Consider the following 144,179-nt stretch of genomic DNA (forward strand, 5'->3'; position numbering starts at 1 on the left):
ACACAGTGACTGCACCAGCAGAATAGTGAGTGCAGCTCTGGAGTATAATACAGGATGTAACTCAGGATCAGTAATGTAATGTATGTACACAGTGACTGCACCAGCTGAATAGTGAGTGCAGCTCTGGAGTATAATACAGGATGTAACTCAGGATCAGTACAGGATCAGTAATGTAATGTATATACACAGTGACTGCACCAGCAGAATAGTGAGTGCAGCTCTGGAGTATAATACAGGATGTAACTCAGGATCAGTAATGTAATGTATGTACACAGTGACTGCACCAGCAGAATAGTGAGTGCAGCTCTGGAGTATAATACAGGAGGTAACTCAGGATCAGTAATGTAATGTATGTACACAGTGACTGCACCAGCAGAATAGTGAGTGCAGCTCTGGAGTATAATACAGGATGTAACTCAGGATCAGTATTGTATGTATACAGTGACTCCACCAGCAGAATAGTGAGTGCCGCTCTGGAGTATAATACAGGAGGTAACTCAGGATCAGTAATGTAATGTATGTACACAGTGACTGCACCAGCAGAATAGTGAGTGCAGCTCTGGAGTATAATACAGGATGTAAAGCAGGATCAGTAATGTAATGTATGTACACAGTGACTGCACCAGCAGAATAGTGAGTGCAGCTCTGGAGTATAATACAGGATGTAATACAGGATGTAACGCAGGATCAGTAATGTAATGTATGTACACAGTGACTGCACCAGCAGAATAGTGAGTGCAGCTCTGGAGTATAATACAGGATGTAACTAAGGATCAGTACAGGATCAGTAATGTAATGTATATACACAGTGACTGCACCAGAATAGTGAGTGCAGCTCCGGAGTATAATACAGGATGTAACTCAGGATCAGTAATGTAATGTATATACACAGTGACTGCACCAGCAGAATAGTGAGTGCAGCTCTGGAGTATAATACAGGAGGTAACTCAGGATCAGTAATGTAATGTATGTACACAGTGACTGCACCAGCAGAATAGTGAGTGCAGCTCTGTTGTATAATACAGGATGTAACTCAGGATCAGTACAAGATCAGTAATGTAATGTATATACACAGTGACTGCACCAGCAGAATAGTGAGTGCAGCTCTGGAGTATAATACAGGATGTAACTCAGGATCAGTAATGTAATGTATGTACACAGTGACTGCACCAGCAGAATAGTGAGTGCAGCTCTGGAGTATAATACAGGATGTAACTCAGGATCAGTAATGTAATGTATGTACACAGTGACTGAAGCAGCAGAATAGTGAGTGCAGCTCAGGGGTATAATACAGGATGTAACTCAGGATCAGTAATGTAATGTGTGTACACAGTGACTGCACCAGCAGAATAGTGAGTGCAGCTCTGGAGTATAATACAGGATGTAACTCAGGATCAGTAATGTAATGTATGTACACAGTGACTGAACCAGCAGAATACTGAGTGCAGCTCTGGGGTATAATACAGGATGTAACTCAGGATCAGTACAGGATCAGTAATGTAATGTATGTACACAGTGACTGCACCAGCAGAATAGTGAGTGCAGCTCTGGAGTATAATACAGGATGTAACGCAGGATCAGTAATGTATGTACACAGTGACTGCACCAGCAGAATAGTGAGTGCAGCTATGGAGTATAATACAGGATGTAACTCAGGATCAGTACAGGATCAGTAATGTAATGTATGTACACAGTGACTGCACCAGAATAGTGAGTGCAGCTCTGGAGTATAATACAGGATGTAACTCAGGATCAGTAATGTAATGTATGTACACAGTGACTGCACCAGCTGAATAGTGAGTGCAGTTCTGGAGTATAATACAGGATGTAACTCAGGATCAGTACAGGACCAGTAATGTAATGTATATACACAGTGACTGCACCAGCAGAATAGTGAGTGCAGCTCTGGAGTATAATACAGGATGTAACTCAGGATCAGTATTGTAATGTATGTACACAGTGACTGCACCAGCAGAACAGTGAGTGCAGCTCAGGGGTATAATACAGGATGTAACTCAGGATCAGTAATGTAATGTGTGTACACAGTGACTGCACCAGCAGAATAGTGAGTGCAGCTCTGGAGTATAATACAGGATGTAACTCAGGATCAGTAATGTAATGTATGTACACAGTGACTGCACCAGCAGAATAGTGAGTGCAGCTCTGGAGTATAATACAGGATGTAACGCAGGATCAGTAATGTAATGTATGTACACAGTGACTGCACCAGCAGAATAGTGAGTGCAGCTCTGGAGTATAATACAGGATGTAACTCAGGATCAGTACAGGATCAGTAATGTAATGTATGTACACAGTGACTGCACCAGAATAGTGAGTGCAGCTCTGGAGTATAATACAGGATGTAACTCAGGATCAGTACCGGATCAGTAATGTAATGTATGTACACAGTGACTGCACCAGCAGAATAGTGAGTGCAGCTCTGGAGTATAATACAGGATGTAACTCAGGATCAGTAATGTAATGTATGTACACAGTGACTGCACCAGCTGAATAGTGAGTGCAGCTCTGGAGTATAATACAGGATGTAACTCAGGATCAGTACAGGATCAGTAATGTAATGTATATACACAGTGACTGCACCAGCAGAATAGTGAGTGCAGCTCTGGAGTATAATACAGGATGTAACTCAGGATCAGTAATGTAATGTATGTACACAGTGACTGCACCAGCAGAATAGTGAGTGCAGCTCTGGAGTATAATACAGGAGGTAACTCAGGATCAGTAATGTAATGTATGTACACAGTGACTGCACCAGCAGAATAGTGAGTGCAGCTCTGGAGTATAATACAGGATGTAACTCAGGATCAGTATTGTATGTATACAGTGACTCCACCAGCAGAATAGTGAGTGCCGCTCTGGAGTATAATACAGGAGGTAACTCAGGATCAGTAATGTAATGTATGTACACAGTGACTGCACCAGCAGAATAGTGAGTGCAGCTCTGGAGTATAATACAGGATGTAAAGCAGGATCAGTAATGTAATGTATGTACACAGTGACTGCACCAGCAGAATAGTGAGTGCAGCTCTGGAGTATAATACAGGATGTAATACAGGATGTAACGCAGGATCAGTAATGTAATGTATGTACACAGTGACTGCACCAGCAGAATAGTGAGTGCAGCTCTGGAGTATAATACAGGATGTAACTAAGGATCAGTACAGGATCAGTAATGTAATGTATATACACAGTGACTGCACCAGAATAGTGAGTGCAGCTCCGGAGTATAATACAGGATGTAACTCAGGATCAGTAATGTAATGTATATACACAGTGACTGCACCAGCAGAATAGTGAGTGCAGCTCTGGAGTATAATACAGGAGGTAACTCAGGATCAGTAATGTAATGTATGTACACAGTGACTGCACCAGCAGAATAGTGAGTGCAGCTCTGTTGTATAATACAGGATGTAACTCAGGATCAGTACAAGATCAGTAATGTAATGTATATACACAGTGACTGCACCAGCAGAATAGTGAGTGCAGCTCTGGAGTATAATACAGGATGTAACTCAGGATCAGTAATGTAATGTATGTACACAGTGACTGCACCAGCAGAATAGTGAGTGCAGCTCTGGAGTATAATACAGGATGTAACTCAGGATCAGTAATGTAATGTATGTACACAGTGACTGAAGCAGCAGAATAGTGAGTGCAGCTCAGGGGTATAATACAGGATGTAACTCAGGATCAGTAATGTAATGTGTGTACACAGTGACTGCACCAGCAGAATAGTGAGTGCAGCTCTGGAGTATAATACAGGATGTAACTCAGGATCAGTAATGTAATGTATGTACACAGTGACTGAACCAGCAGAATACTGAGTGCAGCTCTGGGGTATAATACAGGATGTAACTCAGGATCAGTACAGGATCAGTAATGTAATGTATGTACACAGTGACTGCACCAGCAGAATAGTGAGTGCAGCTCTGGAGTATAATACAGGATGTAACGCAGGATCAGTAATGTATGTACACAGTGACTGCACCAGCAGAATAGTGAGTGCAGCTATGGAGTATAATACAGGATGTAACTCAGGATCAGTACAGGATCAGTAATGTATGTACACAGTGACTGCACCAGAATAGTGAGTGCAGCTCTGGAGTATAATACAGGATGTAACTCAGGATCAGTAATGTAATGTATGTACACAGTGACTGCACCAGCTGAATAGTGAGTGCAGTTCTGGAGTATAATACAGGATGTAACTCAGGATCAGTACAGGACCAGTAATGTAATGTATATACACAGTGACTGCACCAGCAGAATAGTGAGTGCAGCTCTGGAGTATAATACAGGATGTAACTCAGGATCAGTATTGTAATGTATGTACACAGTGACTGCACCAGCAGAACAGTGAGTGCAGCTCAGGGGTATAATACAGGATGTAACTCAGGATCAGTAATGTAATGTGTGTACACAGTGACTGCACCAGCAGAATAGTGAGTGCAGCTCTGGAGTATAATACAGGATGTAACTCAGGATCAGTAATGTATGTACACAGTGACTGCACCAGCAGAATAGTGAGTGCAGCTCTGGAGTATAATACAGGATGTAACGCAGGATCAGTAATGTAATGTATGTACACAGTGACTGCACCAGCAGAATATTGAGTGCAGCTCTGGAGTATAATACAGGATGTAACTCAGGATCAGTACAGGATCAGTAATGTAATGTATGTACACAGTGACTGCACCAGAATAGTGAGTGCAGCTCTGGAGTATAATACAGGATGTAACTCAGGATCAGTACCGGATCAGTAATGTAATGTATGTACACAGTGACTGCACCAGCAGAATAGTGAGTGCAGCTCTGGAGTATAATACAGGATGTAACTCAGGATCAGTAATGTAATGTATGTACACAGTGACTGCACCAACTGAATAGTGAGTGCAGCTCTGGAGTATAATACAGGATGTAACTCAGGATCAGTACAGGATCAGTAATGTAATGTATATACACAGTGACTGCACCAGCAGAATAGTGAGTGCAGCTCTGGAGTATAATACAGGATGTAACTCAGGATCAGTAATGTAATGTATGTACACAGTGACTGCACCAGCAGAATAGTGAGTGCAGCTCTGGAGTATAATACAGGAGGTAACTCAGGATCAGTAATGTAATGTATGTACACAGTGACTGCACCAGCAGAATAGTGAGTGCAGCTCTGGAGTATAATACAGGATGTAACTCAGGATCAGTACAGGATCAGTAATGTAATGTATATACACAGTGACTGCACCAGCAGAATAGTGAGTGCAGCTCTGGAGTATAATACAGGATGTAACTCAGGATCAGTAATGTAATGTATGTACACAGTGACTGCACCAGCAGAATAGTGAGTGCAGCTCTGGAGTATAATACAGGATGTAACGCAGGATCAGTAATGTAATGTATGTACACATTGACTGCACCAGCAGAATAGTGAGTGCAGCTCTGGAGTATAATACAGGATGTAACGCAGGATCAGTAATGTAATGTATGTACACAGTGACTGCACCAGCAGAATAGTGAGTGCAGCTCTGGAGTATAATACAGGCTGTAACTCAGGATCAGTAATGTAATGTATGTACACAGTGACTCCACCAGCAGAATAGTGAGTGCAGCTCTGGAGTATAATACAGGAAGTAACTCAGGATCAGTAATGTAATGTATGTACACAGTGACTGCACCAGCAGAATAGTGAGTGCAGCTCTGGAGTATAATACAGGATGTAACTCAGGATCAGTAATGTAATGTATGTACATAGTGACTGCACCAGCAGAATAGTGAGTGCAGCTCTGGAGTATAATACAGGATGTAACTCAGGATCAGTACAGGATCAGTAATGTAATGTATGTACACAGTGACTGCACCAGCAGAATAGTGAGTGCAGCTCTGGAGTATAATACAGGAGGTAACTCAGGATCAGTAATGTAATGTATGTACACAGTGACTGCACCAGCAGAATAGTGAGTGCAGCTCTGGAGTATAATACAGGATGTAACTCAGGATCAGTATTGTATGTATACAGTGACTCCACCAGCAGAATAGTGAGTGCCGCTCTGGAGTATAATACAGGAGGTAACTCAGGATCAGTAATGTAATGTATGTACACAGTGACTGCACCAGCAGAATAGTGAGTGCAGCTCTGGAGTATAATACAGGATGTAACTCAGGATCAGTACAGGATCAGTAATGTAATGTATATACACAGTGACTGCACCAGCAGAATAGTGAGTGCAGCTCTGGAGTATAATACAGGATGTAACTCAGGATCAGTAATGTAATGTATGTACACAGTGACTGCACCAGAAGAATAGTGAGTGCAGCTCTGGAGTATAATACAGGATGCAACTCAGGATCAGTAATGTAATGTATGTACACAGTGATTGCACCAGCAGAACAGTGAGTGCAGCTCAGGGGTATAATACAGGATGTAACTCAGGATCAGTAATGTAATGTGTGTACACAGTGACTGCACCAGCAGAATAGTGAGTGCAGCTCTGGAGTATAATACAGGATGTAACTCAGGATTAGTAATGTAATGTATGTACACAGTGACTAAACCAGCAGAATAGTGAGTGCAGCTCTGGGGTATAATACAGGATGTAACTCAGGATCAGTACAGGATCAGTAATGTAATGTATGTACACAGTGACTGCACCAGCAGAATAGTGAGTGCAGCTCTGGAGTATAATACAGGAGGTAACTCAGGATCAGTAATGTAATGTATGTACACAGTGACTGCACCAGCAGAATAGTGAGTGCAGCTCTGGAGTATAATACAGGATGTAACTCAGGATCAGTATTGTATGTATACAGTGACTCCACCAGCAGAATAGTGAGTGCCGCTCTGGAGTATAATACAGGAGGTAACTCAGGATCAGTAATGTAATGTATGTACACAGTGACTGCACCAGCAGAATAGTGAGTGCAGCTCTGGAGTATAATACAGGATGTAACTCAGGATCAGTACAGGATCAGTAATGTAATGTATATACACAGTGACTGCACCAGCAGAATAGTGAGTGCAGCTCTGGAGTATAATACAGGATGTAACTCAGGATCAGTAATGTAATGTATGTACACAGTGACTGCACCAGCAGAATAGTGAGTGCAGCTCTGGAGTATAATACAGGATGTAACTCAGGATCAGTAATGTAATGTAATGTATGTACACAGTGACTGAACCAGCAGTATAGTGAGTGCAGCTCTGGGGTATAATACAGGATGTAACTCAGGATCAGTAATGTAATGTATGTAAACAGTGACTGCACCAGCAGAATAGTGAGTGCAGCTCTGGTGTATAATACAGGATGTAACTCAGGATCAGTAATGTATGTACACAGTGACTGCACCAGCAGAATAGTGAGTGCAGCTCTGGGGTATAATACAGGATGTAACTCAGGATCAGTAATGTAATGTATGTACACAGTGACTGCACCAGAATAGTGAGTGCAGCTCTGGAGTATAATACAGGATGTAACTCAGGATCAGTACCGGATCAGTAATGCAATGTATGTACACAGTGCCTGCACCAGCAGAATAGTGAGTGCAGCTCTGGAGTATAATACAGGATGTAACTCAGGATCAGTAATGTAATGTATGTACACAGTGACTGCACCAGCAGAATAGTGAGTGCAGCTCTGGAGTATAATACAGGATGTAACTCAGGATCAGTAATGTAATGTATGTACACAGTGACTGCACCAGCATAATAGTGAGTGCAGCTCTGGAGTATAATACAGGATGTAACTCAGGATCAGTACAGGATCAGTAATGTAATGTATGTACACAGTGACTGCACCAGCAGAATAGTGAGTGCAGCTCTGGAGTATAAGACAGGATGTAACTCAGGATCAGTAATGTATGTACACAGTGACTGCACCAGCAGAATAGTGAGTGCAGCTCTGGAGTATAATACAGGAGGTAACTCAGGATCAGTAATGTATGTACACAGTGACTGCACCAGCAGAATAGTGAGTGCAGCTCTGGGGTATAATACAGGATGTAACTCAGGATCAGTAATGTATGTACACAGTGACTGCACCAGCAGAATAGTGAGTGCAGCTCTGGAGTATAATACAGGATGTAACTCAGGATCAGTACAGGATCAGTAATGTAATGTATGTACACAGTGACTGCACCAGCAGAATAGTGAGTGCAGCTCTGGAGTATAATACAGGATGTAACTCAGGATCAGTACAGGATCAGTAATGTAATGTATATACACAGTGACTGCACCAGCAGAATAGTGAGTGCAGCTCTGGAGTATAATACAGGATGTAACACAGGATCAGTAATGTAATGTATGTACACAGTGACTGCACCAGCAGAATAGTGAGTGCAGCTCTGGAGTATAATACAGGATGTAACTCAGGATCAGTAATGTAATGTATGTACACAGTGACTGCACCAGCAGAATAGTGAGTGCAGCTCTGGAGTATAATACAGGATGTAACTCAGGATCAGTAATGTAATGTATGTACACAGTGACTGCACCAGCAGAATAGTGAGTGCAGCTCTGGAGTATAATACAGGAGGTAACTCAGGATCAGTAATGTAATGTATGTACACAGTGACTGCACCAGCAGAATAGTGAGTGCAGCTCTGGAGTATAATACAGGATGTAACTCAGGATCAGTATTGTATGTATACAGTGACTCCACCAGCAGAATAGTGAGTGCCGCTCTGGAGTATAATACAGGAGGTAACTCAGGATCAGTAATGTAATGTATGTACACAGTGACTGCACCAGCAGAATAGTGAGTGCAGCTCTGGAGTATAATACAGGATGTAACTCAGGATCAGTACAGGATCAGTAATGTAATGTATATACACAGTGACTGCACCAGCAGAATAGTGAGTGCAGCTCTGGAGTATAATACAGGATGTAACTCAGGATCAGTAATGTAATGTATGTACACAGTGACTGCACCAGCAGAATAGTGAGTGCAGCTCTGGAGTATAATACAGGATGTAACTCAGGATCAGTAATGTAATGTAATGTATGTACACAGTGACTGAACCAGCAGTATAGTGAGCGCAGCTCTGGGGTATAATACAGGATGTAACTCAGGATCAGTAATGTAATGTATGTAAACAGTGACTGCACCAGCAGAATAGTGAGTGCAGCTCTGGTGTATAATACAGGATGTAACTCAGGATCAGTAATGTATGTACACAGTGACTGCACCAGCAGAATAGTGAGTGCAGCTCTGGAGTATAATACAGGATGTAACTCAGGATCAGTACCGGATCAGTAATGTAATGTATGTACACAGTGCCTGCACCAGCAGAATAGTGAGTGCAGCTCTGGAGTATAATACAGGATGTAACTCAGGATCAGTAATGTAATGTATGTACACAGTGACTGCACCAGCAGAATAGTGAGTGCAGCTCTGGAGTATAATACAGGATGTAACTCAGGATCAGTAATGTAATGTATGTACACAGTGACTGCACCAGCATAATAGTGAGTGCAGCTCTGGAGTATAATACAGGATGTAACTCAGGATCAGTACAGGATCAGTAATGTAATGTATGTACACAGTGACTGCACCAGCAGAATAGTGAGTGCAGCTCTGGAGTATAAGACAGGATGTAACGCAGGATCAGTAATGTAATGTATGTATGTACACAGTGACTGCACCAGCAGAATAGTGAGTGCAGCTCTGGAGTATAATACAGGAGGTAACTCAGGATCAGTAATGTATGTACACAGTGACTGCACCAGCAGAATAGTGAGTGCAGCTCTGGGGTATAATACAGGATGTAACTCAGGATCAGTAATGTATGTACACAGTGACTGCACCAGCAGAATAGTGAGTGCAGCTCTGGAGTATAATACAGGATGTAACTCAGGATCAGTACAGGATCAGTAATGTAATGTATATACACAGTGACTGCACCAGCAGAATAGTGAGTGCAGCTCTGGAGTATAATACAGGATGTAACTCAGGATCAGTACAGGATCAGTAATGTAATGTATATACACAGTGACTGCACCAGCAGAATAGTGAGTGCAGCTCTGGAGTATAATACAGGATGTAACACAGGATCAGTACAGGATCAGTAATGTAATGTATGTACACAGTGACTGCACCAGCAGAATAGTGAGTGCAGCTCTGGAGTATAATACAGGATGTAACTCAGGATCAGTACAGGATCAGTAATGTAATGTATATACACAGTGACTGCACCAGCAGAATAGTGAGTGCAGCTCTGGAGTATAATACAGGATGTAACACAGGATCAGTACAGGATCAGTAATGTAATGTATGTACACAGTGACTGCACCAGCAGAATAGTGAGTGCAGCTCTGGAGTATAATACAGGATGTAACTCAGGATCAGTAATGTAATGTATGTACACAGTGACTGCACCAGCAGAATAGTGAGTGCAGCTCTGGAGTATAATACAGGATGTAACTCAGGATCAGTAATGTAATGTATGTACACAGTGACTGCACCAGCAGAATAGTGAGTGCAGCTCTGGAGTGTAATACAATAGATAATGCTCAAACCTGGCAAATCAATCAGGGAACCTAATTGAGAGAATTGCTTTCCAACACACACATCATTACAAGCACTTAAAAAATATAAGTCCCAAGGATTATTTATTAGAAGAATTTTATTTGAATAAGTATGTGCCCTGTACAGGAATCACTGCCGAGATGCCAAGAACCCGGTGTAATCAGCATAAGATATGGCAGAACGAGTGCTCCTCCTGTATGATCACAATGTCGGCTCAGGTGGCAGGAGGGCGCTGGACACTTGATTGGAACATGTAATTTATCTCTAAACAATTCTGAAGAGGTTAATATATATATATATATAACTAAAATAATGGAAATGTTTGGGAGCAAGCACAACCGCTATCAGGGAATGGATCTGTATCCGTGGACCTTTGGATTTGTAAAACATTTGACGTCTCATATAAGATCCGGCCCAGATGACTCCGTATATAGGGGAGGGTGGGATCGGTGATGGGACCCCACTGATTGCTAGAACTAAAGTGCATCTTCATCAATCTCATAGATTTGAGCAGGGCTATAATTCATGACGCCTCCATTTAAGGTGTAAACCAATGTACGGACCAGTAGCCCGGACTCCAGCTAAACTGGCAAAAGTTGTGATTGGAAAAAAAAAATCAAGCTTTATACTTTATTGTAAATTAGGTATTTTTGAAGATTTTTCATTTATTGTTTTAAAGTTTCTTTTCAATTCTGTGCAGTGAAAAAAGAAACTTTACCCATTATCCAATAACTTCCAAGCAAGGTCAAGCTCCACCCACTTAGTGCAGCCCCTCCTCCTTGACTCTTCAGCTTTTCCTGAAAAGCCAGGAGGGGAAGAAGTGTAGTTTTCTCTACCAGGTGTCTAGAGGACGGTTCATTCCAGAGCATGCAGAACACTTTATAGACTGGTGTTTTTTTTTTTGCCTTATATATTTCTGGGTCGCTTTATCACAAACCGACCTGATAATTTGACCCCCATCCTGTCTAGAAACCCAATGGAGGATTTATCTTGTCCATACATATAAAAAAAAATAATAAAAAAAAAAATTCTAATTTTTAAGTTAAAAGAATAAAAAATAATTAAAAAAAAAACATTGAAAAATGTCTTCCTTTTTCAGTGACTTTTCCCCACTATGTATGACATATACAGTTTTGTGTGCGTTTTATAGTTGTAGTTTTTCCTTCTGTTTTTTTTTTGTTTGTTTTTACTGAAAGTATATCTTAAAATATAGTAAATACATGAGTCTTCAAAGACATCACAAACAAAACTCTGGGGCATTTAAAACTATGGGAGTGAATATTATTATTATTATTTTTTTTTAAGAAAGCAGATATATTTTCCAATTCTGGACAATCCCTTTAAGAGGGGTTGTTTATTTAAGGAAATGATGAGAGCAAATTAAAAAACACAAAAGGACAGACATGCCTATCTGTATGTCAGTCCACAAAGGCTTCTGAAAGCTCCAGAGAAAACAGCCTTGTAGAAATCTGCCAGAGAAAAATGGGCCTCTCGCACCCTGGTTTTCTCCTTGTTTTACCCCACATGCAGGAGATGGATGGGACTTCGTTTTGTTTGATGCCAATTGCAGTCGGCGCAGTAGGACGAGATTTCTACAATCTCCCATCTTGAGATAAACCAGCCTTAGACTTTCTTCCAAAACATTAATCTAGTAGTTCATGCTCAGAATCCGGATCATGGATTCTGAGCATGAACTACAAGATTAATATCAAGGTCTTTCTTAACTTTTAAAAATGGACCTTTAAAAAATGTTCGGCCCCCCAAAAAATAAAGAATACTTCTTATCGATCGTGTTTTTGTTGCCACGGCTCTGCACAGAGATTCATAATGTGAGGGGATTTGTATGCTTTTTTTTTTAACAAATCATTAAAGCAAATCCCGACCGATATGTAATAATTAACTTAAGATGGCGAAAGTCATGTGACACTTGCCCATTGGAAAACCATTATCACCCACCCAGCATCATCCACCCTACTTGATATGACCCTTGAAGTTTATGGAGATAAGTGGCTGCCAGCTCTACTTATCAAGGAGAGAATATTAATGGACAAGTAGAAACTGATCTCCCCAAAAATAGATGGCAGGGGAACATCTGTCAGACCCATCCGATCCTGCCTAAGTATGAGACATATGCGGCCTCAAAAAAGCCATTTATGGCCAAATTTAGTCAATGTCAAATTTAAAGGGGCCCAGCAGGTTTGTCATTTTTTTTTTTTAAGAAAATCGCTTACTGATGTCACATGTAGGATTAGGACAAAGGTGACTACGCCGTCTCTACGCTCTGACGTCATGCACGCGGTTCTGTTTGCTTATACAGTGCAAGATGCGGCCCCCTACACAATCCACAGGGGGCGCAAGGACGCCACCATCATATGATTTTGCCGTGTTAGATTGGATTAAAAAAATTAATTAATTCCCGACAAACCCCTTTAAATTAAAGTGCGGTGCTAATTTTTGTCCTTGATATGGTTAAACAGAAATATACAATTTCCTGCAAGGTAAAATTTTACTACAAATTATTACTTTGTAGTGATGCAATTTAGGGCAATGGATTATAAAAAAAAAAATATAGAAATTAATAGGAAAAAAAAATCCAATTCAAATGTCTTCACAATGTCAGGAGCCCATATGTAGGATACAAGTGCCAGTATAAGATGATTTGGATAAACCCCTTCACCCCCTCCCCCTTATATCATCCCAGAGGAGAACCCTCTCCGATTATTTGGTAACAAGCAAGTAAACCCTTATCCATTGGCCCATAATGTAACGCAGAACTTATCATTAACTTATCAATTACCATTTAGAAAAAAAAAAATGGGATTATAGGTGGAGGAGGACTATGGGCTACGTCTTCCTTTCTTCATTAGTAGGTGACACTGAATGGCGCGGATTCTGTCCTTGGCGGGGGCGAATTCTGGTTGGAGTTCCAATGTGGACTCGTACCACCTCATCGCCTTCTCAAACTCCTCCTAGGGACCGAGGGACACAAGGTTACAGGCAAACAAAGGGATTATTCTGCAGCAGTGATTTATAGCTCTATCTGACCATAGCACAATCAAACGGTTCTTCACTCACCCTCTCCGGGTCCGGCACCAATCCTTCCCTGCTGCTCTTGAGCAATTATATCAAGTTGACAGCGCTACAGCCAATAAGGGAGCTCATAAATGGGCGTCGGCCCCGGCAGAGGCGGCGTCGGCCCCGGCAGAGGCGGCCCCGGCCCCGGCAGAGGCGGCGTCGGCCCCGGCAGAGGCGGCGTCGGCCCCGGCAGAGGCGGAGTCGGCCCCGGCAGAGGTGGAGTCGGCCCCGGCGAGGATGAGTAAGGCACAGTTTACTTGTTTTAATAAAATAAACTGCACCCTGGAAACACGGGTTTTCCAAAACTGGAAAACCCCTTTACCCGATGCAGGAAATATGGGATGAAGCGACAATCCTTGCAGTTCACTAAAACACACAAAAAATATTCAGCTCTAATATTTAACCAGAAAAGTTAAAGCAAAATATAAAGACAAAAAACCCTTTTTCGTTATTCTGTCTGGACTCACCATGGCTACGTATACATTCGCCAGTGTGAAATGATTCACCACAAAGTGAGGCGCGATCTCCACCGCCATGGTGGCCACGATGATGGCGTCGTTCCATAACTTGGCATTGTGGAAGACGTTTGCTAAGCTGATGAGTGGGACGTCCTGGGAGACATAAGGAGAAATCAATACATTTTTAGGCCGTTTACACATTAGACAAACGTCTGCTGCTCCCGGTCTTGTATCGAGTGTGAATAACCCCCTTAGCCGCTGTGTCGGGAGAAGTTCTGCAACTTTCTAATAAACTTTGGGCCGATTCATCAGTCAGCTCATCTGACAGCTGATGCTGTAACTCTTATCCTGAACTCTAAAGCCCCCCATACACATTACACCAAAGTCTGCTGATAACCACGGATTCAGCCGACACGCTAATGTGTATGGGGGCGCCGGCCAACAGATTCAATGGGGAAGACATCGATCGGGCAGGTCTGATTTTGGACTGCTGATTGCTTTGTCGTACTGGAGGTCAGGACACAGGGGCGCTCAGCTGAGAAGATGGTTCAGGAGAAGAGAGATAAGAGCTACAGTTTCATGGTGGAGCCAATAGGCAGGGAGCTAAAAGTCAGAGACACAATGTGGAGATACCGGGGAATGCACAAACACCAACCAAAATCCAAGCAGCCGGGACCGACCTTCATGTGATGCGGAGCGTAGTGCAGGGCTTGACGTAAGCAGTCTATGGCTTTTTTCCCTTGGCCCTTAACTCTCCAATATAAAGCCGCCATGCTGGATAAAACCCACGATGTCTGATTCTAGAGCAGCGGAGAAACACAGGAAAGAGGAATCACGCAATAAAGCAGGTTGTCAGACGAGGGTCTCTTGTTCTACAGCCTTGGGGTCCCTCCGGGTTTCCCTCTCACTCCCCAAAGATGTGATGATAGAGAATATAGACTGTGAGCCCCGATAGGGACAGAGATAATGTCTGTACAGCGCTGTGGAATAGGGTGGCGCTATACAAGTGGGTAAAATAAAGAAGCAATATAATATATATTGACTCCTAAGGGAAGACCGCTATGGCAAAATACTGAAAGGTTGCTGCCAATCAGTGGCTGTTGATGGGCTGCAGCGGTCACATCATATAATGAATCCTTATGTACACTGGTATATTATCGCCTGGTATACAACTGGTAGGGTCTAAGACTGGAATTTTTTATGTGGTTTCCATAAAAGTCACCAGGGAAGGAGATCAGGGCTACAAGGTCCTCCTCTGTTACACAGTGCCCCCATCAGCTTTGATTGTGAGACTAAGACTTAAAGGGGTTGTCCAGTGAAAACAAGTTATCACCTATCCATTGATTGGTGGGGGTCTGACCACTGGGATCTGCACCGAGGGAACTTTTACCCCCCGTTAGAATAGGCCTGTGCGTTACAGCAGTCCTCTTTCCAGGGGCGCAGAGACAATCCCCGTTCGATCAATCAAGATCCGCCAACCATCTGAGGTCCGTGACTACCAAGTCAGCGTGTAGGAAGGGGTAAAAGGATCATCTCTAATTCGCCCTCTCCGCACTCACCTTTTCCAGCACTTTCATTATCCTGGTGCCCACCTGCTCGAGAGACTGTGGTGGGTACTTGTCCTTACCAAGGTTCTGTAAAACCTAAAAAAAAAACAAGCAAATTATTACCAGCCCCCCCGCCAGGAAGACCCTCCTAAAATTGGCGAGAGGGCACGGCACTCACCTCCTTCAGCTGGCTCTCTCCTGTGTAGTGTATGGCCGCACGGTTCGCCACCCCGTACAGGTGGTCCAGCGTGTGCATGCTGGCGGGCAGGTTGGCATTGCACAGGGGCTCTACGCCAGGTTCCTGCAGATTGGTGGCGAAATCCACGTGTTCTGTAATACTACAAGCGCAAAGAGACATTGAGACGGGGGAAGGAGAATAAAAATAGAGCAAAATTCCTTTTATCCAAAATGTGATAATCTGGAAGTGAACTGTAAAATAATACGGAAGACCAGAAACTGGAGACGACCCGAGCGCAGACCCGAGCGCAGACCCGAGCGCAGACCCGAGAGCAGACCCGAGAGCAGACCCGAGAGCAGACCCGAGAGCAGACCCGAGAGCAGACCCGAGAGCAGACCCGAGAGCAGACCCGAGAGCAGACCCGAGAGCAGACCCGAGAGCAGACCCGAGAGCAGACCCGAGAGCAGACCCGAGAGCAGACCCGAGCGCAGACCCGAGCGCAGACCCGAGCGCAGACCCGAGCGCAGACCCGAGCGCAGACCCGAGCGCAGACCCGAGCGCACCTTGGTACTTACTCTATATTTTTAGCAGACACGGCCAACCAGGTGCTGGCCACAGTGGACAGTTCGACACGGCGCAGCTTCAGGCACTCATCAGGACTTGGCCACCCGAGGCTACGGTAATCCGGTCTCCGGCCTAAAAACAGTCAAATGTTATAGAAATTATTTCCAGACAGACTGACACATTGTAGCAAAGCAGCAGAGAGACTTGTGCAGCCCTTGTAAAAAAGAAGAATGTTCTCATTCACTGACAGCAAGCAGATGTTAATCCAATGATAAATATAAAAGTTTTTTTTTTCCATATAAATGGTTAAAATTGCAAAGTGTAGAAACAAGAGAAAATCCAATTCACTCATCTCCGCTCGTAGAAATGGAGGGATCATTTGTGCAGTCTCTCCAAACAGAAAATAGTCCGAGATCCTTCTCTGATAACTTAAAGCGCACCTGTCAGCAGGATTGTGCTCAGTAAACCACATACACTGTCAGGTGGGCGACATTACACTGATTAAAATGATACCTTGGTTGATGAAATCCGTCCTGTGGTTCTTGTGTAATCTTTACTTTCAGTTTGGAGATAATGATATGCCCGTGCTCTGGGGCGGCCTGTGGGGGGCGCTCTAGTCATAAGAGCATACAGATGAATATATAAGCAGAGCACCAGATAGAGCGCATCCCCCACAGGCCGCCCAGAAAAACTAGAATATCATTATCTCCAAACTGAAAGTAAAGATTACACAAGAACTACAAGACTGATTTCATCAACAAAGGTATCATTTTAATCAGTACAACGTGTTTCGCGGTCAGTGCTGCCTCTTCATCAGATCTACTCCCCCAGTAGGGGGAAGAGGAGGCTGGGTTATCTTGCAATCCCCCAGTGGGGGGAGGGGGGGTTATTTTGCAATCCCCCAGTGTGGGGAGGGGGGGTTATCTTGCAATCCCCCAGTAGGAGGGGGTTATTTTGTAATCCCCCAGTAGGAGGATGGGGTCTCATCCTCCCCCAGTAGGATGGGGGGGGTCTCATCCTCCCCCAGTAGGCACGTCAGATATTTTTACAGGTACAAGTTAAAAGTTTTGTTCACATATAGTGATTTTTCAGTATTTTTGTCAATGACTTCAAGGGGGGAAAAAAAAAAAAAAAAAACTTGGAGCATTAAAAATTTCTGACCACGAATTTTGTCGCAGTGTTGCAGTGCAGCCATCGCCAAAAGCAAAATATAGGGCTTTTTTTTTTTTTTTTTTCTATTTATCACCATTTACTAGATGGCTACTTACAGTCAGTGAATGAACACATCATTCTTCACATAAGGAGGCTGAAACGCGTGCAGACCTAAGGTTATTGTCACACATTATGTCTTCCTGATTACTTTACAGTAGCAAGAACAGAGCAGGAAAAAAGTACAGAAATCTGTTTGGGATATACCGCCAAGTAAACGGCATTTTTTAATCTTTAACAGTATGGTGGAGTTCTGCATCTGCCCGATATAAACGGTCCTCATCCTTTACATTAGTCTGGCCATCGCCAACCCCGGGATATATTACATGGCGTTCCAGATGCAATATTTTTGAGGATGGAATAGCGGTGACCTATGTGGTGCAAGGGGCCGTTTGGTCATGGGGGGGGGGGCACAAAATGGCGATTCCCGTCACTTTGGTCACATTCAGACCTATAGGGCGAGATACCCAACACTAGTCATGATCAAGGCATCGAATAAGTGTAAATCCATCTTGGAAATATCAGGTCATACAAAGCATATTGTGATGTTCTGCAGCAGCTGAGGAGTGTAAAAAAAAAAAAATAATAAATATTACATACGATTGGTTGCTATTTTTTTTAAAATGTTTTCTTTTATTCTGCGCATGAAAAAATAAAGTAATGTTGGAAAAGTTTGGACATTTGATACAAAAAATAAACTTTTTTTCCACTTTTATTTGCAGAAAGGGAAATAACATTTTTTTTTTCTGATAATCCCTTAAAAAAATTGAAGCCTGATGTCTGGTGCGATACTTTAGTATTGGAAAGTATTGTCATTTATCGATTCCAATAAATTCTAAAGGGCCCGAGATTGCCAGGACAATCCATCTGATGTGGGCATCTAAGGGGTTAAACCTCTGCACTTCTCGTGGCATTTATACTTGGGTGCCCGCGGTATAACAAGGCTGGCACTGGCCGTGTGTGACGTGGGGTTGATCATCAAGTAAAGAGTGGGGTTATGGGGGGTGCAATGGTCCGGGCAATGGAAACTAAAGTTCTTCTAAATAACAGATGATTGCAAGAAACAATAATTTAATACTTAAATGAAATCAACAAACAGAGAGCCCTAGGGCTCGGATCTCCGGGAGACAGGCAGCCCAGATGAGCATGTTTACCTGGAGGACCAGGAGACGGTATTTTTGGCCCACTGATTTCAAGTGCAGCTTGAAAGTCATCATTATTTCCATCAATGACGTCTTCTCCGACTGCCTCGGAGAGGTCTGCAGCATTAGAGCCATCTGCCTTCGGCTTCTTTATGCGTTTCACCTGGAAAGTAATCTTAAAAGGATGATAAAAAAAAAAAACAACTCAATAAAGTTGAGGCAAGAAAAACAAAAAGTTAAAACTACACAGAAAAACTCAGTGGCAGTCCAACCAACTTATGATCCTAAACATACCCATTCCGCCTCCTCGTCATCGTCACAATCACCAAAGCAGGATCCCGACTGACCATCCGGAGATCCTTTCTTCAGGACTCTAATTCCTTGGAGGTCCATACGGCGACCTTTCAGCTCCAGAGCGCCCTCAAAAGCTTCAAGAGGCCATGAATTCTCAAACTCATCCACAAGAGCAAGCATCTCCTCCGATATCGGAGCCTCCGGGGTCGACTCCTCTGTATTGTTGGTTTCAGCCATAATAACATCTGAAAAAAATATATAGAGATAGTAAAGGCCTGTGTAAGTTCACCTCCAAGCACTGCAACTTATGTACTGATCCAGAGCTGCACTCACTATTCTGCTGGTGCAGTCACTGTGTACATACATTACATTACTGATTCTGAGTTACATCCTGTATTATACTCCAGAGCTGCACTCACTATTCTGCTGGTGGAGTCACTGTGTACATACATTACATTACTGATCCTGAGTTACATCCTGTATTATACTCCAGAGCTGCACTCACTATTCTGCTGGTGCAGTCACTGTGTACATACATTACATTACTGATCCTGAGTTACATCCTGTATTATACTCCAGAGCTGCACTCACTATTCTGCTGGTGCAGTCACTGTGTACATACATTACATGACTGATCCTGAGTTACATCCTGTATTATACCCCAGAGCTGCACTTACTATTCTGCTGGTGCAATCACTGTGTACATACATTACATGACTGTTCCTGTACTGATCCTGAGTTACATCCTGTATTATACTCCAGAGCTGCACTCACTATTCTGCTGGTGCAGTCACTGTGCACATACATTACATTACTGATCCTAAGTTACATCCTGTATTATACTCCAGAGCTGCACTCACTATTCTGCTGGTGCAGTCACTGTGTACATACATTACATTACTGATCCGGAGTTACATCCTGTATTATACTCCAGAGCTGTACTCATTATTCTGCTGGTGGAGTCACGGACAGGGTGTTTGGTGTATTAATAAGAAGACTAATTTATCATTATTTTTAGGTGTCCTACAACTCCTTAGTGACCATTCATGTATGCACACCCACATAGCGCCCTCCCCAGGCCATTGCTTACTTTCTAGATGCAAAGTGGAGCCGGTTGTCCTTTCCTCCATTGGAGATTTGTTGTCCTCTTGTGAGTAACTCTGGAAGTATTTCTGTGAGTTCTGCCCCTTTTCCTGATTATGACAATGCCCTGAAAATACAAAATGCAAGACGTCTGTATTTGCAGTACGTTCAACAAGCAGAAGGGGCGAGTTCGTACTCTCATCTCCCAAGCAAGGTCTAGAAACTTGCTGGCGAGGCGTAAGTGGTATGTGAATGTTCCAACAATGTACAGCAGTGGCTGCAACCTATGGGAGACTACAACTCCAAATATGTTTAGTTTTAACAGTTTAGACAATTTGCTGTCCCCGACATCAGACTTGTGAGTTGGCACAGGACGAAAGTCTGTGAATGAGGAGAGGCGCCGGCCTATTTAGTAACACGCACCGAAAGAAAGCAGAGAGTTCGTCAGTAGACGGCGAGGTGCTCACAGGTCTTATGGTGACGAAAAGCGTTACATCTGCCACCAGTCACTCAGATGACTCTTAATAGCTATGACAAGCGTCAGAAAGCCAAGAGCCAATTATGTGTCCTTACATGACTCAGTGCAGGATGCTGCCATATACCGGCCATCGTGTGACCGGCGTCATCATCCAGCAGCTGCAGCAGCACAGTGTTACCGGCCTGACGCTGCAGACTACATGGCTCCCCGTACAGAAAAATCACATCCAAATATAAAATCCAGCTACAATGTAACATCAAAGGTAACCAAAGACGATAAAATACTGATCACCAGCCCCATATATCACTGTAAACCGCCACACCCTGCTACATCAGTACAGGAGGAGGAGGAAACAAGCAACACTCCCTGCATGATATATGTGGCAGATCTCACAGAGCAAGCAGGAAAAACAGAGATCAGCTCTGAAGAATCTACAGAGATCAGCTCAGGAGTACAATACAGGATGTAACGCAGGATCAATAATGTATGTACACAGTGACTGCACCAGCAGAATAGTGAGTGCAGCTCTGGAGTATAATACAGGATGTAACTCAGGATCAGTAATGTAATGTATGTACAGTGACTGCACCAGCAGAATAGTGAGTGCAGCTCTGGGGTATAATACAGGATGTAACTCCGGATCAGTATAGGATCAGTAATGTAATGTATGTACACAGTGACTGCACCAGCAGAATAGTGAGTGCAGCTCTGGAGTATAATACAGGATGTAACGCAGGATCAATAATGTAATGTATGTCCACAGTGACTGCACCAGCAGAATAGTGAGTGCAGCTCTGGAGTATAATACAGGATGTAACGCAGGATCAGTAATGTATGTACACAGTGACTGCACAAGCAGAATAGTGAGTGCAGCTCTGGAGTATAATACAGGATGTAACGCAGGATCAGTAATGTATGTACACAGTGACTGCACAAGCAGAATAGTGAGTGCAGCTCTGGAGTATAATACAGGATGTAACGCAGGATCAGTAATGTATGTACACAGTGACTGCACAAGCAGAATAGTGAGTGCAGCTCTGGAGTATAATACAGGATGTAACGCAGGATCAGTAATGTATGTACACAGTGACAGAACCAGCAGAATAGTGAGTGCAGCTCTGGAGTATAATACAGGATGTAACGCAGGATCAGTAATGTATGTACACAGTGACTGCACCAGCAGAATAGTGAGTGCAGCTCTGGAGTATAATACAGGATGTAACTCAGGATCAGTAATGTAATGTATGTACACAGTGACTGCACCAGCAGAATAGTGAGTGCAGCTCTGGAGTATAATACAGGATGTAACTCAGGATCAGTAATGTAATGTATGTACACAGAGACTGCACCAGCAGAATAGTGAGTGCAGCTCTGGAGTATAATACAGGATGTAACTCAGGATCAGTAATGTAATGTATGTACACAGTGACTGCACCATCAGAATAGTGAGTGCAGCTCTGGAGTATAATACAGGGTGTAACTCAGGATCAGTAATGTAATGTATGTACACAGTGACTGCACCAGCAGAATAGTGAGTGCAGCTCTGGAGTATAATATAAGAATGTAACTCAGGATCAGTAATGTAATGTATGTACACAGTGACTGTACCAGCAGAATAGTGAGTGCAGCTCTGGAGTATAATACAGGATGTAACTCAGGATCAGTAATGTATGTACACAGTGACTCCACCAGCAGAATAGTGAGTGCAGCTCTGGAGTATAATACAGGATGTAACTTCGGATCAGTAATGTAATGTATGTACACAGTGACTGCACCAGCAGAATAGTGAGTGCAGCTCTGGAGTATAATACAGGATGTAAAGCAGGATCAGTAATGTAATGTATGTACACAGTGACTGCACCAGCAGAATAGTGAGTGCAGCTCTGGAGTATAATACAGGATGTAACGCAGGATCAGTAGAGGATCAGTAATGTAATGTGTGTACACAGTGACTGCAGCAGCAGAAAAGTGAGTGCAGCTCTGGAGTATAATACAGGATGTAACTCAGGATCAGTAATGTAATGTATGTACACAGTGACAGCAGCACAATAGTGAGTGCAGCTCTGGAGTATAATACAGGATGTAACTCAGGATTAGTAATGTAATGTATGTACACAGTGACTGCACCAGCAGAATAGTGAGTGCAGCTCTGGGGTATAATACAGGATGTTACTCAGGATCAGTAATGTAATGTATGTACACAGTGACCGCACCAGCAGAATAGTGAGTGCAGCTCTGGAGTATAATACAGGATATAACTCAGGATCAGTAATGTAATGTATGTACACAGTGACTGCACCATCAGAATAGTGAGTGCAGCTCTGGAGTATAATACAGGGTGTAACTCAGGATCAGTAATGTAATGTATGTACACAGTGACTGCACCAGCAGAATAGTGAGTGCAGCTCTGGAGTATAATATAAGAATGTAACTCAGGATCAGTAATGTAATGTATGTACACAGTGACTGTACCAGCAGAATAGTGAGTGCAGCTCTGGAGTATAATACAGGATGTAACTCAGGATCAGTAATGTATGTACACAGTGACTCCACCAGCAGAATAGTGAGTGCAGCTCTGGAGTATAATACAGGATGTAACTTCGGATCAGTAATGTAATGTATGTACACAGTGACTGCACCAGCAGAATAGTGAGTGCAGCTCTGGAGTATAATACAGGATGTAAAGCAGGATCAGTAATGTAATGTATGTACACAGTGACTGCACCAGCAGAATAGTGAGTGCAGCTCTGGAGTATAATACAGGATGTAACGCAGGATCAGTAGAGGATCAGTAATGTAATGTGTGTACACAGTGACTGCAGCAGCAGAAAAGTGAGTGCAGCTCTGGAGTATAATACAGGATGTAACTCAGGATCAGTAATGTAATGTATGTACACAGTGACAGCAGCACAATAGTGAGTGCAGCTCTGGAGTATAATACAGGATGTAACTCAGGATTAGTAATGTAATGTATGTACACAGTGACTGCACCAGCAGAATAGTGAGTGCAGCTCTGGGGTATAATACAGGATGTTACTCAGGATCAGTAATGTAATGTATGTACACAGTGACCGCACCAGCAGAATAGTGAGTGCAGCTCTGGAGTATAATACAGGATGTAACTCAGGATTAGTAATGTAATGTATGTACACAGTGACTGCACCAGCAGAATAGTGAGTGCAGCTCTGGAGTATAATACAGGATGTAACTCAGGATCAGTAATGTAATGTATGTACACAGTGACTGCACCAGCAGAATAGTGAGTGCAGCTCTGGAGTATAATACAGGATGTAACTCAGGATCAGTACAGGGTCAGTAATGTAATGTATGTACACAATGACTGCACCAGCAGAATAGTGAGTGCAGCTCTGGAGTATAATACAGGATGTAACTCAGGATCAGTAATGTAATGTATGTACACAGTGACTGCACCAGCAGAATAGTGAGTGCAGCTCTGGAGTATAATACAGGATGTAACTCAGGATCAGTAATGTAATGTATGTACACAATGACTGCACCAGCAGAATAGTGAGTGCAGCTATGGGGTATAATACAGGAGGTAACTCAGGATCAGTAATGTAATGTATGTACACAGTGACTGCACCAGCAGAATAGTGAGTGCTGCTCTGGAGTATAATACAGGATGTAACCCAGGATCAGTACAGGATCAGTAATGTAATGTATGTACACAGTGACTGCACCAGCAGAATAGTGATTGCAGCTCTGGAGTTTAATACAGGATGAAACTCATGATCAGTAATCTAATGTATGTACACAGTGACTGCACCAGCAGAATAGTGAGTGCAGCTCTGGAGTATAATACAGGATGTAACTCAGGATCAGTAATGTAATGTATGTACACAGTGACTGCACCAGCAGAATAGTGAGTGCAGCTCTGGAGTATAATACAGGATGTAACTCAGGATCAGTACAGGATCAGTAATGTAATGTACGTACACAGTGACTGCACCAGCAGAATAGTGAGTGCAGCTCTGGAGTATAATACAGGATGTAACTCAGGATCAGTACAGGATCAGTAATGTAATGTATGTACACAGTGACTGCACCAGCAGAATAGTGAGTGCAGCTTTAAAGAACAAAAAAAAAAAATCTGCAACACTGTAAACCATCTTTTATTATAAGCCTGTAATTTGTACTCTTCCAACAAATTTTACTTCCGGCTTGGGATGAGGAAGGCACCACCTCACAGACTGTATTGCGGGTCTTATGTACTACATAGGGCTTGTTCACACTGCTTTATATACACTCCGGTCTCCTGACACACACACAAATGTACTGACCGATGTACGATGCTGTATACCATTCACCTGCACAAGTCACCCATAGATTCTCATTGCTATACTACTTGCAATATTTCTACAGCTATAGGAACATCATACATGGATTTATTATTGAGTATGTGAGAATGATTTGCTGGATTTTCTTGATGAAGCTAATTTTTTAATGAATGTTTTTTTTTTTTTACTTATTTTCTAAGCCACGGTAAATTTAGTCAGTAATATTGTTTTTGCAAAACATATATTTTTGCCTATTTCTAAATAACTGAAACTTTAGAGACGAACGACGTTTTCTGTAGTCTCTGATGAGCATAAAACATCATAGATAAAAGAGCGGCTTTAGGTCTAATTCCATTAATTTCTGCGCAGACAGGGATATTCGTCACTAACCGGTGGAGGACGACGCAGCCTCCGCTCCCCTATTAACCACAATCTGTTTTACACTTATATGTAACAAACGACAGAAGACGTGTAATTCATGAGAGCCGTGACGCGCCACTCCGGCCTTGAAAGCTAAAATTAGCCCTGGAGTTCACATCAAGGAAACGAGAATTTTTTTTCAATGCAATGAAGCAGTTTACTGACAATTTACATCTCTGCTCTTCATCAGACGAGACTTCACGATGACAACGACGGTGATGTCACATACCCTGCCGCAGATCGCTCGGCCAACGCCACGAAAAACATTGCCCAACACATCATTTCCATGAAGCTTTCACAATCATATTAACGTCACGCAATAAAATTATTTTTAATTTTTCTAACCATTTCTCAAAATGGAGGAAAAAAATGTCCTTATTACAGAGATCGGTGCCTTCTACTGTACTCATAACCACAACTACTATACTACTGCTCCTATGTACAAGAATATAACTACTATAATACTGCCCCCTATGTATAAGAATATAACTACTATAATACTGCCCCCTATGTACAAGAATATAACTACTATAATACTGCCTCCTATGTACAAGAATATAACTACTATAATACTGCCCCCTATGTATAAGAATATAACTACTATAATACTGCCCCCTATGTACAAGAATATAACTACTATAATACTGCCTCCTATGTATAAGAATATAACTACTATAATACTGCCCCCTATGTACAAGAATATAACTGCTATAATACTGCCCCTATGTACAAGAACATAACTACTATAATACTGCCCCCTATGTACAAGAATATAACTACTATAATACTGCTCCTATGTACAAGAATATAACTACTATAATACTGCCCCCTATGTACAAGAATATAACTACTATAATACTGCTCCTATGTACAAGAATATAACTACTATAATACTGCTTCTATGTACAAGAATATAACTACTATAATACTGCTTCTATGTACAAGAATATAACTACTATAATACTGCTTCTATGTACAAGAATATAACTACTATAATACTGCTTCTATGTACAAGAATATAACTACTATAATACTGCCCCTATGTACAAGAATATAACTACTATAATACTGCTCCTATGTACAAGAATATAACTACTATAATACTGCCCCCTATGTACAAGAATATAACTACTATAATACTGCTCCTATGTACAAGAATATAACTACTATAATACTGCTTCTATGTACAAGAATATAACTACTATAATACTGCTTCTATGTACAAGAATATAACTACTATAATACTGCCCCTATGTACAAGAATATAACTACTATAATACTGCTCCTATGTACAAGAATATAACTACTATAATACTGCCCCTATGTACAAGAATATAACTACTATAATACTGTCCCCTATGTACAAGAATATAACTACTATAATACTGTCCCCTATGTACAAGAATATAACTACTATAATACTGCTCCTATGTACAAGAATATAACTACTATAATACTGCTCCCTATGTACAAGAATATAACTACTATAATACTGCCCCTATGTACAAGAATATAACTACTATAATACTGCCCCCTATGTACAAAAATATAACTACTATAATACTGCTCCTATGTACAAGAATATAACTACTATAATACTGCTCCCTATGTACAAGAATATAACTACTATAATACTGCTCCTATGTACAAGAATATAACTATTATAATACTGCTCCCTATGTACAAGAATATAACTACTATAATACTGCCCCTATGTACAAGAATATAACTACTATAATACTGCCCCCTATGTACAAGAATATAACTACTATAATACTGCCCCCTATGTACAAGAATATAACTACTATAATACTGTCCCCTATGTACAAGAATATAACTACTATAATACTGCTCCCATGTACAAAAATATAACTACTATAATACTGCTCCTATGTACAAGAATATAACTACTATAATACTGCTCCCTATGTACAAGAATATAACTACTATAATACTGCTCCCTATGTACAAGAATATAACTACTATAATACTGCCCCTATGTACAAGAATATAACTACTATAATACTGCCCCCTATGTACAAGAATATAACTACTATAATACTGCTCCTATGTACAAGAATATAACTACTATAATACTGCCCCTATGTACAAGAATATAACTACTATAATACTGCTCCTATGTACAGGAATATAACTACTATAATACTGCCCCCTATGTACAGGAATATAATTACTATATCACTGCCCCCTGTGAATCTTATGATAGAGTATTTTGATACGTTATTGCGTGTTCCCCGCCATCCTCTGCTGCAGTGGTAATGATTATGGGGGTAGTCTCAGTGCACTGCATGTCCTTAGGTGCCCCCTGGGTTTGGTCCTTTCGCCCCACCTGTGCCATCTTCCATCAGACTTCTAGGTGGGGTGGGTGCTGGGGGGCGAGTGTATATGACTTGCATCTTGCAGCACAAAGGGAGGGGATCTAAATATAGTCTGCTGAATAATGAATGGGGTTCTGCTTATTCTCCATGACACGACTGTGACTCCCCTGTGCCGCTCCTCTCATATCCCTTCTGACACCGGCTCCATGTGTGACGTGAAAGCATTAGTGACTTCCCTCCGCTCTCCGGGCCCAAACACTGAGCTAAATTTAACTCTCCAGCTCCGTGTGCAGATAAGAGACTAGAAAATGTGATTGCGGATGCGTCTCACATGCGGCGGGCGCTGCCGCTACATATAGAGAGGGCGGCCGTGCCCAGAATATTAATGACGGCCTCAGACAGCTCGGCTTCCAGCGGAGATCACGAGCCAGAGATGGAGGGAGGGGACGATGAGCAAGGAGAGCGCGAAGACGACAGAAAGGACATCATAAAAGACACCAGAGCTGAGCCATCCCAGGATTCCCTCCCATACAGCATGCTGAGACTTCTAGTTCCACCCAACCGCAATTATCGGCATTGTTACATATTCTAAAGGATCTATCCACATGACAGATAATAAAGGGGTTTATCCGGCCACGTCGGTGCCGACTATATTGTGACCCCCGAAAGCCTGTCGAGCAGGTATCCTGACTAAGGGTATGTTCACACGTCGCGTTTTAGCCATGAAAAATGAAGCATCTTACTGTAACCAGCAAAGTGAATGAGATTTCTTAAGTCTCATGCACATGTTGCTTATTTTTTTTCCTTGCAGATTTTAAGCGGTGTCAAATCTGCAGCACGTCAATTCTTTCAGCATTTTATATTTTATGGGGGAAAAAAAATGCTTTAAAAAGAAAAAGACGAGTCAAAAATGTGCTTTTGTCGTGCAGCTTTCTTTGTGCTAAGAGACACTTTTTTTTTGTTGTAGAAAAGTCTGTGTGTCACCCCAGGCCTGGATGCCACAAATATTAAAGGCTGTGTCTGAGAGCAGGAGGGAGGTTCCCTGGTTAGGGACAATTAGCATACAGCACCTCCTGTCCCAGGCCAGTAGGGGGAGCTGGCTGCCCCTATAAAAGCTGGTACTGGGGGCAGGGTTAGAGAGAACTGGACGACCTAGCTAAGGACTGAGACTAGTCCCAGAGACGGAGGGACAGTTCAGCTGTAGCCAAGGAGTCCGTGAGGCAGAGGAGAAGCTGCGAGCCAGGGACAGAGGCGACGAGAGCCGGTCCTGGCTGAGAGAACCACACAACCGGACATTGGGGTCCGGGGCTGTCAGGGTTGCAAGCCCAGCAGCAGAGAACCAACCCGCGAGGGATTTCAGGTCCCTTGGCCTAAGAAGCCTGGAGGCTCCGCCACACAGAGGGACCGGTACAGCGAGGAGAAAGCAAAAGGTACCTAAGGCCCGAGTCGCAAGCCATACAGGCGAAGTACATGGCCAGCTCAGGGACGTGGGCTATTACACCACGAAAAGGGGGATAGTCAGCAAGGGCAGAGAGAGAACGGTAGGCCTACACACTCACCCTGACCAGTGGGCTCGCCCGAATGCTCTCAGATACCCAGGCCCATTCCTGCCCGGTACTCCTGTTGGGTCAGTAGTAATACCTACAATAAAGACCCTGGACTGTTTGAAGCGGACTCTGAACTCTTATTACTGCGGCCTGCACTATCACCCCCAGCATTCACCTACACTGCCCTGAGGCTACACTCTTCCCGTGGGGAGTTGTCCTACCCCTGTGCTGCACACCAACATCAGCCTCAGCAGTCTGCCTAGCAGCGGCGGTCATCCCTGACCGCAATCCACGGGTGGCGTAGTCGGACATTCAAAACACTGATAAATAGACTGCCACAATTTGGTCTGACCACCCTGAGCCACGGGATCGGGTTGCCACTACTACCCCCGGCATCGCATAGAAGCCCGGTTCCGGGTGCTCCCACGGCCCAGGGGGCGAGTCATCTGCAGCAAATACTTAAAAGGGATTTTCCCACAAACAAAATTAATTTTAAAATTGACTTTAATCAGTAGATCTTGGAAAAATAATAAGTTCCACAATTGGATGTGTTTAAATAGAATGTTCCTGCGCTGAGATAATCTTATAAATGTGCCCCTGCTGTGTACTGTGTAATGTCTGACCGTACAGGAACATGGTCTGATCATACCACATCTCCTGGCATCCGCAAAGGCTTGAAATGTAAAATTATTAATTCAATAGGAAAGCATATTTTAATCATTGCTACTGAAAGCTTTGTGCACCTCATCAGAATTGTTCCCCCCCAACCATTGTAAAATAAGATTAAATAGCAAAATTTTAAAACTTTACGATTTTTGCAATAAACCAATGAAACAAGAACAATGCAAATACACTCCAATTAATAATGGAAAAACTAAGTTGCGGAATGATGAAAATCACAGGATGGAGACGGGTTACTGATTTGCAAATGATGGAAAAATGGAAACAATAGAAAACATCACGATTTCTTCAGTCTGGAGTATGGACCACGTGTAGAAATCCCAGCTCCTCCAGCCTCGGCTGCTATCAATGAAGCTATTAATGGTCGCCTGAGGAAGGTTCTGCTGCTGAATGTACTTGGGCAAATTATCAAGATCCTCTGCTGGCAGCTCCTGTGTAATCACCGACCAATGACGTCCCAGATGTGCTCGATGGAAACAAGTCTGGAGATGCTGCAGCCATGGGAGCAGGTTTAAGCCCAGCAGGCGTCTCACAATAGCACCAGAAACAGGCGGCCTGGGAATGTCATGTTGGAAAACTGCTCTTGGGACACTCTGGAGAAATGGCCGCACCGCTGCTTCCACCACCAAATCAATGTACCGCTGAGCTGTTAGTGACCTGGGATGGAAACTAGAGTCCGACTACCGTACATTATGCCACCCCACCCCATAACCCTGGGAGTAGGACCCATGTGACATTCCCTTGTGAAGGTCTGTCGGAAGATCCAATAACACTCAATCTTCAGCTTCCTCACAGAAAGAATGACACTTTCTCTTAGGATTTACTAATAGTTTCAACCGAATATATTGGCCTTAATAAAAATGCATTTCAGCCCCTGAGCACCAACAAGCCCCCACCCCTTGCTTCACTGTAGGCATCACCGAACTACTGCCATCCTTCACTGTAGGCATCACCGAACTACTGCCATCCTTCACTGTAGGCATCACCAAACCTCCATCATGTATCATTGAGCTGCCATGCTTCATTACATGCATCACTGACCCACCGCCATCCTTCACTCTAGGCATCACAGAGCCCCCGCCATTCTTCAGTGTAGGCATCACAAAACCCCCATCATATACCACTGAACCAGTGCCGTGCTTCACGGAGCCAGGGCCATGCTTCATTATATGCATTACTGAGTCAGTCACCACCATGCTTAATAATAGGCATCACCGAGCCACAGCCATGCTTCACTATATGCATCACTGAGCCACCACCATCCTTAATTGTAGGCATCACCAAGGCTCCGCCATGCTTCACTGCAAGTATCACCGCAATGCTTCACTGCAGGCATCAAAGGATCACCACAATGCTTCACCGTAGGCACCAACAAGCCTCCACCATGCTTAACGATAAGCATCACTGAGCCACCGCCTTGCTTCGCTATAGGCAGCATTGAGGCACCGCCATGCTTCACTATAGGCATCCCTGAGCGACCGCAATCCTTTACTATAGACATCACTGAGCCACCATCCTTCACTATAGACATCACTGGGTCACCGCCATGCTGCACTATAGGAATCAAGGAGCCACCACCACCATACTTCACTGTAGGCATCATTGAGCCACCGTCATACTTCACTGTAGGCAGGGTGTTCTTTTCAGCGAATACTTCATTCTTCCTCACCCAGGCATACCGCTCATCAAGAGGCTTGAAATGTTCCAATTTCGCTCCAATTCTCCACAGAACAGAATCCCAGAACTTCTGTGATTATTCAGATGGTTTTGAGCATATCGGAAGCAAATTTTATTGTAGTTTTAGGTTATTAAAGGTGATGTCTTGGAGTTCAGACATTGAGACCTTCAGTGTTTAATATGCGCCTTCCTGTGCAAACTGAACCCTCAGTGCCTGCAGCCCACAAGTCTTGCTACAGGTCTTTTGCAGTCATTTGACCTCATGCCTCCTCAGGCATCTGGTCACAGTCAATTACAGCGTCCTTTTTCTGCCACGTCCAGGTAGTTTATCTGGTGTTCTTATAACTCTGAACTTGTGAACTTTGATTCTTTCTGTATCTCTACAGTAGGAACACTCAATTGTCAGACATACTGGAAGACTCTGGAGCGGCCGCCACAGTCGCTTGACCCCAAAAGAACAGCTTTAATGTGGTTTAAATGCCCAGAAATATTAGTGACCTAGAGGCTGCTGCCCACGAGGAATAGGGTAAAATTCCTCAGGAACACTGCCACGAGTTACTCTCTGGCTATGTATCACTTTTCCAGTAGGTTATAACAGCCAGAGGAGCTCTACTAAGTACTACAAACAATTCAGTAGTCAGTGATCAGTGAAAGCGGCATTTTGTGCTGAATTTGGAGAAACACTTTTTATACGAGTTGTGTTCAGCGATTAACATTGTTCTTGTTTTATTGGTTTATTGTAAAAAGCATAAATTTTGCCTAATAATCCGATTTTGCAATGTGGGGGAATTTACTAATTTCGCCACAGTAGATGCAGTTTGCAAAGTCCTGGATATTCCACGATACCCGGATTCACTACATACCTGCCCTTCCTTTAAGACAATTCTTATTACAAAGTCATGCACAAGAAGCAATTGTTGTTTTGCAGCATTTATTTGCATCCAACCAATGAGATTGTGCAGTAGGATCGAGAGAAGATGAAAGATTACAGGTTACATGCGAGTATCTGTGAGCGGAGGGCCGGCTGTATGCTTACCGCTGCACACGGAGGACGAGGCGTTGTACAGGAGGGGGTACAGCTGTAGGCACCGGATTATTTGCAGGCTCGCTCTACACTCTGGACATCCTCTGTTCACATCCAGAGCAGCACGGAAGACTTGTAGAGCGGCAGACAGGTTGTTCAGGGACAGGTAAGCGTTCCCCAGGCTCAGCAGTGCCAGAGGCTGGAGATGAAGCACGATGCATTAGTCACAGAGTATCTACAGTCAGTAAATGCATCATTCATAACATTCATTACAAAGTCCACAATAACCCTATAAAAGAAAAACACTGATAATTCTTGTTTGCACCAGATTTTCATTTTTTTTCACGTTTTGTGCTTTTTTTTTACTTTATTTTGCAGTCAAATGTTACGTTAACATCTATGCTAAAATATAAAAACACACTACATGTGAATTACTAAGCTAAGTGCACCGGAAATCTGGCTCAACTTGCACCCAAAAACCTGTCTCGCGTGCCTTAATCCCCTTCACCCCAGGGAGATTTTACATTTTTACATATTTTTCTCCCCTTCTTCCAAGAGATATAACTTTTCTCTTTTTCCAGCCATATGAGGGTTTGTATTTTTGCAGGACAAGTTGTAGTTTTGAATGACAACATTCTTTCTGCCAAATAATATCCTGGAAAAAGGGAAAAAAAATTCCAAGTGCAGAAATTGCAAAAAAAAAAAAAAAAAAAGTGCAATTCCACAATGTTTTTTTTTTTTTTTTTTTTATCTACCATGTTCAATACATGGTAAAATTTACCTATCAATGTGATTCTCCAGGTCAGTACGAGTACGCAGAAACCAATATAGTTGTTTTTTTTTTTTTTAATTCTAGTGGTGAAAAAAATTCAGAAATGTCAAAAAAATAAATTTGGCTTTTGTCACCACTTTCCGAGATACATAACATTCTCATTTTTTGTGATCTGGGGCCGGGTGAGGGCTTATTTTTTGCGCCCTGAGCTGATGTTTTTACTGACACCATTTTGGGGTAGATATGTTATTAATCACTTGTTACTGCAATGTTGTGACGACCAAAAAAAACGTAATTGATTTTTGATTTTTTTTTCTTGTTACGCCGTTTACCAATCAGATTATTTTAGATTTTGATAGATCGGACATATCAATTATGAGTATATTATTTTGGTTTTATTTTTAATGGGTCAAAAGGGAGGTGATTTGAACTTGTATTTTTTTTTTTATTTTTTTAAACTATTTTATTTATTTTTTACTGCATTTAATAGTCTCCTCAGGAGACTTGACGCTGTGATCGTCAGATCACCTGTGCTACATATAGCAGTGCTTTAGCCCTGTTATATATAGCAAAAATCATGATCTCCTGTGAACATCGGCCGCGGGCCAGCGTTCACAGGAGGATTGTAATGATAGGCATGGGGGTCTTCAGCAGACCCCCGGCTGTCATGGCAACCCATCGGTACCCTGCGATCACGTGGCAGGGAAGCCGGTGGGCGGGATTAATGACGTGCTTCCTGTGTTTGCGTGTTAAATGCTGCAGTCAGTGATAGTCAAAGGCATTTAACTAGTTAAAAGCTGCGGTCTGTTAGAGGCACTTGATGGCTGATCAAATCAGCCATCATGTGCAGGGAAAGTTCCGGGCTCATGTGAGCCCGCATGAAAAGGCAGGAACATGGCCGATAACGTAAATGTAGCATTTATTCTATGTGTTAGACGTGTTTTTTTTTTCCAATATGTTTTTTAAGCGGGTATGACAAGTGGTCTGCAGGGGGACAAGGTCTAAATTGACATCATGGAAATTAAATTGGACACTAGAGTGAAAAAAAAAAAATAAATTAGTATCACAAAAGGACAGGAGGTATATCCAGAAATGAGAGAGGGTTGACAACAGTGGACAATAGCTGTGCTGCTCACCTGGCTTGGTTCTGCACAGAACCTACATAAAAATATCAGACAAATAGGTCTTTGATGTAAATAGGAGACCTCTATTAGAACAAGTAGGGTACATGGTGATACAAAAAAGGAGCACACACATAATACTGATATGCTAAAACATACGGTTGATGGTAGTATACAAACAGGATATCAGAGCTCAATGTCAATGGACACACTCGAATGACGGGATCCTTGGTAACTACCACTAAAACCTGCTACATTAGCAGGGTATCAATCCCGAATAACTACCACTAAAACCTGCTACATTGGCAGGGTATCAATCCCGAATAACTACCACTGAAACCTGCTACATTGGCAGGGTATCAATCCAGAATAACTACCACTAAAACCTGCTACATTGGCAGGGTATCAATCCAGAATAACTACCACTAAAACCTGCTACATTGGCAGGGTATCAATCCCGAATAACTACCACTGAAACCTGCTACATTGGCAGGGTATCAATCCCGAATAACTACCACTAAAACCTGCTACATTGGCAGGGTATCAATCCCGAATAACTACCACTGAAACCTGCTATGTTAACAGGGTATTAGTCTCAGACACTGTACACTTATAGCCAATTAGGCACAACCAGGGATATAGCCAGTAGTCTCTGTCTCTATCAGGAATAAGCACCATTTAAAAATAGAACCAATTATTGATACATTGCATTGATTGCTTGTAATATCCATACATCTAATTGTAAATGATTATATAATATTCAAATGCTTCATACCTGGTTTATGAAACATATGCGTTGTCTAGTTGTTCTAAGATCACTGGTCTAAGGGCATGCATATATGGAGAGTGGCTCTGGATTCAATGGTCCTGTTGCTGGTGTGGTGCTCACCCCGACGCGCGTTTCAGTGCGTCCTTCATCAGGGGTTCACGTCAGACTCCAGGTTTGAAATTAAAAAGGGGGCTGCCAGCCCATGCGGGTGAGTCAGGAGAGTGATGCAGGCCTACTCCCATTCGCGTGCTGGAGTCTCACCGCGTCCGGCGTCATGCAGCTGGGGAGAACGGACCACGTGAGGGGTCACATGGTCCGTCACCCTGGAGCCGCGGTCACAAGGTGTCACGTGACCGCAGGTCCTATGCCACATTGAGACGCTGGCGTCGGCGGAACCCAGAGCGTCCAGGAGACATCTGCGCATCACCGCTCAACACCATTATAGAGACTTGTCTAGTGAGTGCATGTGCAGAGGATGGACATAAGCACTTACAAGATGAAGCCCCATATGGATATGACAACAATGTAATGCAAGTGTATGCCAAACATTTGATATGCATGAGACCTAGTCATAAGAATATAGAGAAAAGATAAATAAGAAATAAATAAAAAATAAATGAAAAATAAAAATAAAATATATATATACTGAATTGATTATATAAACCACACACGACAACAATGGAGTGCTTGTGCAGTGTACATCTGTAAATACAACAGCGTACATACAAACCCATATTGAATAGCATATAAAATGAAATGAAATAAATATAGGCCAAACATAACCATATAGTCTACCTACATATCCAGTGTCTTATATGTACCAGTAAATACTCTATGATTAGTAAGTGTATTGATACTGCTACATAATGTACTAACATAATACAACATACCGTGCATAGTAGAATGTGGCGCATAACAAATCTGTGATAATGTGATGATGTAATGGTGTGATACATTACAGGTCTGAAGTACAGCCCTATCTATCTATCTATCTATCTATACACACACATACATACACACACACATACAGTTAGGTCCATATATATTTGGACAGAGACAACATTTTTCTAATTTTGGTTCTAGACATTACCACAATGAATTTTCAACAAAACAATTCAGATGCAGTTGAAGTTCAGACTTTCAGCTTTCATTTGAGGGTATCCACATTAAAATTGGATGAAGGGTTTAGGAGTTTCAGCTCCTTAACATGTGCCACCCTGTTTTTAAAGGGACCAAAAGTAATTGGACAATTGACTCCAAGGCTATTTCATGGACAGGTGTGGGCAATCCCTTCGTTATGTCATTCTCAATTAAGCAGATAAAAGGCCTGGAGTTGATTTGAGGTTGGTGTTTGCATTTGGAAGGTTTTGCTGTGAAGTAAACATGCGGTCAAAGGAGCTCTCCATGCAGGTGAAACAAGCCATCCTTAAGCTGCAAAAACAGAAAAAACCCATCCGAGAAATTGCTACAATATTAGGAGTGGCAAAATCTACAGTTTAGTACATCCTGAGAAAGAAAGCGCTGGTGAACTCATCAATGCAAAAAGACCTGGGCGCCCACGGAAGACAACAGTGGTGGATGATCGCAGAATAATCTCCATGGTGAAGAGAAATACCTTCACAACAGCCAACTAAGTGAACAACACTCTCCAGGAGGTAGGCGTATCAATATCCAAATCTACCATAAAGAGAAGACTGCATGAGAGTAACTACAGAGGGTTCACTGCACGGTGCAAGCCACTCATAAGCATCAAGAATAAAAAGGCTAGACTGGACTGCTAAAAAACATCTAAAAAAGCCAGCACAGTTCTGGAAGAACATTCTTTGGACAGATGAAACCAAGATCAACCTCTACCAGAATGATGGAAAGAGAAAAGTATGGCGAAGGCGTGGTACAGCTCATGATCCAAAGCATACCACATCATCTGTAAAACACAGCGGAGGCAGTGTGATGGCTTGGGCATGCATGGCTGCCAGTGGCACTGGGTCACTAGTGTTTATTGATGATGTGACACAGGACAGAAGCAGCCGAATGAATTCTGATGTATTCAGAGCCATACTGTGTGCTCAGATCCAGCCAAATGCAGCCAAACTGATTGGTCGTCGTTTCATACTACAGATGGACAATGACCCAAAACATAAAGCCAAAGCAACCCAGGAGTTTATTAAAGCAAAGAAGTGGAATATTCTTGAATGGCCAAGTCAGTCACCTGATCTCAACCCAATTGAGCATGCATTTCACTTGTTAAAGACTAAACTTCAGACAGAATGGCCCACAAACAAACAGCAACCTAAAACCACCGCAATGAAGGCCTGGCAGAGCATCAAAAAGGAGGAAACACAGCGTCTGGTGATGTCCATGAGTTCAAGACTTCAGGCAGTCATTGCCAACAAAGGGTTTTCAACCAAGTACTAGAAATGAACATTTTATTAACAATTATTTAATCTGTCCAATTACTTTTGGTCCTTTTAAAAACAGGGTGGCACATGTTAAGGAGCTGGAACTCCTAAACCCTTCATCCAATTTTAATGTGGATACCCTCAAATGAAAGCTGAAAGTCTGAACTTCAACTGCATCTGAATTGTTTTGTTTAAAATTCATTGTGGTAATGTCTAGAACCAAAATTAGAAAAATGTTGTCTCTGTCCAAATATATATGGACCTAACTGTATATATATACCGATGAATATTAGATGGTTAGTGGGTGTGCCAAAAATAAAAATAATAATATAAATATATTCACATATGTACTCGTGTACCTAAGTATAACCATGATCTAGTGAGATCCTCCATTAACAGAAAGAAGGGAGGAGCGAGGGGGGACAGGAAAATGTGGCACAATTGCATATATGATTTGTCCATTAGGCAATCACACATCCATAATGTTATACAATATATCATATTTTAAAAGAACAGACAATGATAGACGTCGTCACAACCCGTTCATATAAGACCTTCAATCGTCTTGATTTGAGTTTCTTGATAGATGTATGTGGTGATCACTTCATATTTGTCCATCCAATGCACATACACAGATCTCTTCACCGTGATACGAACATAAAATGCATGGCAGCTTCAAATAAAATAATAAACAATAAAACCAATGAAATATATGACTGGGACCTAGGACATATCACCAGAACATGGGAAATATGGTGGAATAATTTCACAGGAATGGAGAAAAACTTAAGCTCTCATTGAGACCCAGGGGATCAACTGTGTCAAGGGCCCAGATCCATTTTGCTTCCAACCTGGCCAACCGATTACTCACATTGCCACCTCTTATGTCAGAGACAATCCTGTCAATCCAGCTCACCTCAAAACCAGAGGCATCACAGTTGTGATAGATCTTAAAATGTCTAGGGATTGTCTTTAACATAAGTGGATCTTTAATTTCCCTAGCCGCATTCATCCCATTACCATGTTCCCTCACCTTTAACACAAGGAATGGACATTAGACCAGTGGAAATCTGTGCTTTGGTCTGATGAGTCCAAATGTGAGATCTTTGGTTCCAACCACCGTGTCTTTGTGCGACGCAGAAAAGGTGAACGGATGGACTCTACATGCCTGGTTCCCACCGTGAAGCATGGAGGAGGAGGTGTGATGGTGTGGGGGTGCTTTGCTGGTGACAATGTTGGGGATTTATTCAAAATTGAAGGCATACTGAACCAGCATGGCTACCACAGCATCTTGCAGCGGCATGCTATTCCATCCGGTTTGCGTTTAGTTGGACCATCATTTATTTTTCAACAGGACAATGACCCCAAACACACCTCCAGGCTGTGTAAGAGCTATTTGACCAAGAAGGAGAGTGATGGGGTGCTACGCCAGATGACCTGGCCTCCACAGTCACCAGACCTGAACCCAATCGAGATGGTTTGGGGTGAGCTGGACCGCAGAGTGAAGGCAAAAGGGCCAACAAGTGCTAAGCATCTCTGGGAACGCCTTCAAGATTGTTGGAAGACCATTTCCGGTGACTACCTCTTGAAGCTCATCAAGAGAATGCCAAGAGTGTGCAAAGCAGTCATCAAAGCAAAAGGTGGCTACTTTGAAGAACCTAGAATATAAGACATATTTTCAGTTGTTTCACACTTTTTTGTTAAGTATATAATTCCACGTGTGTTAATTCATAGTTTTGATGCCTTCAGTGTGAATGTACAATTTTCATAGTCATGAAAATACAGAAAAATCTTTAAATGAGAAGGTGTGTCCAAACTTTTGGTCTGTACTGTATATATTATTTTTTTTTTACTTCACTTATATGCACTGTGCACTTTATTATTATTATGCATTATTTTTTTATTCATAATTTTTTATTTTTCATTTATTTTTTATTTATTTCTTATTTATCTTTTCTCTATATTCTTATGACTAGGTCTCATGCATATCAAATGTTTGGCATACACTTGCATTACATTGTTGTCATATCCATATGGGGCTTCATTTTGTAAATGCTTATGTCCATCCTCTGCACATGCACTCACTAGACAAGTCTCTATAATGGTGTTGAGCGGTGATACGCAGATGTCTCCTGGACGCTCTGGGTTCTGCCAATGCCGGCGTCTCAATGTGGCATAGGACCTGCGGTCACGTGACACCTTGTGACCATGGCTCCAGGGTGACGGACCATGTGACCCCTCACGTGGTCCGTTCTCCCCCAGCTGCATGATGCCGGACGCGGTGAGACTCCGGCACACGAATGGGAGTAGGCCTGCGTCACTCTCCCGACTCAACCCCATTGGCTGGCAGCCCCCCTTTTAATTGCAAACCTGGAGTCTGACGTCAGCCCTGATGAAGGACACACTGAAACGCGCGTCGGGGTGAGCACCACACCAACAACAGGACCATTGAATCCAGAGCCACTCTCCATATATGCATGCCCTTAGAACAACAAGACAACGCATATGTTTCATAAACCAGGTATGAACCATTTGAATATTATATAATCATGTACAATTAGATGTATGGATATTACAAGCAATCAATGCAATGTATCAATAATTGGTTCTATTTTTAAATGGTGCTTATTCCTGATAGAGACAGAGACTACTGGCTATATCCCTGGTTGTGCCTAATTGGCTATAAGTGTACAGTGTCTGAGACTAATACCCTGTTAGCATAGCAGGTTTCAGTGGTAGTTATTCGGGATTGATACCCTGCTAATGTAGCAGGTTTCAGTGGTAGTTATTCGGGATTGATACCCTGCCAATGTAGCAGGTTTCAGTGGTAGTTATTCGGGATTGATACCCTGCCAATGTAGCAGGTTTCAGTGGTAGTTATTCGGGATTGATACCCTGCCAATGTAGCAGGTTTCAGTGGTAGTTATTCGGGATTGATACCCTGCTAATGTAGCAGGTTTCAGTGGTAGTTATTCGGGATTGATACCCTGCCAATGTAGCAGGTTTCAGTGGTAGTTGTTCGGGATTGATACCCTGCCAATGTAGCAGGTTTCAGTGGTAGTTATTCTGGATTGATACCCTGCCAATGTAGCAGGTTTTAGTGGTAGTTATTCGGGATTGATACCCTGCTAATGTAGCAGGTTTTAGTGGTAGTTACCAAGGATCCCGTCATTAATGTCATGGAGTGTGTCCATTGACATTGAGCTCTGATATCCTGTTTGTATACTACCATCAACCGTATGTTTTAGCATGTCAGTATTATGTGTGTGTGCTCCTTTTTGTATCACCATGTACCCTACTTGTTATAATAAAGGTCTCTTTTATTTACATCAAAGACCTATTTGTCTGATATTTTTATATAGGTTCTAATTCTGTTCCGATTGGTCGATCCAATCTAGTTAGCAGATATACATATTTCCACTACGTTGATGTTTATGACTGTTAAGACTGTATGTAAATGGAAATGTCTATCATCTGCGTGCCCTCTGCAATTTTTTCGGAATTGGTTCTGCACAGGCATACATTTTGGGGTTATAAAATCCTTCCTCAAAGTAAAAAGTCAATGACCAATGATGGGCGGCCTGAGAAAGGGCGAGGCTTAAAGTGGAATCCACGTGTGGCAATGAGTCCAGCAATTTCAACAAATTATGGTGTAAAGAAAGCCAAGAAATGGATGGTGATAAATGAGACTGGACCGTCTGCAGGTGAGCCAGATCCACTCTGCTATATGTGGTGTATTTTAAGACTGTGCAAACTTCGAATAAACTGTCTAAAAGTTTGATGGCTTTAGTAAATCAGCCGCAATTTAGAAATACAGCATGATCGGGATATGTACTTTTTTCTGCCCTTTTTTTTTTTTTAAACCATAGGATCCTCTTGGCCATACACTCCCACCCATCCATCCATGGCTTTTTTTTTTTAAAGTAGAACTTAATTCTAAAATAAAATAGAGGTACTAGAAACCACCGAAATGACCCCCACTTGAGGGGACAGCTGACCCAATAATGCAACGTGTAATGTCCACTGCGTCCCATGCGGAGCGCTTTATCTTTTTTTTTTGTCTTTTCTATTGGCACGCCGTACAAGGATGGCTGCCAGCCCCCCTATAGCGTTTGCCTGTACCCTGGGGCGTGCAGAGTTTTGCTGCATCTTTTGCAAGCACCATTTACTTCATTCTGTCTGGATTTGCTTTGCTTCTTACTTCTGGGTCTCTAAGCAACTTGTAAACCTCCAAAAAAACTGGAAAACTAGAAAGAAATGTCTGCTTCACACATCTAAAAATGTCAGAAAAGAACATAACGTGGAGGAGGTCTGACATCACAAGTGCTATTTTTTTTTTTTTATAGCTCAAGTGAGGAAAGAATTGTAAAAGAAGAAGCAGTCTGCACTCCTGACATTTTTGTATTAACTCTGGTGTTTGGCTCAAAAACTGCCAGTGTGAATCTGACCATATAACCCCCGAAAATAGCAAAGTAAGTGATGACGGCACATTGTATACGCACTGGATAGACAAGTCTGATTGGTCGGGATAGGACTATTGTGCGACGCCCAAACTTACATTACAATTATATTGATGCAATTTTTTTTTTTGCAGTAGTGAAGTCAAGTGCTATATACACTGCTCAAAATAATAAAGGGAGCACTGAAATAACCCATCCTAGATCTGAATGAATGAAATCTTCTCATTGAATACTTTGTTCTGTACAAAGGTGAATGTGCTGACAACAAAATCACACAAAAATCATCAATGGAAATCAAATTTATTAAACAATGGAGGCCTGGATTTGGAGTCACCCCCAAAATTAAAGTGGAAAAACACACTACAGGCTGATCCAACTTTGATGTAAAGTCCTTAAAACAAGCCAAAATGAGGCTGAGTATTGTGTGTGGCCTCCACGTGCCTGTATGACCTCCCTACACCGCCTGGGCATGCTCCTGATGAGGCTGATTATTGTGTGTGGCCTCCACGTGCCTGTATGACCTCCCTACAACGCCTGGGCATGCTCCTGATGAGGCTCAGTATTGTGTGTGGCCTCCACGTGCCTGTATGACCTCCCTACAACGCCTGGGCATGCTCCTGATGAGGCGCAGTATTGTGTGTGGCCTCCACGTGCCTGTATGACCTCCCTACAACGCCTGGGCATGCTCCTGATGAGGCTGAGTATTGTGTGTGGCCTCCACGTGCCTGTATGACCTCCCTACAACGCCTGGGCATGCTCCTGATGAGGCTGAGTATTGTGTGTGGCCTCCACGTGCCTGTATGACCTCCCTACAACGCCTGGGCATGCTCCTGATGAGGCTGAGTATTGTGTGTGGCCTCCACGTGCCTGCATGACCTCCCTACAATGCCTGGGCATGCTCCTGATGAGGCTGAGTATTGTGTGTGGCCTCCACGTGCCTGTATGACCTCCCTACAACGCCTGGGCATGATCCTGATGAGGCTGAGTATTGTGTGTGGCCTCCACGTGCCTGTATGACCTCCCTACAACGCCTGGGCATGCTCCTGATGAGGCTGAGTATTGTGTGTGGCCTCCACGTGCCTGTATGACCTCCCTACAACGCCTGGGCATGCTCCTGATGAGGCTGAGTATTGTGTGTGGCCTCCACGTGCCTGTATGACCTCCCTACAACGCCTGGGCATGCTCCTGATGAGGCTCAGTATTGTGTGTGGCCTCCACGTGCCTGTATGACCTCCCTACAACGCCTGGGCATGCTCCTGATGAGGCTGAGTATTGTGTGTGGCCTCCACGTGCCTGTATGACCTCCCTACAACGCCTGGGCATGCTCCTGATGAGGCTGAGTATTGTGTGTGGCCTCCACGTGCCTGTATTACCTCCCTACAACGCCTGGGCATGCTCCTGATGAGGCTCAGTATTGTGTGTGGCCTCCACGTGCCTGTATGACCTCCCTACAACGCCTGGGCATGCTCCTGATGAGGCTCAGTATTGTGTGCGGCCTCCACGTGCCTGTATGACCTCCCTACAATGCCTGGGCATGCTCCTGATGAGGCTGAGTATTGTGTGTGGCCTCCACGTGCCTGTATGACCTCCCTACAACGCCTGGGCATGCTCCTGATGAGGCTGAGTATTGTGTGTGGCCTCCACGTGCCTGTATGACCTCCCTACAACGCCAGGGCATGCTCCTGATGAGGCTCAGTATTGTGTGTGGCCTCCACGTGCCTGTATGACCTCCCTACAATGCCTGGGCATGCTCCTGATGAGGCTGAGTATTGTGTGTGGCCTCCACGTGCCTGTATGACCTCCCTACAACGCCTGGGCATGCTCCTGATGAGGCTGAGTATTGTGTGTGGCCTCCACGTGCCTGTATGACCTCCCTACAACGCCTGGGCATGCTCCTGATGAGGCTGAGTATTGTGTGTGGCCTCCACGTGCCTGTATGACCTCCCTACAACGCCTGGGCATGCTCCTGATGAGGCTGAGTATTGTGTGTGGCCTCCACGTGCCTGTATGACCTCCCTACAACGCCTGGGCATGCTCCTGATGAGGCTGAGTATTGTATGTGGCCTCCACGTGCCTGTATGACCTCCCTACAACGCCTGGGCATGCTCCTGATGAGGCTGAGTATTGTATGTGGCCTCCACGTGCCTGTATGACCTCCCTACAACGCCTGGGCATGCTCCTGATGAGGCTCAGTATTGTGTGTGGCCTCCACGTGCCTGTATGACCTCCCTACAACGCCTGGGCATGCTCCTGATGAGGCTCAGTATTGTGTGTGGCCTCCACGTGCCTGTATGACCTCCCTACAATGCCTGGGCATGCTCCTGATGAGGCTCAGTATTGTGTGTGGCCTCCACGTGCCTGTATGACCTCCCTACAACGCCTGGGCATGCTCCTGATGAGGCTCAGTATTGTGTGTGGCCTCCACGTGCCTGTATAACCTCCCTACAACGCCTGGGCATGCTCCTGATGAGGCTCAGTATTGTGTGTGGCCTCCACGTGCCTGTATGACCTCCCGACAATGCCTGGGCATGTGAGGCTCAGTATTGTGTGTGGCCTCCACATGCCTGTATGACCTCCCTACAACGCCTGGGCATGCTCCTGATGAGGTTGCGGATGGTCTCCTGTGGGATCTCCTCCCAGACCTGGACTAAAGCATCTGCCAACTCCTGGACAGTCTGTGGTGCAACGTGACGTTGGTGGATGGAGCGAGACATGATGTCTCAGATGTGCTCAATCGGATTCAGGTCTGAGGAACGGGCGGGCCAGTCCATAGCTTCAATGCCTTCTTCTTTGAGGAACTGCTGACACACTCCAGCCATATGAGGTCTGGCATTGTCCTGCATTAGGAGGAACCCAGGGCCAACCGCACCAGCATATGGTCTCACAAGGGGTCTGAGGATCTCATCTCGGTACCTAATGGCAGTCAGGCTACCTCTGGCGAGCACATGGAGGGCTGTGCAGCCCTCCAAAGAAATGCCACCCCACAACATTACTGACCCACTGCCAAACCGGTCATGCTGAAGGATGTTGCAGGCAGCAGATCGCTCTCCGCGGCGTCTCCAGACTCTGTCATGTTTGTCACATGTGCTCAGTGTGAACCTGCTTTCATCTGTGAAGAGCACAGGGCGCCAGTGGCGACTTTGCCAATCCTGGTGTTCTGTGGCAAATGCCAAGCGTCCTGCACAGTGTTGGGCTGTGAGCACAACCCCCATCTGTGGACGTCGGGCCCTCATACCACCCTCATGGAGTCGGTTTCTAACCGTTTGTGCAGACACATGCACATTTGTGGCCTGCTGGAGGTCATTTTGCAGGGCTCTGGCAGCGCTCCTCCTGTTCCTCCTTGCACAAAGGCGGAGGTAGCGGTCCTGCTGCTGGGTTGTTGCCCTCCTACTGCCCCCTCCACGTCTCCTGGTGTACTGGCCTGTCTCCTGGTAGCGCCTCCAGCCTCTGGACACTACACTGACAGACACAGCAAACCTTCTTGCCACATCTCGCATTGATGTGCCATCCTGGATGAGCTGCACTACCTGAGCAACTTCTGTGGGTTGTAGAGTCCGTCTCATGCTACCACGAGTGTGAAAGCACAGCCAACATTCAAAAGTGACCAAAACATCAGCCAGAAAGCATTGGTACTGAGATGTGGTCTGTGGTCCCCACCTGCAGAACCACTCCTTTATTGAGGGTGTCTGGATAATTGCCAATAATTTCCATCTATTGTCTATTCCATTTGCACAACAGCATGTGAAATTGATTGTCAATCAGTGTTGCTTCCTAAGTGGACAGTTTGATTTCACAGAAGTTTGATTTACTTGGAGTTATATTCTGTTGTTTAAGTGTTCCCTTTATTTTTTTAGCAGTGTATATATATATATCCATGTGAGATATACATTGGTGTATGGGACGACCCTGGGGGAGGGGGAGCTCAGCGCATGTTGCTATCATTATTTCCAATCAGATAAACTCTATGAAGTATTGGAGGCAAAATACCGACTATGCTGTTATGTCACAAACTTTGGGGGACGGTGAAAAAATTACAAGGAATAAAAGGGGTTTCGCAATTTACTTCATTATGGAACACTCCATGGCTTCCAAATCTATAGAAACTGGTGTTATTTGGCTCCTGGAGCGCCAAGGGTTTAAACAGACTTAATCAAGTGCTGATAGGTGATGTGATTAAGGAATTCTCACAGCTGCAAAATGAATACGGGTTACCTCCCTTTGAATTCTATAAATACTTACAATTTAGGCACACATATCGGGTGGAAGGCATTGTTCTGGAGGGAGGGGTTCTCGTGGATTGATCTCATTACTTTATAACATTCTCTTAGACATCATATTGACAAACCAGCCGATGGGATCAAAAGAGAAATGGGAGAGTGTAATGGGACCCACAGAGGAAAATCACTGGTCGGATATACTGGAAAGCGTTCCACAGCTGTCTTTAAGTGAATCCCATACACTGTCCCATATATATGTGATACACCAGGTATACAGGACACCTCAAATCTTATTTAACATATGATTTCGTTCAAGTCCCCACGGTCCTAGATGCAAAACTAACGTAGCAGATCTGCTTCATATGATGTGGAACTGTCCTATCTTGGTGTCCTTTTGGAAGAGTGTTGAAGCAATGATTAACAGGGTTTATTCAATCGATGTCGAGCTTTCACCATTAGTATGTATACTGGGATATGTTGAAGATCTGACTATTGATGAGTGTGGCAAAATTGCGGCGGCACGTATGTTATAGATGGCAAGAAAATTGATAGCCCAAAAATGGATCGCAGATCAGGAGCCTATGATATCAGAATTTATTGATGAAGTTAACTGGCTAGTAAATTTGAAAAAAAGGCATATACCTAAAAAGAGATGCCATCGCTAAATTTGACAAGATATGGGGTCTATGGATTGATGGCTCTGGTTTGACATCTAGAGAACTGAGGAGATTTCGCCTCGTCTTACTTTAAGTTACGTTTATATGATGCCTCAAATTAAACTTCTTTGAAAATTAATAAAAATGTTATTAGTACTTCCACAAGTTATATGTAATTGGATTGACTATTTTTACTATGTTGAAATATTTTTTCATCTAATTCTGCTGGTTTTGCAGAGCCAAGATGTGTAAATAACTTAAGTTTAATGCTTCTTAAAGTTGGGGGGTGGAGAACTGTGTTTCTCCAATGTTTGTCTGTTTTGGTTTTTTTTTTGTTAAAATCTTTATAAAAATGAATAAAAAACATTTGACTTAAAAAAAGATGTACATGGGTGTGCAAGGATCAGGCAGTGTAGGTAATGATGGCATGCAGTGCCCCTTACACTTGTAGACAAGTGGCTCCTGTGTATTACACAGACATCATGGCGGACGCTCCAGTGAGTGGGTCCCAGAGAATGGATCTACTCTGCTGTCATAAAGGGGACATAGAAGTTTGCGTAAAAGTGGATTCTGCAACATGTGTGACCTGTGGCACTCACCTCGGAGGGGTCCAAGGTCCTGGCTTGTGCTAATAATTTGCTGGCGTCCAGGTGAAGTCCGTGGTGCATTAGTAGGGTGGCCAGATTCACCAGTGGGATGTGTTGGTAGTGAGCTGGAGCCGTGTTCAGGGCTCTGCGCAGGCAAGCGATGGCTTGTGTACAGTTTCCTATAGCTCGCCAATACAAAGCGGCCTCGTTCAGGACGGACCACACCGGACCTGCTGGCTGAAAGAGAACCAACATATTAAACCGTGCTCCTTATATCATGCCAGGTATTCAGCCCAGAGTATTATAGCAATGATCCCGTCACAGGACCGGTCCTCATCAGCAGCGATGCTGCATCAGTCACACCTCATAGCGCCATTTCCAGAGGCATAACTTTTTTTTTTTTTTAAGGGGTCGTCCACTACTCTGAATACCCAGTCTCAAATATTTTACTTCCCAGACCAAAATAAAAACCATAGATTCTCACCTCCCTCACCGTCGCCTTTTCACCGATGTTGTGCGGAGACCCGATGCCGACATCGTTGGAACGGTGCAGATGCGGGAGGTGCATTTTACACTGGGGAATATAGTATTTAAAAAGGGGATGTCGCGATTAGTGGACAACCCCTTTAATATCAGTTCATAGGGTAGGCACATGACAAGGTTCAAGTGAAAATAAATGAAATATATGTGTGTATATATATATATATATATATATATATATATATGTGAAAATAAATTAATGTTCTATATCTCCAGTGATGTATTCATTTATTCTCATATATTATATATATTTTTTATTTAATTTCACTTGAACAGCATTATGTACCTACCCTACATGTCACACTATCATGTGTCTCTCTTGGTGCCTTTTTTCAGAATGTTCCCCTATATAAACTTCTGTGAACCCTTTATATGCATATGTTTTTTTTTTGTTTCCTGAAAAAGACGTGGGTTACACATCGAAACGCGCATAAAAATAAAAAAAGCCTTTATTTTACATTATCTCTGGTGTTTGACGGTTCTTCATCGGTCGGCAGCGCGGCTTTAAACCACGAGCTTTCCATTTTTTCTAACTCTATAGTCTGGGTTATTACACAACAATATCAATTATGTGCAGTGTGGCACCTCCAATGATTCGACAATCCTAGTGATAGGCCATCAATGTTAAAGATTGTCCCAGCAAATCTTTTAAAGTCTGCATCTTAGCCGGATGGTGGCAAGGAGAAAAAAAAAAAAAAAAAAGGGTTTTTTTTTTTGCAATTTTTCATTATTTTATATATGTGCCTCTAATTTAAAACATGAAGAACATCACAGACCTGAGCAAGAGAATGATATAATGAGAGCTTTAACTCGTCTTCTGAAATACTGAGGTTGTTGATGAGAGACTGCAGGGCCTGGGAAAGAAAAAAAAGAAGGAGATTAATGAGGCGCTGGACTGCTGGTAAGAGAGCGGTTGTGGAAAAGGCAATGTGGTGTGCAAAATATATATATATATATATATATATATATATATATATATATATATATATATATATATATATATATATATATATATATATATATATATATATATATATATACCTGCTGTGCATGTCTTTCTGGTTTCAGCTGCTGCAGGTCCAGCTTTCCTTCCACCTCCATTAGCAGCCTCTGAAGAGACTCATTCTTGCGCTTTTCTGGAACGGATGTGCAGTCAGGCGTGGGCAGATCACTTACTGTATTCAACTGCTTCAAGACGGCTGGACTGACACTAAAAGACGGTGATATTTAAACCAAATACATCAGGACTGCACGTATTACACTCCAGCATTTCTAATTCTTGCTCTCTCCATTAGTCACCAGTAATTTGGGTGCAGCGTGTGCATTATAATAGCTCCTGTTGCATCTTCTGCCGTTTCCAGCGCTGCTCCGGTCCCCCTCCTGCATCTCTGACTTGTCGGCTCACACAGCGGACTGTTAGCTCCTGCCTTAATGTAAGTTCATGAGAGTCCGGTTCTTACTTTCATAGACCTACTTTGAGAAAGTAACTTCCAGTCCAAACAGAAGCGCTGCTGGTCACAGCTGCAGGGAAATGATCCAGGAGGGAAACCGGAGCAGTGCCAGAAACGGCAGAAGATGGCGACCAGAAAGTATTTTACTGCACATGTTGTACACAAATTACTGATAGTAAGAGTGGGGAGTGCTCCTTTATGATGCATCTAAAACTTACTTGATTTTTGCATCCACAGAAATATATAAACCCTTTCAACAAGGGAGACTTTCCGTTTTTGTTTTTTTTTCTCCCCTTCTTCTAAGAGACATAACTTTTTTTTATTTTTCCAGCTATATAGTGGTATGAGGGCTTGTTTTTTTGTTGGATGAGTCTTAGTTTTGAATGACACCATTCATTCTGCCACATAGTGTACAGGAAAAACAATTCCAAGAGCAGTGAAATTGCAAAAAAAAAAAAAAAAAAGTGCAATTCCACAATTGTTTTTTGGGTATTTTACTTACCATTTTCACTATATGGTAAAACTGACCTGGCAATATGATTCCCCAGCTTGGTACGAGTACACCGATAAAAAAACCTCTATACTTGTTTAGTATTTAAGCAGTGTAAAAAAAAAAAAAAAAAAAAAAAAAAAAAAAATATGAAATTTGTCAAAACTTTTTTTCCGCTTTTGCTGCCATTTTTCGAGACCCGTAACGTTCTCATTTTTTGTGATCTTGGGCCGGGTGAGGGCTTATTTTTTTGCGCCCTGAGCTGACGTCTTTAATTATACTATTTTGGGGTAGATACAATGTTTTGTGTCCGTTAGAAGTGTTCTCCATGCTGACCATTGAAAACACATGAACACTGAGCCGCCAGTCGGGAGCTTGCGTGTACGGGGCACAAGGGAGCGATGGCCACCCGCTGTCTCGTGTGTACGGGGCACAAGGGAGCGATGGCCGCCCGCTGTCTCGTGTGTACGGGGCACAAGGGAGCGATGGCCGCCCGCTGTCTCGTGTGTACGGGGCACAAGGGAGCGACGGCCACCCGCTGTCTCGCGTGTACGGGGCACAAGGGAGCGACGGCTGCCCGCTGTCTCGCGTGTACGGGGCACAAGGGAGCGACGGCCGCCCGCTGTCTCGCGTGTACGGGGCACAAGGGAGCGACGGCCGCCCGCTGTCTCGCGTGTACGGGGCACAAGGGAGCGACGGCCGCCCGCTGTCTCGCGTGTACGGGGCACAAGGGAGCGACGGCCGCCCGCTGTCTCGCGTGTACGGGGCACAAGGGAGCGACGGCCGCCCGCTGTCTCGCGTGTACGGGGCACAAGGGAGCGATGGCCACCCGCTGTCTCGTTTGTACGGGGCACAAGGGAGCGATGGCCGCCCGCTGTCTCGTTTGTACGGGGCACAAGGGAGCGATGGCCGCCCGCTGTCTCGTGTACGGTCAGCTGGACACTCACCTCAGACCAGGCTGCCCAGGAGGTAGGTAATATTTTGGAAGCTCTTCAGGTGGAGGAACTGTTGGAAACTTTTTAGCACAATCAGCTTTCTTCGGCCATAGATTATCTGTTTCTTCCTAAAAAAAAAATACATAAATAAATAAACGCCAAACTTTAACCCAATTCTGCCACACCCTGTGGACAATACACCATTTTTCAATAAAAATAAATCACAACATAGCGACTAAAATTTACTGTAAGCACAAAGTCTGAAAAAACTAGAAATGTTCAAAATGTTAAACTTCTCTGCCTCTGTGCACAATCGTGGACAGATTTTTGCAAATGTGATCTGAGTTGCGGTACAGAGAATGGTCAGTGCATGACGCTGTGGTGTTATGGCTCTGTACACGCTGTATATATATGGGTCCATGTCATATGTTTATAGTGCATCGCTTTACTGCTATGATGCAACGTACATGAAATGAGGACGCATCCAAACCCCACACTTTTATTGCAGAGCGAGACACTGGGGGGCGCTGCAGCAGAATACTCTGATTTGCCTGAAGATCTAAATTGCCCGATGTCATCTGTGCTGAGGAAGTGTCATCACCAAACTGGGAAAAAAGGGAAAAGTATAATGAAAATACTTAGAAATGTAACGCAACGCTCAACCAGACTAACCTGCAGCAAGTTACTGCTGCATACAGGAGGGGAGCATTTACTTTAGAGAAAAGAATTGAACATGTAAAAAGCTGAAATATTTATTGCCTTGTTTTCTCTTCTCATTTAGCAGATACTTACCAACACAAGCTCCACATTCTCAAAGATGTCTCCCCGGTGGTAACGCACGGGTAAATCCCATGGGCAGTGCAGACTGTGCTTATGGCTGCTGATCTGACAAATCTGATGATTTCCTAAAATAATTACCAGGTTTATACATCACACAACACCGAGCCCCGACCAGTCCCCCTCCCGCAGGGCGCAGAGCCCCGACCAGTCCCCCTCCCGCAGGGCGCAGAGCCCCGACCAGTCCCCCTCCCGCAGGGCGCAGAGCTCCGACCAGTCCCCCTCCCGCAGGGCGCAGAGCCCCGACCAGTCCCCCTCCCGCAGGGCGCAGAGCCCCGACCAGTCCCCTCCCGCAGGGCGCAGAGCCCCGACCAGTCCCCCTCCCGCAGGGCGCAGAGCCCCGACCAGTCCCCCTCCCGCAGGGCGCAGAGCTCCGACCCGTCCCCTCCCGCAGGGCGCAGAGCCCCGACCAGTCCCCTCCCGCAGGGCGTAGAGCCCCGACCAGTCCCCTCCCGCAGAACGCCGAGCCCCGACCCTTCTCCTCCCGCAGGGCGCCGAGCCCCGACCCGTCCCCTGCCGCAGGGCGTAGAGCCCAGACCAGTCCCCTCCCGCAGAACGCAGAGCACCGACCCTTCTCCTGCCGCAGGGCGCCGAGCCCCGACCCGTCCCCTGCCGCAGGGCGCCGAGCCCCGACCCGTCCCCTGCCGCAGGGCGCCGAGCCCCGACCCGTCCCCTGCCGCAGGGCGCCGAGCCCCGACCCGTCCCCTGCCGCAGGGCGCCGAGCCCCGACCCGTCCCCTGCCGCAGGGCGCCGAGCCCCGACCCGTCCCCTGCCGCAGGGCGCCGAGCCCCGACCCGTCCCCTGCCGCAGGGCGCCGAGCCCCGACCCGTCCCCTGCCGCAGGGCGCCGAGCCCCGACCCGTCCCCTGCCGCAGGGCGCCGAGCCCCGACCCGTCCCCTGCCGCAGGGCGCCGAGCCCCGACCCGTCCCCTGCCGCAGGGCGCAGAGCCCCGACCCGTCCCCTGCCGCAGGGCGCAGAGCCCCGACCCGTCCCCTGCCGCAGGGCGCAGAGCCCCGACCCGTCCCCTGCCGCAGGGCGCAGAGCCCCGACCCGTCCCCTGCCGCAGGGCGCAGAGCCCCGACCCGTCCCCTGCCGCAGGGCGCAGAGCCCCGACCCGTCCCCTGCCGCAGGGCGCAGAGCCCCGACCCGTCCCCTGCCGCAGGGCGCAGAGCCCCGACCCGTCCCCTGCCGCAGGGCGCAGAGCCCCGACCCGTCCCCTGCCGCAGGGCGCAGAGCCCCGACCCGTCCCCTGCCGCAGGGCGCAGAGCCCCGACCCGTCCCCTGCCGCAGGGCGCAGAGCCCCGACCCGTCCCCTGCCGCAGGGCGCAGAGCCCCGACCCGTCCCCTGCCGCAGGGCGCAGAGCACCGACCCGTCCCCTGCCGCAGGGCGCAGAGCCCCGACCCGTCCCCTGCCGCAGGGCGCAGAGCCCCGACCCGTCCCCTGCCGCAGGGCGCAGAGCCCCGACCCGTCCCCTCCCGCAGGGCGCAGAGCCCCGACCCGTCCCCTCCCGCAGGGCGCAGAGCCCCGACCCGTCCCCTCCCCCAGGGCGCAGAGCCCCGACCCGTCCCCTCCCGCAGGGCGCCGAGCCCCGACCCGTCCCCTCCCCCAGGGCGCAGAGCCCCGACCCGTCCCCTCCCCCAGGGCGCAGAGCCCCGACCCGTCCCCTCCCGCAGGGCGCAGAGCCCCAACCCGTCCCCTCCCGCAGGGCGCAGAGCCCCAACCCGTCCCCTCCCGCAGGGCGCAGAGCCCCGACCCGTCCCCTCCCGCAGGGCGCAGAGCCCCGACCCGTCCCCTCCTGCAGGACGCAGAGCCCCGACCCTTCCCCTCCTGCAGGACGCAGAGCCCCGACCCATCAGCTTCCTGCAGGACACAGTCCCAGCCTTTCCTTTCTTCACTCTCTCCTGTCCTGGACTTGCTCTAATATAAAGGACAATGTTTTCTTCCCGTGTCACAAACTAAGACCATGTATTCCCAGCATTTACCTAGCTGAGCCTCTTTGGCCATTTGTGTCTCGTGGATGATGTTCCTGAGGATCTGCTCCTCCTGGATCAGCTTATGCTTCTCCAGAACCTCCTGCTGCCTCAGGTAATGGTCGTGCTGCTTCTGATATTCCTTCAGCTCATTTAGAGTCCTTTGCAAGGACCTGGGAACAGATGTAAAAGTGAGGAGCCATCGTGACACCTGCAGCTCTTTATACAGAGATACCTCGCTAGTGTTATGGTGCAGACACTCGCCTGTGCTGAGCCTCCAACTTCTGCTCCAGCTTCTGCTGGCACAAGACGGCCTTTTTCTTTTTGTCAGCTTCATAGAAGAAAGGACGCAACTCCAGGACTCGGTCGTAGCACAATACAGAGTGATTATACTCCCCCAACATCTGCAAGGAGGAAGCAGCGAGAATTATACATTTTCTCTTACATTATTTTTCTATCACCCCAGCAGCGCCCCCATGGCGTGCCAATGGGTTGCCTGAAGCAAAATACACAGACATACAAAAGTATAGCAGAGTATTATATCCACTGATCACACAGGTAAAAAAGCCAGTGTTGAAGGATAAGAAAACAAAACAAAACGTTACACAACATTTTATCATTGAAAAAAAAGGTAAAAGTCGACATAACTTATGGCTGCAACCCTCACACCTCATATTATGCATAGAAAACAATGCTAAAACAAAAAAGCCCGGATAGGTGGCTTATAGCCTAGGTAACCGACCATTTTGATACTGCAGTGTTGGCCGGTAATCTAGGCAACTAGGTGTAAACTATAGAATTAAAAATCTGTCCAGTCTTGAGAACGGGGAGGATTTTTATTAAGAGGTAAACTGCAAAGCGGCCTGTTTTTCACAAGCGCTTTGGAATTTTAACTGTTTAAAAACTTGAGGAAATCCCTTTAAGGCTATGTGCCCACGATGCAGAAATGCTCCAGATTTTTTCCTGAGCGTTTCTGCATCTCCCTGGCAGAAAAAACGCATGCGGATTGTACATGCGGATCGTACATGCGTTTTTCCTGCCAGGGACAAGCGGAAGTGAAGCGTTCTTTTCTACACGTGCGGTAGGGGCCTCCTGGGCCATTCGGCACCAGGCTTTGGCACAACAAGTGTGTAAGGCAACCACCTGGACTAGCCTACACACATTTACCAAACACTACAGGGTTCATACCCAATCCTCTTGCTGGGGAGTTATCTGGACAGATCCCGTTAGCGGATACACTGAATATTTTTAATCAAGGGAGACCCTCTGATAAAACAAGTGGTATAAACCACATAAAACCCCCTATAAACAGAATGACATCCTTGGAATTATCTCCGATTTTGAATGAAAATAGTATCTTGATAAATCCTCAAACACAGAATGCAGTTGCATCTCAAACTAATAAAACGAAAATTACACATTTTTTTCACGTGGTCCCCGGACGTTGTCCAAAACGAAAAAGAAATTTAGGGGATGTAGAGGGAGTGGAAAAACCCGAGGCCTCAATAACAAAAATAGTCCAAATGCCGAAATTGAGACACAATCCAAATATAAAGAAAATGAAATCTTGCCAATGAACCAGAATACAAATTCCCTGCAGATAGAAACCCCTATCGGTTGTGGGGGTATTTTTAATATTTCTAGCTATGTGCTATCTGAAGCTGAACAATCCTTGTTAGGTCGAGGATTATCCTTCTGTCCAGCTGTCCCATTTAATAATTTCACTTTGTTCTGTGATTTAAATGAATTTATAAGGAAATTGACACTAAAAAGGCATTTTCTATTGGAAGATAAGAGAAAATCACATCCTATTAGTTCATGCTCAACAGTATCCCCCTCCATTCAAGAATCTAATATACCAGGCCCCCCATTACTGGACCCTTTCACTCATGTAAATGTGAAGGGGAAAAATAATTTCTATCCATTACATCACAAAGGTTCACACCTTGAAACTTTCCAACAATTAATTTTGAGGGACCTTAGGACATTCCCCCCAATTTCAAAAAAAGTGAACAACTTGAGCTACCAGGAGAAATGTGCATTAAAAACCCTTCAGGATAATAAAGAAATAATTATAAAGAGAGCAGATAAGGGAGGGGGGACTGTGATAATGAACAGGGGCTGGTACATCAAGGAGGGCCTCAGAATCTTAGACGACTCAAACTACTACGTGAAATTAGAAGCAGACCCATCTGTAACCATTTTTTTGGAGTACAAAGGACTTGTAGCAGGGGCCTCTACAGCTGGCTTCCTCAATAAAAAAGAAAAATCCTTTTTAGACATTAAAAAATTCAAAGTCCCTTATTTTTATTTTTTACCCAAAATTCATAAAGATAAATTTAATCCCCCTGGACGTCCTATTATTTCTGGTATTAATTCTATCACATCCAACTTATCCCACTATATTGATCTTTTTTTTACAGAAGTACGTTTTATCCCTAGATTCTCATTTAAAGGATTCTACACATTTAATTACAATATTGAGAGAATTACCCCCTCTTCCAGGCTGTCTTCTTATTACACTCGATATAAGCTCTCTTTATTCCAATATCACACATGTATTGGGTTTACAGGCAATTAAAATATTCCTAGATGAGGACCCAAACTTACAAGATCCTCAAAGAAACTTTTTATTGAGGGGTATAACTTTCATTCTTGAGAACAATGTATTTTCTTTTGAGGGGGTGATGTATCGGCAGCTGAGGGGCTGCGCGATGGGGACGAGGTTTGCCCCCAGTTATGCAAATCTATATATGGGGGCATTCGAGTCTATCCACATCGCGCAATCCCTCGGCGCCGATAAATCCATCGTTATGTACCGCCGCTTTATAGATGATCTGTTTATCATATGGAGGGGAAATACTGTGGAGGCTGCCAAATTTATTGATGAATTAAACTCTAACGACTGGGGTCTTTCCTTTACCTCTACCATATCTGAGAGTAATATTCAATATCTTGACCTTCAGATAAATATAGACAATTCGGGTAAAATATCCACATCTACCCACTTTAAGGAAGTGGATGTAAATAGCTATCTTGAATTTGACAGTGGCCATCTACCCAGCTGGATTAGAAATATTCCATATGGTCAATATTGGCGTGTCAGAAAAAATTGGTACACATGATTCGGATTTTTTTCTGGAATCTAAGGTTTTACAAAAACGTTTTAGAGCTAAGGGATACCCCCAGAAATTATTAGAGGATGCTTTCTCCAAAACTAGATCCCTATCACAGAACTTGTGTATCAACAAATCCAAGAATACCAGCCAAGAGCCAAACAACGATTTCAGTTTAAATCTGATTACTACTTATGGTAAACCTACGCAAGTGTTATCCAGTTTATTAAAAAAATACTGGTTCATTTTAAGTAATGATCCAATATTAACTGGTCATTTACCGGAATTTCCTCATGTCATATATCGGAGGAGTAAAAATCTAGGAAACTATATAGCCCCTAGCAATACAACAATTGGTAGAAGACCGAACCATTCAGCTCCTATTAGCAATAATGGATGTTATAAATGTAATGTCCCTAAATGCTTATGCTGTCAATCCATTGATAACGGAGCCAAAACATTCGTCTCTGCGGTCACTGGAGAGATATATCCCATTCGCTTTAGACTTACATGTCAGTCCTCATATGTGATCTATCTGCTCCAGTGCACCTGCGGCCTGCAATACATCGGCCGCACTATCCAGGAAATGTACTCCAGATTAAATAAACATCGCCAAAACATTAGAAACGGCTTTCCCCTACATAGTGTTTCTAATCATTTCTTAAAAGAACATCAAAAAAATCCTAATAACCTAAAACTAACTATCATTGATCATATAGTTGATACACACCCTGATAGACTAAATCGTCTCATTACACGTGAAAATTATTGGATTTTCAAAATGGGAACCTTGTCTCCTGAAGGTTTGAACCTTAATATAGAGAAGACAACTTTTTAAATAATTGTTTTCATATTTTAGCAAATTTATTATATATATCTTTTATATGGAGGAGGAGGGGGGAGGAGAGAGAGAAAGAGGGAAGAGGGGAAAGGAGAGAGGGAGGGGAGGAGGGAGGAGAGAGAGAAAGGAGAAAAAATTTAAAGAGAAATTTTTTATTTTTTTTTATTTTTTGGGGATTTTTTTTGGAATTTTTTTTTTTTATTTATTTTTTTTAATTTTTTGGAATTTTTTTTTTCTCTTTTTTTTCTCTTTCCTTTCTTCGTCTACTTTTCCTAATTACAATGATAGAAACTGATTGTAATTTTATAACTTTATATTTATGCATTGTTTTATGTTGTATTTAAAAATTATTATTATTATTTTTTTATATAATCTAAAATATAGGGTAGTAGATGACAATATATCCTATGAAGTATTAAGATTATAGGATTCACAAGTTTGTTTTTTTTTACAGTGAATCCTTTTTATAAGAACCCTATATGCTTCATTAGGCATTATTTTATAACAATCCTTTTTACTCTATTGAGCATATATGAACTCAAGGGGTTAATATAGAGGTATTACTCTGTATCTGGCCCCGCCCCTTTTAAGTAATTGTATACCTAGTCAAATGTATATAAGGATCAATTGTTTGCTGCTTGTCACACCTGATGAAGGTGGCTGTGTCCACCGAAACGCGTTGTGTGTGTATTAATAAATCAGTCCTTTTAATATTTTTGCCCTGTTATTGGCGCTCTGGTACCGCTATTCATATTCACTGATCATACCCAATCCTCGCCAGACGCGAGCCTGAGTAGATGTGTTCTGCAGGCGGCGGTGCCCCAATTGTAGGGACCCGTCTACACAATATTCGTCCATTGCTTCCCACCCAGGGACTGCTTTGGGACGTCCCATGGTCCTGTGTCCCCCAATGAGGCAACAGAGTAAAGGATATTTTTGTGTACTCACCGTAAAATCTCTTTCTCTTAGCCTCTAATTGGGGGACACAGCTCCCACCCTGTTTCCCATTCCGGGCCGTTATGTTGAGTTCTCATATTGTCTTTGTTTGAGCTCGTACATAGTTGCCTTCTTATAGGCATGATTATGTTATCCATGTTACGTTCCTCCTACTGCTTTTGCACAAAACTGGAGAAGGGTGACGCCGTCCAGGGGTGTATACTGCAGAGGAGGAGCCACGCTTAATCTTTTTCAGATAAGCATAGTGTCGCCTCCTAGTGGACAGCAGCATAACACCCATGGTCCTGTGTCCCCCAATTAGAGGCTAATTGAAGTGGTCAGTGCGGCGCTAGAAACGGATAAAACAAACCTCTTTATTGGACTTCAATAAAGAGGTTTGTTTTATCCTTTTCCAGCACCCCACTGACCACTTCAATTTGCACACTGTTCACTTTTCCCTTGGGAGTTGTGGCTGGAGGCTGCAGAGTACTGGATACAATTTCAGCTGCAGGACCTGTAGGACCTGTGATGATGTCATCACCCATGTGACCCCACCCGGAATTACATGATTGGAAGCTCCATCTGCTAATCCAGAGGAGACACTGAAGGCATCGTGGCAGCGCTATCAGCGCCAGTAGCTGTTTAACCTGGGTTGTGCGGTCTGCACAACCCACTCAGGTGAGCAGACCACTGTATCTGTACGCATATTCTACTTCCATACAGGTTCATACAAGCACTGCGCTTTACCACCCCACCCCCTTTTTTGTCTTGTCCTTGGGAAGGAGCACTAGACCCCTGAAGGTGTTGAATAGCATTCCCAGGAAGGTCAGAGACTGACTCGGGGTTGGTGATGACTTTTGTAGGTTGACTAACCAACCCAGGCGACTCAGTGTCGATTGTGATTGAGATGCTGAGCTCGTAGTCCTTGAAGGTGGGAGCCTTGATAAGGAGATCGTCCAGGTATGGAACGACTACTATGCTTCTGGAGTGCAGGACGTCCATGGTGGCTGCCATGACTTTGGTAAACAATCTGGGAGCCGTGGCGAGTCCGAAAGGGAGAGCCACGAGCTGGTAGTGGTCCTAGTCGATTGCGAACCTGAGAAATCTCTGATGGGCGGGTGCAATTGGTATATGCAGGTATGCGTCTTGTATGTCTATGGAGGTGAGAAATTCTCCCTTTTCCATGGACGCAATGATGGACCAAAGGGACTCCATGCGGAAGTGACGTACCCGTACATATTTGTTGAGCTGTTTTAGGTCCAGTATGGGCCGTACGCCACCTCCTTTCTTGGGGACTACGAATAAAATGGAGTAGAACCCCTGGAAGCGCTCGGCCGCGGGGACCAGTACTATGATTCCTGCTTGAAGAAGCGAGAAGACCGCTTGGCGGAAGGCACAAGCCTTGGCTGGCGGTTTTGGGGGAACAGAAAGAAAGTCTGCTTGGTGGGTTGGAAGTGAACTCTAGCTTGTATCCCGAAGACACTAGTTCCCTGACCCACCTGTCTTCTGTAATAGGCAGCCAGACTTGATGAAAGAGCAAAAGCCGGCCGCCTACAGGTCGGGTGTCTTCCGGAGTCCGTGAGTCATGATGAGGAGGAAGTCTGAGATTTTCCTCCTTTGAACTTTAACTGGCCTGCTTTTGCCTGCCAGGTCTTGTCCGACTTTTGAGTCGACCACAAGTTGTCCCTGCGTAGGGAGTGGTTGCTATTTTGTGCTGGCCGCGAGAAGGACCAGCCCAAAGAGTTCCGCGAGGATCGGAATCGAGTTTGGTTACGCTTCTTGCAAGTGCGTTTGGGTTTCAGTTGGGGCAGAGAGGTACTCTTACCCCCGGTGGCTTTGGATATCATCGTGTCCAACTGTTCACCAAAAAGTCGACCACTGAGGTACGGGAGATGCGTGAGGGACTTCTTTGAGGCTGCGTCTGCTTTCCATTCCCGCAGCCAGAGGATACGCCGAATCGTGATGGCGTTTGATGCTATCCACGCTGCACCCCTTGCAGAATCCAGAGCTGCATGAGGCATGTAATCTGCTACAACTGCTATCTGAACCGCTTGGTCCGACAGCTCACGAGCAGATACTTGGAGGCCAGCTTGTGAATTCTGGGCCCAAGCCAGGATGGAATTGGCAGCCCAAACTTAAGCGAACGCGGGAGCCAGGGAGGCCCCTATGGCCTCGAAAATTGAACGAGCCATGCGTTCTACCTGCTGGTCTGCTGTGTCCCTGAGGGTTAAGCTATCTGGCAGTGAAAGGAGTGACTGTGCTGCTAGCCTAGAGACTGGAGGATCCACTTCGGGTGGATCTGTCCATTCCTTGGTGGTCTCCTGTGGGAAGGGGTACCGCGCCTCCAGATATTTGCGATTGGTAAACTTCTTCTCAGGCTGTGAGAACTGCTTTTTAAGGATCGACAAACTCTGGATGGTCAAAGAAGACCTTAGGCAGCTTCAGAAGTCCTTCAAAGGAAATCTTGTGTTGTGGTGCCTCCGGGGGGCGGATCAGAAATGTCCAGCACCCGATGGATGGACGATATTACATCCTCAACTAGCGCTGTATTGCTAGGGGGGATTGGGATCAGAGACCCTTCAGTTTCCTTGTCTGAGTCGGAATCACAGATGCCTTCCGAATCCTGTGTATCGCTAAGGGGTCTCCTGCTGGGTGAACCAGGGTGGAGGCCTTCTCTGGTAGGGGATCGCTGCGGAGAACTGCATTGTCTGTCCCTGGTAGAGGATGGTCTAGATGATCTGGAACTACGGTGTCTCTCCCTAGAATGGGATGACCGTGTGCTATGGGATGACGCAGATGAACGGGACCTGTGGGTCCGCTTGCGTCCTGACCTAGACGTGGATGTGCCAGGGTCGTCATGTCCCTAAGTCGAGCCTTCCCTTTGCTGGGTAGCGTTCATAGCCGAGGCATGACTCTGCAGAGCCCGAAGCAATGTGGAGGTTAGGTTATCTATAAACTGCGTCACAGATTTCATCTGAGTGACCCATTCCGGCGTGGCATTAGACACCGAGGTATTGGCAGGGGCTTCTTGGGGCTCTGGCACAGTAGTCTGGATGCAGTCCTGGCAGTGCGGGTACGTGCTGCCACTTGGGAGAGTATTGCTGCAGGCTGTACAGAGTGCATAATAGCAGTCCTGCCTGGTTCTCTTGGACCTTGAGCCCGGCATAGTGCACTGGGGTGGCTATGCAGAGGGCCCTACAGGGGTGCCTATGCAGAGGAGCCTGGACTCACAGCCGAGGAAGAACTCCAGCTGTGATCTTATCCCACCGGTGTGTCCCTAGGTCCAGCGCCGAAGATCCTGTGCCCCCCGGAGACTGGCTGGTCTTCCCTTATCATGCAGCAGATAATGGCCGCTGGAGTAAAGTTAAGAAAGAAGGGGGGGCGGAGAGCTGAAAAGGGCGGCAGAACTGTGTGAAATCGCGCACTTTCAGTCTCGATCCGCCCCCTCTATGACACCATTTGTCATCCGGGGGGCGGGACAGGGAGAGGAGGTGGCGGCTTCGGCTAGGCCGAAGCAGCGGCCTAAATTAGATGCCTGATGCCCAAAGGGACTGCAGGCTGGCGCGGAAGTCCGGGAGGGGGCCGGATCTGAACTGGACCCCCCCGGATTTAAAGACAGGATAGCGGAAGGGGGAGCCTGTGAAGAGTCCCCCTGAGGCACCGTAGAGCTGGTGCTGCCGCAGAAACAGGGCGCAGGGAGGCCTATGCCTCTGTTGTGTTCTGCCTGCGCTCCCCCCGGTCCCGACAGGAGCCCGCAGCAGGGCTGGGGTCCCTGGATTCAGCCGTAGTGTGCTGGCTGCTGGAAGCTGCTGCCTGTACAGGCCCTACCTGAGGCGTTTCAACCTAATACCCCCAGGGGGGATTAGGGAGGTGCTGTTGTCACCGTCAGGGGGCTATATCCTCGCCTCGACCTCAACCCAGAAACAAAAAGGAATTGGGGAAGGAGGGGGGTCTCGCATTCGGACCAGCACCCGAGGGGCTGGGGAAGGAGCGACATGGGGAATAGCCATCTCAACTTCAACCGTGCACCCCATAATAAGGGGTCGAGGAAGGAGCCATGCCGGGAGTCTCGCAGGAGACCCACTTTTCTTCATCTGTAATCCCGTCGGTGAAAAACGGAGTAAAAGTTTTAGGTGTGCCTCCTATGCGACACTAAGCAAAAACTGGAGAAGGCTGATGCCGTCCAGGGGTGTATACAGCAGAGGAGGAGCCACGGTTAATCTTTTTCAGATTATGCATAGTGTCGCCTCCTAGTGGACAGCAGCATAACACCCATGGTCCTGTGTCCCCCAATGAGGCGACAGAGTAATAAATATTATACTTACCTTCTGATGGCGCCCGCAGTCTTGCTTCGCTCGGTCTCAGCTTGCCGGCAGCTCGCGGTACACTACACTGAAGGACCTCCCATCACATGACTAAATGACATCAGCGCAGGTCCTTCAGTCCACCGCGATCTGCCGGCAAGCGAAGAGACGGACACCGGGGGCCATCAGAAGGTAAATATAATATTTATTTTTTATTTTATTCTTTTTTTTACAGGTACTATGGTACCCGGGTCCGGAGGAGAGTCTCCTCTTCTCCAGACCCGGGTACCATCTGCACATTGAAACGCATGGATTCCGCATGTACAGATGCAGTGATGCGGATGCCATGTGGTCCAATGCAAGTCAATGGCGGCGAAAACGCAGAGCTTCCGCAAAATAATTGGTAGTGCTGCGTTTTTTTCCCGCAATGATAATCAGCAGCGGAAATTTCCGCAGCATGTGCACAGCAGATGCGGATTATCATTGGGGACCATGGCAGACCTTCTACCATGCGTTTTTTTTAAGCGTATCTGCAGCGTTTTTGCCGCTGCGGAAAAGCTTAAAAAAACGCATCGTCGACACACAGCTAAAGGCAGCAGTCACGTCACAATAAGTAAGTTACTGTTCCGGCTCCATACTCCGCATGTACAGATGCAGTGATGCGGATGCCATGTGGTCCAATGCAAGTCAATGGCGGCGAAAACGCAGAGCTTCCGCAAAATAATTGGTAGTGCTGCGTTTTTTTCCCGCAATGATAATCAGCAGCGGAAATTTCCGCAGCATGTGCACAGCAGATGCGGATTATCATTGGGGACCATGGCAGACCTTCTACCATGCGTTTTTTTTAAGCGTATCTGCAGCGTTTTTGCCGCTGCGGAAAAGCTTAAAAAAACGCATCGTCGACACACAGCTAAAGGCAGCAGTCACGTCACAATAAGTAAGTTACTGTTCCGGCTCCATACGCTGTTTACATCTGGCAGCATAGAAAGCTGGGAACTGCGGATCAATGGGGCTGCCGGGAGTCGCACCCACCCAAGATCTGATCTTGACTACCTAGCCTAAGAATACGATCATCAAGAGGCCGAACCATCACTTTATCATTTATAATGGGATGGTAAATGCTACAAATAGAAAACCCCAAAAAATAAGTCTCCCAACACATCCACACAAAAAATAAAAAAATGTTTTTGCATATACTATTTTTAACTTAAAATGCTGCCTTAAAAAAAAAAAAAAAAATCTTTATACGTCGAAGAAAAAAAAGAAAAAAAAAAAAAAAGAGCCTTGGAAGCTCCAACACAAGGCAGAGGGTACATGCTTTACCCCAGCGCCGTCCACTCCAGGGCCCGGCTCAGTGATCAAGTAGTTATCTATCCTATGGACATATGATTATTTGCCCCTTTCAGAGGTTAACGGGGCTGATTGATAATTGATAGCCCAGCATCTAACAGTAAATAATATACACTGTACTGCTATACAAATCCTCGCAGACTGTGAAATTTCCAGATTAAAGGGAATTAACTAGAAATTTCTAAGTCACCTATGACAAATCCTGCCAGGATACTCACTGCATATATATTCCCCAGGGTGTAGTGGCTGACCAACGAGTCAGTAGATACGTCCGGCCCCGGAGACACATCGAGTGCAGCATGAGCCAGGATAGCAGCATCAGCAGAAAAGTGCGCTCGGTGCAGGACATTTGCCATGTTCAGGAGTGCAACACCCTTGTTGAGCCTGTAAGGTAGGAGTTATTATAAGGGGAAAACCATAATAAAGAGGACGCTGTCTCAGAAGCCGACATGTCTGACCATCACATACGTGATTAGGTCATCAGAGTCGTTGCCCCGTTTCAGATAGGCACTGGTGCTGCGACTGCCCATTCAGCCTGCGAATCTACTGCGCTAATGCTTTTATGTGTGGGAGGTATGGTGGGATAACACACACTAGGGGAATAACCAGTACCTATTCCAAGGGATAAATGCACTGATAAGAGCTGAGGCTAGCATTTTACATTTTGGATAGTGTTAGGAGTGCAGGGCGTGCAAGCTCAGACTCTACTGCTGATACTATGCTCACCTCTTCCATATTTTCCCCAAACCAGATATTGATACCATTACTGGCTAAACAAACTCATAGAGATGCAATGCAAAAAAAAAAAACTGCTGCACAGAGTTGTGTTTGCAGGATGCCCCAATATAAATCAGATCTTTCTTCGCTTTTATCATCCCTCTCTTTGCAGCCGTTAAACACTTTATGGCTCATCCCCACCCATATGCCTAAATATCAGCATCAATATCAATATAACTTGGAAATGGTGAATTACCTGGAAGAAAAGTGCAAAGCTCTCATGGCACATTCTACCATGTGGAACGGCTCATTCTGTATTCTCCAATAGAACGAGGCCATATTATAAAGGACCCAGGAAGTCGTATTCTGCAAAACAGAAAATAAAGCAATGATTTCCTCCACGGACGTGTATTCTGGAGCAGTGCGTCTCAGACGTGTCTCCCCAGTGAGGCGCCCCCTAGAGGCTGGCGAGGCATTATTCACACTGGTGGCTATAAGTTGTGCAGCGTTGTGTAGCGCTGTCCATGGCTGCACAATCTCTGGTTTAGGAACAGATGTGTTATCTTAGATTTATTAATTATAATGCTATTCAAATTTCAGAACAATTAAATGATAATTTTTAATTCTAGCATGTACGCCCACTACGTACGGTGTGGCCCAAGCATCAGGTTGGTCTCTTTGGAGAGGCCCCAATAGAAAATGGTGGCAGGGTCTATGCCCATGGTCCTGCTCCCCACCCCCCCAATATATTCATCAAGAAAGGGATTTTATTCCAAGTACAAAAATCCAATTTTTATGTTTTAGTTTTGATTCAGTTATTAAAATTTGTTTTTAGGACTTTTTTTTTTTCCCTTAATCCCATAGAAGAATTCCTAAATTGTAATTTTAATGTCGTGACTCTTGATTGGACAGACACGGCGACCGCATGGTGAGACGTGACGAGCATGCTCACCATGATGCGGTCTGTTGCTCCTGACAAGCATACGCACCGCGCAGCGTCGATATCATCTGAATTTCTTTCCAATTTTTGGTACGGTCCTTTAAATTACCTTCACAAGGGCCTCGTGTATTCTATGACCAACGTCGTCCACGGTCTTCCCCAACTTATAGGACAGGGAGCTAAATATGGGATCTTCTTTCGGTAGCAGCGGTGCGGAAAGGTTCTTCCTTTCCTGAATACCCTGCAGATAGAGAATAGGAATAATATTATTTCAACCCACGGGGGCCTCATCTCGTAACAACAATATAAACTGAAGCTCATAGTTACAAGTCAGAATGCAGACATCACTTTTTTTTTTTTTTACTTTGTTCACATTATGTTGTTTCGGGGGCTAATTAATTGCTTAAAATAACTTATCTATAGACTTATAATACAGACTCGTATGATAATCCTCAGCTGCCACTAGAGGGAGCTCACTGTATAGTCTCTGTATATTCGACCAATAAAAGCGGCTAGTGAGCTCCCCCTAGTGGTGGCTGTCGTGAGGATGCATTTCAGCAATGGGCTATAAATCTGTGCAAGTATTAGCAGCCAAACAAGCCTTCTATCATCTGATTAGGTGCTATGGGCCACAGCTCCCGTTTATTTCTGGCCTCCTTACATATGAAGCCTTATGTTACAAATGTCAAAATATTAACGTTTGTACCCGAAGGTGCTGATAAGCGTGAATGCTGAAAGGAAGCTCTATGATGCTGGTGCAGTCGGGGGGCTTTAGGTTTGGAGGTAAGGGACTGTGCATATCCATGTAATCTTCTGGACTGTAAATTAAAAAGACATTAGAATACGTAAGATATACAATTTTTTAAAGGGAATCAGGTTTTCTGAGAGCAGCATAATGTAGACCTAGAGAGCCTGATTCTAGCGATGTGTCACTTACTTGGCTGCTTGGTGCAGTTTTAAAAAAAAATCCCTGTTTTCTCTGCGTTAGATATAGCAGTGCTCAGAATGCTGAGCTGTGTATAGCCCCGCCCACACCACTGAGTACTGTGAGCATTGTGAACAAGCTGCCAATCAATGGTGGGGAGGCGGAGTTACACAGATTAGCCTCACTGGCCTGCACATGAGACCTAGTCCGGCAGTGATAATCTCCTGCTGATAAAACACTGATTGTATTGAATTTACAAAACATAATAAGCAACACATCCCAGGAATCAGGCTCTATTTTTGGGTAGCATTTGGATGCAAGATGTGAGGGTCGCTGTCATATGACTGGCAATTGTACAACCCTTTAGTCTCAGCACCTGATACTTCTGTCCTCCAGCGACATGTACGTCCCATCATATAGGTCCATGTCCCCCAGAGGCACTTTGGCCAGGACACAATCTGGATCATCTTTGTAGTGTCTCTGTTCCAGACCCGTGTCCCGGTCTTCATTCTCTTCAATGTGAATTTTCTGTGCGACCAGATGTTTCTGCCGGGAGGAGATGATGAAAGGTAAGAAATAAAAGATAAGGATGGGGAGACGTGAAGAAATAAAGAGGACAAAGTCACCTCTAGTTCCTTCAGGTATCCAACAGTAGTCTCCTGTCTCATAAGAATCACTAAATCGTGAGGGTGCTTCAAGTTCATGGGTGAATCCACCTGCAGGAGAAGACAGCTGTGAACGGCAGCCAGGAGGTAAGGAACAAATCTGTACAGTCAGGGCAGGGACAGCCTCATATACAGAGAGGAAGAGGAAAAGCAAGAAGGGACCATTCACTGCACCAGAAACACCAGGATCTCCGTGCTCATACATAGGGGCAGTATTATAGTAGTTATATTCTTGTACATAGGGGGCAGTATTATAGTAGGTTTATTCTTGTACATAGGAGCAGTATTATAGCAGTTATATTCTTGTACATAGGGGCAGTATTATAGTAGTTATATTCTTATACCTAGGGAGCAGTATTATAGTAGTTATATTCTTGTACATAGGGGGCAGTATTATAGTAGTTATATTCTTGTACATAGGGGCAGTATTATAGTAGCTATATTCTTGTACATAGGGGCAGTATTATAGTAGCTATATTCTTGTACATAGGGGCAGTATTATAGTAGTTATATTCTTGTACATAGGGGCAGTATTATAGCTATATTCTTGTACATAGGGAGCAGTATTATAGTAGTTATATTCTTGTACATAGGGGACAGTATTATAGTAGTTATATTCTTGTACATAGGGGCAGTATTATAGTAGTTATATTCTTGTATATAGGGAGCAGTATTATAGTAGTTATATTCTTGTACATAGGGGACAGTATTATAGTAGTTATATTCTTGTACATAGGGGCAGTATTATAGTAGTTATATTCTTGTACATAGGGGACAGTATTATAGTAGTTATATTCTTGTACATAGGTAGCAGTATTATAGTAGTTATATTCTTGTACATAGGGGGCAGTATTATAGTAGTTATATTCTTGTACATAGGGGGCAGTATTATAGTAGTTATATTCTTGTACATAGGGAGCATTATTATAGTAGTTATATTCTTGCACATAGGGGACAGTATTATAGTAGTTATATTCTTGTACATAGATGGCACTATTATAGTAGTTATATTCTTGTACATAGGGGATAGTATTATAGTAGTTATATTCTTGTACATAGATGGCACTATTATAGTAGTTATATTCTTGTACATAGGAGCAGTATTATAGTAGTTATATTCTTGTACATAGGAGCAGTATTAAAGTAGTTATATTCTTGTACATAGGGGGCAGTATTCTAGTAGTTATATTCTTGTACATAGGGAGCAGTATTATAGTAGTTATATTCTTGTACATATGGGGCAGTATTATAGTAGTTATATTCTTGTACATAGGGGGCAGTATTATAGTAGTTATATTCTTGTACATAGGGGACAGTATTATAGTAGTTATATTCTTGTACATAGGGGACAGTATTATAGTAGTTATATACTTGTACATAGATGGCACTATTATAGTAGTTATATTCTTGTACATAGGGGACAGTATTATAGTAGTTATATTATTGTACATAGGAGCAGTATTATAGTAGTTATATTCTTGCACATAGGGGGCAGTATTATAGTAGTTATATTCTTGTACACAGGGGCAGTATTATAGTAGTTATATTCTTGTACATAGGGGCAATATTATAGTAGTTATATTCTTGTATATAGGGAGCAGTATTATAGTAGTTATATTCTTGTACATAGGGGGCAGTATTATAGTAGTTATATTCTTGTACATAGGGGGCAGTATTATAGTAGATATATTCTTGTATATAGGGGCAGTATTAAAGTAATCAATAAACCTGAAAAGAGTAGATCTGAAAAATACAATTCAAACTTAATATGAGAAAACAATACACTTTTCTTTTTATAAATGAAAGGGTTATTTTCAAGTCTTCTCTTGAGCTTCATAGTCTTTTCACTTCCTGATTTCTAGGTTTGGGGGGGTGGAGGGGGTGAGCATTGCTACTTGAGTGACAGTTCTGGTGTGTAGCACAGCTGTAGTGTTAGTAGAACTGTAAAGCCCAGCAAAATTTCAGCCATAACAGATTCAGCTATGAGTAGTTTGTTCTGGAGTGTACAGTGGTATCACTGTATTTGCATTTAGAAATAACAGTGCAATTGAACAAGCACACAGCTCTGGACAGTGAGAGCAGTGATTGGGAAAACTGCACTGGGAAATGCTGATGCTGCAGGCTGGGGATTTTTGAAAGATTTATAACAGCAGCTTGTCAGGAGCTGAGAGGAAGGGGAGTGAGAAGCTAACTGCTGTATAGAAATAAATGGGCTTGAGAGCTGGCCAGTATTCTATGAGTTAACTCCTCCTCTTTCACCACTGGCCGAGCTCCATAGAAACTAGCTATATACCATGTCCGATAAAAGTTGTTATTGCCGGAAAATGGCAGCATATACAAACAGCAAGTCAATAGCAAATGTGTTTCTTTTCATGCTAATAACATGAAAATACCCTTTTAATAAAAATTTTCACAATAAGACAATTGAGTAACATTAAAAACAAACTTTTTTTTTAGGCTTGAATGAATAGTGTTTGTTGCCACTTTTTGGCTGCAAGCCATCAAATCACAACAGCATGCAATGCGCACAATATCACGATCCTCTTGTAATCGCAGCCCAAACGGACGGTCATATGACCATATGTATGTGATCTGTACACTTGCGGTCACATGCTGACTACATTCTGCTGCACTTCTGTTCTAGAACATTCAGAACGAAGCGCAGGAGAATCTAGTTGGCACGTGACCCCCCTCCCACGTACGCTTTGAATACAAAGATAGCAAATTTAACGTCACAATTCGTCACTTAGTATGACTGCAAACTTTTCAGACGGGTACAATGAAATAGGGTCACGGCTCCAAGCCAAACCGTTTTTCTCATACAATATAGTAGAAATAGTGCCTACTAGCTCAGTGCCCCTCCATCACCCTACAGTCAGCGCCCCGTGTGCCCCCTCCCTCCTCCTCCTGTCAGCGCCCCGTGTGCCCCCTCCCTCCTCCTGTCAGCGCCCCGTGTGCCCCCTCCCTTCCTCGCTCCTGTTAGCGCCCCGTGTGCCCCCTCCCTTCCTCGCTCCTGTTAGTGCCCCGTGCCCCCTACCTTGCTCGCTCCTGTCAGATCCACGTGCCCCCTCCCTCCCCGTCAGCGCCCCGTGCCCCCTTCCTCCCCGTCAGCGCCCTGTGCCCCCTCTCTCCTGTCATTACCCTGTGCCCCCTCCCACCTTCCTCCTGTCATTACCCTGTGCCCCCTCCCACCTTCCTCCTGTCATTACCCTGTGCCCCCTCCCACCTTCCTCCTGTCATTACCCTGTGCCCCCTCCCACCTTCCTCCTGTCATTACCCTGTGCCCCCTCTCTCCTCCCTCCTGTCATTACCCTGTGCCCCCTCTCTCCTCCCTCCTGTCATTACCCTGTGCCCCCTCTCTCCTCCCTCCTGTCATTACCCTGTGCCCCCTCTCTCCTTCCTCCTGTCATTACCCTGTGCCCCCTCTCTCCTTCCTCCTGTCATTATCCTGTGCCCCCTCTCTCCTTCCTCCTGTCATTACCCTGTGCCCCCTCTCTCCTTCCTCCTGTCATTACCCTGTGCCCCCTCCCTCCTGTCATTACCCTGTGCCCCCTCCCTCCTGTCATTACCCTGTGCCCCCTCCCTCCTGTCATTACCCTGTGCCCCCTCTCTCTACCCTGTGCCCCCTCCCTCCTCCCTCCTGTCATTACCCTGTGCCCCCTCTCTCCTCCCTCCTGTCATTACCCTGTGCCCCCTCTCTCCTGTCATTACCCTGTGCCCCCTCTCTCCTGTCATTACCCTGTGCCCCCTCTCTCCTCCCTCCTGTCATTACCCTGTGCCCCCTCTCTCCTGTCATTACCCTGTGCCCCCTCTCTCCTGTCATTACCCTGTGCCCCCTCTCTCCTCCCTCCTGTCATTACCCTGTGCCCCCTCTCTCCTCCCTCCTGTCATTACCCTGTGCCCCCTCTCTCCTCCCTCCTGTCATTACCCTGTGCCCCCTCTCTCCTCCCTCCTGTCATTACCCTGTGCCCCCTCTCTCCTCCCTCCTGTCATTACCCTGTGCCCCCTCTCTCCTCCCTCCTGTCATTACCCTGTGCCCCCTCTCTCCTCCCTCCTGTCATTACCCTGTGCCCCCTCTCTCCTCCCTCCTGTCATTACCCTGTGCCCCCTCTCTCCTCCCTCCTGTCATTACCCTGTGCCCCCTCTCTCCTCCCTCCTGTCATTACCCTGTGCCCCCTCTCTCCTCCCTCCTGTCATTACCCTGTGCCCCCTCTCTCCTCCCTCCTGTCATTACCCTGTGCCCCCTCTCTCCTCCCTCCTGTCATTACCCTGTGCCCCCTCTCTCCTCCCTCCTGTCATTACCCTGTGCCCCCTCTCTCCTCCCTCCTGTCATTACCCTGTGCCCCCTCTCTCCTCCCTCCTGTCATTACCCTGTGCCCCCTCTCTCCTCCCTCCTGTCATTACCCTGTGCCCCCTCCCTCCTGTCATTACCCTGTGCCCCCTCTCTCTACCCTGTGCCCCCTCCCTCCTCCCTCCTGTCATTACCCTGTGCCCCCTCTCTCCTCCCTCCTGTCATTACCCTGTGCCCCCTCTCTCCTGTCATTACCCTGTGCCCCCTCTCTCCTCCCTCCTGTCATTACCCTGTGCCCCCTCTCTCCTGTCATTACCCTGTGCCCCCTCCCTCCTGTCATTACCCTGTGCCCCCTCCCTCCTGTCATTACCCTGTGCCCCCTCTCTCCTCCCTCCTGTCATTACCCTGTGCCCCCTCTCTCCTCCCTCCTGTCATTACCCTGTGCCCCCTCTCTCCTCCCTCCTGTCATTACCCTGTGCCCCCTCTCTCCTCCCTCCTGTCATTACCCTGTGCCCCCTCTCTCCTCCCTCCTGTCATTACCCTGTGCCCCCTCTCTCCTCCCTCCTGTCATTACCCTGTGCCCCCTCTCTCCTCCCTCCTGTCATTACCCTGTGCCCCCTCTCTCCTCCCTCCTGTCATTACCCTGTGCCCCCTCTCTCCTCCCTCCTGTCATTACCCTGTGCCCCCTCTCTCCTCCCTCCTGTCATTACCCTGTGCCCCCTCTCTCCTCCCTCCTGTCATTACCCTGTGCCCCCTCTCTCCTCCCTCCTGTCATTACCCTGTGCCCCCTCTCTCCTCCCTCCTGTCATTACCCTGTGCCCCCTCTCTCCTCCCTCCTGTCATTACCCTGTGCCCCCTCTCTCCTCCCTCCTGTCATTACCCTGTGCCCCCTCTCTCCTCCCTCCTGTCATTACCCTGTGCCCCCTCTCTCCTCCCTCCTGTCATTACCCTGTGCCCCCTCTCTCCTCCCTCCTGTCATTACCCTGTGCCCCCTCTCTCCTCCCTCCTGTCATTACCCTGTGCCCCCTCTCTCCTCCCTCCTGTCATTACCCTGTGCCCCCTCTCTCCTCCCTCCTGTCATTACCCTGTGCCCCCTCTCTCCTCCCTCCTGTCATTACCCTGTGCCCCCTCTCTCCTCCCTCCTGTCATTACCCTGTGCCCCCTCTCTCCTCCCTCCTGTCATTACCCTGTGCCCCCTCTCTCCTCCCTCCTGTCATTACCCTGTGCCCCCTCTCTCCTCCCTCCTGTCATTACCCTGTGCCCCCTCTCTCCTCCCTCCTGTCATTACCCTGTGCCCCCTCTCTCCTCCCTCCTGTCATTACCCTGTGCCCCCTCTCTCCTCCCTCCTGTCATTACCCTGTGCCCCCTCTCTCCTCCCTCCTGTCATTACCCTGTGCCCCCTCTCTCCTCCCTCCTGTCATTACCCTGTGCCCCCTCTCTCCTCCCTCCTGTCATTACCCTGTGCCCCCTCCCTCCTGTCATTACCCTGTGCCCCCTCCCTCCTGTCATTACCCTGTGCCCCCTCTCTCTACCCTGTGCCCCCTCCCTCCTCCCTCCTGTCATTACCCTGTGCCCCCTCTCTCCTCCCTCCTGTCATTACCCTGTGCCCCCTCTCTCCTGTCATTACCCTGTGCCCCCTCTCTCCTGTCATTACCCTGTGCCCCCTCTCTCCTGTCATTACCCTGTGCCCCCTCTCTCCTCCCTCCTGTCATTACCCTGTGCCCCCTCTCTCCTCCCTCCTGTCATTACCCTGTGCCCCCTCTCTCCTGTCATTACCCTGTGCCCCCTCCCTCCTGTCATTACCCTGTGCCCCCTCTCTCCTCCCTCCTGTCATTACCCTGTGCCCCCTCTCTCCTCCCTCCTGTCATTACCCTGTGCCCCCTCTCTCCTCCCTCCTGTCATTACCCTGTGCCCCCTCTCTCCTCCCTCCTGTCATTACCCTGTGCCCCCTCTCTCCTCCCTCCTGTCATTACCCTGTGCCCCCTCTCTCCTCCCTCCTGTCATTACCCTGTGCCCCCTCTCTCCTCCCTCCTGTCATTACCCTGTGCCCCCTCTCTCCTCCCTCCTGTCATTACCCTGTGCCCCCTCTCTCCTCCCTCCTGTCATTACCCTGTGCCCCCTCTCTCCTCCCTCCTGTCATTACCCTGTGCCCCCTCTCTCCTCCCTCCTGTCATTACCCTGTGCCCCCTCTCTCCTCCCTCCTGTCATTACCCTGTGCCCCCTCTCTCCTCCCTCCTGTCATTACCCTGTGCCCCCTCTCTCCTCCCTCCTGTCATTACCCTGTGCCCCCTCTCTCCTCCCTCCTGTCATTACCCTGTGCCCCCTCTCTCCTCCCTCCTGTCATTACCCTGTGCCCCCTCTCTCCTCCCTCCTGTCATTACCCTGTGCCCCCTCTCTCCTCCCTCCTGTCATTACCCTGTGCCCCCTCTCTCCTCCCTCCTGTCATTACCCTGTGCCCCCTCTCTCCTCCCTCCTGTCATTACCCTGTGCCCCCTCTCTCCTCCCTCCTGTCATTACCCTGTGCCCCCTCTCTCCTCCCTCCTGTCATTACCCTGTGCCCCCTCTCTCCTCCCTCCTGTCATTACCCTGTGCCCCCTCTCTCCTCCCTCCTGTCATTACCCTGTGCCCCCTCTCTCCTCCCTCCTGTCATTACCCTGTGCCCCCTCTCTCCTCCCTCCTGTCATTACCCTGTGCCCCCTCTCTCCTCCCTCCTGTCATTACCCTGTGCCCCCTCTCTCCTCCCTCCTGTCATTACCCTGTGCCCCCTCTCTCCTGTCATTACCCTGTGCCCCCTCTCTCCTGTCATTACCCTGTGCCCCCTCTCTCCTGTCATTACCCTGTGCCCCCTCTCTCCTGTCATTACCCTGTGCCCCCTCTCTCCTGTCATTACCCTGTGCCCCCTCTCTCCTGTCATTACCCTGTGCCCCCTCTCTCCTGTCATTACCCTGTGCCCCCTCTCTCCTGTCATTACCCTGTGCCCCCTCTCTCCTGTCATTACCCTGTGCCCCCTCTCTCCTGTCATTACCCTGTGCCCCCTCTCTCCTGTCATTACCCTGTGCCCCCTCTCTCCTGTCATTACCCTGTGCCCCCTCTTTCCTGTCATTACCCTGTGCCCCCTCTCTCCTTCCTCCTGTCATTACCCTGTGCCCCCTCTCTCCTGTCATTACCCTGTGCCCCCTCTCTCCTCCCTCCTGTCATTACCCTGTGCCCCCTCTCTCCTCCCTCCTGTCATTACCCTGTGCCCCCTCTCTCCTTCCTCCTGTCATTACCCTGTGCCCCCTCTCTCCTCCCTCCTGTCAGTCAGTGTGCTGTGCTCCCTCCCCCTGTCAGCGCCCTGTTACCTGCTGCTGGATCTTGCCGTCCTCAGTCACCACCCAGTGTGTTGTGGCCCCAGAGGGCCCCACTGTACAGAGCAGAGAGAACAGTCCCAGCACACAGGCCCAGCCCTGAGGGCTCCTGACTGCGGCCGCCGGCGCTCCGGTGTCGGGGGGGCACAGCGGCCAGCTCCTGCTCTCCGCCATCTTTCCTGCTGACATCACTTCCGCCGCGCACGTCGGAAAAGGAAGCAAAGCAGCCGCCATCTTGCTAGAGGCAAAGTCCACAGAGAGGTGTAAACCGCAGCACTACAGGTCCCAGCAGAGGCGGCTTCCGGGTGTCAGGAGATGGAGTCCGGTGCAGACCCCGTCATGAAGCCGAACAGCCCCCTAGAAGTATCACGTGATCTCTGCCAGACAATCAGCAGCTGTCCAAAGCCTCAAGCCCATAGTGTGTATTTGTCACGTAACCCTTATCCTAGCTGCTGACTGGCCGGGAGGAATCACATGACACAATTGACATCATCAGGGTTTTGGCTGGTAATAAGGGCATGTTCACACCGTGCGCTCACATCAGGGTTTTTTTTTATTTATTTATTATTTCACATTAATTTTTGGTGAAATCACAGAAAACTTGTTTTTTTTTTATTGCATCATCTTATTTTAACCCATTTTTTTACATTTCTGTTTATGTACCTTTCCTCCATGAGTCAGGACCTTATTTGTCCGTCCTCAGCCATAGGAGGGCTTCTTGGGATGAATTGTAGTTTAAAATATGGTGAAATAGTTAAAGAAAAAAACCTACAATTCCGGCATTGTTTTACAGGTAAAAACACCCAGGTGACGATTCTCCAGCTCAGAACAATCACGCCAACAAACTTGTAATTTATTTTTTTTACTATTTCAGTGATGAAACCCCCCCAAAAAACCACTGTCCCCTGACATTGTCATCTTATACACATAGGCCAATGTCAAGAGGTAAAACTGCAGTGTAAAGCATGGAGGAGGAAGAGAGCCTCTAACAGGCACAATGAGTCACCAGCTGTCCTAATGCTAGCTATACAGCTTTAGCCCTGAAGATGGCGCTCATTCCAGGCAGGATGGGTCCTCTTTTATACCCCTATCGACCCCCCTCCAATGTGACTTTGCAGCGTCAGCGACTATCCATGCTCCGCACTTTCTCCATTCACATTAGGTCCTGCCTTTTACAGACAAATTACATTACTGCACAGTTGAATCATTTCTAGGTGATGAAAGGATCACAAACATTTTTTTATAAAGGGATTTTTTTAAATGTCTTAAATAAAGGTAAAGATAAAGCCAATTTAAAGGGGTTGACCAAGCTAAATATAAAAAAAAACAAAACGGCCTACAGGCAAGCAAAAACTCTTGAAATAATTAGAGGCGCCCCTGCGATACAGAACCACATACATCATGGGCCCCACTCGTGACTTACGCAGCCAGCAGCAGCCTCAGTGGTTTATGCCAAAAGTGATTGGCTGCAGCGGTCACATGGAGTATATATGGGCACACAGCAATCGCCAACCTCGGTGGTATATGCTTTAAGTGATTGCTGTGTGCCCATATATACCCCATGTGACCACTGCAGCCACCAATCATTTTTGGCATATACCACTGAGGCCCGTGATTGATGTGTGGCCATATACAGTACAGACCAAAAGTTTGGACACACCTTCTCATTTAAAGATTTTTCTGTATTTTCATGACTATGAAAATTGTACATTCGCACTGAAGGCATCAAAACTATGAATTAACACATGTGGAATTATATACTTAACAAAAAAAGTGTGAAACAACTGAAAATATGTCTTATATTCTAGGTTCTTCAAAGTAGCCACCTCTTGCTTTGATGACTGCTTTGCACACTCTTGGCATTCTCTTGATGAGCTTCAAGAGGTAGTCACCGGAAATGGTTTTCACTTCACAGGTGTGCCCTGTCAGGTTTAATAAGTAGGATTTCTTGCCTTATAAATGGGGTTGGGACCATCAGTTGTGTTGTGCAGAAGTCTGGTGGATACACAGCTGATAGTCCTACTGAATAGACTGTTAGAATTTGTATTATGGCAAGAAAAAAGCAGCTAAGTAAAGAAAAACGAGTGGCCATCATTACTTTAAGAAATGAAGGTCAGTTAGTCCGAAAAATTGGGAAAACTTTGAAAGTGTCCCCAAGTGCAGTTGCAAATACCATCAAGCGCTACAAAGAAACTGGCTCACATGAGGACCGCCCCAGGAAAGGAAGACCAAGAGTCACCTCTGCTTCTGAGGATAAGTTTATCCGAGTCACCAGCCTCAGAAATCGCAGGTTAACAGCAGCTCAGATTAGAGACCAGGTCAATGCCACACACAGTTCTAGCAGCAGACACATCTCTACAACAACTGTTAAGAGGAGACTTTGTGCAGCAGGCCTTCATGATAAAATAGCTGCTAGGAAACCACTGCTAAGGGCAGGCAACAAGTAGAAGAGATTTGTTTGGGCTAAAGAACACAAGGAATGGACATTAGACCAGTGGAAATCTGTGCTTTGGTCTGATGAGTCCAAATTTGAGATCTTTGGTTCCAACCACCGTGTCTTTGTGCGATGCAGAAAAGGTGAACGGATGGACTCTACATGCCTGGTTCCCACCGTGAAGCATGGAGGAGGAGGTGTGATGGTGTGGGGGGGCTTTGCTGGTGACACTGTTGGGGATTTATTCAAAATTGAAGGCATACTGAACCAGCATGGCTACCACAGCATCTTGCAGCGGCATGCTATTCCATCCGGTTTGCGTTTAGCTGGACCATCATTTATTTATCAACAGTACAATGACCCCAAACACACCTCCAGGCTGTGTAAGGGCTATTTGACCAACAGAGAGAGTGATGGGGTGCTACGCCAGATGACGTGGCCTCCACAGTCACCAGACCTGAACCCAATCGAGATGGTTTGGGGTGAGCTGGACCGCAGAGTGAAGGCAAAAGGGCCAACAAGTGCTAAGCATCTCTGGGAACTCCTTCAAGATTGTTGGAAGACCATTTCCGGTGACTACCACTTGAAGCTCATCAAGAGAATGCCCAGAGTGTGCAAAGCAGTCATCAAAGCAAAAGGTGGCTACTTTGAAGAACCTAGAATATAAGACATATTTTCAGTTGTTTCACACTTTTTTGTTAAGTATATAATTCCACATGTGTTAATTCATAGTTTTGATGCCTTCAGTGTGAATGTACAATTTTCATAGTCATGAAAATACAGAAAAATCTTTAAATGAGAAGGTGTGTCCAAACTTTTGGTCTGTACTGTATACTCCATGTGACTACTGCAGCCAATCACTTCTGGCATATACCACTGAGGCCAGTGATTGATGTGTGGCCATATATACTCCATGTGACCGCTGCAACCAATCACTTTTGGCATATACCACAGAGGTTGGTGATTGCTGTGTGCCCTATATACTCCATGTGACCGCTGCAGCCAATCACCAGCCTCAGTGGCATATGCCAAGAGATTGGCTGCAGCGGTCACATGGGGTATACATGGGCTTTGATGGTTGCATCTTAACAGAGCACTCACCCGCTGCAGCTTGTACCCAGTTAGGCCAAATTCAGACATCCATGTATCACAGTCAGAAAACAGACCGGATGTGGGTCTTTCTACAGCGTCACAAGACTACATAAGGGTCAGGGGGTCTCGTGTTCCATCAGTGCATCACAGACCAGGTTACATGGATGTCTGACTTCAGATTTCTTGAGTGAGACAGGTGCTGCGCTGGCAGTGGTTGAAGCTACTGATGTGATTTTTGTATTTTTACAGGAATAAAATGATTTGAAAACTTTTAGAACTTTCCATGCTGGACAAAATTATAATACCGCATCGGTAGATAATATCTCAGTGCACTGACCAGTTTGCTGTTGTCACATCCCAATACTATATGCTCATCTTGCCAGGATGATGAATATATAACAATCACACCAAGACACTTTACACATTGAAAAAAAAATTTTTATTCCAGTACAGAACTTACAGATAAAAAAAAAAAATGCAGAACAGTTTCCATTACTGCAAAACAGAGGGGAAAAAAAAACTCTGGAGAAAGCTAGTTTAAAGGGAAGGCGTGATCAAAAAAAGACTTCTTGTTCAGATCGAGTTTTTGCGTTTTTTGTATTTAATTTTTTTTTTTCACATCAAGATCTTCATTAAAAAAAACAATGAATAATCTTGCCATTTTCTCACTGGTTCCATTTCTGTCTTTTCTTTATCAGAGGCGACATTACAATGACAGGCGATACCTCCATACAAAGCTGATAACACAGAATGGTGATGTCACAGCTCACCTCCTCCCCCTCCCTTCAGTGACCTTTGCACACACTCATTAAAGGCTTCAATACAAATGAAAGAATCAGGTTCTTATCAATGCTGCTCATGTTCATGTGGATTTCCTGAAATAGGACTTTCGAGCCTAAAAAAAAAAATAGAAATCTTGCTATTCTCACCATCTTTTTTTTTTCCGAGAGATTTTAAAAATAGGGGAAAAAAACACTGCAAAAAAATTAACACAAAAATTGTATTTAAAAAAAAGTCATTTTTCTGATTCCACGTTCCCTTTATTATAAGTTTCCTAGAAATAAACTTATAGGAAAGAAACTCAAAAAGTCTGTATTTAGAAGCAATCCAAGAAACATGGGAGACATGGTCAGAAGCATTTTTTTTTTTTTTTTAACAAGCAGAAAACGGGTTAAAACACCAAAAACTGTAAGTTACCCTTCAATGTTTCCACAGCTAGAAGGTCGATGCTTCACTTATTTGGCCAGTATCGCATTATTTTAGCTCATTCATGTAATGCAATTTTCTTCTATGGGGATGGAAACCCTCCTAAAAGGAAGTGTGGGCCCATGTGTTACCCATGTAGCCGAAGAGAGCAGGAATGAACACATGTAGAAGCCATTACTGCACTATACCTCTAATAAATTAAAGGACACCCCCCCCAAAAAAAAGGACATAAGATACGGTCAAGGCCATCCCCATCCAGAACCACAAGTAAACTTCCAGATTGTGATCATTTACCTTTTCAGGAGGAGCGGCAAAGCCACAATGGAGCCTGATCGAATATACACACTCTTATTATTTGGTAGTTTAGTTGCAGATTTTTTTTGGAAAGGGAAATTTTTTCATATTTGGCGATAATCAGCATTAAAATACTGGCCTGTGACTGTGCCCCTGAACCAGCTAAAGGTTAATTACATTGATTTATTGAAGACTTTTTCATTTGCAAAGTGACCAGAACACAAGATAAGAACTTCTCCATCTGACACCCCATGGATTAAGAAGCCTCAGAGCATTGCCCCCCAGACGACTATATGCAAGATGATGTGGGGGGCACGTGATGCGCTGCCACAGGGAAGGTCCAGCTTAGAACACTTTATTGTTCATTAAACATATCCAACCTAAAATTAAGAATAATTTCTCTTTATAGCGAACCTGTGGGGGGTTGGAGATCTGTGTCAAGATAACAGAAGACCACTGACCAAAAGAACAATATTAGGGGCAGCGACTATTTTCCATATGCGACAGGGAGAGATGCAGATGCATGCACCAGACTGGATAGTAGCTAAGATAACCATGAGCCGCCTGGCAGGTAGGGTGCACAAGTCCTTTACTGATTAATAGGCACAATATCTGCCTCAGCAACATTCTTGCCCAGCGTGCAGCAGATGGCCTAAGGAGAGCCTTCTATGACAGTAATCATTACAAAAAGGTTGGACCTAAACTTGACCTTCTGTTATGGACGATCTGGAGAACACTTGCTCACCATTAATGGTGCTTCAGGACTTTGCCCATATTTTAAAAATTTTGAGACTTTAAATTTCAGTAGTAGCCCCCTATCCCGACGGCTCCCAAGTAGTCGCCCCCCTACCCCGACGGATGCCCAGTAGTCGCCCCCCTATCCCGACAGATGCCCAGTAGTCGCCCCCCTACCCCGACGGATGCCCAGTAGTCGCCCCCCTACCCCGACGGATGCCCAGTAGTCGCCCCCCTACCCCGACGGATGCCCAGTAGTCGCCCCCCTACCCCGACAGCTCCCCAGTAGTCGCCCCCTATCCCGACGGCTGCCCAGTGGTCGCCCCCTATCCCGACGGCTGCCCAGTGGTCGCCCCGTATCCCGACAGCTGCCCAGTAGTCACCCCGTATCCAGACGGCTCCCCATAGTTATACCTCAGACCGCTCCCCTATAGTCGCCCCAGACTTGACCATTTAAGTATCCCTTATTGCCTAACTTTCCTAAAGTCAGACCATGGCCGAGCTCATAAGAACTGTGTTGCACAGTTTAATGTGTTCCTATTACCTAAATAACGCAGACGATCCATTGCCTGCTTCAATCCATCCCTCCAGAAGACTTGGCAGTGAGAAATCTGAAGCCAGAAGTGGATCCAGAAGGAAGCACAAGTCTTCCTTTAAGTCTTTACATTCCTTATGAATTCATTCCTGGCTTTGAGCTCCAAAGATAATGTGCACCAAAAACTGCATGTGTGATCGCTGCCTCAAACTGTCACATATAAGGTGCGATAACGGAAGCGCCGGCTCGCAGTAAAGACATTTCATGCAGCAGCCTAGGACTGATTTTAATATTGGAATGTTTCATGAGTGTTTATGGTGCCGGATAACCTGAACATTAGGTTTCTAATTGAAGCCATAGTAAGAAAAACAGAAAACAAAAGCAGCTCTTGTCGAAGCCCAAAATGGTATTTTCCCACTTATAACACAAAAACAGCACACAGCGGTAACACTTCTGAAAAGAGGCAAAATTACAAGTAGGGAAGAAATACTTCCAAGCTCTCATATACACAGCCATGGGTACATCATAACAAAAAAAATATATATAGCTTGAGGGGGAGGGGCAAAAAAACGCAGCTTTACCGTAAAACAATAAATTAAATAAAAATTAAATTGGCCCGAACCAAACAGCGAGATGGAGGGTCCTTGTGATGACGGCATACATTAGCAATGAACCAAAAAAAAAAAAATGTATGGGCTCAGAAATTAAACCTTGGCTTAATGGATTTCTGCACCCCCCTTGGATTATGGATGTCAACACCAACTGGAAAGTTCAGGTGAATGTCCTAGAGCCATGCTAGAGTTCGGGTCTTATTCAGCGAATATTAGGATTTATGGATCCTAGATGTGCAGCGTCAGGGCTTGTGGATGAAGGTGCGGCAACGTCCGAATACAAAAAAACCGATAGGTACATAGAAAGGTATAAAGAACGCTTTTCATGTTAAAAAGTCTGTTGCCGTTGGCGGGTGATCAGCAGTCCATCCTTACTACAGCGCTTACTGCAGGTCGTCGTCTGCTAGCGGCTACACATCAATAAACTCTGCCCCGGCTGCGATTCCCGCGTCCTCCCCATCCTCTTCCCCGGCCTCCGCGAAATCCTCCTCTTTGTTCTGAAAGATGAAAACATCAAATAGTTAGGAATCAAAGTCAGAATATACCACTGCTTTATATTTTAAAAGGTGACACTTTAAGAATATGCTAAAGATTTCTATACAATGCTGGATGCAATAGAAAACACTTCTTGGACGGGTTGTAACAGCAAACTTTTTTTTTTTTTTTTATGGTCCTAGTGCTACAGAAGGCACTGTGCATTGGATCCTCGGGGGCGTGTCTTTAGGCTGCCCTGTATTATTACCCTGTAAGCCACGCCCCCTTGGCAAAGTCCATAAAAAGTAGAACTAAATACAAAGGACCGTATCTAGAGCAGCAGGAATAAAGAGTAAAAACTGGCCACTTTTCACCTGGTGATGGATCCCAGAGCTGGCTGTATAACACTGTCACATGTTCACAAATGATACTCACCGTAAGAGAAGTTTCCCAGGCTTCCACTGTATTTTCCGCTAGGGGGGTTGTAGATCTGTCTGGAATCCCTCTTTGGTCCTGCAATTATTTTTTTCGGAGGGGAACTAGATGAAGTGTCTTCACTTGACCTCTTTTGGCTGAGAAAAGTAGAATACACTGTAAAACCTCTCACTTAACGGAGCGTATGATCTAAAGACATAGCAGCAAACCAAAAAGTATAACATCCCTTGTAGCCACCACTCCGGTGAGATCTGACACAGGGGACACCAACGAGATTTATAGATTACCCTTTATATGGCAGCCAGATATCGAGCTGCGGGCAATGATTAAGATTACATCCAACCTTTGGAACATGATATGTAGAAGACAAAGCATCATTCATGAAGGGTGACTGCCTTTAAATTTTGCTTTCAGACTGGCATCATCACCAACAAGAGATACCAAATGAAACAAGGATGTTTCGCCTTTTCTAGTTGGCGATCGCATATGTAAATAAAAATGCACAGAATTGCATCGTTCGCCACCATGACAGTAGAAATGTGGTGGAGATACGGGCATACAGCAAAGTAGCATAACATCGAGGACAAGACACTACTTATAGCCAAAGATACAAAAAAGATAAATAAATGACAGCAATCTCTGTCATACCCACCCAACGTCTGTCTTCTGGACTGGCTTCCAAGACAAAGTCACGGTGCTCTTGTAGGATGGAGGGTTATGGAACAGATCCTAAGGGAATACATTCAATTATAAGGATGTGACAGAGCTCAGATTGCAGAAAAAAAATAAAACATTTCGATTTCTAGCAAGTCTCCAATGGCATTTTTTCTTGGCTCCCATGCAATGAAAATGTAGTAAAACTATGGGTCAGTAGTTCTGAAGAACAATGTATTGCACATTTAACAGGATCATAGGCTTACCTTGATCAGCACATTAATGTTGCTTGTTATTTTTAGGGCTACCACTTTAATCTTGTTCTGCAATGATAAGAACATAACACAAGGTATGAGGATATGGCTGGAATCTTAATAGGGGGTTAATAAACCCCAAATATCAGGAAGATTTGTTATATTTTATTAGCAAAGATTAACAAAGCAGACAAATGAGTTTTGCAAAAAAATCAAATCAATTTTTTTACCTCTTCTGTTTTTAGTGAATCCCCAGTTTTTCCCTGCAGAGCCAATCTGAGCTGCCTGATGTAGACCTGGAGTCCTCTGGCGAAGTACTGGAGCCTGCAGAGCAAACATACACATTAGACCACGTGACCTCCCCATTTTGTCCCTCTAAATGAAGACCCATCTTGTGATTTACCACTTACCGGATTTTGAAGTCTTTCAGTTTCTCTGCATTGACTTTGCCGATCAGAAAGTCGGGCATTTTCCTTCCAAGCTGATGGAAGCTGAAGAGTAAGCATTCGACGTAACTGAACTGGAGTTTTGGTTCTTCGTTTGCAGAGTTCTCCCCATTTTCTCCTTCTTCGGGTGGAAGGGGCATGTATTCCTGGCAAGAAATAATTAAAAGGTGTAAAGACAAATATGACAGGTCAGCTTAGATTTCAAGAGCCCTGTCTTTTTTTTCATTCAGGATTCTGGTCCTACTACCTCAGAATGGAACAATTTTTTTTTTCCTCCTCAGGTTTTACGACAAGATTTTTAATCCTTTATTTTTTATATAATCAGAACGTCTCAATGGTAGAGACAAAATCCCCACCAGTAGTTTAAAAATGAACATTCGTGGTTTTTTTTTTTTTTTAACAATAAGGCTATGTTCACACATGTTTTTTTGTCACAAATCTGCATCAAAAAATGATCTTTGGCAGGAAAGAAGCTGCGTCAAAAACGCAGGTTTTGCTGCGCTTTTTTTTTTTTTTTTTGCAGAAATGTGTCTTTTGTTCATGCGTGTACATAAAGTTCAGTGAAAAAAAAAAATCTCATTCTGGTTTTGGCATAACAGTGGGGGAGGTGAATTGTTCAGGAATAGTTTAACAAACTCATGGCACTGCCAATGTGTATGACACCATTTACTTTCACACTTTGGGGTCTGCCATACAGTTGCATTGGCATTGTTCAATTTCACACCTGGGCCACAGGTATTGTTCAATCTCACACCTAGCTCAGCCATTGTTTACACATAACTAATTTAATTAAACTCTCGTTATACAAACTACCATCTCAGTGACCAAGTCAAGATGGTAAAATGACAAAAATAAATGTGTTTCACAAACAATGATGTGTGAACAGAAAATTCTGGTTTTTCATAGACTTTGCTGGTACTGCAAAACGCAGCTGAAAATTTTCAGAAAAATCTGAAGCAAAGAAGGCTGAAAAAAACATGATGTGTGAACATGGCCTTAGATCACAGACACACAACCCCCACCGATACATTCCCAATGACGGGTTTTGGGTTCTATGGGCTGTGTGCAGATTCCCAGCTCAGGATCAATCCCTTAGATTGTAAGCTCCTTTTACTTTTGCCTGTTTGTACCTTTCACTTGAATTTTCTTAATTGTAAATTGCTGTGAAATATGTTATTACAATATAAATAAAGAATTATTTTTGTGACCGGACAGCCATTGAAAATTATGGTCACAGTCCTAAAGTTTAAGTCATTTAGAAAAGGGGAAAGGAAGCACACAAAAGATATAGAAGAGACCCCTTTTACATAAAAATGAGCATAAGTACATACCAGCAACTTATCAAAAAGCTTGTTCAAGTTGGATTCTAATTTGTCCATGTCTCCGCAGAAGGAGCTCATCTCAGCCAACAGCTTCAATACCTTAAAACAAGAATAAATTCCAGAATTACAAGGGGTGCCCATCACTTCTTACACTGTAATCTAGACAAAATTGACTATAACCAGAGTTACTACTTACCTCCAACTGGACATCAATGCCCTCGGCTGGACTGGTCAGGGTGCTCAGGATGGGCAGAACGTGCTCACAGAAGTAGGTCACAAACTTTGTGGAGTGAACGTTTTTCTACAAAAGGAAAAAAAAAGTCAGAATTATTAATTGCAGAGACACTCATCAGTTGGTTAGACAACCTGGCGGCACCGCAGCAGACTTACTGAAAACAACGGCACTGCCTGGCGCATGCACTGGAGTAGGCGATCCACAGAGTCGGGGTCTGCAGGGTTCAGCGGTGTCTGCTGCAGTCCTGCTTGTTCAGACACTAGATCCACCAGCTGCTGTCTGCCGCTGACCGTCTGGAGGTTTTTCAACGAAGAAAGAATTTTCATAAACAGGACGAATTCTTCTCCCGTGACGTCATACAGGACCTAAGGGACGAGACGTAATTAATAATCGCCAAGGCTGTGGAACACCGAGTCGCACAGGACCATGCATTCCCACTGCAAGGCACAAGGCAGTGGTGTCTCAGGATACTGGTATATTGCAATGATGTAGCACCAATGCTCGACTGGCCGCTGTCCCCCATCGTGCACTGATGATTCTTCCCAGCAATAAACTAATCCCTAGACGACCCAGTTTATTACCAATGGGTATACAATTACCTTCTTTGATTCAGAGAATATTAAGTCATCCACCTCCTTCGTCATAACATCGTCTGGAAGTGTTTTCAGCTTAGAGGAAAGGAATTTAATGGCTCGTTCACGGACTATATCTTCTCCTTGAAGGATCTGGCTGAACAAGCCTCCCAATGTGCCTGAGTATGACAGAAGAAACATCTTAATATGTATAATGCTTCTAAACTTAAAGGAGTTTTCCACCTTTGCGGGTAAAAAAAAAGTTTTTTTTTTGTACTCAGATGCACGTATTTGGATCTTAAAAAAAAACATCTCCAAAATTGGGTTTCATTAGAAAAAAATAAAATAAAATCAATCAACTTTGATGTGTTCTGTGGTCTTGATGGACAGTGCAGCACGGCAGCTATAGAAGGCAAACTGTGCACAATTTTTAATGAAACCCAATTACAAAAATAATTTACATTTTAAGCCTTAATTACATGCATTTAAGTAAAAAAAAGTCAAAAGGTGGACAACACATGATGCAACTGAAAAAAAAGCTGTACTGAAAGTACAATAAGCTCCAATGAGGCCCAATTGACAAAATGATGCTATGGACATCCCTCAACGTGGATACTCTTGGCATAATGTGCATGCACACTCATTAATGCATTATGCCTTGAACAGAAAGACCCTATTAGCAAAAATCCACTTTTATAATGAAAAATGATGCACTCATTCTAACTGTAGAGCAACTTTCAAAGCAGTCAAAACGGACTAAAATATACTCCCTATTTTTCAATGGAAGCGCACCGCCATCTTGTGGATGACGTGACTTTTCATTGATCCCTCCGCATCACACATGCGCCTAATGTGACAGACAGGGAAGAGTTTTGGAGAGGCAAGAGAAACTAAAGTGACGCAATGTCCCCAACAGCAGCCTGTAGATGACCTTTAACTCCACAGCCCTGAACATGATCTCCCTGCTCTAAGCTCACGCTGCTCAGAGCAGTTCGATCCCTTCTGTGCAGTAGTAATGCTGACCGCCACTTCCAGCAGACAGTTGTGTTTATTTACCATGGGAAGGGCATGCGCACGGTGACGTTTTTCCGTGTAATATTAAGCTAATAAAAAAAAAAGTGTTTTTTTTGATGATGGGTGCTTTTCAAAATATTTGCATATTTTATTTATACCTCTTACTTTACTGAAAGTACAGTAAATACATGGTGGTTTGAAGCAGCGAAGAAGGGGAAAAAAAAAAAAAAAAAAAAAGAGTCTCATCTGCAATTACCTTTGGCATCCATCTTGAATATGCTCAGCAAGGCATTGTTCACCAACGTGAACTCAGCGGAGTCATCTGAAAAGCAAAAAAAATACACAGTTCAGATAATCAATTAATCAGAAGGTTAAAGAGGTTGTCCACTACTTTTACACCGATGCACTATCCTTAGGGTTAGACACCCGGCCCCCAGCTGTTATCGGTGTCAGTGGCCACTGGCCAGAAGTACTGCACATCCACCTCCCATTCAAATCAATAGGAGGCAGATGTGTAGTAACCCGTGGCGGCCACTACTAGAAGACGGCCAAGCTCCACACGTTAGGACTTCTGGTAGGATGCCGCCACCGATTAGACATTGATGACCTATCCCAAGGATAGGGCATCAATGTAAAACTAGTGGACAACTTGGTTACCCCCAGCCTCTGTCCCTTTCAAAATGAATACAATAATTCCATATCGCTATCGGCATTGTATGGAGAGGTACCCAAAAAGCTTCATCTGTTTTACTCAACTTGCAATGTAACTTCAGTTAAAAGTTATAACGCACCTGACTGCAAAAGCTGGGCAAGGATGTCTGCCACACGGGGCAGGTTCTCTCCAGTAGCGAACTGTGACAGTTCTTTAATAGCCTGACGACGGATCTAAAAAAAACATGTGAAAAGAAAATAGGGTTAACAGTTACAGTAGTGTATAGTGTTGAGCGAGTATGTTCTATTAACCCTTTCGCCGAGTACGCTCAGGCCGAGCTCCGAGTATTTACAGCTGCTCGGTGATAAGGTTAAATCGATTTGCAACTGTTTTATTACATGGGAGGAATGTCTATTTCTTACACATTCCTCACATGTAATAAAGCTGTCAAACAGTTGCAAATCATGCACACAGGAGCGATTTAACCTCATCACCGAGCAGCTGTAGATACTCGGAGCTGGGCACAAGCATACTCGCTCAACCCTAGTAGTGTATTATTATTGTGGCAACAAACAGGACCCGATGCAAGTTTTACTGTCATATGAAGAGGGGTGGGGGCGGTTAAAACTAACAGTTTCTCCAATAGTCTGTAATGTTGAGGCAAAGTGGCAGCAATTCTCTTTTCATACAAAAAATATTCTAAAGTTGCAGAACTTTTCATTGACTGATAAACAGGAGATGATTCCCTACCGACACTTCCTCGTCTTCACACAGGTCCAGCTGAGCGTTGAGCGCAGAATCAGAAAGCTCCGGGAAATATTTAAAGAATTTAGGAATGAACTGAGCAGCCAGTCTCTTCTCCTTCGCTCCTCCTTTCACACCATCCAGGATAACCTGATACGCAGCTTTGTGCTGTGAAGATAAATTAAGAAATACAGAATTACTTTACGTGAATTTTACAGAGCAGAAAGTGAAAAGCCAAAAAACAAGTGGGAAATAAAATCAGACACAAGCGTCCGCTGCGTGTGCAGCACTGCGGCCGATCATTGTGTGCTCAGATGCTTTTAGCTCAGTGTGGACACAGAGTCCAGGAGCAACAGAAACAGCTGCCGCCTGCAACTACAAAGCAATGGAGCAGCCTTACTGACACATGATGCCTACGTCTGCCAAACCAAGGGCATGTAAGAGGGTATGTCACAGGAGAAAGGTAGTGTAAAACATAGCAAAAATAATAAGCAATTGCACAGTGCAGAGCCGGGCAGTTTGGCTCCATTCTCCGCTTACATCCGGCCACTGATCGATGGGGTTATCGGGTGCCAGACGCACATTGATATATTGATGACGTCTTCAATAACATAAGACTAGACAACCTCTAAGCTTTTTCTAAATTTACACGTATAAAAAATTATGTAAATTAGTTTTTATCCACTTTGGATGACGTTCTGTGTCTACCATAAAGTCAGGTTTACAAGCCGGACAAGGTTTCCTTTCCAGCCAGCAGGCGTCTGCTCCGACAGCCTCAGCTCAGTCAACTACTAGTACCACGTTAGGACATTAGGGCGCTATTTTAAAATAGTAGAAAACGTGTTTCTGGAAGATTGGAGAACTGTAAAAGTGTCTACTACAGGGCCATAAAGGCACTATGTGACTAGGCAAAATCCCTGGACAAAAATGAGTTACCAGAGTGGTTGTCCCGCGCCTGCAAAGGCGATACTCCGCCCTTCCATAAGCATCGGCTTCTCGTTTCTTCTGCGCAGACACCGGCACCTGAACCCAATGCTCATAGAAGGGGGGATCTGGCAATTGCAGGACAACAACTAGACATCGCAGAGCCCTGTGACGCTAGTGGCAGGAGACAGGCACGCAAATGAAGACCGGAGGAGTTTCCCTCCAGGCACCGCAAGGTTTGAGAAAGGTTCGCACCTATAGCTGAAATGTCACCTAAAGTCCACATGGGCCATTAAATCACCATTTATTTTTTCTAACAAGGAGTGCGGTCTTCATTTTTTATTCTATATTGAGGATTGGTAAATGGTTGGAGGATTTGCACCCATGCTCTTTTAACGGAATATATTTTATTCCTGTGTGCCACTGTCCTGTACTACACTGCAGCCGGACATAATTATATAATGTCTTGGGGCTTGTAGAGTGAAAGTGAGAAAGTACACAAACCAGGAGGAAGCAAACTCTGATATGAGCCCATCTTATGGAATTTACCTGGCGCAGGAGTGGTCGATATCTATAAAACTTAAAGAAGCAGTCCTCTACTTTTACATTGATGGCCTATAGATATCGTAGGTCAGATCGGCCGGGGTCCAACACCCGACACACCCGCCGATCATCTATTAACGGCGGCCGAAAGTGCTCACTTGCTGAGCTGCTCCGTTTACCTGTAGTGGCTAAGACTTGTTACTGTACATCAGTCTCTGCCTGCAGAAGTACAGCAAGGCTATGTTCACACTAAGCATTTTTTCAGTTTTATGCAAATTTTACAGCATCAACAATCTAAGAGATTTCAGAAATCTCATGCACACTGTTTTTTTTTCTTACCCTAAGCATTGTGTTTTGCATGTTTTTCAGTGATTTTCACATATTAAAAGTAATGAGTGGTGAAAAAACGCTACAAAAAACGGAGGTATCAGGATTTGCAGCGTTTTTTGTGTGTGCCAAAACCTGATGAAATAGAATCAGATTTTTTTTTTCACTAAACTTTATCAGCATGTAGTAGAGACAAATGTAGCATTCCAAAAACCCCGCAAGAGATCAGATTTAACTGCAGAAAAAAAAAACACCTAGTGTAAACATGGCCTAACAAGCCGCGGCCACTACAAGTGGACAGAGCAACTCGGTAAGCGCGTACAGCGGCCACCGACACGGATAATAGCTGATCGGCGGGGATGTTCGACCCCAGCTGATCAGATATTGGGCCTATACTTCGGATACAATGTAAAAGTACTGGACAACTTCTTTAAAAAACAAAAGTTACTAGAGAAAACTGGAAAATTAAGAAACGAAAAGGAAGCCACAAATCAGAGCAGGTGTGTGAGGCCCGGAGGGATAAGTATAAAGGTTACACATCATCTACACTGAGCATATACAGCACAATTATAATCCTACTGCTCATTAAAGGGCTGTGAGCTGTGGAGCACCAGGGGCTGGACCCCCAGCAATCCATACGTTATCAGCTATCCCATGTATAAAAAAAAAAGCCTGACAAAGCAATAAAAGGTCCGGACAGATTGTGAAACATCTGACGCTCTGATGGCTGCTGGGGGAATGGGAGACTATTTGCTAAAACTGTTGTATAATCACCAGTGAAGAAACAACAGTGTCCCCTGCTATAATGGGGTACAACGGGTGGGGGGCGATGACTATGATCCCCTCTAAAGAAACCAATCCAGACACAAACTTTCACAAGATCGATTCTATGGCTGCAGAGATAATGAGGGGTTTATGGAGGGGCCTAAAAGAAAAGCTATTTCTTGCCCGTAACAACCAATAACAGCACGGCTTACATTCGGCACTATGCTCTATCCAAATGAAAGCTGCTCTGTGATTGGTTGTTGCGAGGCAGAAAGCATTAGACCGCTCCATGCCCCATAGTGAGCGGACGAGGCCCGGAGGAAAGGCGGGAGAAGGGCCCGGGCAACAAGGAGGCAAGGACCGAGAGACCAGGCCTGGAAACAGGAGAAAAGGGAAGGCAAAGCCCGCGAAAGACAGGCCCGGGGCGCCGCACACAGAGGCCTATGTCCCGCAGCGCCAGAGCACCACGTTTCGGTTCTTACCTGGCTTACGTCGTCCTTGGCGTCGGCCAGGATCCCGTAGTTCCGGTACAGCTCCTCCACGGTCGGCATGTCTGTATCTAACACCGGCGATGTTCTCAGTGACGGTAATCTCCTCAGTGTGTGCGCAGAGAGCGACTGTACAGACGGGAAGCGGGAAAAGACCTGATCACAGCGCCCGTGCTCCAAAACCACAGCGTCACCTGGCGGCCCCAGCACTAAGTACAGCTCGGAAAGCGCACGCGTCACCTGGAAGGTTCCAAGCAGAGTGTGGCACTCACAGGCGACGCGTGCGCATGTCTTTATAGGGGGCGTGGTTGTAACAGGGGGCGTGGTTGTAACAGGGGGAGGGGGGCGTGGTTGTAACAGGGGGGGGGGGCGTGTTTCCTTATGGGCGTGGAAACTTTTTTTTTTTTTTTTTTACTTATATGCATGTAATTTCGACTTAAAAAAAACCTTTGTATTTAGGGTTAATAGTATTTTTTTCTCTGTTTGCTTCTACAGTCTCGTGTGTTACACTTTCTATTGTTGGAGTTAACTGGGAATCCATCAGTGAGCTTATTCTGAAGGTCCACGAGGAGAGTTTCTAACTCTTTTTTCTCTTTTCCTGAGCTCTTCTTAGCTGATTTATGACCCCAGACCACATCAACATTAAATGTGCAGAGAAAAAATGCTAAATTTTTAATAAAACTGAACTGCAAAACTAGATTTCAGTCCTAAATACATCCATAAAAATGTCCCTAGCGGTGGACAGTCCCTGACTCCTGTGATCAGACATTTGCAGAGTGCCACGATGGTAGCTAACTATCCTTCTTATATTAATTATGGGATTATGAGGCCAAAATCTTCCCTATGCCACCGCAGGTAACATTGCCAACGGTTCTGATAATGGAAACACCTTGATGACGGGATATTTATTTATACCAAGGTCTTCCAGAATTGTGCACAAGTAATGACTCCCATCATCCTTATCAATGAGGAACCTTGGCAGCTGGTCGGCGAGCCCGCTACATATACCAGGGGACAGACTCAGCTGCTACACAGAAACAGAACAATGCGCAGTCCTGTCCTCATCTGCCTCTTACTCCTACCATTTACCGATGCCCTTCCGGTGAGTACAGAAGCCATTCAACAATGTGAGAACTTAAAGGGATATTCCAGTCTGATGGGTGCTGCTTCCACTTTTGGACTTTCCACCTTCTATGACCTCTCCATTCATTTCTATGGGAGGAGCAGCTGGAAAATGGGGGCCAACACCTAATTTGGAATTTTTGGCATTGTGGACTTGCTGTACATCTATCCTCCTTTTAAAAATATATAGAATAAACTCAATGTTTTATTTAAGTTTGATCTTTATTTATTTATTAAAAAACAAAAAGTTTCTAAATGGAAACCATCAACAAGCAGGTGCTGCCACTGACAGGTAATATGGCTTTAATAAGAGCTGACCACATTGTCGCCTCTCTTTGGCTTCTTCTCGGCAGCCGCAGGGTCGGCCATTGGCTGTGATGAGGCCTCCAGAAACATATGAGTGGATCCAACAAGAGGAAAAGTTCTGCAAGTGCCACTGATACTTTGTGGTAGAACTCCGGCAGCGGGATGAAGCTTTACATGGATAGGGACAGTCCCATTGCAATTGTCGACATAGAAAACCATATTTGGTTTTTCTTTTCTTTTTTTTTTTTAATTGTGGACGTATAAAACTGAAGTCAGACAGATGTAAAAAACGGACGCATGGAGATCAGTGTAACGACGCGCGGATGAAAAAAACGTCATCTGGAAGAAAAACGGACGATATTTCATCCGCTCGTCTGAGCCCAGACTTTGGGACTCGTTATGGGGTTCTAACCTTCCAAGGCTTCCAATCTCTGAAAGCAAGCAGAAATCACAAGATAAAGAACATAAAGTATATTACTTATAAGAGACATGGAGCAGATTAATGTTGGTGTTAAAATTATTCTAATAACCTTTTATTTCTTTTCAGTTAAAAAACAGACTGTCAACAGATGGTGAGTTATTGGCATCCATATTCCACATTAGGCCATGGCCCCACTATCAGTATTCAGTCAGTATGTTTTCTCAGGAGTGGGAGCCAAAACCAGGAGTGGGTAATAAATGCAGAATTGGTGACTTGTTTCTATTATACCTTTTCGCTGATTGTTCCTCATCTGGTTTTGGCTCCCACTCCTGAGAAAAAATACTGACCAAATACTGATAGTGGAGCCGTGGCCTTAGCTCATTGCCGGCACAGTCCGGAACCTGTACTATTTTCAAGGAAGAGAATCCTATGTGGCAAGCTACATTGCCCCCAGCGTATAACATCTGGCCACATTGCCCCCAGTGTATAACATCCGTCCCCTCGCCCCTAGTGTAAAACATCCTGGACAATTGCCGCCGGTGTATAACATCCTATTTTGTTGCCCCTCAGTGTAAACATTCGGCCCCTTGCCTCCGATGTATAACATATAGTCCCTCGCCTCCCGTGTTCGCTGTATAACATCCATCTCCTCTCCCCCGGTGTATAACCTCCGGCCCTCAGCCTGGCCGGCTGCCTTTATTAACCTGACAGAATGGTGGTGCAGAGCTCACAGATACCAGCGTCGTCCTAGAATAGGAGCCACTGTTGAAACTAGTCCCTTCATGACATTTCTTCCATGACCATGAACTATGGATGAAAAGCTCCAATAAGTGTAATCTGTAGGTGTCCCCTTACTTTTGTCAATCTAGTGGATGTGCTCTAAAAGTCCTTCTGTCCGATATCCTAACCTACAGCGTTGTGTCCTATATACTGTGACACATTACATATTTACTGTTTTAATGAAAAGGCACCGCAATGGGGGTCTACTACAGGCCATAATATTGCATATATATGCATTTTGCATAAAATATCATTTATTTTTATCCATCAGCTCCAACAATAACCGACCCAGAGGCTGAGGAGATTGAAGATGTTTTCTCACAAATACTAAGGTCCAACAAAGGTAAACATCATCTTTTCTCTCCAGAACATAAAGAAACAATTGTGTCTTCATTACACACATGCTCTGTTCTGTCATATAGACTCCACAGTTAAGTTGTATCATGGAGATATTGTGATGGACACAAGCTACAGTGCCATAAAGTGCCCCTATTGTCTGTGGAAAAAATCTGAGGATGGCGTGGTGAAGGTGCCCTACAGTCTGGCCTCGGATTATAGTAAGTGTGGAAGGGGTAACGTGTTGCTAATGGGGGCAGCCTAGCATAGGGCACTGCAGTGTATTCAGTGACTTGGCACACACATTTTTAGGGTTATACTTTATATTTCTACTGGTGCTCCACCAAGCTACCCTGCTTGGGTCAGGGGATTTTGGACATAGTATTTAGATACATGGTAGCAAAACAGAATCTAGTCCCTTGGGTAAAAGAAAACCCTGCTATGATTCAGATGCAGGTCACCAATGCATAAAATCGAGCAGACTGTAGATTTGTTGCCACCTCCTTGTGCTTCCAGGTGCTGAAAATAAAGAACTGATTACTGCCTCCCTCGAGACCTTCACAACCCTAACCTGTATCCGATTCCTGGAAAGGACCACAGAGAAGGACTACCTGGATATCCACTCTGGAAGCGGGTATGGGTTTAATACAACAGGAGAGCTTATAAAAGCTCATATAGACTTTATACTGTCTGAGGTGCCAAAGTAAGCCGTGCTAGTGTCATCCCATATAAATACTGTGTGCACTGGAGCGACACATACAAATCCCCTATATCACATACGATGACAGGAGCGATATAAAGTAGCAGTAAAAAAAAGTTGTGTACAAAGCAAGGACAGAACCTGCTGACCATCAAAGCTGCCTCATTATAACCACAGTCTTGAGAGTTGTACAGATGGCAGGTATAATTTTGTCACTCATCCATTATTTGATTTGGGAACATATTTTAGGGTCGAACCTGCCAAAAAATACAGGTCATGTGATTGTCGCTTCTCCATCCCCCTATGATTATTTTTCTAACAATAATACCATATCAAAACAAAAGAAAACAAATCAACTTTTATTTAAAGATGATTTAAAAACTACATAAAATATCATCATTAGTTTTTTTATGCACAATATTGGGTTGAATTTAATGCGATTTCAAAAATCTTTAAAAGAAACATTCCTATATTATATAGTGACTTGTGTTTTTAAATTGAAGCCAAGTGTTTTCAATGTCCCCTTTTTTCAGATCCTCCATAGAGTACAGATACTAATCTGCAAACAAAAGGGAATTGCAAATGTGAACATACGCAATATTTATGTTGTAAAATAGCTTGATGTGAACATGTGTTTACTTCTACTTCCAATAAGAAAACATTTTAATTAAAACAATTTATCAGTTGTAATACTGTTTCAGGGTGAATCTGATCACTTGCACAACCTCTATAATTACAATATTTTGGATACATTACTGGTAACTTAGAAAGATACATTTATAGACATTTGTCTGCTGCATCCGCCACAATTAAAAGAAGCATCTCAGCAGTGTTAGTACATTGCATCAGCCAAGGTATAGGAAGAATAGACAGAAGTACCACGCCTAGTAGAGGTGGAGACCACCCTCATCAGGGAAACATTGGATCTTTCTGTTGAACACATCTGTCCCTTTTGATCATCATTTGATCATCATGAGAAAACTGACTTGAGTTTGCATTTCTCCCTTCATCATAGTCTCTTCTATAGAGCAGTGAATATATACAGTAGGTTTTCTTTCTTTCTTTGTTTTTGTTAATCAATTTTATTGTGCATTTGTCTATTCAAAGGTAAATTGAGGCTGGGTGGTACCTGCAATTGGCTCATGAATGTAAATGACCAATGTTAACAGATTGTTTGTTTATGACTAAGAGCATCTCTGTATGTCACACTTGAAACTGTGATGCTTTTAGGGTGGTAAAAGTTTATTGACAGGTGAGCTGTAATTTACATTGGTATCTACTATAATTCTCTCCAAGAATTCTCTGTACAAGAATATAACACTTATAATACTGCCCCTATGTACAAGAATATAACTACTATAATACTGCTCCTATGTACAAGAATATAACTACTATAATACTGCCCCCTATGTACAAGAATATAACCACTATAATACTGCCCCTATGTACAAGAATATAACTACTATAATACTGCCCCTATGTACAAGAATATAACTACTATAATATTGCCCACTATGTACAAGAATATAACTACTATAATACTGCTCCTATGTACAAGAATATAACTACTATAATAGTGCTCCTATGTACAAGAATATAACTACTATAATAGTGTTCCTATGTACAAGAATATAACTACTATAATACTGTTACTATGTAGAAAGAAATAACTACATTTTCAGTCTCCTATAATACTGCCCCTATGTACAAGAATATAACTACTATAATATTGCCCACTATGTACAAGAATATAACTACTATAATACTGCCCCTATGTACAAGAATATAACTACTATAATACTGCCCCTATGTACAAGAATATAACTACTATAATACTGCCCGCTATGTACAAGAATATAACTACTATAATACTGCCCCCTATGTACAAGAATATAACTACTATAATACTGCTCCTATGTACAAGAATATAACTACTAGAATACTGCCCCTATGTACAAGAATATAACTACTATAATACTGCCCGCTATGTACAAGAATATAACTACTATAATACTGCCCCCTATGTACAAGAATATAACTACTATAATACTGCTCCTATGTACAAGAATATAACTACTATAATACTGCCCGCTATGTACAAGAATATAACTACCATAATACTGCCCGCTATGTACAAGAATATAACTACCATAATACTGCCCCTATGTACAAGAATATAACTACTATAATACTGCCCCTATGTACAAGAATATAACTACTATAATACTGCCCCTATGTACAAGAATATAACTACTATAATACTGCTCCTATGTACAAGAACATAACTACTATAATGCTGCTCCTATGTACAAGCATATAACTACTATAATACTGCCCCCTATGTACAAGAATATAGCTACTATAATACTGCTCCCTATGTACAAGAATATAACTACTATAATACTGCTCCTATGTACAAGAATATAACTACTATAATACTGCCCCTATGTACAAGAATATAACTACCATAATACTGCCCCTATGTACAAGAATATAACTACTATAATACTGCCCCTATGTACAAGAATATAACTACTATAATACTGTCCCCTATGTACAAGAATATAACTACTATAATACTGTCCCCTATGTACAAGAATATAACTACTATAATACTGCTCCTATGTACAAGAATATACCTACTATAATACTGCCCCCTATGTACAAGAATATAACTACTATAATACTGCCCCCTATGCACAAGAATATAACTACTATAATACTGCTCCTATGTACAAGAATATAACTACTATAATACTGACCACTATGTACAAGAATATAACTACTATAATACTGCCCCCTATGCAAAAGAATATAACTACTATAATACTGCTCCTATGTACAAGAATATAACTACTATAATACTGCCACCTATGCACAAGAATATAACTACTATAATACTGCTCCTATGTACAAGAATATAACTACTATAATACTGCCCCCTATGCACAAGAATATAGCTACTATAATACTGCTCCTATGTACAAGAATATAACTACTATAATACTGTCCCCTATGTACAAGAATATACCTACTATAATACTGCCCCCTATGGGCAAGAATATAACTACTATAATACTGCCCCTATGTACAAGAATATAACTACTATAATACTGCCCCTATGTACAAGAATATAACTACTATAATACTGTCCCCTATGTACAAGAATATAACTACTATAATACTATGAAGAAATTGTAGAATCCATTAAAAATGTGCATACGTTTTTGTTGTTTCATTAAATGAAATTGGTCTGATGTAAGTGATTACACACCACAAATGGATTTTGTCTCGTGCTAATACCATAGCAAAACAAAATTAAATAAATAAACTTTTATTTAAAGATAATTAAAAAACTACATGAAATATCATTATTATATTTGCATTCATTTTTTTTCTGCACAATATTGGGTTAAATGTAATGCTATTTCAAAAATCAATAAAATAAACATTCCTATATTATATAGGGATTTTTTATTTTATTTAAGCCAAGTGCTTTCAATGTCCCCTTTTTTCAGATCCTCCATAGAGTACAGCTACTTCGCTACAAACAAAAGGGAATTGCAAATGTGAACATACGCAATATTTATGTTGTAAAATAGCTTGATGTGAACATGTGTTTACTTCTACTTCCAATAACAAAACTTTATAATTACAATATTTTGGATACATTACTGGTAACTTAGAAAGATACATTTATAGAGATTCGTCTGCTGCATCCGCCACAATTAAAAGAAGCATCTCAGCAGTGTTAGTACATTGCATCAGCCAAGGTATAGGAAGAATAGACAGAAGTACCACGCCTAGTAGAGGTGGAGACCACCCTCATCAGGGAAAAATTGGATCTTTCTGTTGAACACATCTGTCCCTTTTGATCATCATGAGAAAACTGACTTGAGTTTGCATTTCTCCCTTCATCATAGTCTCTTCTATAGAGCAGTGAATATAGAAGAGAAGTGAATATAACTACTATAATACTGCTCCTATGTACAAGAATATAACTACTATAATACTGCCCCTATGTAGAAGAATATAACTACTATAATACTGCCCTTATGTACAAGAATATAACTACTATAATACTGCCCCCTATGTACAAGAATATAACTACTATAATACTGCTCCTATGTACAAGAATATAACTACTATAATACTGTCCCGTATGCACAAGAATATAACTACTATAATATTGCCCCCTATATACAAGAATATAACTACTATAATACTGCCCCCTATGTACAAGTATATAGCTACTATAATACTGCCCCTATGTACAAGAATATAGCTACTATAATACTGCTCCTATGTACAAGAATATAACTACTATAATACTGCTCCTATGTACAAGAATATAACTACTATAATAGTGCTCCTATGTACAAGAATATAACTACTATAATAGTGTTCCTATGTACAAGAATATAACTACTATAATACTGTTACTATGTAGAAAGAAATAACTACATTTTCAGTCTCCTATGTACTAGAATAGGGAGTAGAATATTCTGTTAATAGGAACCTAGATGGAGCGTTTTAATATAGGTACTTTACTCCTTGACACTTTATTCCTTATTTATTGAGTTTGGCTCGTAGTATGGAAACAGCCCGGTTTTTCTATGTTTATCTCCATGGATGGCTTATGTTCCCCAGTGCACAATATGAGGACAGTCGGCTTTTATCATGTGCAGTAGTTTCTTTAAGGCTTCCTTAAAATGGTGAAGATCAGCGGTCTCTAACTTGCGATTTTGCAGTTGTTTCAATGTAAATACTTTTTTATGCCCCAATTGACAAAAGTTTTCTCGGAGTGATACCTTTATTGGCTAACCAGAAGGATTATGTTTGCAGCTTTGAGAGCACAGAGGCTCCTTCTCCAGGCAGGTTTACAGAAGCTATAAACCCTGACATGTTTTTATTAGGGGATATTGAGAGTTCTAAGTTTGCAAGTGTCACAGGACGGACATCACAGTCCCAGACTTTAGTGATTTCACCTACTGACTGTCCAAACTTGTTAGAGGGTTTTTCTGTTTTTTGGCTGTGGACAACAAGTGACTTCCCGTGGGGAAGGGTCTTTGCTGTCCGTATTGGGGAAGGGTCTTTGCTGTCCGTATGTCCTAATGGGGTGTATTAATAGGGGTTGATACACTGTATGGCTCCATTCATATCTGTGTTTTGGCTTTCTTCTCTGATACAAATTTGTTCTGTGCCTGACAAGTTGTTACATCATCGTTTGTGACTCTTTGTGTTACATTTCTTGCCTTTAGGTGCTGGTCCCCCATAGGGAAAGCTGGAGGACCGCAGCCCTTATCCTTAATGAGCAGTGGCTGTATGGCGAGGGGAGTGGTACAGCATGAGATTAAGCATGCACTTGGTTTTTACCATGAGCAGAGCCGGAGTGATCGCAATGATTATGTCGACGTCATGTGGCAATACATCAATGGAGGTACAAGCCATAGAACCCTTGTGAACGCCATCAGTCGTATGAGTATTATGATCCTTTCGTTGCTTTGCCTGATAATAAATCTGCTTTAAGTAATTGTTATCTATGCTGTTCTCTATTTCATCTTTATGAGAGATGAAGCTTCACATTAAAGGGACGCTCCAGACAGAACCTAGTACACCACATAAATGAGCGGAGCATGACCCAAAAACGCCTTGATCCCCCTCTGCCCTGCCCCGGAGTATTCCTTATAACGTTGCGATGTAACTGGATAGAAATCCTTTCTGCTCCATTGTACGAACATGACACCAGTAGTAACTATTATATTTATTAGTGCGGCTTTTCTCTTATGTAATTGCAGATGATTGGGGTGAATTTGGTTTGGTTGATACAGACAACATGAATCTGCCGTATGATTACGCATCAGTGATGCACTATGGAAGGTAAGAATGCTATCCTGGATCCATAGACTAGTGCACGTTTACTTTTTTTTTTTAAACATCTGATAAAATGGGAAAAAGCATAAATACAGATGCCATGTTATATGGATTTTTTTTTCATTATTTGTTATATAGAATGAATCTGAATAAAGCAGTGAGTATTGTACTACAGAGCTGCACTCACTATTCTGCTGGTGCAGTCACTGTGCACATACATTACATTACTGATCATGAGTTACATCCTGTATTATACTCCTGAGCTGCACTCACTATTCTGCTGGTGCAGTCACTGTGTACATACATTACATTACTGATCCTGAGTTACATCCTGTATTATACTCCAGAGCTGCACTCACTATTCTGCTGGTGCAGTCACTCTGTACATACATTACATTACTGATCCTGAGTTACATCCTGTATTATACTCCAGAGCTGCACTCACTATTCTGCTGGTGGAATCACTGTGTACAAACATTACAGTACTGATCCTGAGTTACATATTGTATTATACTCCAGAGCTGCACTCACTATTCTGCTGGTGCAGTCACTGTGTACATACATTACTGATCCTGAGTTACATCCTGAATTATACTCCAGAGCTGCACTCACTATTCTGCTGGTGTAATGTATGTGCACAGTGAATGCACCAGCAGAATAGTGAGTGCAGCTCTGGAGAATAATACAGGATGTAACTCAGGATCAGTACAGGATAAGTAGTGTAATGTATGTACACAGTGACTGCACCAGCAGAATAGTGAGTGCAGCTCTGGAGAATAATACAGGATGTAACTCAGGATCAGTAATGTAATGTATGTGCACAGTGAATGCATTACTGATCCTGAGTTACATCCTGTATTATTCTCCAGAGCTGCACTCACTATTCTGCTGGTGCAGTCACTGTGTACATACATTACACTACTTATCCTGTACTGATCCTGAGTTACATCCTGTATTATTCTCCAGAGCTGCACTCACTATTCTGCTGGTGTGGTCACTGTGTACATACATTACATTACTGACCCTATACTGATCCTGAGTTACATCCAGTATTATACTCCAGAGCTGCACTCACTATTCTGCTGGTGCAGTCACTCTGTACATTCATTACATTACTGATCCTGAGTTACATCCTGTATTATACTCCAGAGCTGCACTCACTATTCTGCTGGTGGAGTCACTGTGTACAAACATTACAGTACTGATCCTGAGTTACATATTGTATTATACCCCAGAGCTGCACTCACTATTCTGCTGGTGCAGTCACTGTGTGCATATGACGCGCCCCTGGGCCTGTGTCGCGCTGCGTTGCGCACGCGGGAGCTTACCCGGAGCCGGATCTCTTGAGGGTTGTAGTCTCGTGGCGGTGACCCGGTCCGTGCCCAGGGAGTCAAACTGAGCGGCGATGTAACAGCGGTAGATGTAGGACGACTACGCCACCCGTTGAATGCAGCTATGGAGCTGCCGCTGCAAGACAGTCCGCTGAGGCCGGTGGATGGATGGTGCAGCGTAGATGGTATAACCCCCAACGGGAGGGGTATGGCCTCAGGGCAGCAGATGTGGATGATGGGGGTAGCAGGAACCACTCAGAGACGGTGCGGTGTAATTCAGGGTCTTTACTGGTAACAACGATAGACCCTCCCGGAGTACTTGCTAGTGAACGGGGCCTGGTCAGTCCTTGAGCAGATGGGATCTCCCCTGGCCAGGCGGAGTTGTAGGCCTCCCAAACTGACTGTACTCTTCTGGCTACCTTGCTAGAAGCGGATATAAGTAGCCCACGTCCCTGAGTGTACCGTGTGGTGCTCACCCGTATGGCCGGTGACTCGGGGCCTTCTAATGGCTTCCGCTCCACGATGGCGGTGCTGGTCCCACGCGTGTGACCGTGCCTTCGGGTTTCTGGGCCTGAGGACCTGAAATCCCCTGCCGGTCGGCTTCTGCTGCTGGGTAAGAGTTAGTCCCCACAGCCTCGGACGCCGGGTCCGGTAAGAAAGCTTCTCAGTCAGGGCGAGCTCTGCAGCTGCCAGCCCCTGACTTGTAGTAGTATTGCTCCCACTGAGCTTCTGCTGTTTCTTCCTGTGACTGTTTCTTGTCTCTACTCTCCTTGACTCCTCACCCTGCTTCAACCCCGGGTTTATATAGGGGAAGTTCTTCCCCTCCCAAGACTGAGCAGGAGGTGTGGCATGCACAGGATCCCTGACCAAAGGACCTCCCACCTGCTCTCAGACATAATATCTCTATCACTGTGGCAACCAGACCCCTGGGGTGTCACACATACATTGCATTACTGATCCTGTACTGATCCCGAGTTACACCCTGTATTATACTCCAGAGCTGCACTCACTATTCTGCTGGTGCAGTCACTGTGTACATACATTACATTACTGATCCTGTACTGATCCTGTGTTACATCCTGTATTATACTCCAGAGCTGCACTCACTATTCTGCTGGTGCAGTCACTGTGTACATACATTAAATTATGATCCTGTACTGATCCTGAGTTACTTCCCGCATTATACTCCAGAGCTGCACTCACTTTTCTGCTGGTGCAGTCACTGTGTACATACATTAGATTACTGATCCTGAGTTACATCCTGTATTATACTCCAGAGCTGCACTCACTATTCTGCTGGTGCAATCACTGTGTGCATACATTTCATTACTGATCCTGTACTGATCCTGAGTTACATCCGGTATTATACTCCAGAGCTGCACTCACTATTCTGCTGCTGCAGTCACTGTGTACATGCATTACATTACTGATCCTGAGTTACATCCTGTATTATACTCCAGAGCTGCACTCACTATTCTGCTGGTGCAGTCACTGTGTACATACATTACATTACTGATCCTGTACTGGTCCTGAGTTACATCCTGTATTATACTCCAGAGCTGCACTCACTATTCTGCTGGTGCAGTAACTGTGTACATACATTACATTACTGATCCTGTACTGATCCTGAGTTATATCCTGTATTATACTCCAGAGCAGCACTCACTATTCTGCTGGTTCAGTCACTGTGTACATACATTACTGATCCTGAGTTACATCCTGTATTATACTCCAGAGCTGCACTCACTATTCTGCTGGTGCAGTCACTGTGTACATACATTATATTACTGATCCTGAGTTACATCCTGTATTATACTCCAGAGCTGCACTCACTATTCTGCTGGTTCAGTCACTGTGTACATACATTACTGATCCTGAGTTACATCCTGTATTATACTCCAGAGCTGCACTCACTATTCTGCTGGTTCAGTCACTGTGTACATACATTACTGATCCTGAGTTACATCCTGTATTATACTCCAGAGCTGCACTCACTATTCTGCTGGTTCAGTCACTGTGTACATACATTACTGATCCTGAGTTACATCCTGTATTGTACTCCAGAGCTGCACTCACTATTCTGCTGATTTAGTCACTGTGTACATGCATTTACTCTTCCCACAATAACTACTTATTGTGTCCTACTTTCCCATTACTGTCTCTTATGAAATGTTTTGTGATCCACAGTGCAGAATACGGGGCTTGTTGTATGTGATACAGTGAACTTACTTTTTTGTATTTGCAGATTTTCCTACTCTAACACATCCGGACAGCCGAGCCTTAATCCTAAACCGGACCAGTCTGTAGACATAGGACAGAGATACGGACTGAGCCCATTAGACGTCTCTAAAGTGAAGACTCTGTACAACTGCAGTACGTGATGCAGTGCATACTTGAAGAAACATAGCAAACCTATGCCAATGCATATAGATGAAATATTCAGGACCATATACTCCTGCAGACCAGAGGCCGTATATAAGCACTGAGGACGAGGACCAGCCCCTACATGGAAGGTCTATTTGGTATCAAGCGTTCTGTACAGCAGGCACCTGTCATGTGACATATATTAGAGGCTGCAGTCACAAACTGAGGTCACATGACTGCTGTACAGAATGTTATGTATCAAGCTCTTTACACAATACTGTACTGATCATAGACAGGCGCTGGGCTGATCATAGACAGGCGCTGGGCTGATCATAGACAGGCGCTGGGCTGATCATAGACAGGCGCTGGGCTGATCATAGACAGGCGCTGGGCTGATCATAGACAGGCGCTGGGCTGACCATAGACAGGCGCTGGGCTGACCATAGACAGGCGCTGGACTGACCATAGACAGGCGCTGGACTGATCATAGACAGGCGCTGGGCTGATCATATACAGGCGCCGAACTGATCATAGACAGGCGCTGGGCTGATCATATACAGGCGCCGAACTGATCATAGACTGGCGCTGGGCTGATCATATACAGGCGCCGAACTGATCATAGACAGGCGCTGGGCTGATCATATACAGGCGCCGAACTGATCATAGACAGGCGCTGGGCTGATCATAGACAGGCGCTGGGCTGACCATAGACAGGCGCTGGACTGACCATAGACAGGCGCTGGACTGATCATAGACAGGCGCTGGGCTGATCATATACAGGCGCCGAACTGATCATAGACTGGCGCTGGGCTGATCATAGACAGGTGCTGGGCTGATCATGGACAGGCGCTGGGCTGATCATATACAGGCGCCGAACTGATCATATACAGGCGCCGGGCTGATCATAGACAGGCGCCGGGCTGATCATAGACAGGCGCTGAGCTGATCATAGACAGGCGCTGGGCTGATCATAGACAGGTGCTGGGCTGATCATGGACAGGCGCTGGGCTGATCATATACAGGCGCCGAACTGATCATATACAGGCGCCGGGCTGATCATAGACAGGCGCCGGGCTGATCATAGACAGGCGCTGGGCTGATCATAGACAGGCGCTGGGCTGATCATAGACAGGCGCTGGGCTGATCATGGACAGGTGCTGGGCTGATCATATACAGGCGCCGAACTGATCATATACAGGCGCCGGACTGATCATATACAGGCGCCGGACTGATCATATACAGGCGCCGGACTGATCATAGACAGGCGCCGGGCTGATCATAGACAGGCGCTGGGCTGATCATAGACAGGCGCTGGGCTGATCATATACAGGCGCCGAACTGATCATAGACTGGCGCTGGGCTGATCATAGACAGGTGCTGGGCTGATCATGGACAGGCGCTGGGCTGATCATATACAGGCGCCGAACTGATCATATACAGGCGCCGGGCTGATCATAGACAGGCGCCGGGCTGATCATAGACAGGCGCTGGGCTGATCATAGACAGGCGCTGGGCTGATCATAGACAGGCGCTGGGCTGATCATGGACAGGTGCTGGGCTGATCATATACAGGCGCCGAACTGATCATATACAGGCGCCGGACTGATCATATACAGGCGCCGGACTGATCATATACAGGCGCCGGACTGATCATAGACAGGCGCCGGGCTGATCATAGACAGGCGCTGGGCTGATCATAGACAGGCGCTGGGCTGATCATATACAGGCGCCGAACTGATCATAGACAGGCGCTGGGCTGATCATAGACAGGTGCTGGGCTGATCATGGACAGGCGCTGGGCTGATCATATACAGGCGCCGAACTGATCATATACAGGCGCCGGGCTGATCATAGACAGGCGCCGGGCTGATCATAGACAGGCGCTGGGCTGATCATAGACAGGCGCTGGGCTGATCATAGACAGGCGCTGGGCTGATCATGGACAGGTGCTGGGCTGATCATATACAGGCGCCGAACTGATCATATACAGGCGCCGGACTGATCATATACAGGCGCCGGACTGATCATATACAGGCGCCGGACTGATCATAGACAGGCGCCGGGCTGATCATAGACAGGCGCTGGGCTGATCATAGACAGGCGCTGGGCTGATCATATACAGGCGCCGAACTGATCATAGACTGGCGCTGGGCTGATCATAGACTGGCGCTGGGCTGATCATAGACTGGCGCTGGGCTGATCATAGACTGGCGCTGGGCTGATCATAGACAGGTGCACCAGGGAAACAGGGATTTGGGCTATCAATACACACAGTAAAATATACTGATGTATGCAAGGATGGGATTAAAAGCTTTAATAAGTTTCCTGCATAGGTGGTATGTTTATATCAAGCAATATTGTGTCATCCTCATTGCCCCCTAAAATGTTTTCACAACCCTCCAACCCCTTCCAGGTATTATCCTCAGACTTCCCTCAATTGTTACCCCCAACACCCCCAAGTGTCATCCTAGTGCCCCCCTCAAGTGTTATCCCCAGTGCCCCTCCGAGTATCATCTCCAGTACCCCCCTTTGTGAAATTCTCTAGTGTCCTTCTTAAAGGGGTAATTCCCATCTCCAAGATCCTATCCCAATATGTAGTAGGTGTAATAATAATAATATTAGTAAATATCTCCAATTAGAAATGTAGTATGTTTTTTCTGTTTCGCTCTGTCTCTTTCCTCATGTGCAGGCATCATAGGACCTTAGGTATCCATGGTTACGACCACTATCAGCTAGCTAACTAACTGTGACTTCATCAGTGGACGTAACCATGGATACCTAAGGTCCTATGATGCCTGCACATGAGGAAAGAGACAGAGCGAAACAGAAAAAATATACTACATTTCTAATTGGAGATATTTGCTAATATTACTATTATTACACCTACTACATATTGGGATAGGATCTTGGAGATGGAAATACCCCTTTAAGTATCATCCCAAGCGCCACCTGAGTTGTTATCCCCAAACCTCAAGTATTATGTTCAATAACCCCTTAAGTTTTATCCCGCAGCGTGAACTCTAACGTCCTTGAACATAAGTTCCTATCACCAGCTTTAATGTCATTCCTAGGGCCACCTGGAAGTTTCATCCACAGCATCCAACGAAGCATCTGCTGCAAAGACCCCCCAAAATGTTGGCTCCAAGGACCCCTCTAGTATAAGCATTGTAAAACAAGAATATATTTCACTCTGTAATGATGGGTGCTCGGATAGGATACCATTTAATATAGTCAATATAACAAGAAATCCGTCTCTCTCGAATGTTTGGAGAAGAATGTGTAACTTTATTAGAACCGCAATCCGGATTAATGTAACGTTTCCTCTAACAATGAGACCTTCCTCAGACAATTGCTGATCAGATAGTCATACTATGTAATCAGCAATCTGTCTGAGGAAGATCTCATTGTTAGACGAAACGTTACATTAATCTGGATTGCAGCTCCAATAAAGCTACACATTCTTCTTTGCAAGTTCAAGAGTGCCGGATTTTTTTTATATTTAGTATAAGTCCTGCTGTACCTGGAGCAAATATGCCCGTCCTCGATTACTCTGCTACTGGCACCAGTGGAAGTACGCAGGCAGGACAATGGCGCCTCCTAGATCTTGGAAGAAGCTGCAGGAAGTCTGAGGCTTCTGTGCACCTGAGAGTGTTTGATGCACATGGGATTCCCACTTCTACCAAGTTCTGACAACTGGCTGATATTTTAACAAATTCCACCCCTAGATATGTGGCATATGTTTCACAAAAATAGATTTCGACAGCTGTGGTCCCTGATTCCTCCTCTCTTCAGGGTATGTGTGCAATCCCAGCTCAGTCCTACTAGCTTCAATGGACCTGAGCTGTAATACCCAACATGACCAGTGGCTATATGTGGCACTGTATTTTTGGCAGAAAGTAGGCATTTATTTTAAAATCTTGTACAATACTGTTAACATTATAGATTATAAACCCAGGATTATTAACAATGCCAGTATATAGTAATCTAGCAAAACACAGTATCTAGCAAAATACAGTAATTGATGTCCTCCCCACGGAGCACCTGGGTTTGGTCCCGGGAAGAGATTGGGTTCAGCTTCCTAATATTCCTTGTTTTTTTTTAGATACTTGCAGTTTCTTGTTAACCGGAATCAATGGGTCTTTAGACTTCGAGACGTTCAGTTCATCCTATGAGGATTCTACGAGCTGCGTCTGGCTTGTAAGGGTCAACAGAAATAAGGTGAGCACTTTTCCATCTACATGATTCTGCAGGTTCGCACGATTACAGCGATACCAAACATGTATACTTAATGTAAGTGGTGGAAAAAAATTCAGAAATTTCTATAAAAAAAAAAAAAAAAGTTTTGTCTCGCCATTTTCTGAGAATAATAATTTTTTAAAAATTTTTCCCACCTGTGTGATGACTTGTTTTTTTGTGCCCTGAGTTGACATTTTCTTGATTCACTTATATAGCACCATTAATTCCACAGCGCTTTACAGACATTTGGTGATTTGTTCGCTTTTTATAGCATTTTTCTATTCCAAACTGTTTATTGATTTCTATTGCATTATTTTAGGGAAGTGCAGCAACTGAAAAAATAAATTTTGATGTTGTTTTTATGTTTTATTTTTTTTTGCCTTGCCGCTTTAAGTAATTTTATATTTTAATAGATTGGACTTTTAAGGATGCGGCACTAGCAAATCTGTTTTATTTATTTATTTTTAAACTCGAATGTCTAGATTTTTATGAAAATCAGGAAGAAAGACCATCCATAGTCAGAAAGATCATCAAGACCAATTACATAAAATCTAATTATAATAGCAGACCATGTTTTGTGCTTGCACACCGAGCCATTATTGCTTTCCTGAATTGTGCTCTTTACAGTACAGCGTTTTGTATTGTGGTATTTTCCAGGCTTTCTTGCAGTTTGACCAGTTTGATGTCCCCTCCTCTGGTGAATGTGCCGCATATTACATTACGGTATACGATGGGCAGAGCAAGACGTCCCCTGTGCTGCTGGACCGAGCGTGCGGTGCCCAGGAGCTCCCCCTATTGGTGGCGTCCGAGAACTCCCTGCTGGTGGAGTTCGTTTATGAGGTTCCTCATGCAGCCATTGACTTGAAGGCTTCCTATGGTTTAGGTATGTGAAGTGGAGAGGTGCACTATATTGTATGAAGGTATGTGTGTGTGTGTATATATATATATATATATATATATATATATATATATATATATATATATATATATATATATATATATATATATATATATATATATATATATATATATATATGTGTGTATATTTATTTAATAGCAATGTTTTTATTCCTCATATTCCCTGTTTTTCTCAGTTTGTCAATCAGTGTATCCCCAGTCCCGTACCCCCTATATCACCCCAGCCACCATTATAATTTCTATTACTTCCCATAGTGGTCTGTGGCGGCACCTACACTACCGATAATGGCATTGTCACATCTCCCTGCTATCCAGATCCCTATCCGAACTTGTCAGATTGTATCACGACAATATGGGCTCCTGAGGGCTATCAGGTAACACGTATAACTATAATATATTCTCTGTTTCACCAATCCCCTATCTCCACCCATGACCATAATGAAACTGGTCATTTCTGGTTTTGTTGAGCCAATGTGTGGAGACTATCTGCTATGATGTCTCCCTTACACAGCACACACAGACATGAGGGATTCCTGCTCTCCTGTCCCTTATGTAGCACATTATCAGCATGGAGGACATTATACAGCAGCACTGAGCAGTGTAGCTGTGAATTCAGCTGTGGGGGTAATATAGGACACTTACTACAAAGAAGTAGCAGAGTTTATGTATCATCTTCTTGCTCTGCCTTCCCCATCCATAGACTTCAATAGGCAGCTGTAATCTGACCCCTCAGTGAGCTGGCAATCCCTCTTGTCTTAAGTAAGTCAGGTCTTAGCTGTTATTCACAAACTCCATTGTGTTGCTCCCCTGTTAGCAATAACACAATATAATGCAGTAGTATATCAGTAATACCCACTAGTAATAGCTAATGTTACTGTCACCTTCTAACAGATTGTTCTGAATTTTACAACTTTCGAAGTGGAGTATTCCAGCTCCTGCCTCTACGATTACCTTATCATCAATGATGGCGGCAGAACGGATTCGTCATTGCTGGGCAGATTCTGCTGGAATACACCCATTCCTACCATTACCTCCACTGGGAACGTTCTCCTGTTACAGTTCCGCAGTGACAACTGGTTCAACATGGCCGGCTACAGCGCTAACTATTATTTTGGTAAGAAGTTGCAGAGTGTTCATGTAGGTTTGGAATATTTTTTTCCATGGATTATGATTATGGTAAATTTTGCAACTTATTTGCTATTCTATTTTATTTATTTATTTTTTTCATTTATCTAATTATTATTATTTTTTTTTTACTTTAAATTATATTAGAATTTTTTTTTTACATTACTTATTAATTATTATATACCCCAAAGGAAATGGTTACGGTCTGATGATTTTGTTAGTATTTCGTACTGAGAAACTCAGCTAAACTCAAGACTCGATTCCTAATTTCTGGGGGTGGGCTATCTTTAAAGGGCTTTATGATTGATGGCCTATCCTTAGGAACAGCTGATCGGGTGCCAGGTGTTGAACCCCCACCGATCAGACATTGATGACTTATCCTAAGAATGTCTATGTTAAATGTTAACATATATAAGTGTTAAAGTCCCGGACAACTCCTGTATTAAGTGAGAAAGTGCAAAAACAATCTGTGCAATATATGACGGTCCAATAATAAATAATATAATAATAAATTAATATATAAATATTACCAAAGTAAATACTACAAAAAATAAAAACCAAGGAATAAGGTGATATGAAGTGGACCCATTCGTATTGTCACATTTGTAAACAATATTAACTATTATTCTGTGTGTGACTCGTTCTACATAGTTACCTTTTTCTTTTTCCTGTGTCATTATATGTTGCGACATTTTAGTCTCATGCAACTCTTAACATTTGTGCAAAACTTTCTGCCATTCAAAACAAAACAATCACTCCAGTTTAAAGACCGGAGTAAATTTGCTCAAAAATGTTGCACCTTTTTTTGTAAAAAAAAAAAAAAAAAAAGTAATAATTGATGAATCATCTGAAAAACAAAAACCCCGTCCACAATGGTGCACATAAAAAAAACGAGAATGGGTTAAATAGACGTAAAAAAGTCGCAGATTAAAAGAAAAATTTGGAAAAAAATATCAAAAACTAGCCAAAAAAACAGGTGCAATTGCAATAATGAATTGGGGCCTGAATCTTCACTTTTGTAGTTTTATCACTTTGTGGAAGTTTTTTTTGCGATCCTTTCTATTGTTTAATTTTCTGTTTTTCAGTGCCGTCTCCATAGGGTTACACACATTTCGAGGGAAGTCTGCCGGTTGTCACCTTTGTGGATGAAATTTGATGCTTTTTCCAAATCTTCAGGAATTTAGTGATTCTAAACTGCAATAAAATGCATTTCGGTGTCAATGTCTGATATTAATGTGTCAGTTCTGTGTCAGCCGAGAGAGAATTTAGGAATAAACACTCAATATGTAATATATCGTAGGTTGTGAGCACTTGCTTATGGCATATTAGCTCTAGAAGTCATGTCAGTTCTCACTAACTAAATCCAGTTTAGACCTATAGTTTTAGGCTTCTGCCCCTCCCTTATACTTTACACTCCTGCTCTGCTTGTTGAGAAGTTCTACCTGTCAGAGCCATTGACTTTATAGTCAGATTTTTTTTTTCTGCATCATGTAATGGTCTCATAATCATCTATTCCGTAACATCAAAATGGACTAACGGTGGGATCGTCATTCACAAAGAAGACCACCCATCATCGTTATCTGAATTAAATGGGTAGATCAGATATCTTACCTTCCCATAACTCTCAAGTCCCTGTTCCAAAGACTCGTAATATTTCTAGATAATTAAAAAAAAAATCAAGAATCGTGTAATGCAATAAAGTCTAAACTGGTATGGAAAACAATTATGTTGAAAAAAATCAATGTTTAAAATTTATTAAGTTATAAATATAAACCGTAGCATTACACTATACAGGCACTAAGCACTTGCAGTGGAGTAGACCGCATAGTAGTTGATCCATACATACGTTGCAGTACCACCCATGACCACCAGGTAGCACAACAACCTCCTGTAAATGATCAGTATATAGCACAGTATAGAAATGTATGAGATATACTATAGGACAGTGTTCCCCAATTCCAGTCCTCAAGGCCCACCAACAGGTCAAGTTTTCAGGATTTCCTTCGTATTGCACAGGTGATAATTACATCACCTGCACAGGCAATAATCCCATCACCTGAGTAATACTAAGGAAATCCTAAAAATATGACCTGTTGGTGGGCCGTGAGGACCGGAGTTGGGGAACATTGCTATAGGAAATACATATTGTACAACACGACCATTATGTATCTGACAGCAGTTACTGACCTCTATAGTAATAGGAAATCAGGCAAATATATGACCTCCATCCTGGTATATATGACCTCCATCCTGGGCCCATCCTGGTATATATATTCCCCATGCTGGGCCTATCATGGTATATATGTTTCCCATTCTAGTGTATATGTTCCCCATCCTGGTATATATGTCCCTTATCCTGGGCCCCATCCTGGTATATATATCCCCGATCCTGGTATATATGTTCCCCATCCTGGGCCCATCATGATATACAGTTTGTCCCCCATTCTGCCGATGTTCTTTAATGCATAGAAAAAAAAAAGATTATACTCACCTTCCCTCCGCTCCCCCTTGTGCGGCGTCCTCTACTGAAGTCAGCAGCTCACGTCAGCGTGTAAGCGTCGGGAGCGCATACCATCACTGCCATACACCCCAAGTCATGTGCACGTAGATGTCCGCTGCTGGCTTTATATTCGCTGTCTGCGTGTATTGCAGCGGGTCTCTGCGCCGCAATACACTTCAGCTGAATGTGTGTCCGAGGACTTCTAGTTGAAGTTTGCACTGGTGTCGGCAAGCCCCTCACCCGCGACATCTGCACCCGATTGTAGGCATTATCAAGCCACCATTATGCTTCACTATAGGCAGGGTGTTCTTTTCAGCAGATGCTCCATTTTTCCTCCTCCGGACATACAATACGATAAGTCATTAAAACCTGATCGCCTATTATAGTCAAGTGACAGTTCCCGTCATGACGGCCATATTGGTTGTTATCATTTTTAACTTCTTGACAGAAGACGATGAGAAGATGGACCAGAACTGCATCTTAAAGCTTGTGGGTCCCAACGCAAGATCAATCCCAGGGCCCCCACTTGCCAGGTGCCATTTTTAATACTGAGGCCTTTTATTGTGGCAGATGGGTCCCGTCACAGGAACAGGGGCTACTACCACCCCTTCGCCCCTACAGCTACACTCCTGATTGGGACATCGCATTCTTGTGCTTTAATTGACTGGTCTTTCCTTAAGATGTCGGTAAAGATCTGGCGCCAGGTTCACTTGACACCACACATTCCAGCAGACAAGTGACGGCCATGCTGAATGACACATCTGCTGCTCTCCATATATTTCCAATTTAGTCCTGTATACAAGCAAGTGTGGTTACCATGGTGACCGCAGCTGGAGCGGCCTCTGCTAGGCCTCAGGCCCTCCACTAGGCCTCAGGCGTCTCGGCTATTTGTTCTCCCATTGTCTCCATGTTGTCTTTTACTACCAGGTTACTCAGAGACTGGAGATACATGCGAGTATCACGTCTGCGGGGCACGGGCCTTTGTCTGACGTTTACTTAATTAATTAGGTGTTCAGTGTTTGAGCGGCACATGTGCTGGAGACAGATAAATGGGCATAAAATATGGCTGCAGGATAAGCGGACAATGGTTGTTTGTTCTTTCCTGCTGGGAGACGACCTGGGTTTATCTAAAAGAGAAGAAATGGAGTCGTGCGGTGGAAACCCCACAATCCTCCATCTTGTTTTTTCTGTCTTCTATATATGATCAGTGGGCATCAGACCTCAGGGACCCCACAGATTCTGAGGATTAAGCGGACTAGCTGCATGCTCAGTGCTCCTTCCTCTTCATTTTTTTCTTTCCTTCACAGCGGTGCAGCTGTCCTGTCATTCCCCTGCACAGCAGATGGCGGCGCCACTGCACAGGATTGTAAAATGATGGCATATCCATCTCCATTATTAACCCCTGCGCTTGACACCAGCTGACATTATACAGCTGACATCAACCCCATAAACCATTTCTCCGATTGGCACCATGCATCTGATGTGATGCGCCACTTTGGCAGCGGCTGGAGGCTTATAATTTTAGTCTGGCAAGGACCCAATAACCAGGGACCTTCCCAGCCTAATAATATAAGCCCACAGCTGTCTGCTTTACCTTGACTGGTTTATCAAAAATAGGGGGAAAACGTCATTTTTTTTTAAAAATTATTTATTTAATAGGTTTAATAAGGCTAAACACCCTTTAGTGCCGCATGAAAGGCACTAAAGGGTGCACATTTATTATATGTAGGGGGACTGTGACATTAAATATCTACAGGACATCTACCTATCTAGCTATTCTATTAGGACGATTCGGGCTGTGAATTTACTGTACTCGGCTGATGAAATGTCGGGTTTCCTTTTGAGATGTGTGCTTAAAAATCAGGTGGCACTCGCATTGTCTGTGTGCCGTGCGATTTTTGTCTCGCACCCATTGACTTGCATTGGCGAGTACGATCTGATTCTCGCATCCAATCACATCATGCTGCGATTTTTTTTTTCCTCAGTCCGATCCCAGCTGAGTAAAAACTCACAGATGAGCACGGACTCATTTACTAACATTGGATGTTTTCTCGCATTGCACTCCTCCATACTATACGCCAGTGTGAGCGAGCCCTTAAATGTAATTTCCATTATTACATCCTTTATTCTACAGGCTTGGGGACGTCCTGACTACAATGCACGTTACTGCTGCAGATGCGGCCTCTAAGCCCAGTGATTGGCTGCAGCGGTCATGCGCGGTGTAGTGGAGATATCACCAATGCAGCTTTCTCATTACGCCATTTACCGATCGGATTTATTAATTTTATATTTTGATAGATCGGACTTTTACTAACGCAGCGATACCAAATATGTGTATTTGCGAGCATGCATCAAAGTCAGGGAGCTGGCATATGACATAGCGGTACGTCATATGTCGGTAAGGAGTTAAATGGGTCTCTAGCCTAAAGTTTTTCTAGAGACAGCAAATTGGTAACCTGGTAATTTTATTGGTACTATACTAAATCTGACCACTAGATGGAGACAAATATCTTCCTAGTATTTATTATTATTACTATTATTATTATTATTAAATTTATGATGAGCAATCAATCATGTAGATAAGTGGATCCGAACCTATCTAACCATAAGGAAAAGTACAGTACTTAAAAAAGGTTTACAGTAATTATCCAGGCTTATGATAAAGATTAATCAATATCAGTTCCATGGGGGTCAAATACCTAGCACCCTCACCAATCAGCTGTTTCCAGTTCCAGCAATGACTGGGTACTTGGGTACTGTAGTTCAGCTCCTATTGAAGTGATCAGAGCTCCAGTACAAGAGAACGGCCATTACACCGTGCAGAGAGCTGTGTCGTTCTAGCTCCATTCACAGAGCTGAAAGCATCCGATTGGTGTTGCTGCCGGATGTCAGACGATAATTACAAGTGTTTTGCAGTTATCTATAATCAGTAGTAGTAGCAAGTAAAGGAAATATTCTCTGCAAGCGCAAACTTCCTGATGAGCTTGTGCTTATACACTAAAGCCAATCTGTAGTAGCTGAGCTGCAGTGTAAAGCATGGGGAATAAACAAAGCTGCAGTAAGCTTGGCCTCTGATGTGACAGGAGGTAGGTTTCAGACTTCCTACAACATAAAAAAATCAATGCAGCTGGATAGAGGGAACCTGCCGGTAGATAGATGCTTCCCATACCATAGGTATCAGACACTGGCAATGATTTCAACGATGTATGTTTGTCTCAGAGAGAAACATACTTATAATGTCACCGGAGACTGAGCCGCATGGTTGATTAGTGACAAAAGGCTGCTCCCCTTCAGTGATGGGTCTCTGCCTGCATGTGTGTATAGGGAGAGACAGAGGAGTAACTAATGTCCAACGGGCCCTGGTGTTTTATACATCCTATAAAGACATGCATGTTCGCCTCCATGTAATAATGTTCCTTGTCCTGGTTCCTTCCTGCGATAATCTCCCTATCGTGGCCCCTTCCAGTAATAATGTCTCCCATCCTAGGCTCTTCCAGTGATAATGCCCCCCATCCTGGGCCCCATGTTCTAACAATGTCCCCTTCCTGATATAATGTCTCCCATCATGGGCCCCTTCCTGATATAATGTTCCTTATTATGTAATAATGTCCCCCATTCTGGTCCCTTTAGTTAATAATGTCCCCCATTCTGAGCCCCATGCTATAACAATGTCCCCTTCCTAATATAATGTCTCCCATCATGGGTTCCTTCCCCTTCCTGGTATAATGTTCCTCACTATGTAATAATGTCCCCTGTTCTGGGTCCTTTAGTTAATAATGTCCCCCATCCTGGGCCCCTTCCAGTGATAATGTCCCCCATTCTGGGCCCTTCCAGTAATAATGCCCCCCATCCTATGACAATGTCCCCCCATCCGGGTCTCTTCCTGGTATAATGGCCCCAATCCTGGGCCCCATCCTGGTATAAATCTCCCCATCCTGTGTTCCTTCCTGGTATATTGGCCCCCATCCTGGGCCCCTTCTTGGTATAATGCCCCCTATCCTGGGTTCCTTCTTGGTATAATGCACCCCATCCTGGGTTCCTTCTTGGTATAATGCCCCCTATCCTGGGTTCCTTCTTGGTATAATGCCCCCTATCCTGGGTTCCTTCTTGGTATAATGCACCCCATCCTGGGTTCCTTCCTGGTATAATGCGCCCCATCCTGGTTCCTTCCTGGTATAATGGCCCCATCCTGGGCCTCTTTCTGGTATAATGAACCCCATCCTGAGTTCCTTCCTGGTATAATGCACCCCATCCTGGATTCCTTCCTGGTATAATGCACACCATCTTGGGTTCCTTCCTGGTATAATGGCCCCATCCTGGGCCTCTTCCTGGTATAATGAACCCCATCCTGAGTTCCTTCCTGGTATAATGCACCCCATCCTGGATTCCTTCCTGGTATAATGCACACCATCTTGGGTTCCTTCCTGGTATAATGGCCGCCATCCTGGGCCTCTTCTTGGTATAATGCCCACTATCCTGGGTTCCCTCCTGGTATAATGCACCGATCCTTGGCCCCTTCTGTTCTTCACCACCACACAGACTTCGGTGTGCCAGCATAGGCAGTGTATCTTGGCCTCTGATCGGCCGGCAGTGGGCATTGCCGTGCAGGCAGCCGAAAAGATGACTGTGCAGCAATACATTTCGGCTGAATGTGTCTGGGGACGCTCATCTAGGGCCATTGGTGTCGGCGGGCCCTTGATTTTAAAACCACCTTGCAATTTTTGCCATTTAAGAACTTGATACAGCCCCTTTACCCTTCCGATATCTATGGCTCTAAACCTCTTTTCTACGTGTACATCTGCGGTACATTGCTTGAGGGGTAAGGAAAAAATAATAATAATATAATCTTATGCTTTGCTTAAGACATTGGAGGAAACCTTTGAACGTCGCCCTAGCGGCTCCACAGAACTCCTTCCGCTCCTGGTGGTCTTCACCTTGTGCTCAAGTTTGCACATTAAACAAAAAGGTCATATGTGTTTCCATCCTCTCAGGAATGCACAAGATTAAGCCGTCTCTTCAAAAAGGGACAATTCTAGGAACGGATAACAGGTTCCATATTGTTAAATCAGTATGGGGCCAATATGTCTTTGTAGCTACTGGGTCCATTTAGAAATGAAGACTTTATAGTGTAGAGAATGTAGCTGCTAATGGGCAGTTTTATTGCTGTTTTATATCTGTCTGAAATAAAAATGTAGAAATGCAAAAAGTCTATATGAAAAATCTACGGTTTGTTTTGGTGAGATGATCTGTAATTTTGTTATGTGGCATTTTTACAAACACTTCTGTAAGTGTTACATTTTCATTAACTTTTTTATTAATGTAATGGAGGGGAAATAAACATTACAATTTTTACTCTATTTCTCGATCACAGTAAGAATAGTTCTGCTCCACCAGCAGAATAGTGAGTGCAGCTCTGGAGTATAATACAGGATGTAACTCAGGATCAGTACAGGATCAGTAATGTAATGTATGTACACAGTGACTGCACCAGCAGAATAGTGAGTGCAGCTCTGGAGTATAATACAGGATGTAACTCAGGATCAGTAATGTAATGTATGTACACAGTGACTGCACCAGCAGAATAGTGAGTGCAGCTCTGGAGTATAATACAGGATGTAACTCCGGATCAGGAATGTAATGTATGTACACAGTGACTGCACCAGCAGAATAGTGAGTGCAGCTCTGGAGTATAATACAGGATGTAACGCAGGATCAGTACAGGATCAGTAATGTAATGTATGTACACAGTGACTGCACCAGCAGAATAGTGAGTGCAGCTCTGGAGTATAATACAGGATGTAACGCAGGATCAGGAATGTAATGTATGTACACAGTGACTGCACCAGCAGAATAGTGAGTGCAGCTCTGGAGTATAATACAGGATGTAACTCAGGATCAGTACAGGATCAGTAATGTAATGTATGTACACAGTGACTGCACCAGCAGAATAGTGAGTGCAGCTCTGGAGTATAATACAGGATGTAACTCAGGATCAGTAATGTAATGTATGTACACAGTGACTGCACCAGCAGAATAGTGAGTGCAGCTCTGGAGTATAATACAGGATGTAACTCCGGATCAGGAATGTAATGTATGTACACAGTGACTGCACCAGCAGAATAGTGAGTGCAGCTCTGGAGTATAATACAGGATGTAACTCAGGATCAGTACAGAATAAGTAATGTAATGTATGTACACAGTGACTGCACCAGCAGAATAGTGAGTGCAGCTCTGGAGTATAATACAGGATGTAACTCAGGATCAGTACAGGATCAGTAATGTAATGTATGTACACAGTGACTGCACCAGCAGAATAGTGAGTGCAGCTCTGGGGTATAATACAAGATGTAACTCAGGATCAGTACAGGATCAGTAATGTAATGTATGTACACAGTGACTGCACCAGCAGAATAGTGAGTTCAGCTCTGGAGTATAATACAGCATGTAACTCAGGATCAGTAATGTAATGTATGTACACAGTGACTGCACCAGCAAAATAGTGAGTGCAGCTCTGGGGTATAATACAAGATGTAACTCAGGATCAGTACAGGATCAGTAATGTAATGTATGTACACAGTGACTGCACCAGCAGAATAGTGAGTTCAGCTCTGGAGTATAATACAGGATGTAACTCAGGATCAGTAATGTAATGTATGTACACAGTGACTGCACCAGCAGAATAGTGAGTGCAGCTCTGGAGTATAATACAGGATGTAACTCAGGATCAGTACAGGATCAGTAATGTAATGTATGTACACAGTGACTACACCAGCAGAATAGTGAGTGCAGCTCTGGAGTATAATACAGGATGTAACTCAGGAACAGTAATGTAATGTATGTACACAGTGACTGCACCAGCAGAATAGTGAGTGCAGCTCTGGAGTATAATACAGGAGGTAACTCAGGATCAGTACAGGATCAGTAATGTATGTACACAGTGACTGCACCAGCACAATAGTGAGTGCAGCTCTGGAGTATAATACAGGATGTAACTCAGGATCTGTACAGGATCAGTAATGTATGTACACAGTGACTGCACCAGCAGAATAGTGAGTGCAGCTCTGGAGTATAATACAGGATGTAACTCAGGATCAGTACAGGATCAGTAATGTAATGTATGTACACAGTGACTGCACCAGCAGAATAGTGAGTGCAGCTCTGGAGTATAATACAGGATGTAACTCAGGATCAGTAATGTAATGTATGTACACAGTGACTGCACCAGCAGAATAGTGAGTGCAGCTCTGGAGTATAATACAGGAGGTAACTCAGGATCAGTACAGGATCAGTAATGTATGTACACAGTGACTGCACCAGCACAATAGTGAGTGCAGCTCTGGAGTATAATACAGGATGTAACTCAGGATCAGTAATGTAATGTATGTACACAGTGACTGCACCAGCAGAATAGTGAGTGCAGCTCTGGAGTATAATACAGGATGTAACTCCGGATCAGGAATGTAATGTATGTACACAGTGACTGCACCAGCAGAATAGTGAGTGCAGCTCTGGAGTATAATACAGGATGTAACGCAGGATCAGTACAGGATCAGTAATGTAATGTATGTACACAGTGACTGCACCAGCAGAATAGTGAGTGCAGCTCTGGAGTATAATACAGGATGTAACTCCGGATCAGGAATGTAATGTATGTACACAGTGACTGCACCAGCAGAATAGTGAGTGCAGCTCTGGAGTATAATACAGGATGTAACTCAGGATCAGTACAGGATCAGTAATGTAATGTATGTACACAGTGACTGCACCAGCAGAATAGTGAGTGCAGCTCTGGAGTATAATACAGGATGTAACTCAGGATCAGTAATGTAATGTATGTACACAGTGACTGCACCAGCAGAATAGTGAGTGCAGCTCTGGAGTATAATACAGGATGTAACTCCGGATCAGGAATGTAATGTATGTACACAGTGACTGCACCAGCAGAATAGTGAGTGCAGCTCTGGAGTATAATACAGGATGTAACTCAGGATCAGTACAGAATAAGTAATGTAATGTATGTACACAGTGACTGCACCAGCAGAATAGTGAGTGCAGCTCTGGAGTATAATACAGGATGTAACTCAGGATCAGTACAGGATCAGTAATGTAATGTATGTACACAGTGACTGCACCAGCAGAATAGTGAGTGCAGCTCTGGGGTATAATACAAGATGTAACTCAGGATCAGTACAGGATCAGTAATGTAATGTATGTACACAGTGACTGCACCAGCAGAATAGTGAGTTCAGCTCTGGAGTATAATACAGCATGTAACTCAGGATCAGTAATGTAATGTATGTACACAGTGACTGCACCAGCAAAATAGTGAGTGCAGCTCTGGGGTATAATACAAGATGTAACTCAGGATCAGTACAGGATCAGTAATGTAATGTATGTACACAGTGACTGCACCAGCAGAATAGTGAGTTCAGCTCTGGAGTATAATACAGGATGTAACTCAGGATCAGTAATGTAATGTATGTACACAGTGACTGCACCAGCAGAATAGTGAGTGCAGCTCTGGAGTATAATACAGGATGTAACTCAGGATCAGTACAGGATCAGTAATGTAATGTATGTACACAGTGACTACACCAGCAGAATAGTGAGTGCAGCTCTGGAGTATAATACAGGATGTAACTCAGGAACAGTAATGTAATGTATGTACACAGTGACTGCACCAGCAGAATAGTGAGTGCAGCTCTGGAGTATAATACAGGAGGTAACTCAGGATCAGTACAGGATCAGTAATGTATGTACACAGTGACTGCACCAGCACAATAGTGAGTGCAGCTCTGGAGTATAATACAGGATGTAACTCAGGATCTGTACAGGATCAGTAATGTATGTACACAGTGACTGCACCAGCAGAATAGTGAGTGCAGCTCTGGAGTATAATACAGGATGTAACTCAGGATCAGTACAGGATCAGTAATGTAATGTATGTACACAGTGACTGCACCAGCAGAATAGTGAGTGCAGCTCTGGAGTATAATACAGGATGTAACTCAGGATCAGTAATGTAATGTATGTACACAGTGACTGCACCAGCAGAATAGTGAGTGCAGCTCTGGAGTATAATACAGGAGGTAACTCAGGATCAGTACAGGATCAGTAATGTATGTACACAGTGACTGCACCAGCACAATAGTGAGTGCAGCTCTGGAGTATAATACAGGATGTAACTCAGGATCTGTACAGGATCAGTAATGTAATGTATGTACACAGTGACTGCACCAGCAGAATAGTGAGTGCAGCTCTGGGGTATAATACAAGATGTAACTCAGGATCAGTACAGGATCAGTAATGTAATGTATGTACACAGTGACTGCATCAGCAGAATAGTGAGTGCAGCTCTGGAGTATAATACAGGATGTAACTCAGGATCAGTAATGTAATGTATGTACACAGTGACTGAAACAGCAGAATAGTGAGTGCAGCTCTGGAGTATAATACAGGAGGTAACTCAGGATCAGTACAGGATCAGTAATGTATGTACACAGTGACTGCACCAGCAGAATAGTGAGTGCAGCTCTGGAGTATAATACAGGATGTAACTCAGGATCAGTACAGGATCAGTAATGTATGTACACAGTGACTATACCAGCAGAATAGTGAGTGCAGCTCTGGAGTATAATACAGGATGTAACTCAGGATCAGTAATGTAATGTATGTACACAGTGACTGCACCAGCAGAATAGTGAGTGCAGCTCTGGAGTATAATACAGGATGTAACTCAGGATCAGTAATGTAATGTATGTACACAGTGACTGCACCAGCAGAATAGTGAGTGCAGCTCTGGAGTATAATACAGGATGTAACTCAGGATCAGTACAGGATCAGTAATGTAATGTATGTACACAGTGACTGCACCAGCAGAATAGTGAGTGCAGCTCTGGGGTATAATACAAGATGTAACTCAGGATCAGTACAGGATCAGTAATGTAATGTATGTACACAGTGACTGCACCAGCAGAATAGTGAGTTCAGCTCTGGAGTATAATACAGGATGTAACTCAGGATCAGTAATGTAATGTATGTACACAGTGACTGCACCAGCAGAATAGTGAGTGCAGCTCTGGAGTATAATACAGGATGTAACTCAGGATCAGTACAGGATCAGTAATGTAATGTATGTACACAGTGACTGCACCAGCAGAATAGTGAGTGCAGCTCTGGAGTATAATACAGGATGTAACTCAGGATCAGTACAGGATCAGTAATGTAATGTATGTACACGGTGACTGCACCAGCAGAATAGTGAGTGCAGCTCTGGAATATAATACAGGATGTAACTCAGCATCAGTAATGTAATGTATGTACACAGTGACTGCACCAGCAGAATAGTGAGTGCAGCTCAGGAGTATAATACAGGATGTAACTCAGGATCAGTAATGTAATGTACACAGTGACTGAAACAGCAGAATAGTGAGTGCAGCTCTGGAGTATAATACAGGAGGTAACTCAGGATCAGTACAGGATCAGTAATGTATGTACACAGTGACTGCACCAGCAGAATAGTGAGTGCAGCTCTGGAGTATAATACAGGATGTAACTCAGGATCAGTACAGGATCAGTAATGTATGTACACAGTGACTACACCAGCAGAATAGTGAGTGCAGCTCTGGAGTATAATACAGGATGTAACTCAGGATCAGTAATGTAATGTATGTACACAGTGACTGCACCAGCAGAATAGTGAGTGCAGCTCTGGAGTATAATACAGGATGTAACTCAGGATCAGTAATGTAATGTATGTACACAGTGACTGCACCAGCAGAATAGTGAGTGCAGCTCTGGAGTATAATACAGGATGTAACTCAGGATCAGTACAGGATCAGTAATGTAATGTATGTACACAGTGACTGCACCAGCAGAATAGTGAGTGCAGCTCTGGGGTATAATACAAGATGTAACTCAGGATCAGTACAGGATCAGTAATGTAATGTATGTACACAGTGACTGCACCAGCAGAATAGTGAGTTCAGCTCTGGAGTATAATACAGGATGTAACTCAGGATCAGTAATGTAATGTATGTACACAGTGACTGCACCAGCAGAATAGTGAGTGCAGCTCTGGAGTATAATACAGGATGTAACTCAGGATCAGTAATGTAATGTATGTACACAGTGACTGCACCAGCAGAATAGTGAGTGCAGCTCGGGAGTATAATACAGGATGTAACTCAGGATCAGTAATGTAATGTATGTACACAGTGACTGCACCAGCAGAATAGTGAGTGCAGCTCTGGAGTATAATACAGGAGGTAACTCAGGATCAGTACAGGATCAGTAATGTATGTACACAGTGACTGCACCAGCAGAATAGTGAGTGCAGCTCTGGAGTATAATACAGGATGTAACTCAGGATCAGTACAGGATCAGTAATGTATGTACACAGTGACTTCACCAGCAGAATAGTGAGTGCAGCTCTGGAGTATAATACAGGATGTAACTCAGGATCAGTAATGTAATGTATGTACACAGTGACTGCACCAGCAGAATAGTGAGTGCAGCTCTGGAGTATAATACAGGATGTAACTCAGGATCAGTAATGTAATGTATGTACACAGTGACTGCACCAGCAGAATAGTGAGTGCAGCTCTGGAGTATAATACAGGATGTAACTCAGGATCAGTACAGGATCAGTAATGTAATGTATGTACACAGTGACTGCACCAGCAGAATAGTGAGTGCAGCTCAGGAGTATAATACAGGATGTAACTCAGGATCAGTAATGTAATATATGTACACAGTGACTGCACCAGCAGAATAGTGAGTGCAGCTCTGGAGTATAATACAGGATGTAACTCAGGATCAGTACAGGATCAGTAATGTAATGTATGTACACGGTGACTGCACCAGCAGAATAGTGAGTGCAGCTCTGGAGTATAATACAGGATGTAACTCAGGATCAGTAATATAATGTATGTAGACACTGACTGCACCAGCAGAATAGTGAGTGGAGCTCTGGGGTATAATACAGGATGTAACTCAGGATCAGTAATGTAATGTATGTACACAGTGACTGCACCAGCAGAATAGTGAGTGCAGCTCTGGAATATAATACAGGATGTAACTCAGCACCAGTAATGTAATGTATGTACACAGTGACTGCACCAGCAGAATAGTGAGTGCAGCTCAGGAGTATAATACAGGATGTAACTCAGGATCAGTAATGTAATATACAGTACAGACCAAAAGTTTGGACACACCTTCTCATTTAAAGATTTTTCTGTATTTTCATGACTGTGAAAATTGTACATTCACACTGAAGGCATCAAAACTATGAATTAACACATGTGGAATTATATACTTAACAAAAAAGTGTGAAACAACTGAAAATAAGTCTTATATTCTAGGTTCTTCAAAGTAGCCACCTTTTGCTTTTATGACGGCTTTGCACACTCTTGACATTCTCTTGATGAGCTTCAAGATGTAGTCACCGGAAATGGTTTGCACTTCACAGGTGTGCCCTGTCAGGTTTAATAAGTGGGATTTCTTGGCTTATAAATGGGGTTGGGACCATCAGTTGTGTTGTGCAGAAGTCTGGTGGATACACAGCTGATAGTCCTACTGAATAGACTGTTAGAATTTCTATTATGGCAAGAAAAAAACAGCTAAGTAAAGAAAAACGAGTGGCCATCATTACTTTAAGAAATGAAGGTCAGTCAGTCCGAAAAATTGGGCAAACTTTGAAAGTGTCCCCAAGTGCAGCTGCAAAATCCATCAAGCGCTACAAAGAAACTGGCTCACATGAGGACTGCCTCAGGAAAGGAAGACCAAGAGTCACCTCTGCTTCTGAGGATAAGTTTATCCGAGTCACCAGCCTCAGAAATCGCAGGTTAACAGCAGCTCAGATTAGAGACCAGGTCAATGCCACACAGAGTTCTAGCAGCAGACACATCTCTACAACAACTGTTAAGAGGAGACTTTGTGCAGCAGGCCTTCATGGTAAAATAGCTGCTAGGAAACCAATGCTAAGGACAGGCAACAAGCAGAAGAGACTTGTTTGGGCTAAAGAACACAAGGAATGGACATTAGACCAGTGGAAATCTGTGCTTTGGTTTGATGAGTCCAAATTTGAGATCTTTGGTTCCAACCACCGTGTCTTTGTGGAAAAGGTGAACTCATGGGCTCTACATGCCTGGTTCCCACCGTGAAGCATGGAGGAGGAGGTGTGATGGTGTGGGGGTGCTTTGCTGGTGACACTGTTGGGGATTTATTCAAAATTGAAGGCATACTGAACCAGCATGGCTACCACAGCATCTTGCAGCGGCATGCTATTCCATCCGGTTTGCGTTTAGTTGGACCATCATTTATTTTTCAACAGGACAATGACCCCAAACACAACTCCAGGCTGTGTAAGGGCTATTTGACCAAGAAGGAGAGTGATGGGGTGCTACGCCAGATGACCTGGCCTCCACAGTCACCAGACCTGAACCTAATCGAGATGGTTTGGGGTGAGCTGGACCGCAGAGTGAAGGCAAAAGGGCCAACAAGTGCTAAGCATCTCTGGGAACTCCTTCAAGATTGTTAGAAGACCATTTCCGGTGACTACCTCTTGAAGCTCATCAAGAGAATGCCAAGAGTGTGCAAAGCAGTCATCAAAGCAAAAGGTGGCTACTTTGAAGAACCTAGAATATAAGACATATTTTCAGTTGTTTCACACTTTTTTGTTAAGTATATAATTCCACATGTGTTAATTCATAGTTTTGATGCCTTCAGTGTGAATGTACAATTTTCAAAGTCATGAAAATACAGAAAAATCTTTAAATGAGAAGGTGTGTCCAAACATTTGGTCTGTATTGTATGTACACAGAGACTGCTCCAGCAGAATAGTGAGTGCAGCTCTGGAGTATAATACAGGATGTAACTCAGGATCAGTACAGGATCAGTAATGTAATGTATGTACACAGTGACTGCACCAGCAGAATAGTGAGTGCAGCTCTGGGGTATAATACAGGATGTAACTCCGGATCAGTAATATAATGTATGTAGACACTGACTGCACCAGCAGAATAGTGAGTGCAGCTCTGGAGTATAATACAGGATGTAACTCAGGATCAGTAATGTAATATCTGTACACAGTGACTGCTCCAGCAGAATTGTGAGTGCAGCTCTGGAGTATAATACAGGATGTAACTCAGGATCAGTAATGTAATGTATGTACACAGTGACTCCACCAGCAGAATAGTGAGTGCAGCTCTGGAGTATAATACTGGATGTAACTCAGGATCAGTAATGTAATGTATGTACAGAGTGACTGTACCAGCAGAATAGTGAGTGCAGCTCTGGAGTATAATACTGGATGTAACTCAGGATCAGTAATGTAATGTATGTGCACAGTGACTGCACCAGCAGAATTGTGAGTGCAGCTCTGGAGTATAATACAGGATGTAACTCAGGATCAGTAATGTAATGTATGTACACAGTGACTGCACCAGCAGAATAGTGAATACAGCTCTGGGGTATAATACAGGCTGTAACTCAGGATCAGTAATGTAATGTATGTAGACACTGACTGCACCAGCAGAATAGTGAGTGCAGCTCTGGAGTATAATACTGGATGTAACTCAGGATCAGTACAGGATCAGTAATGTAATGTATGTACACAATGACTGCACCAGCAGAATAGTGAGTGCAGCTCTGGAGTATAATACAGGATGTAACTCAGGATCAGTACAGGATCAGTAATGTATGTACACAGTGACTGCACCAGCAGAATAGTGAGTGCAGCTCTGGAGTATAACACAGGATATAACTCAGGATCAGTACAGGATCAGTAATGTAATGTATGTACACAGTGATTGCACCAGCAGGATAGTGAGTGCTGCTCTGGAGTATAATACAGGATGTAACTCAGGATCAGTACAGGATCAGTAATGTAATGTATGTACACAGTGACTGCACCAGCAGAATAGTGAGTGCAGCTCTGGAGTATAATAGAGGATGTAACTCAGGATCAGTACAGGATCAGTAATGTAATGTATGTACACAGTGACTGCACCAGCAGAATAGTGAGTGCAGCTCTGGAGTATAATACAGGGTGTAACTCAGGATCAGTAATGTAATGTTTGTACACAGTGACTGCACCAGCAGAACAGTGAGTGCAGCTCTGGGGTATAATACATTATGTAACTCAGGATCAGTACAGGATCAGTAATGTAATGTATGTACACAGGTTACTCCGTCAGCAGAATAGAGAGTGCAGCTCTGGAGTATAATACATACTGTATTTTTCACCATAGCCATTAGATTGTTGGCAGATGATTTTGTGTTGGTCTGTGATGTGTTGTCCCCATTTTTGCTGTAGCTTCAGAAATACTGGTGTTTTATACCGTGTATAATCTATCAGTACAGTTATATTACACTTTGCCCTGATATTTTGGAATAATTTCCATACTGGACTTTTTTTGCACTGATGTGAGACTGTTTTCATGCTTTTTTTGGCTGCGCCATTCCCACATCTCGCCTGGATGATTGCAGCCTCAGCCTACACCTGCACACAGTGATAATCGCTTTTTGACGTTTTCAGCATAATTGCTGCATATAATCCAACTACATGTTATGTCTTCGCCTGGTAATAAGACGATGATTCAGGTCACAGGTCGCAAACCTCTATATTTTGGGCAAATTGCAAGCTAATGGCACAAGCTGCTGTCAGATTTCCATCCGTTTGGTCTGGGAGGTGATAATCTATTATACAGGGATCAAGCAGTTAAATATCAGCTGAATGGAGAGGAGCCTTGTCATCAGCACCTGGTGGGGGGCAGGGATCGCCAGGGCAGGTACTGAATAATTCAGTAGGTGATAGAAGGAGGCCCACCACCTACAAGGCATTGATATTTACTATGAAAATCATTTTGAAATACATCATGTAATAGGAAATTCTTTAATTTTCAAACAACTGCAAAAAAAAAACCCCTAAATGGCTGAAAAAGGCAGAATTACGGGACCATATATAGAAAAATAACTGGGACTGATAGCATTGGAATACAGGGGTTTTCACATTAGGAAAGTCCCGGTCCATATGCTGAATCATGGCATATGAGTGTTATAAACCGCGTTCCAAATTACTATGCAAATGCTATTTTTCTATGATTTTCCAAATGATTCAGTACAATGTTCCAATCCTCATCTGTTAGAGTAGAAATCACGTTTTCTTGGACAAACCTCCCAATAATAACAGGATTTTATTCAAAAACTTCACAATTCCCTGTGCCAAATTATTATGCACAACAGATTTGCCAAACACTTTATAGGTTGTGAAGAACTGGAAATGGTCACTTGTTGAATTTGCAGCATTACGAGGTCACATTTACTGAAATCAAAAGCTTTTTTTTAATCAAAGTCATCTTAACAGGCCATGTTACATGGAACATAGGACCCTTCTTTGACGTCAACCTTCACAATTCTTGCATCCATTGAACTTGTGAGTTTTTGGAAAGTTTCTGCTTGAATTTCTTTGCAGGATGTGAGAATTGCCTCCAGAGCTGCTGTTCTGATGTGATTGGCCTCCCGCCCTCATAGATCTTTTGCGTGAGGATACTCCAAAGGTTCTCAATAGGTTTGAGGTCAGGGGAGGATGGTGACCACCACCATGGGTTTCTCTCCTTTTATGCCCATAGCAGCCAATGACTCGGAGGTTTCTTTGCAGCATGAGATGAGGCATTTTCAGCATGAAGATGATTTTGCGGTTGTCCTTTTTCCACCAAGTGGTCAGTCAGAAACTCTATATTTTCACCCCTTCAGAGACCCTAAAGGGGCCTACCAGCTCTCTCCCCATGATTTCAGGCCAAAACATGACTCCACCACCTCCTTTCTGACGTTGCAACCTTGCTGGGACATGATGGCCATCCAGTACTCCATCCATCTGGACCATCCATGGTTGCATGACACTCATCAGTAAACAAGACTGTTTTATAAATAGTCTTCATGCATATCTGGGCCCACGGCAAACGTTTCTACTTGTGAGCACTGTTTAGGAGTGGCTGAATAGTAGGTTTATGCACAACTGAAAGAATCCTACACCTTGAAGATCGCAGGACTCCAGAGGCATCTGCTTCTTCAAATACCTCTTTGCTGCTTTGTAAGGGTATGTGCCCACGATGCCGATTTGAAGCAGAAATTTCCTGAGAATTTCTGCATCTCCTTGGCAGAAAAAATGCATGCGGATTTTACATATGTTTTTTTCAGCGTTTTTCAAGCGATTTTGAGCATCACTTTGAAAAGTGCTTGACAAGTTGGTCACACAATAGAAGTCCATGCAACTGGCATGGATTTATATAGTGTGACCAACTTATGAGGACATTTATGCTTCAAATCGTGCATAAAAAGAATTAAAAAGAAAAAAAAAAACATCCGCGCATTGAACCATGTAATATCTGCATGTAACGTGCCCCCTGGGCCTGTGTTGTGCAGGGAATACCCGGAGCCGGATCGCTGGGGGTTGTAGTCTCCGTGGCGCTGACCCGGTCCGTGCCCAGGGTGGTCAATTCATTGGCAGTCTATTGGTGTTATAATAAGTGTCCGACTACGCCACCCGTGGATTGCGGTCAGTGGGGACCGCCGCTGCGCTGCAGACCGCTGAGGCTGATGTTGTTTGCGCAGCCGAGTATGGGATAACTCCCCAAGGGAGGAGTATTGCCTCAGGGCAGCTAATGTGGAAGATGATGGGAGTGATGGTCTGAGGGTCCCAGTGCTAATGGTGCAGGAGCGGCAAGGAATCACAGAGACTTGTAACTGCAGTTTCCAAAGCTTTACTCACGGTTGTTATTCAGGTCAATGCTGCAGGCGATGACTGCCCAAGCCGTGCTGCGTCCACCAGGTGAGGGACTCGGTCAACTCCCAGGCAATTCCACAGCGTGGTTCAGAGCTCTCCTCTCTTCCTTTCTACTGGCCGTCCCCACCAGTGACCCACCTTTGTCCAGCTTCCTCGGGCCTTCTGTTGGCGAAACCTCTCCCGGTTTCCCTGACCCTGTGTGGTATGCTTTCCTGGTGGATGTAGTGAGGGGTCGCACCAAGATGTGGTCACAACCTCCGGTTTTGGCTGAGGATTAGTCGCCTCCACCAATTTGGGTTCTGGTACCCTGTTCTGCCAACCCTTCACCCAGTATCTCCTCTGGGCATATGGGGTTCCTTCTGCCTTCGTGTCTCTGGGCCTTTCTCTGTGTTCCTTGCTTCCTTTCTCCTCTGTTCCAGTTCCTTTCTTACTTTCCTTTCTGTTCCTCCTCCTCTCTCTCTCTGCTGCTTCTGGCCTCCACTCCAGGCCTGCCTCTGGAGCTGGGCCCAGACTGAGCCACAGCTCCCTGTCAGCCCTCTCTGGCTGAACTCCTCCTGACTGAACTGACTCTCCTCTGAACTGGACCCTGTCCTAAGATGGTGCCCACCTTATATACTTCCCTCTATGTGTGAGCCCAGGTGACTAGCAACCAATGGGCTCCTACCTATGCCCAAAGACCCACCCCTATCTGCTCCTTCCCCTCCCCACTCCAGCCAGGAACAGAAGCTGTCGTGCCTGCACTCTGTCTAGTGGGAGCACCGTTGAGCTGTTCCTCGGAAATGGGGTGTGTGTGGTGCATGCAGCTTACCGAGCCCTGGTCCACACTCCATCCTTACCCGGGAGTGGAATATCACACCTCTGGACTGAGGTGCAATACCCCTGTAGCAGCCGAGCCCTCGGGGTGCTACACATGCATACATGGATGTTATGCGGTTCAATGCCAGTCAATGGGTGCGATTTCGCCGCAAAATCGCACCCAAATTGCTGGCGCTGCGGATTTTTCCACAATGATAATCCGCAGCGGAAATTTCCACAGCATGTGCACAGCACATGCGGATTTTCATTGGGAAACATGGCAGACATCTTAACAAGCGGAAATGCCACCGCGGAAACGCATTAAATCTGCATCATGGGCACACAGCCTAATGGTATTTTAGGAGCTGCTCTCTAAATTTTATGTATTTGACGGCAGAAACCTTCCTTATTATGCCTTTATCTGCACAAACCCATCTGTGCTCTGTATCAGCCACAAATCTCTTCACAGTACAATGCTCACGCTTACATTTTTGTGAAATAGCTAATACTTTCATACCTTGCCCAAGGCATTGCACTATTTGCCGCTGTTTGGCAGCAGAGAGATCCTTTTTCTTGCCTATATTTCTTGAAACCTGTGGCTGTAATAATGCGGAAAGTCCTTCTTAAGTAGTAGTTTTCCTTTAACCCCTTTCTGACGTGTGACCTAATAGTACGTCATGGTGACCTGGGCCGATTGGACCAATGACGTACTATTAGGTCATATGGCGATCGCGCCCGCACCCAAGCGGTGCGGGACGATCCCTGCCAGGTGTCAGCTGATTGTCACAGCTGACACCCGGTACTATGTGCAGGGAGCGGTCCCGCACCGCTCCCAGCACATTAACCCCATCAATGCTGTGATCGAAGTGGATCGCAGCATTGCGGGGGCAAGGGGAGGTGATCGCAATACTCACCTCCTCTCCCGGCCTCCAGCTCTGTCTGCCGCGGCTTCCCGGATGTTGGCATGACGACCCGATGTCGTGATGACAACATCCGGGTCACCAGACTGCAGGAAGATATTCTGCAGCACTGACAGCCTCTATAGCACAGGGATGGTGCTGCATTCCTGTGCTATACAGGCGATCAGAATTAAAAAAGTGAAAGTCCCATAGTGGGACACAGAATAAAAGTCCAAAAAGTGATAAAAAATGAAAAAAAAAAAAAAAAAAAAATTTTTTTGTAAAAATATAAAAAATAAAAATAATAATCCACCAAAAATAAAAATATAATGTACTCATCAATAAATATTATTATGAAAAAAAAAACAATAAAAGTACACATATTTGGTATCGCCACGTCCGGAAAGACCTGACCTATAAAACTGTCCCACTAGTTAACCCCTTTAGTGAACACGGTAAAAAATAACAATAAAAACGAAGCAAAAAAGAATGCTTTATCATCATACCGCCAAGCAAAAAATGGAATAACACGCGTTCAAAAAGATGAATATAAATAAAAATGGTACCGCTGAAAACGTCATCTTGTCCCGCAAAAAAACAAGCCACCATACCGCTCCATCAGCCGAAAAATAAAAAAGTTATAGCTATCAGAATAAAGCGATGCAAAAAAATATTTTTTTCTATAAAATAGCTTTTATTGTGTAAAAGTGCCAAAACATAGAGAAACGATATAAATGCGGTACCGCTGTAAACGTACTGACCCGAAGAATAAAGCTGCCTTATCAATTTTACCACACGCGGAACAGCATAAAAAAAAACATAAAAACAATTCTGAAATTGTTGTTTTTTGTTTATTCTGCCTCCCAAAAATCGGAATAGAAAGCGATCAAAAAATGTCACGTGCCTGAAAATGGCACCAATAACAACGTCAACTCATCCCGCAAAAAAACAAGCCGTCACATGACTCTGTCGGCCAAAATATGGAAAAATTATAGCTCTCAAAATATGTCGATGCAAAAGCTAGATTGTAAAAAAAAATGCGTCTTTTAGTGTGTGACAGCTGTCAGTCATAAAAACCCCATATGATTCTGGTATCTCTGTAATCGCACCGACCAGAAGAATAAAGTCGTCTAATCACTTATACCGCAAGAGGAACGGCGTAAAAAATAAACTCTAGGGTTAGGGTTAGTGTTGTGTTAGGGTTAGGGTTGTGTTAGGGTTAGGGTTGGGGTTGGGGTTAGGGTTGGGGTTGGGTTTAGGGTTGGGCTAGGGTTAGGGTTGGGCTAGGGATTTTTTTCAAAAGTAAAAAAAAAAGATGACGATATGGCAACTAGTGTTGAGCGCAAGTGCTCGCTACTTGAGTTTGCATCGGGTGCTCTGGTATGCATTGAGTATCGCGGGTGCTCGAGTGACATGCTTGAGTCTCCGCCCCATATGCTTCGTGGCCAAAAAAAACTCGCGGGGATTGCCTGCCATGCACAAGCGATCCCCGAATGTTTTTTTTGGGTGTCTAATAACCGTGAAACATGCGGGCGGGGACTCGACCATGTCACTCGAGCACCCGTGATACATGGTGCATACCTGATGCAAACTCAAGTAGCGAGCACTTGCGCTCAAGACTAATGACAACTTATTCAGTATGATGACCTAATGTTATCAAATTCTGTGTCATACCTCTGGGTTCAAAATGTTCACTATACCCCTTGATAAAATCCTTGAGGGGTGTAGTTTCCAAAATGGGGTCATTTGTGGGGGTTTCCACTATTTAGGCACATCAGGGGCTCTCCAAATGCGACATGGCGTCTGCTCTCAATTCCAGCCAATTTTGCGTTCAAAAAGTCACACAGTGCTCCTTCCCTTCTGAACTCGGCAGTGCGCCCAAACACTGTGTTTTCCCCACATATGGGGTATTAGCGTACTCAGGAGAAATTGCACAACAGTTTTTGGGGTCCATTTTCTCCTCTTACCCTTGTGAAAATAAAAAAATTGGGGCTAAAACATAATTTTTGTGGAAAAAGTTAGATTTTTTTATTTTCACGGCTCCATGTTATTAACTTCTGTAAAACACTTGGGGGTTCAGGGTGCTCACCACACATCTAGATAATTTCCCTGAGGGGTTTAGTTTCCAAAATGGTGTCACTTGTGGGGGGTTTCCACTGTTTAGGCACATCAGGGGCTCTCCAAACGCAACATGGCGTCCGCTAATTATTCAAGCAAATTTTACATTCAAAAAGTCAAATGGCGCTCCTTCTCTTCCGAGCGCCCAAACAATGGTTTTCGCCCACATATGGGGTATTGGCATGCTCAGGAGGAAATACACAACAAATTGCATGGTGCAATTTCTCCTGTTACCCTCATGAAAATGCAAAATTGGAGGCTGAAAAACATTTTCATTGCAAAAATGTGAAAATTTTATTTTTACGGCTCAATGTTCTAAACTTCTGTAAAGGACTTGGGGGTTCAAGGTGCTCACCACACATCTAGATAGGTTCCCTGAGGGGTCTAGTTTCCAAAATGGTGTCACTTGTGGGGGGCTTCCACTGTTTAGGCACATCAGGGGCTCTACAAACACAACATGGCGTCCGCTAATTATTCAAGCAAATTTTACAATCAAAAAGTCAAATGGCGCTCTTTCCCTTCCTAGCCCTGCCGTGCGCCCAAACAGTGGTTTACCCCACATTTGGGGCATTGGCGTGCTCAGGAGAAATTGCACAACAAATTTTGGGGTACATTTTTTCCTGTTACCCCTGCGAAAATAAAAAACTTGTGTCTAAAGTAACATTTTTGTGAAAAAAGTTAAATGTTAATTTTTTTCTTCCATATTCCAAAAATTCCTGTGAAGCACCTGAATGGTTAATAAACTTCTTGAATGTGGTTTTGAGCACCTTGAGGGGTGCAGTTTTTAGAATGGTGTCACTTTGGGGTATTTTATGGCATAAAGACCCCTCAAAGTGTCTTCAAATGTGATGTAGTTCCTAAAAAAATGGTTTTGTAAATTTTGCTGGAAAAATTAGAAATCGCTGATCGACTTTTAACCCTTAATTTTAAAAAAATGTTGGTTCCAAAATTGTGCTGATGTAAAGTAGACATGTGGGAAATGTTATTTATTAACTCTTTTGTGTGACATATCTCTCTGATTTAAGGGCATAACAATTCAAATTTCCGTTTTCTTCACAAACAAACGCAAGAGTTATCGAAGAAATTTTACCACAATCATGAAGCACAATATGTCACGAAAAAACAGTCTCAGAATCAGAAGCGTTCCAGAGTAATTACCTCATAAAGTGACAGTGGTCAGAATTGTAAAAATTGGCCTGGTCATTAACGTGCAAACCACCCTCGGGGGTAAAGGGGTTAACTGAGCACCTGGCAACTAATTATCACAGGTGTTTGAGATTGATTTCAGTGATCCAAAGAGCCTGAGACACAAACCATCCATGAGTTTATGTGAAAAACAAAAAATTACATCTTTGTGACGCTTAAATCCAATTTGCATCATAATTTGGAACATAGTGCGGAGTCGGGTGTGGCAGGGGAATAATATAGAAACCCCTCTATTAGCCAGAGTGGAGATTCCTTGCAAGAAGAAACTTCTGCCCTGGAGGACATAGAGCAAATATACACATGGGCACCATCTAGTATCGCTGATGGGACAACCCCCAGTTTCAGCCAGGTACCCCACACTCAGTGGTCCCAACCACGGAACGTTTTTAGGCACTTACACAGATGCACTTCTCCACTACCCTCTTCAGACAATGAGGCCCTGGTTCATCATTGCCTTTGTGCCTGTTTAATGCCTTTTTTTGCTTACACTCAATTCTCTATTCTATTTGCCCCTTTTTTGTAGTCTATTTTATGTGTTTGCTTACTTTTTTGCTTTCCGCTTTGTGGACGGAGTCTAGCAATTCCAGATATATTATCCTGATTCATCAATTGAGACTTTTTAAAAAGTCGCAAAATTTGATGCAACTTCACTCCATTTCCCCCTTGGTGTATATATGAGTATCACAATATTTGTAACTTTTAGCATCAAAGTGCAACTTTGGGCGCCAAATGTCACAAAAAACAGAGCAAGATAAGAAGAAAGCCCATTTTTGACTTTGCACCAAAATCATGGAATATGTGCATCATTTTGACGATTTGGGTGTATAAAACGGCAATGCAATGATGGATTGAGACTGTAGTTTTGCATGGCTTGTAGTTACTTTTTATTATAGAGCTCCTTTTTCTTTGTGTGCACTCCAAATGTTTCCATTATGCAAGGATTATGTTTCGTTAGTCAATCCATATATATTTCTGCAAATACACATATGGATTGACTATTGAAATATATTTTCTACCTTCTGCCAAAAATGAAAAACAGTTGTTAGAACCCTCCTGTTTGTTTTTTCTATCTTGTGGTTTGCGGTCACGTGACCATCTGCCTTTATATTCTGGCTCCGCCCTTTTGGCTTTGCTGGACTTCAGTGTTGTTTGACTGTTTCTCTAGCCAGGTGCTTCGGTGCCTTTCTCTTTCAGTTCGCTTGGTCCTTCTGGGACCTCTAGTACCTTTTTGTCAGTTTTTCTTTTTGTGTTCTGCAACAACTTTCTCTGTTCAGGAGGTGTCCCATGTTTGTCCCAGTCCTTAGTTCTTTTAGGGACCCCTCCCCTTATGCTATAGTTCTTCGTTCAGACTAGCCGAGGACTAAGGCGGGCCTGTTCGCAAGGAACAGGCAGCCCACTACATCGTAGGGATTCAGCTTAGTCTTACTGTAGGGACAGCTTTCTCCTATCTTTCCTTAGCACATGTTGCAGATCATAACAACAGCTTTGAACAGTAAGTAGCTCTCTGACTCCCATCATTGTCAGCCTTATTAGTTCTCAAAGAGCTACTTTGTTGGCACCTGGGCACCCTGAAGATCTCCTTCATCTTTCGACCCTCCCTGCCAATCAGTCAAAGCTCTTAATGCAAGAGATGCTGGGACGTGTAGACAGAGTTGGACTGGGGCACCGGAGAATTCTCCAGTGGGCTTGGGTCCTCAGCGGGCCCCCGAGCAGGACGCACGGGGGTCCCTGGTTAACATGGCCGCCGGTGCTCCACACTGCAAGGGCCCGGAGGGTCAGGAGGGCCCTTGCAGTTCGGCTGATGAGGGCAATCTAGCCTGCTTCTCGGAGCCCCAGGCTCCGGGGGGGGCCCATGGCCAGATTGCCCTCATACTATGCGGCGGGCAGGGAGCGATCCCTCCAGCTCCGCTGCCGACAGGGGGAATATGGCAGCGGAGCTGGATGGATCCGTCCTCTGCTTCCTGCCAGGCGCTTCTTCACTGACACAGGCTCGCGCTGTTTGATGACGTCATCATGCAGCGCGAGCCTGTGTCAGGGAGAAAGATGCCAGGCAGGACGCAGAGGACGATGCTGCAGAGGAGTGCGCTGAGAGGTAAATTGTTTTTTTTGAGGGAGAGCAATGGTAATTGAGGAGGTGGGGTCACTGGGGGGGAGATATGGCATGGCAATGAGGGAGGTGGGGGGAGATATGACATGGTGGGGGAAGATATGGCAAGGCAATGAGTGAGGTGGGGGGAGAAATGCATGGCATGGTGATGGAGGAGGTGGGGGGAGATATGCATGGCATGGTTATGGAGGAGGTAGGGGGAGATATGGCATAGTAATGGGGGAGGTGGCGGGAGATATGACATGGTGGGGGGAGATATGGCATGGCAATGGGCGAGGTGGGGGGAGATATGCATGGCATGGTGATGGAGGAAGTGGGGGGAGATATGCATGGCATGGTGATGGAGGAGGTGGGGGGAGATATGACACGGCATTAGTGATAGAGGAGGTGGGGGAGATATGGCAATGATGATGGAGCAGGTGGGGGAAGATATGGCAATGATGGAGGTGGTGGGGGGAGATATAACAATGATGGAGAAGGCGGGGAAGATATGACAATGTGGGAGAAGGTGGGGGGAGAGCAATGATGGGGATGGGAGGGAGCAATTATGGAGGTGGGTGAGAGAAATGATGGGGAATTATTTGGACGCTATATGCTGTTAATATCTGGTCTGGTCATGGTGTGGTGGTATTTCTCCCTTGTATATAGTATTATTCAGTCACTATGTGGTGGCAATATGTGGTCTAGTCATGGTGTGGTGGTATTTCTCCCTTGTATGTGGCATTATTCAGTCACTATGTGGTGGTAATATGTGGTCTGGTCATGGTGTGGTGGTATTTCTCCCTTGTATGTGGTATTATTCGGTCACTATGTGGTCTGGTCATGGTGTGGTGGTATTTCTCCCTTGTAAGTAGTATTATTCGGTCACTATGTGGTGGCAACATGTGGTCTGGTCATGGCGTGGTGGTATTTCTTCAATGTATGATTTCATTGAAAGTACAGCAAGCAGCCCAGTAAGTGATACGTCGCTAGAATCAGGGTCTCTGTTTCAACCTTAAAATGCTCTCAACAAAGATATATTCAACATAATGAAAAAGGAGAAGTAATGAGGACGCGACATTGGTGACTAAACAACAGACACATTTCCAGCGAAGCAACGGGAAATGACGAAGATGCAGTTTGGTATAATGTCTGCTGTGACGACAGCGATGATACGTACATAGAGACAGGAACTCTTAAAGGGGTTTTCCAACAAGAATAGCATGACACAGTGCATTATGTATCATGTATGGCTTCAAATGACAGATTCTTGTTTAGAGGGGTTGTGCACCTTTAAGGACTTTTTTTTTACGTAAATGTATGTAAAAGGGGCTAAAAACCATTTTACCAATTTGATTTCATTAAAGGTTTTGCACTGTTTGTCTCCCATAGCCTCTGTGTTGCACTGTCTATTGCTGGCTGCAGAGTGAGTTACTGGGAAACTGTCAGTAAGCTCAATCTCAAAGTCTGATAGGGAGTATGTCATTCTTTTCTCGCACTTGTTTTGAGCTCCTCTCAGCTGATTTGTGACCACAGAACACATCAAAGTTGAATGTGCAGTGAAACAAAAGCGTGTGTAAAAGCCAAACATTTTTTCATTTAAAGTGCTGCACTGCTTATTGGTGGCTACAGAATGAGTTAACTGAGAATCTGTCAGAGAGAGTTTAAAACTGGTTCTTTTTTTTCTAAGCTCCTTTCCCAGCTTATGACCACAGACCACATCAAAGTTGAATGGGCAGGGAAACTTAATTGTAAAAAAAAAAAAAAAAAAAGTAATAATAAAATAATAACAATTTAGCAAAATAATCTAAAGAAAGAAATTAGATAGATAGCATACTGATGGCAAGTTAATTTTACTTTGGCACTTGATGTCTTGACCCCGCAGCAGCTGCACATACATGCCATTTTCTTCAACGAAGTGTTACTAAAAAAAAGTGCAGATGCCGCACTAAAAATAAGTGCACATGTATGAGGTCTATTACAAGCCGTCTCCCCCAAAGGTGATGGACCCCGGAAAATCTTCCTCAATCTAGGAGTCAAACAGCTCCCTTCATGTGTTACGTGCTGGTGTGCTGCGTGCGACGCTGTCAGATTGGGCTTCCTGCTCGTCATGGCCCCCACAGCCACAGTCACAACACACAGCTGACAGCAACTACTACACAGCAAACAAAGAAGTGGGTGTCTCCTGTGCTTGTGGGGCCAACACCCCAGGACCCACCCCGATATCACACATCATGGCACCAGGGTGTGGCCACCTTACTATCATACATGCAGCTGCAGTCTGCTGTTCCTGGAGTAAATAGTAGTAGAGCAGACTTTTATTAAAGGGACAGGAACCCCTTTAAAGTTCTAGACATAGGACAAGGTTATAAGGGTAGGCGCACACTGAGGTTTTTTTGAGGAGTCTTATGGAGGGGGGGGATTTGCTCAAAAAAAAAAATGCTTGAAAGTCCTCACAGGGGTCCAGAGATGAAAGTGTACTTGTAGGGGCTGTGGCTGTAAATAAGTGGGAAGGAGAGGTCTCCGCTATCTCATCTCAATGACAGCCTGCAATCAGTCAGGGTCTTCCATCAGGGTCCTCTGTACTTAAAGTGATGTTCTTGTCCGAGACATGTGTAGCATATTCATAGGCAATCTCCGTTCTAGTAGACCCTCAAGGTGTTGTATGGGGCAGAGGGTGGCCGCTCATGTTCTCCCCCCTCCTCCATGTCTGTATGGAGCTTGTGGACAGTCATGGGGAACAGATAAGGGTTTTTCCCAAACTGTTCCCACAAAGTTAAAGATACAATTGTCCTGAAGAAATAAGATTTTCCTAATGGTCCACGGTCGCCCCCTGATAACAGCCTAGAGCATCATCCTCCTCCACCATCTGTACAGGGGGCACAATGCAGTCAGGGGGTAGCGTCCTCCTGGAATCACCAAACCCAGACTCCTCCATCAGACGCAGATAGAGAAGTGTGATCTGTCCCTGCACAGTGGTGGCGGCTTTACACCACTCCATCCAAGGCTCGGCATTGTGCTTGGTGATGTACGGCTGCAGGCAGCTGCTCGGCCATGAAGCTCCTGGCGGGGGCGCAGTGTTTGTACTGATACCAGAGGTGGTCTGTACTCTGCAGTTATGGGGTCAGCAGAGCGGTGGTGACTGTGCTCTTCTCCCTTTTTTTCCTTTCTCCTCTCCTGTCTCTCCTCCCCTCCTTTCCTGACTCTTCTCCTGTCTCTCCTCCTCTCCTTTCCTGACTCTTCTCCTGTCTCTTCTCCTTTCCTGTCTCTTCTCTTCTCCTGTTTCTCCTTTCCTGTCTCTTCTCCTCTCCTTTCCCGTCTCTCCTCCTCTCCTTTCCCGTCTCTCCTCCTCTCCTTTCCTGTCTCTCCTCCTCTCCTTTCCTGTCTCTTCTCCTCTCCTTTCCCGTCTCTTCTCCTCGCCTCTCCTGTCTCTCCTTTCCTGTCTCTTTTGCTCTCCTTTCCTGTCTCCTCTCCTTCCCTGTCTCTTCTCCTCTCCTTTCCTGTCTCTCCTCTCCTGTCTTCACAAATTGATTGACAGCTCTTTCATCCAATCACAATTCTCAGTAATACATGGGTGTGGCCTATGGTAGGTTGAGGGCGGGGCGTGCAGGCAGACAGGGACGGTCCCTGTAATGTTGTGGGCGGGGCCTCGTTGTGTGTAGAAAACCCCCTGTAGTAGCCGGCGCCGTTCGCTTCCTCTGCGGGCTGTGACTGTCACTCACCGGGGAGCGGACGGCTGAGCGGCTGCTGTGTCTGGAGCCTTCGGGATCATGTGCAATGTACAGCGGGCGGAGGGCGCCCCCAGGCCGGGCACCGGGGCGTGCAGGAGCCTGTTCGGGCCGGTGGACCACACGGAGCTGAGCCGGGAGCTGCACGCCCGGCTGCGGGAGGTGCAGGAGGAGAGCCGCCGCCGCTGGGACTTTGACTTCCAGAGAGGAGTTCCGCTGCCCAGCAGCCGCTTTGCCTGGGAGGAGAGCGGCGAGGACACCGTGCCCCAGTTCTACAGGACGCCCCGAGCCGCGGCCAAGCCTGACCGGACTGTGCCGGCACTCAGCCCCGGCGTCCCGACTACAGCCGACTGCACCCCACCTGCACACAGAGCCCACAAGAGGACCCAGCCTGCCCAGATCACAGGTAGGACAGCTGGCCGCACGCTGGGGGGAGTAGTGCTTCGGCTTCATAGTGGGGATAGTAGTGCTTTGCTGTCTTGCATAGTGGATGTTGTTGTGCATTGTCTCATTGCATATTGGGAGTTGTAGTGCTTTGTTGACCTGGTCAGTCTGCAGGTTGCTGCTCTCCTCGGTGTAGACTCTGTAGCTGCAGGTGATGCTTCTTGTTTTCTATCTGCTGCTTGATGTTGTGTTTCTCGTTGTTGTCTTGTATGTTCCTTACCTTGTACTTCTTCTGACCTGGCCTCCATCCTCTGCTCATTGTGCCCATATAACCTAGTTACTCTGTTGGACTATCCCTCTGTATTGGTTTCATTGTATCCACATCATCATTATACAATGGTTATTGCTTCTCTTCCAAAACTAAACTTGCCCTAATATATATTTAACCATTGTCCTCTGTATTCTCTGGGGTTACATTTCTGCCCATATAAATCTCACACCCCAGGGTGTCCTTATCCTCCCCCTGTTCTGGTTAAGTTGTATCCTGATTGTTATAGTAGTTACATTTCTCCCTGTATACCCCAGTGTTATATCTTGGTTAGCATTTCTTCCCATATTATTCATATACCCCTGTGATGCATTGTATCCTGCTTTTACCATTGTGTCCATCTCCCCTCATTATTCATATTTCTCCAAAATTACTCTTATACCCCATTGCTATACTTTATCCTGACTTGTTACCTTTCTCCCAAAATATCCCAGATACCCTATTGTTACTTTTATATCCTGACTTTCTGTTCTGATTACTGTGACATTTCTCCCTATATTACTTATACCCTATTGTTGCATTGTATCTGGATTACTGTAATGGCTACCTTTCTCTCCAAATTACGCCAATGTTACATTGTATCCTGACTTTCCCTCTGTTCTGGTTACACTGTATCCTGATTGGCTGTCAGTTCATTGTTTCTCATTGTCCCTTCCTTTGTTACAACCCCCCCTTCTCCTGTCTCCATTATTTTGCTACATTACCGCTGTCACCACATTCATCCTGGATTGCTACACTGATTTGTTGCAGCAGCAGCTTTGCTGCGGTTGTGTTTCCACACAATTAGTCACTATGGTCATCACTGATTTGCTGCATTGCTGCCTCCAGAATTTCCCTATTTGTCTGGTTACCCGGATTGCACTTTCTGGCTGCCTGTTGCATCACCTGCCCC

At 44.3% G+C, this 144,179-nt stretch overlaps 4 protein-coding genes across 6 annotated transcripts in view; 2 read left to right on the plus strand and 2 right to left on the minus strand.

Moving 5' to 3' along the window:
- Positions 1-10,617: 10,617 nt before the first annotated feature.
- Positions 10,618-75,640, minus strand: TTC17 (tetratricopeptide repeat domain 17). 2 transcript variants are annotated; one of them, XR_012252662.1, is made up of 26 exons: positions 75,184-75,640; positions 67,513-67,602; positions 67,263-67,432; positions 66,668-66,779; positions 66,071-66,202; positions 65,278-65,387; positions 64,523-64,688; positions 54,022-54,161; positions 53,770-53,930; positions 51,742-51,854; positions 51,417-51,554; positions 50,962-51,077; positions 49,115-49,283; positions 48,850-48,927; positions 47,546-47,770; positions 32,565-32,751; positions 20,096-20,215; positions 19,006-19,250; positions 18,724-18,886; positions 16,372-16,492; positions 15,797-15,956; positions 15,631-15,714; positions 14,752-14,871; positions 14,081-14,224; positions 13,614-13,979; positions 13,378-13,507 (listed from the first exon to the last, which is right to left on the minus strand). XR_012252662.1 is itself a non-coding variant. In XM_073658169.1 (25 exons), the coding sequence occupies exons 1-25, from the start codon at positions 75,421-75,423 to the stop codon at positions 13,376-13,378; spliced, it is 3,636 nt and encodes a 1,211-aa protein (XP_073514270.1). In that variant the 5' UTR covers positions 75,424-75,638; the 3' UTR covers positions 10,618-13,375. The 2 variants fall into 2 exon arrangements, 1 of the variants encoding a protein (XP_073514270.1); XM_073658169.1 differs by lacking the exon at positions 13,614-13,979 and having other exon boundaries at positions 10,618-13,507; positions 75,184-75,638.
- A 5,580-nt stretch (positions 75,641-81,220) lies between these two features.
- API5 (apoptosis inhibitor 5) lies at positions 81,221-92,220 on the minus strand. Its single transcript, XM_073658170.1, has 14 exons — positions 91,940-92,220; positions 88,905-89,066; positions 88,294-88,387; positions 87,759-87,824; positions 86,516-86,667; positions 86,072-86,281; positions 85,878-85,982; positions 85,691-85,780; positions 84,324-84,505; positions 84,144-84,237; positions 83,926-83,982; positions 83,658-83,734; positions 83,006-83,142; positions 81,221-82,593 (listed from the first exon to the last, which is right to left on the minus strand). The coding sequence occupies exons 1-14, from the start codon at positions 92,006-92,008 to the stop codon at positions 82,514-82,516; spliced, it is 1,575 nt and encodes a 524-aa protein (XP_073514271.1). The 5' UTR covers positions 92,009-92,220; the 3' UTR covers positions 81,221-82,513.
- Positions 92,221-92,429: 209 nt separating this feature from the next.
- Positions 92,430-112,679, plus strand: LOC141174517 (embryonic protein UVS.2-like). Of its 2 annotated transcripts, none has more exons than XM_073659451.1 (13): positions 92,430-93,047; positions 93,921-93,945; positions 94,846-94,917; positions 94,997-95,131; positions 95,427-95,544; positions 100,872-101,050; positions 101,409-101,490; positions 105,061-105,188; positions 109,282-109,397; positions 110,073-110,298; positions 110,589-110,707; positions 111,225-111,447; positions 112,544-112,679. In XM_073659451.1, exons 1-13 carry the CDS (start codon positions 92,889-92,891, stop codon positions 112,555-112,557), a joined length of 1,596 nt encoding a protein of 531 aa, XP_073515552.1. In that variant the 5' UTR covers positions 92,430-92,888; the 3' UTR covers positions 112,558-112,679. The 2 variants fall into 2 exon arrangements, with proteins under 2 accessions (XP_073515552.1, XP_073515553.1); XM_073659452.1 differs by lacking the exon at positions 92,430-93,047 and adding an exon at positions 93,723-93,842.
- A 29,800-nt stretch (positions 112,680-142,479) lies between these two features.
- Positions 142,480-144,179, plus strand: part of LOC141174518 (cyclin-dependent kinase inhibitor 1B-like) — a 6,427-nt gene continuing 4,727 nt past the window's right edge. Inside the window, exon 1 of the mRNA XM_073659453.1 lies at positions 142,480-142,981. Coding sequence (XP_073515554.1) covers positions 142,618-142,981 — 364 coding nt within the window. The 5' untranslated portion in view covers positions 142,480-142,617. The remainder of the gene's footprint in view (positions 142,982-144,179) is intronic.

This window comes from Phyllobates terribilis, unplaced genomic scaffold, assembly GCF_046119375.1.
Source record: "Phyllobates terribilis strain yellow unplaced genomic scaffold, ASM4611937v1 Scaffold_13__5_contigs__length_258822181, whole genome shotgun sequence".
Taxonomy (NCBI): Eukaryota; Metazoa; Chordata; class Amphibia; order Anura; family Dendrobatidae; genus Phyllobates; species Phyllobates terribilis.

Bases quoted from the DNA above. Each gene is read 5' to 3' on its own strand.
- TTC17 (XM_073658169.1), bottom strand. From the start codon at position 75,423: ATGGCGGCTGCTTTGCTTCCTTTTCCGACGTGCGCGGCGGAAGTGATG. The intron at 66,780-67,262 runs GTGCTGAGACTA...TTTAATTTACAG, and splicing joins CTGGAGGACAGAAGTATCAG to TCCAGAAGATTACATGGATA. The intron at 47,771-48,849 runs GTCTGTGATGTT...GTTCTCTTTCAG, and splicing joins TATATCATTCTCTTGCTCAG to CCAGCAGGTCCGGTGTGGTC.
- API5 (XM_073658170.1), bottom strand. From the start codon at position 92,008: ATGCCGACCGTGGAGGAGCTGTACCGGAACTACGGGATCCTGGCCGAC. The intron at 87,825-88,293 runs GTGCGTTATAAC...TTTGCTTTTCAG, and splicing joins TGCCCAGCTTTTGCAGTCAG to ATGACTCCGCTGAGTTCACG. The intron at 83,983-84,143 runs GTAAAAAAATTG...TTATCATTGCAG, and splicing joins ATTCACTAAAAACAGAAGAG to AACAAGATTAAAGTGGTAGC.
- LOC141174517 (XM_073659451.1), top strand. From the start codon at position 92,889: ATGACTCCCATCATCCTTATCAATGAGGAACCTTGGCAGCTGGTCGGC. The intron at 93,946-94,845 runs GTGAGTTATTGG...TTTATCCATCAG, and splicing joins AAACAGACTGTCAACAGATG to CTCCAACAATAACCGACCCA. The intron at 109,398-110,072 runs GTGAGCACTTTT...GGTATTTTCCAG, and splicing joins TAAGGGTCAACAGAAATAAG to GCTTTCTTGCAGTTTGACCA.